A 144,179-nucleotide genomic window follows, 5' to 3' on the forward strand; every position below is an offset into this window, starting at 1 on the left:
ATGGAGCTCTTATGCTTTTTAATTTCTTTCAGTACTGCATAATTTGAGCCTGGGGTGAATTTGCTGAGATGTCCACTCTGAGGAAGACGGACAGCTGACTTGAATGTTTTCCACTTGTGAAGATAAAATGATGGACTTCAGATTGTTTGGAGATGGCCTTAATAATCCCTCCGAGACTGAGGAGCAGCAGCAGCAGCCTCACTAAGCTCACTGTTGAAGTTGTTTCTCTGTGGCATTGCGTTAACACACACCTGAATGCTCCAGACCACAACATCTGCATTTATAGAGACTGATAATCAGTTAATCAAGGGCATCTTGATTAGCAGGACCTGAACGCTACTTGTACTTACGTTCTTAATTCCCATTGAAGTAGTAAAAGTATACTTGGTTATTCACACAGGTGGTAGCCCCCAGCTTGCACTGGAGTAGTTTGGGTGGGTTGGGGCATCTTGTCTCAGACTCAGGTTCGTTTGTCTTGTCCCTTTTTTTTTTTGTCTGTTGTTGACTGAGTGTGTGACTGATGTTGGGGCTCAGTGTGCAGGTGGGCCCACAGACTTGGGGCCCATCTGCAGACTCTAGATTACCCTTTGCAGTGGGGACAGTGGGTGCTGATCTTGGGTCCCAGGTCTTACCTGCCCTGTGGTGGGGTGTGGGGAATTGGAGTGTCAGAGGGCAGTGCCCCTTAGGCCACAGTGGGTAGGGCCATTCACGTGGCTTTGCTCACTGTGCCATGTGGCCACCCACCCCTCTTTTTTAATTACACTATAGTCATTACTTCTAACAACACATCTATACATATAGAACCTTGGGGGGCTGACGTGTTACCCAGAGGTTTGTTGGTGGGGCTGCTTAAGTGGCCCCACTCACCTCTTCACTGCTGTCTACCCCTCAGTTTTATCTGCTCCTGAGGCAGTCAGGGTTTCAGTTGGATGCTCATCTGTCCCCTCAATTTTAACAGCAGTCTAGTCACACAGTCACACTCATTCTTTACACCTCGTTCACTCACATACCAACATACCAACACATGCACCTATCATATCACCTTTAACACTGATGAGTGGTACACCCCTATTTCCTGCACCCTGCATCCACTTCGGAGGGTGGGTTGATGTGGATGGATGTTTGTTTTTGTAAATGTGTTTTGTTACAGATGCAGCAGTTGGTGACCCATTTATTGTGTGTCAATTATTTTTATTTTTTTCCTACCCCCAGCCCCCTTTTGCTGTGTCCCATTTTACTATTTTGTACCCCGGAGTACCTCAAACACTCTGACTGGTGTAATGTGAGGCTGTCAGATCACTATTTAATGCCAGCTGTGGAGCATCCACGGCTGTTTACTCTGGAGGATGCTGTAAAACGCTATGGAGGGAGTCCGATTAGAATTGATGAGGGAGAGAAGACCACTTCTGTCTGATGACAGTGATGCTGAACAGAGTTGTTGAGGATTTCTAGGACTTCTCCATCATTAACCGTTTGCTTCTGTTAGCTGCTGTTAGCTGAAGTTACTGAAACTTTCTTCGAGATGGATCTAATTTTGTTAACGACTCGGACACTGAGTGAATAAACTCTCATACGCTGTGAGAATGTAGTCAAACTGTTTATCAGAGGGAAAATGTGATTTTTAGGACACTTGAACCTCACATCGACAGGTATACTGGTAGATTATGACCTGCTGTTGTTGGTGTTTAGCTGGAACCTGTCAGCTGTCTGGAGGTTTGCATGTCTGATCTGCAGAAAATCAGTAATTGTGACAATATCGGAAATAAATAAGCATCTTTATGCATGTTTTATGCCATAGCTCTCAAGAGTTGGCATAAAACATGGGAGTATTGAGTATAAATACATTGAACTGACAGAGCAACTCTCTGAATGGCATCTAAATAATATTTCACATTCATTTCTGAAATCAGCAAACATCCATTAATTATTTTACTCCATCATCAGATTGAACTAGTTTTTATATAGCTTTTCTACTCTTTTTGAGCACTCGAAGCACTTTTTACAACACATTTCTACATCTAAGCACTTTCTAGCTAACATTTGCACACATTCACACTCTGAATGCATCGGAGACTGAAGTAGATCACTAGATGACCTGCTCTACCTCCTGAGCCACAGCTCCTGTGGGTGTAAATCCTCAGAATCATTCTGTACATCACACAACATCCCTCCAGTCTCACCTTTTCATTTCATTTCATTTTCTTCTTTCCTGCAGACGCTGCTGCTCCATTCCTGTAGTGTACCTATGATAAAAATTACAGACCTCTCCATTCTTTGTAGGTGGGAAGACTTGCAAAATTGTCATTGTGCCAAATATGTATTTTCCCCACTGTATCTACTATAAAAACACAACTATGAACCAGACCTCTACAATTTACATCCACTGGAATTCTAGCATTAACTCTAGCAGTTATAATTTTTGGCAGCAATGATTCAACAGCAGAGAAAAATGGACGAGCACACCCTTCTGAGCATGTCTTGTCTCAACTCTGTAACTTTAATTTGATTTTATTAGGCATGTCACAAAATATCAGATGTGTAGAATGTAAGTATAATTTAACTTTTGCATTCAGATGCAGTATATAGTTATATGGCACATTTATCTGCACTGCCTTTTGAAAACATTTAAAATTTTTATGGGTAACAATTTATAATAACCATTAATAATGAAGGGCAAATTCTCAATCAATCATTTTTTATTTACACCGATTATTATAGAGTGTTACCCATTTGTGTGATTTGTTTAAGGTTAGGCATAAAAAAACATTAAAATCATAGGGCACTGTGTTCATGGTAACCAACAATTAGGCTATCAAAGCTGAAAAAAGCAAAAATAAACATTATTTCAGTCCTTTGTTTAAAATAACTATTTTATGTCCTGACCTCTTTTCCCCAACAGGCTGTCATGGATTCAGAGGCAAAGCTTCTTTTAATTATTTCAATAAACTGCTTTGTTAAGAGTATCCTTAATGCCTTTGTCTGTTTTTATTACGATATTTCAAGGGCATGCATGTTTAATATATTCTGAAAATAGATAATAAAGAACTCAACACTTGTTTATATGGAAATATAGCCAATATATAAAATGTAAGGTAATATGTTGGACCTAATTTACACAGAATGAGATTAAACCAGAAATGAATTTGTTCTGTTAAAAAGCAACTTACAAGATTTTGGTCCAAATCGATACATTTAATAGAAAATGAAGTTATACCAGAGGCAAAGTCAAGAGTGAGTAAGAGTGATCATGTTCACATTTCTGTCAGCGATGATGCTTTCAAAGCCAGTCTGTTCTTACTTGTTCACTTGAATGTAACACCATGAGAATATAATGAAAATTAACACGCGGTTAAGGTGAAAATATACGAGTTCATAAGAAGAAATGGAAGCAGATGCCATTATATTTTCATTGACCCTGTGTTTATCACATCTTGGGCATTTTTCATATTGTATAAGAAGCTTTTCAGCTAACCACCTAGCTCCTAACCAGCAGCACAAACATAAGCTCTCTGGTGAAAAAATAGCATACTTGAGTTCTTAAAAGCATACACTATACATAACAAGAATCACATTAATACTGCAATTAATATTGTTAATATTATTCTTATTAGTATCATTATTAAACACTAAAATGCAGCCAGTCACAAAGCTTTAGACTGAAAATCTCATCAAAGAAAAAACTTAAAGTGACATGCAAACCTTCTTCGCTCCGTCCTCCTCGTCTTTGTTGCCATCTTTAGTGCAGTATATTTATTAAAAGGAAAGTTTTTCTTCACAGTTTTTTCTTGTCCAGCTCACAGCAGTGAGCGCTCCTACTGGCTCAGGTTTCAGTATCAGCAGCTGCCATTGACTGAGCATAAAGAGCTCTGATTGGTTCTCAGTCTGTTTGGCACATCATCCAGTTGGCTTCAGAACTCATATTGACTTTGCACGTGCAAATGTGATAATGTATGTCAGTGTGTAAGCAAGGTGTATTTGTGTTTATGCTGCTGTATTAGAGTGCCGACCTAGAAACAGGGATGGGAACATATCTGCTCATAAGTTATAAATATTTACAGGAACATATAATTAAAGGGACACTCCACAAATTTAGTCCACCTCTGTGTGAAAACAACATCCAGGGCTTTAAAGGAACCTTTAGGAAACTTATTTTATAGGCATGTGCATTTTATTGTAAAATGACACAAACCTTTTGTTCAGATCTCTGAATGGAAAAAAATTCAGATACTATTTTGAAACAGTTATTTATGTGTCTGATAGTCTTTTTTCTTTAATCAGAATAGAGTGTGACTTCATAAACTCCAATTAAAGCAAAGCTAGATTTATTAATTCTAAGTAATGCATATACTACACTACAGCAACTATGGGAAGTGGGGATCATCAGTTATGTGGCAATGGTTTAAATAAAGTCAGCCTTTTCTGCTGCCAGCGGACTGCACTCCACTGCACCTTTCAACATCTACTTCTCAGCAAGTTCTAGTGTTGAATATACGGTCGCAAAGGCCATGCAAAACAAAGGTATCAACAAAGATCTGTGGTGTCGACTAAAATAAAAGAATAAAGATTGGGTTCTTAACTGGTCTCTGATCAGTGTGTTTTAAGATTATATTACAATGCAAACCAGGCAGATTGATAGGTGTAGGGAGCTCCCAGTTAATGGGCTTCATCAAACAGCCCTATTGAATTGGGTCATAGATGTGTGCCTGTGGTTTTAGAGCTTAGTAAGGAATTTAAAATTCCCCGAATTTGTGGAAGTGCAGCACTAAATGATCAGAGGATCCCTTTGACCTCTTCACAACAAATGACTGCCAGTAGTTGCCAATCAGCTACATACTTCAGGTGACTTATATGCATTGCAGTTTTTTCTTCCAGCTACACTATTTCATTGCATTGTCCATGTTCAATAAGGAGATTTACAGAGTGTCTGTGTAGATTCTCAGTCATCCAGGTCATAGTAGTCTCTGGAGCTTGAAAAAGGCGACTGGACTTCTTTTTGTTTCTTGAAGACGTTTCACCTCTCATCCGAAAGGCTTCTTCAGTTCTCAACCAAATGGTGGAGAGACCCAGGTATTTAAACCCCTGTGGGCGTAGTCCCCTGGAGGTGGTTATGACCCTCTATTGATCATGTGCTTGAACACATGTGCCCAGGTGTGAAGGGGGCGTGGGTCATATTTAATCAGTGGTTTCAGTTGAAACCAATTTAGGACTCCGCTCTATTGTTTCCTGTGGCCTATTGAGGTCACTGGAACAAAGGTGTGAATGGGGGTTGAGACGTCTGGGAAGGGAGCTCAGGACAGCACTGTAAGCGGGGGAAAGTTGGTGACGTAATCCACCTCCTCTGTTCAATGATGGTTGTTCACAGTGGACATAGATGGCTTCTTTCACTCCTCTTTCAAACCATCTGTTTTCCCTGTCCAAAATGTGAACATTGGCATCCTCAAAAGAGTGCCCTTTTTCCTTCAGATGCAGATGTACTGCTGAATCTTGTCCTGTCGAGGTGGCTCTTCTATGTTGTGCCATTCGTTTGTGAAGAGGCTGTTTGGTTTCACCAATGTAGAGGTCCGAGCACTCTTCACTGCACTGAACAGCATACACTACATCGCTGATCTTGTGTTTGGCGGGTTTGTCCTTGGGATGAACCAGTTTTTGTCTTAGGGTGTGACTTGGTTTGAAGTATACTGAGATGTCATGCTTGGAGAAAATTCTTCTGAGTTTCTCTGACAAGCCTGACACATATGGGATGACAATGTTGTTCCTCTTGTCCTTCCCATTCTCTGTAGTTTGTGTTTGGCCTTCATTCCTGTGCATCTTAGCTGATTTGATGAAGGCCCAGTTGGGGTAACCGCATGTTTTGAGGGCTTTCTTAATGTGTGTGTGTTCCTTATGCTTCCCTTCTGCCTTAGAGGGAACACTTTCCGCACGGTGTTGTAGGGTCCTGATCACCCCAAGTTTGTGTTCCAGAGGGTGGTGGGAGTCAAAGAGGAGATACTGGTCTGTGTGTGTGGGCTTCCGGTAAACTTCAATGTTGAGGCTTCCATCTTCCTCGATAAGCACCGCACAGTCCAGGAATGGTAACTTGTTATCTCTGGTGTCCTCCCTGGTGGAGATTTACAGAGCATAACAAGTAACTGCACTTCCTCAAAGTAGCTATTTTGTATGTATTTATTTAAGGATAAAACTTTAATGACTGGCACAGATGATTGGCACAGTCATCATGGGAAAAGTTTCTGAATACTTAAACAAGCATGACAGCTGAGCGGGCGCCGACGCTTCACAGAACTTTGTTCTGAAACGGAGCCAAATCTGCATATTCAAATAGGACCTGCTGCTTTCGTTTTTTTGTAACTCACCTTCAGTGAGCTGATCTAAATTTCAGTCTGCGTTTGTGTTTCCATATTCTACCCAATTTTGACTTAAAAAAAAAAAAAGAGCACCTCTTTCAATCTTTACTTGTGTGGATGCCTTGTAATGTAGTGTGCTTCTGCTAACACACACATCTCTTTCTTTTGATCAACAAGTAAAACTTGCCTTACTAACCACACTGTGTCATCTGTGCATTACTAGGTTGAATCCACACCTAGTTTTTCACTGCCTAACACTATTTTGTGGCCAAATCTAGCTCTGTAATGGTGCTGTAGTCAACACTAATATAGGAAATACCTTAAGAAATGAGGAATGTTGCCTACACAAGGCATTAAACTATATTTGAACTGATTCCACATGATTTATGATGACTATTATACAGTTTCACTATGCCGACTATTACATGTTTAGAGCTGTGTGCTTCACACAGTCAAACATAAATCACTGTTAAGCTACTGCCCAATGAACAAGAGCAAAATGTAAACACATGTACAGTAATACTGCAAAGACTACAAAATATCAATAAGTTACTGTGTAACTTGTAAGCACAGTTCTATCACCAGGAGTCCAGTTAAATGTATAAAATGAAGCAGAATGTCATGTCGCAGTACTTTGTGCCATTGAATATTTTGGGGATCTTGTTGAATAATTTAACATATCTTGAATGTGAGGTGGAGTACATTTGATGAAAGCCTAGTTATTAGCATTATTATAATTACTTAACTTTTGTTAAATTGTAAAATACTGATGAGATTTGGTGAAAACCACTGACCCAGGCATTCCCATTGTCTCCAGTTTCATTTGTTGATGGTTTTGCTGTCACAGTCAGAAATGTTCAAATCCTGTATAAGGATTTGAACATTTTGACCCATGTTAGCCCATCCCTGCTTATTATGTTTTGTAGTGTTGTGTTGTACAAGTGGCTTGTGTTGTGTGCACCTGTGGTTGCCAGTCCATGCATCCCTTAATCTGGTAAAAGTTTCCATTAATTAGGGATTTTCAGGCAGAAATGAGAAAAAATAGGAACAATAGCAACATCATTATCTGCTATCACAATTACTAATATTTTATGGATGTGATTTTTCATTATATCAGTTTTTGCACTCATCTTAAAATTCTGCTTTTAGATCCACGATTCCTGATCACATCCCTGATTAATGTTATTGCGTTAGCATCAGTGTAGCTGTTGTCCTTGTTTTCTGTACAAGAGGAAAAAACCTATTAAACAGTGATGTGTATTTGATTAGAAAACTGTCCACTGTGCTTGATTGCTTTTCATGAATTTGTATATGAACAGCCATTCTTCTCACTGATGGTCAAGTGACTCTCTTTATAGGTGGGCAGGTCTTTGCTGAAGCCTGACAGCCAAGTGATGGGAGGACATCTGTCCAGTCTTTCTAGCTGTAAGGCACTGGCTTGGATGTAGTCAGGAGAGATCAGTCATGCTGAGGCTCATGGGTAATCCAGGACGGAGGTAAGCCACCGGAACACGACCATTCTCGCTGGTCGATCCTGTGATGGACAGACGAGCTTTGGAGCGCATTGCATCCGTGAATTTCATCTGTGCAAGAACAGAAATGTGTTAGCCGTGTTTCCATCAGCGACAGCTGCTCCTCGAGGAAATACACTAGTTAGTTTTTAAATTTTGATATCCTTTGAGCTCTTTCTAAGCATGATACGAGAAGACATTTTAGCAGAACTGTTTTAGAAAAACTTACATAGTACATGCTATTACAGGCAAACGCTGTATCCATCTATCAAGCCCAATGATGCCCAGAGGGAAAGCGTGTTACAGATGTGTCAAATAAATGTGATAAAAATGTACAGTTATACATGAAGTACAAAATGAACTCAACATTTGATATGCTGTCTTTGAAAATAGAGGGTGAACATATCTCAGAGTCACTCCATCTCTGACACGTTATTTTGCATACAGAGATAATACGGTATATTTCCTACAGGCTGAACAAAACATTAAATCATAACCATAATCTGCATCAAATGTTAATATCACATTACCGTTTAACTTTCCTTGTAATTGGAAAGAACTTGAGATGCTATGTTATAAGCTGTAGATTGTTTATTTGAGCTTTTCTCAAGTTGTACATGCACAGATATACTATAATGTTAATTATTGAATTATTGTTATTGTTATTTGGAGGCTTTGTTGATATGACCTGCATGGTAAAGATTTACATAAAGGTTAATTTTTCTGCATTTTTCGGTCTACATTTCTCACTCAACATATGAAAGTACATTTTATTTAACTAGGCAAAAGAACTGGCTGCTGCCAGCGGATTGGGCAGCGGTCAGAGCCAGAAGCCAAGGCGGTCTGAGCTCCGGGGCCTGGTGGGAAGGAGCTTGAGCTGGTATGTGAGGTTAAGCGGTATTGGCTAGATAAAGTTACTAGTAGCTGAAGTAAAAATGTGGGTGTGGGAAGAGTTTGTTACAGGAATGGAGTAAGACTTTCAGTCGGCCTCAAAGAGACAGACTGACAGGTGGCTGTTAAACAACTCCTTGATGGTAGGACCTCTGGGGTGGATGAGATTCGCACCGAGTTTCTCAAGGCTCTGGACATTATGGGGCTGACATGCCTCTAAAATGTTGCATGTAGTCAGGGAGAGTGGCCTTGGATTGACAGACTGGAGCAGTGGTTCATTATCTCACTTGAAAAATAAATAAATAAATAAGGAACATTTAAGAAGATATTCAAGTTAAAACTGTATAATTTGTTGAGAGCAAAATAACATAACAGCGGTCAGTGAAAAAAATTCATCAACCCTTTGAGGGTTGGATTCAAAATCACACCAGAAAAGTTCAAAATCAAAATCACAGGCTCATCCAAATTGTAACATAATGTGGCTCAGTAGTCTGTTGAGCCCCGGCGTGCCTGGATGCACTCCTGACAGCATCTGGCTTATCCCTGATGAGCCTGTGGATGGTGTCCTGGAGGATCTCCTTCCAGACCTGGATTAAGGAATCTATGACCTCCTGGAATGTCTGTGGTGCTTTTTAATTATTTTTTCAGCTTTGGATGTACTGATATACATAACATCCCAAATTTCTAAATTGGATTCTGGTATAGCAGGGTGGGAGATCTTGGGCCCACAGCATCAGCATAAGATCTTCCACAGCATGATAAAGGACGTGTGGCAATTAAATCTCCTTCAGTTTGTTGCCAGGTCCAAGTGAAATACAAATGAACAAACAAAGGCCTGGCTGTGTTAAGAAATTTAAAATGAATACTACTACTTACATAGACTTATATACTACTTATAAATACTTGTATTGAGAAATAGGGGTGTGTCAGGAAGCAGATTGTACAAACTTGCTGATTCAGAATGATTTACTAATGTATCTACAGTGGAAAGAATAAACTAGGCTGGTGCGCACATTTCATGAATCCAACAGTAATGTTGATATGCACTTGTTTTTTGTGCAGGGTAAGACTGTTTCTACATATTGTACATATTAGTAAATGAGGGTCGTTACAAACTGAGGTCTGTGGAGTCTGAGATGGAGCTCTTGGGGTTTTTGAACATTGCACAGTATGACCTCAGGGTGAATTTGCTATGATGTCCACACCTTGGAAGACTGTTTTTGTGAATAATCTCTCACTCTAGAATGACAGTCTTCACATTGGGCCTCATTTCCTACCAGTGGATATGCACAATTTTCCAGAACACCATAAGCCACAAAAATGATCAGAATTACAATAAAAAAAATGTAATTGTATGTAAATAAAACAAAATACTAATGGGAAAGGTGCAAGCTTTAACCTTTTAACTTAAACATATCCCAGTATTCCTCTCACTTTTCTTATCTGTCATTAACAGTGAGTTCTGTCATTGATGGATTCATCACTTACAGTCTAATTTCTTGGTACTGTCCCACAGAGCTAGTTGTCATCTGGGGCTGACAGATCACACTTTGTCCTCCAGCTGTTTTCCTATTTTTCGTGTAGTCTGTGTAGCCACAGTGAGTGTCTCAGGAGAAACAATATTCAGCAGCCCCATTATTTCAGCCGGAGCCTTGCTTTTTAAATTCTTTATTTTTTAATGTTTGTCACTCCTGTAGAAACATGTTGGAAAGCCGCCCTTTTCTGGCTTCCTACTCAAACCTCAGATACTATTATTTAAGTTTCTCCAGTTTGACTTTCTTCTTATTTTTTGCTATAGAGGTGCAGGCTTCTCTCTTACATCATCACTTCTCTGTCCACTTCATCACCAGGTAAAATTTAATCCATATACAGTGAAACTGAGGTGTGGCTATATGCAGATTGCAGGCAGGCCCATTGATTTAGAATGAGTCTGATTTACTAACATATGGTAAGAAAAAAATTGGCTAATGTGCATGTGCCATAAATCTGACAGTGATTTTGCATGCAAACTCATTTTTTGCTCAGGGTAATAATATTTTAATGCATATCTCAATAGATGATTGCTTGGAAATGGCCTTGCAAATTTCCAAATTGATGGGAAGCATCAATTAATCAAGTGCATTTGATGGGAAGTATCAATTTGGAAAGGTCATTGCTGATGTCTTTCCTCTTTGGCTGTTACACACACCTTACTAATGATCCCTTAATCAAGTGCATTTGATTAGCAGTACCTGGCTGACTTCCCCACTTTTCTCAGTTTGTATGGACGCAATGCAATGTATACAAACGCAAAGCACTGTCTTACTGAAATATGTAAAAAATGAAAAAGATGTCATCTGGATGGGAGCATATGTTGCGCTAAAACCTGCATATACCATTCAGCATTAATGGTGCCAGATGTGCAAGCTGCCAATTCCATAGGCACCCCCATACCAACAAAGAGGCAGGCTTTTTTAGGTGAGTGCTTATAAAAAGCCCAATTGTCCCTCTTCTCTTTAGTCTGGAGGATGCAGTCCGTGTTTTCCCAAAAAGAATTTTACATTTTGAATAGTCTTCCACCTTGCCTCCACCTTTGGCCCAGAGAAGATGGTACCATTTCTGGACCACATTCACGTGTTGCTTCTTTTTTGCATGATAGAGCTTTAACCTGCATTTGTGGATGATATAGCGAACTGTGATTTGTGGAACTGTTCCTGAGCTCGTGCAGGGATTTCCATGACTGACTCACGTCTGTTTTTAATGCAGTGCTGCCCGGGGGTCCAAAGATCACAGGTATCTCTTGTGCACAGAGATTCTCTGAAACTTTTTGATGATATAATGTACGGTAGATGATGAGATATTTAAAGTCTCCACAACTTGTAGACGCAGTTTTCTTTTGCAGATTGGTTAACCTCTGCCAATCTTGTTACTGACCTGCTGCTAATTAACCTAATTAGTTGTCCGGGCCTTTCTGTGAGGAGTTTGCATGTTTCCTCCCACAGTCCAAAGACATGCACTTAGTAGGGTTAGGTTAACTGGTGATTCTAAATTGCCCACAGGTGTAAATGTGAGTGTGAATGGTTGTCTGTCTCTCTGTGTTGGCCCTGTGACAGGCTGGCGACCTGTTCAGGGTGTACCCTGCCTCTTGACCTATGGCAGCTGGGATAGGCTCCAGCCCCCCTGCAACCCTGAACAGGATGAGTGGAAGAGAATGGATGGAGTTAGAAAATGTTCCTTACAACTTACTTTTCCGACCTAATATTGCCCTGTTCCAACTTTACTGAGATGTGTTGCCGCCATTAAATTCAAAATGAGCTGATATTTTTCCTTAAAAAGGTACTTTTCTCACTTTAAATATTTGATATGTTCTCTATGGTCTATTGTGAATAAAATTGGGGTTTATGAAATTTGCTAATCATTGAATTCTGTTTTTATTTAAATTTTATATAATGACCCAACATTTTTTGGAATTGGGGTGGTAAAGCACAGTATGAGCCTTGGGTTTTCACAGGACTGCAAATGAAAAATTTGTTTTTCTCATGACTGCATATAATGTACTCCATTAACAGAGACTCCAACTAACCCAGTCACAGGAGGGTGGGGGTGTGTATGTGTGTGTGGGGGGGTGGGGCACAACTCAGTGTACTCCTAGTGACGGTCCCAAACCAAGATAAATGGGCAGGGCTGCTTCAGGAACGGCATCCGTAAAATCATTGTCAAATCAAATATGTGGATCACCAGTAAGATTTCCATACCAGATCAGTCGGGGCCCGGGTTAACAATGACTGCTTGTGCTGTTGGCCAAAGACGAATAAAGAGGAGAGAGGGAAGCTGTGTTAGGAGGCAGCAAAGAAGATGGGAAGACAGGAGAGTGGAGGTGAGAGGTCAGGTGTAAATGTGAGACTGTGACTGATAAAAGGAGAGAGCTGCTGATATGATGGAGAGAAGGCAAAGTGGTGGCAGTGGAGAATGTAGCTAGTCAGCATCAGATGGCAGTCTGTAGGATGATGTTGGACATTGAGAAGAGGAAGTGAATGAAGGCAGAGGCAAGGACAAAATGATGGAAGTTAAAGAAGGAAAAATGTGCAGAGTTAATGGAGGAGTTGAGACAGGCTCTGAGTGGTAGGGAAGAGTTACCAGATGACTGGGAAAGTACAGCTGCAGTGGTGAGGTGATGAACAGAGGAAAGAGGACAAGGAGAAGGACAGGGAAATATTGAAAGGAAGAGGTCGGCAAAGGAAAAATGGGATAGTCAGGGAGATGAAGAAAGTAGACAGTAATACTGGGAGGCTAAGTGTAGAGCAAAGAGAGAGGTAGCAAAGGCTTATGTATTTGAGGCTTTGTATTTGAGACTTTGTATTTGAGACTGGACACTAAAGAAGGAGAAGGGGACTTGCATCGATTGGCTAGTTGGAAAGGATGTGCAGCAGGTTAGGATGATTAAGATAGAGATGGAAATGTACTAACAAGTGAAGAGAGTGTGTTGAAAAGATGGAAGGAATACTTTGAGAGAGATGAGGACAGTTAGTGAATCACCAAGTGCAGAGGATTAGTTAATATGATCCCATCCTACACACCTACAAAAGTTTATCAGAATCAATTCAAAACTTTCTGAGCTATCATGTTGACAGTATGACACACACACACACACACACACACACACACACACACTACCAAAAACATAACCTCTTTGGCAGAAGTAAAAACTGCATTTTGTATTTACCTGGGTTTTCTTTGTCTAATATTAAAATTTGTCTGATGATGTGAAACATATAAGTGTGTCAAAGATGCAAAAAACTAAGAAAAATCAGGAAAAAGTGAATTACTTTTTCACAGCTCTGGAGAAAAAACAGGAGGCTGAGCTGGAGGTGGCAGAAACCAAACCAAAAGAGTGACAGTCTTATCCAATAAAGTCCGTCTGGCCATCAGGAATATGAATGGAAAACCACGAGCAGTGGGGTTAACATAAGCAAAGTACATTTTTATAGATCTTTGTTTGGTTTGGGGGATCAAACATAGCAAGGCTAACTTACATAGCAAAATGTTGTTTTAAGTTGATATGGCTGGCTAAATTGTGAAATTTTGAACACAGTCAACCTTGAATTTAAAATCTGGGGAAAAAAAGAAGGAAAAACCAGAGACAGAGGAAACTGTATTTTTATAATCCTTGTTGAACTTGCTCTTACATGGTGTTGTGAAAGGACAGTGTTACACTAGAACCTAAGAGAAAGAGGATGTGACATCCTGGTGAATGAAAGGAACAGTGCTGTGATCTAAAAGTAAAGCATCTTGCTCTTCATTTGACAGGCGATGCATCACCATTCATGGTGTGAACTCCTGGTCTTATCAGCCTCACCAGTTACATCAAAATCAAAAAAATCCTGTGGTGGTGGGGGTGCAGTTCCTGGCTCAACTGAAGAAGGAGTGGTGGGACAGAACGCTTCACAGAGCAGCATTGGGTGGGTGGGCTGGTTAACACACCTGCAGTAAGACTACTAAATGACATCTCTCTTTTTATGCACTAGCATCCTGGGACTGAGAAGAACTTAGAGAGCAGCCAGGCTAAGGTCCAGGGTGAGAAGATTTCTTTCACTTTATTTTGGAGTACAGTATTCTTCATCTGCCAGGCAAACTCCAGAGAGCGCAGAGCATTTGAGTTCATTCACATCTTCAGCTTGTGGTGTAACATTGTGCGGTCTTAATGATATTTTTGAGGGAGGTGGACTGAAAGTCCTTTCTTTATGAGGATATCCAAATGAAGCTGATGTTGTCACCAGCTGTAATAACCTGTTCCAGGTCATGCATACAAAACACTGAGTTCACTGCAGTTAACTAACTCTACAAGATCAGGCTTACTAAGAAAAAGGAAGCAAGAATTGAGCAATTGCCAATCATATCAGATGGCCATCCACTGTGATGCTGATTCTGTCTGAGGTTTCTCTTTGTTTAAAGGGAGTTTTTGTCACCAAGTGCTTGCCCCAAAGGGCTTGTCCTTAATATGTAATGTGAACTCTGATGGCACACACCATCACAGTTAAGTTGCCTTTGAGGCATTAATAGGGTTGTTTGCAATTCTTTGTGTTATTACAAGTCCAAACCATCTCATCTCTAAAATGAACTCATGGGCATTTAATAAATAAGACACATATGAGTAGCCAGTGAGTCACGTATTAAAGAGGATGATTGGCTATAAAGGCAAGAATAGGAGAAAAGGAGGATGAACAGAGAACAGGGGAAGGAAAAAGTAAACAAAAAACATAAGGAGGTGAGGGTGAAGGAAAAGGAGAGGTCAGAAAGGAAAGAACAAAAGAGGAGAGGACTGAAGAGAAAGGAGGAGGAAAAAATGAGAAGGTCAGAAGGAGAGGAGGAAAAGGAATGAAGGAGGTGAACAAGCTGTTGGGTAATAAGTAAACGAAGGAAAAGAGAACCACAGCCATACAGAGTTTTGACCTGTTGCTTTGTTAGACGTCTTAAGGAAGATTTTATTGTTGTCTCAATGTTATCATCAATAATCAGGAAAAAAAATCGCTGCATTCACATCATACTCTGAATGTACAGTGACTCGTATCACGAAGCAAAGCTAGCCTTAGTGGCAACCTTTGTATCACTTTTGGCAAACATATTTCATGTACTTGAATTATGACTCAATAATACTTTATGAAGTATTATTAGGATTTCATTTCTGAACATGCATCATTATTATTTTAAACAAAAGGTTTGCCTTATTGGTCATTGCAGTGGTACACTTGTTTTAAAGGATAGGCCATTCTTTTAAAAGTGTACCTAAGAATTATTTTCATCATTCTCAAAAAAGGTTGAAAGAAATATCTGTATTATAAACACAATCAGCTACACTAATTTATAATTGTTTTAGATTGGCATTATGACTCTGGTGTTTTCTCTAGAAACATAAATACTATAATTATGCCTTTATTAATTCATTAACTACCTCCTCTTTGAATTTGCCATTTGTGAAAACTGTCAATTTACCACCAAAATATGTGTTTCAAATCAACAGCTGGCCTGAAACAGGAAGTCTTCCATTCCTGATTTTTCTAGCCAGTGGCTGTGTGTGTGTGTTTGTGTGTGTGTGTGTGTGCATTTTTCAGAAGAATATGTTTCAATCAGTGAGCCCGTGGAATGAAAAAGTGTATTAAGAGCAAAATGCATACTTATATCTGAATATTTTTGATCAACCTATATTTCCATCTCTCTGTGCACAATTTTTTGGCTGCATATTTTCCACCATGTTCAAAAATGAAAATGGTTTAAAATGATCTGTTCGGCAGCATCTGCAGAATAACACTCACAAAGGGACAAATTAAAACTGACAAATGCACCAAGAATTGCAGATGAATGGATATGGTTGCAGAAATGTACAAATGCAATTCTTTTGTGCATTATTGTCTAAACACTTTAAAACGTATTACATATTTTCCCTTCATAAAGGTTTTATTTACATTTGTAAATACAAACAAAATCCTTGCACTAGTTTAACTCCAACAAAAGTGATGTTTGCCGCTAAGGCTGCTTTGCACCAGTTGAACATGAATCCAGCTGTTCTTTAAATGGATGTTTGAAGAGATGATTTAATACCAATTAGATGAATGTCTATGACATGAACATTGTCTATGGCTGTGAGGTAAGGACAGTTTTAGCCATCAATCATCACTCTCCTACCCGTGTTAGATCTTGACGCTCTCAATGCCGTAAACGTTGTAGCCTTCTTTATAGGTGGCGTAGTTTGGCTGGTGGCTGGGGGACAGCAGGTTGTAGTTGGGGGGATGCTGAGGAGAAGGCAGAGTGTGTGTGTAGTTTCCTGTGTGCTGGGGTGATGTCAAGGTGTTGGCTGCCACCTTTGTAACAAAAATAAAGTCATGGTTATTGCTGCACTGATTTTTCTATGAAACAATGACTGTAGCTGTTATTATTATTTGTCACAAAGTGACAATAGTAGCCTGATCTATAATAAGAGCAATAATAAGTTACAAATCCAAACCATATCTATGGGAACTATAACAGAAGGCAAAGGAGCGAAAGAAAATAGCTTTATTTCCATCCATGCAAGAAAATGTGGTCATTATTATTTTCCACTGTAATATTACAGTGGAGAATAATAATGACCACACACACACACACACACACACACACACACACACACACACATATATATATATATATATATATAGACTCTACAATAATTTCAGAGAAAACCCAACAGTGAAAACGACCCCCTATGAGCAGCACTTGGTGACAGTGGGAAGGAAAAACTCCCTTTAACAGGAAGAAACCTCCAGCAGAACCAGGCTCAGGGAGGGGCGGTCATCTGCTGCGACCAGTTGGTATTAGCCTTGTCCCAGATCTGAGCTGGGGGAGTTGTGGCTGTGGCTCAGGCTGTGGCTCAGGAGGTAGAGCAGATCATCTACTAATCAGGATTTATGGTTCGAGTCCTTCAGCCATCCTGGGACATGATACTGAATCCAAGTTGCTCCCGATGTTAGATGTTAGATTCAACTCATTGTCATTGTGCGCACAAGGCACATCCAGATCCAGATCACTCATCCAGAGACGAGTATCTGCGGTCATGCAGCCAGAGACCGGCGCTACCGTTATTCAATGTGGTTTAAATGGTAAATGGACTAGTTCTTATATAGCGCTTTTCTACTCAATCAGAGCACTCAAAGCGCTTATAATTAAGTGTCTTGCCTGAGGACACAACGCAGCGCAGAGACAGGGGCTTGAACCTTCCGGCTGCAGGGCGAGCGCACTGCCCACTGTGCCAGTGCCAGGTAGGCATAGAGATTCTTTCCCGCCTCTCTTCTGGGTGTCGTGATTTCCCCACCTCACCTTATCTGGCTTGGTTAAGTGTAGGGTGTGGATGTGTGTGGCCCTTTTCTTCTCCCTTTCCACTTCTGCTTTATGGAGTGGCTGTAGCTCAGGAGGTAGAACAGGTCACCTACTAATTGTAAGTTTGGTGGTTTAATCCCTGGCTACTCCAAAGTATCCATGGGCAAGATACTGAACTCAAAGTTGCTCTCGTCGGAGTGTACATGCATGTGTATGATAGATAGAAAGCACTTAGATGTAAAACGTGTGTGAGCACTTTGAGTGTTCACGTAGCTTAGGAAAACACTGTATAAAAACCAGTCTATTTCCTTTACTTTCCCTTTACTTTGGTCTGCCGCCTGCTCTGGGCTGGGCACCTTCCACTCTGTCAGGTAGGTGGTGGGTTCTGTGGGGCTGGGTCGACTTGTGCCGCTGGGGTTGTGCCCCGATAATCTGGTTTTGCTGGCTGGTGCCCTTCCTGGGCTTTGTGTATGTTCCCTGTCACTTGGCTCCTGCAGTGCTGTGGGCTCCTCCTCCTGGCTGTCCATGCTGCCTGGGTGTGACTGGGCCTCTGTTGGGCCTCAATGGGAACCTTGGGCACTGATAGAAGCCTCCCTGTACGTTTCTTTCTCAGCACACTGGTGTCCACTGTGGCTTGGTCTTCACTGTAGGTTGTGACCACTTGGGTTTAATGGGCTTGTGTGGGCTCCCGTTACCACTCTGTGTGTTGGTGTTTGTTCTTTGGTCGTGGGGTGTCCTCATGGTGTGGACCACCACACCGCCTGTCGTTGTTTCTTCTTATTTCTTTGTCCTTGCTTGAGTGTTTGGTTTCTGGTTTTCATTGTGGTGCATTTTGCTGTCTATGAAAGTAGATGGTTGTTGGGGTGGGATGCTGGTGAGCACCACTGGCACATGTTCACATGTTCAGTGAAAAAATAGGGAGAGGTGGAAATACGAGGGCTAATAATGTATCAGAAGAATACAAGGTGACGGCCATCTCAACCTGTAGCTGGTGGCACATACGATACTTCAGTTTGCAACCTGTTTCACCTACAGGATTGGGACACCTGTCAGTACTTTCCTGAAGCCCCCCTTCAAAAAAAGAAACAAAAACAAAACAAAAACAAAAAGTTTGTGTTCCATAATAGGAAGCACACACACTCATTTTATGTGCAAGTAGTGTGGCAGTCCACAGACATTATAACCAACCTTCATGATGCCTTGTTTCCAGAATAGTAGACTTTTTCAAAAACTGAGGGATTGAAAGTACAGAAATGGTCGGCTTTTAACTAAGTCCAGAGATCTTCCATGCGTTCCAAATGATCAAGATTTAATTGTGATGATCATCTTACTCTGTTGAAGGTGACCGTGCTTACGCCTTACTCCCATGGATTATGATACTGATTGAAAACCTGACCATACCACCTGAGCAGCACTATGATCATGCCGACCTCATGACCTTGAAATGTAATTGAACATATGTTCATAATCCTGAAAAGCCGTTTCCGTGTCCTGGACCGAACTGGAGGAGCTCCTTTCTATAGACCAGAGAAGGTCTGCCATATTGTTATGGCACACTGGATCATACATAAAATCGAAGTGCACAATGGGTTTCAAAGCAAAATGGCTGAAGAATGGAACAAATGGTGGGATGACAATGTTGACTATGGACCCTATCCTGAAAATAAGCAGGCCCCAGAGGGATGACAGGCACAGGAAGCTTTAATATGAGTCCATTTTATTTTTGTTCTGATCAATGAATTTACATTAGGAAACTTTAAAAACACATATTCCCTTAATAAAGTTTTATTACACTCAAATTACAGCACTGTTATTTTTGTGATCTCATGAGCTGTGCTCTAGCATGTGACTGTTTTTAGTGGGGGACCTACACAAATTCAGCTGCATGTGCTTTAACAGTATGTGAGATAAAGATCACACACACATATACACGTGCGCACACACACACACACACACACACACACACACACACACACACACACACACACACACACACACACACACACACACACACACACACACACACAAACTGTGGTGGCACTGTTAACACCACCAATCGCAGAATGCAGAAATGAACATTTGTCAGTCAGGCATTTCCAGTTCCTTTATCCGCTGAACTATGTAAGTTGTCCTAATACAAAAATGCTGCAGAATGTGAGGTGATAAGTGAGGCTCCAACTAAAATCACAGAGGCTGAAATGAACATGTTTAAAAATGGTTAAAGCCGTCACGTTTTTACATTGAGCATTTTATGCGCTTTACATATAAGTTAATATTTTATTGTTATCTGTTTAATTTTCTAATTTTGAGGGTTTTTTTGTTTATGTCTTTATGAATAATATAAATAATGATGAAAAAGTAAAAAATATATAACAACAATAATGATGATGATGATGATGATGATGATGATGATGGGATTAGCAGCAGTAGAAGTACTATTCAATTTAAATATGTGAGTATAAGATGTGTATGATGTGTGTTCAGGTAAGAAAAATATTGGTAAGAAAATCTTGATGAATCACAAATTTTTGTGTAAAATAATCATATGCACAGTTTATACACAGACTTGCATGTAATGTTTATTTGTGAAAGAAGCCAGTTGTTTATTTATAACTACAACAATTTTCAAGCTTGGTCACTCATTATGTGAGTGTTATACTTTTAGCATCCCAAGGGTCTACTAGGTCATAAATTTTGTAAACACAGGTTATACATGAAGTCTTATGTTTACATCCCTGTCCGCTCCTAATTGTTTTGACCATGCTAACTTGTCTGCATAGCTATTATACAAGCATAGCAAGTGCGCATGTCTCTAAGTGGACTAGAAAGTAGTATAACAAGAACAACTGTGCGTCCATGGTGTCTGCAGCTATCTGTGTGCCTGTTCGAATAATCTTGGCCTTCACTTTCTGCTGATATCTTAGGTTGAACCAGAGGCAACCATGCTTTTGGGCTTTGAACAGTCCATGACGTTGACTGAATCAGCGGTTTATTTTAAATGTCTGCTAAAAACTCACTCACCTCATCTCATCATGTTTCTAGTGAGAATCCTCATTGTTGATTGAATTCCAATAATGTAAGCCTATCCTTATAGTACTATTTATATTCAAGAATGAATGCATGCAAATTAAAGTTGTATTTTAAAAGATCGTGTACCTTCATTTTTTTGGCTTCCGCGCGACTCTTGTAGCAAAACTCTACCAGTGCTACCATCATGGCTAGACCCAGACCTCCAACCAGGATGTAGAAGACTCCCGCCACGTTACTAAGAGATAGAGCGCTGGTCTTCTCCTAGTACACACAGACACACACACGCACGCACACACACACATCAAAGGAAAACGAAAACTGATCAGAGAAAGTTGTTAGTGGGGTGTTCTTATGTTAATAGCTAGCTTTATTTACTGGTAAGTGCTAACTACTCAGAAGGATCAAACTGAAATTAACATGTCATCTGCACATGATTAACTGTAACTAAAGAGAAGAGCTTTAGATTAGAGAGCACAAATTAATCAAATCAAGCCAATTATACTAAGTATAACCTGCATTTCAACATTACATTTAAACATATGTAAAATATCCTCACCCTTAATCAGTCTGTCTGTGTAAGTCTCAGAGTATCTTTGTGTGACCAAAGGTACACAAATAGGGAGAAATATTTTATTCCCTTGTTTATTCAAAAAGATAAACTTTCATATAGTCTACATTTATTAAATATAAAGTGAAATGTTTAAAGGCCTTTTTGTTTTAATTGTAATGATTATGGCTTATAGGTCATGAACGTCACAAAGCCAGGATATCGGATTAGAATATTTCATTTTCTAAGCAACAATGATAACTGCAGCCTTGAGATGATTGCTAAGAAAAGCTGGGACAAGAACTGGGGAGAGCTTGACAAGAAGTAGACTGATGCTGGTGTCAGTGCATCAAGAGCTGCCATGCACAGACATCTTCAGGAAAGGAGCTACAACAATTGAATTCCTAATATCAAGCCACGTCGAGGCAGAGAATCCAAGGTGTTTCAGGTCCAGTGTATGTTTTGAACATTCTCTGATATTTTGAGGTGTCATGTTATCTGCTGGTGTTGGTTGGGTCTTACTGGCTCTAATAGATTCATGGTAGATGTATTGCCTCCAAGTTTTCCCCTCACCCCCAACTGTTAAAGGGGAATTTTTCCTTTCCACTGTTGCCAAGGGCTTGCTCATAGGAGGTTGTTTTGTATGTCGGGGTTTTCCCTGTAATTATTGTAGGGTCTATACTTTACAATATAAAGCACCTTGAGGTGACTGTTTCTTGTGATTTGGCGCTATATAAATAAATTAAATTGTTCTGAACTTTCAAATACAGTCAACATTCAGTCACACTCTCAAACCACTTTTGGGCGGGGGGACTAAGAACTATTCAGATCACCCCTATGATGATTAAAAAAGCTAGGGATCCAACCAGGAAACCAAGTTACCCTGGTTACCAGAGCCCCACTTTGGCACCTGGGGCTCAAGGGTGAGTGCCTGACTGGCACCTGGCCACAAAGAGCTGCCACAACAGTTTGGTATATTAGGTTCTAGACCCAGTCTCCTGAAGAGAGGAAGGATTCAATTCAGTTCAGTTCAATTTTACATAGCGGCAAATCACAACAAACTTCTTCTTCTTCTTCTTCTTCTTCAACAAACAGTGGCCTCAAGGTGCTTTATATTGTAAGGTAAAGACCCTACAATGATTACAGGGAAAACCCAACACTCAAAACGACCTCCTGTGACCAAGCACTTGGTAACAGTGGGAAGGAAAAAGACCTTTTTAAAAGGAAGGATTCTATTCCCTTCTGGGGATGTCCTTGGTGACAGGCGGCTCGTAGGGGTGGGTATATTCATGTCCCCTAAACTTGGTGCCTATGAAGTTTTCCTGGCCTTCTTGAGTTCCTGGGTGGAGTCATTGCACTCACATGGACAATGACTGTGAGACCTGGGGGAGCGTGATTGAAAGGAATGACCTCTGAACCCAAGTGGTGTCTTATTATCAGACATCTGTGCCATTACAGTGTTCAAAAGTGCACTTATGACACCCAGTGTTGCAGGCTGATGATCAATTTTGTGATTTTATCATTGGATCTGTCACCATACATATTGAACACTTGGGGGAACCGAGTAGCTGACCCTTTCACCCCGTGGTAGTGAGTTGGATCAGGTAGTGGGGGAGGATGCTGGACAGCCCTGTTCTGCCATAACAAATTGTGTGAGTGTGCTTGCAGAGGCCTCAGTCTGGGAGATCTCCAACTCCGATCTCTGGCAGAGATTCGACAGCATTCTGATGAAGGCTGTGGACAAAGAGCTTGAGTCGACTGTGTTCTGCACCTCCATTGCTGAGGCAGCTGTATTGAACTATGGCTGTAGGGTAGCTGGTGCCTGTCATGGTGGCAACTCCCAAAACAGGTAATGGACAGCAGAGATGAAAGGACCTATCATGCTGAAGAAGGAGTCCTGTTGAAATTGCTCGGCTTGGAAGACTCCAGAGGCAGCTGACTAGTTACTGACAGGCCAAGCAGAGTGTGGCTTTGTGGGATGATGGGGATAACTTGCCCATCACTGGAGTTGAGGTCACTCTGGTTGCAGGGACCCTGGGGTGGATCAGGAGGAGGGTTGGGCGTGGGGCTAGCCACCCCACCCTGGAACTGCTACGGAAACGGCAAGATGAAACCAACGAGATCGACTAACAGGTGACGAAGGCGGCCATCCCATGATGACGGCATTGGAACAAAACCACCAGGTCGTCCAACGCCTGATGCATGGCCAACCATTCAACGCAAAGGAACTAACAAGAATTGGAACGTGGAACGTGAGGACATTGTACCAGTGTGGCAAATTGGCGCAGCTGCTCAAAGAATTTGACGAGTATCAGATGGACACCCTGGGAATCTGCGAAATGCGATGGACAGGAAATGGACGGATGGTCAGTGAGGGCAAGATGATCATCTACTTGGGCCATGACACCGAACATGCTCGCGACGTTGGCATCATTATGTCCAAAGCGGCGCCGGCGCTTATCGGCTGGAAACCTATCAGTGACCACATCATCTCAGCCCGACTCCAAACAAGCCAAACGAAGATCACCATCGTCCAAACTTACGCCCCGATTGAAGATGCCAATGACGACGCAAAAGACGCCTTTTACGATCAACTTCAAACGGCACTGGATGAAATCCCTCGACACGACCATATTCTGCTGATGGGAGACTTCAACGCCAAGATCAGCAACCACCGAATCGGATTCAAACACGTTACTGGGCCTCACGGATCTGCCGATGAAACGAACGACAATGGCGAGCGGCTGCTCTCCTGCTCAGCCAGCAGCCTGTTGGTCGGCAACACATACTTCGACCACAAGCTTATCCACAAGAAAATGTGGCGATCGCCTGACGGAGAAACCTTCAACGAAATCGACTTCATCTGCATTTCCAATAGGTGGAAATCATCGCTACTGGATGTGCGGACCCGCAGAGGAGCAGACGTTGGTTTCGACCACTTCCTCCTTAGTGGAAAATTTCGACTTCGGTTGAAGAAACAACAAGTGCAAACAACGCGACCCCCCCCGTTTGCAGTGGACAAGCTCAAAGACCGAATCACGGCGGAGAGATTACAAATCAAGTTGCAAAATCGGTTTGAAGCCCTTGCGGACGCGCCAACCCTAGAAGAACGGTGGCTAGGGATCAAGAGCGCCACCATTGAATGCGCTGAAGAAGTCATCGGCAGGAGAAGAGGATAGTACAAGGAGCGATGGATCCAGGACCGCACATGGAGGCTGATCGACAAAAGGCGAAACATCAAATACAAGTGAGATCAGGCGAAGACGGATCGGGACCGGAGGGAAGCAGAGGAGGCCTATCGAACAATGGATCGAAATGTGAAGAGAAGCTGCCGGAGAGACAAGCGAGATAGGTTGGAAGAGAAGGGCCAAGAGGTGCAGGAAGTTGCTAGTAAGAATGACACAAAGACGCTCTATTGCATTGTCTGCGACCTCACCGGAGTGAAGAGCAGTCATGATGCACCCATCAAAGACAAAAATGGCAGGCCACTGCTGACCAAAGAAGAGCAAGATGCAAGATGGGTCGAACACTTCAAGGAGACCCTCAACCAGCCGCCCCCTCGAGTGGACCTTCACGTTCGAGGACCCGCCCCAGAGAATGACATTGCGGTCAGGACCAATGCAAATCACATCAGCGGAGACTTTTGTGTCGATCAAGCTCCTGAAGAACAACAAAGCGCCAGGGCTGGACACGGTGTCAGCAGAAATGCAGAAGCACGGTGGACAGCGCCTCGTCGAGGAAGTGACAGATCTTCTAAACCTCTGCTGGCGCATGGCGGAGGTCCCCGAGGACTGGCAGAAAGGAGTGATCGTGAAATTCCCCAAGAAAGGCAACCTGGCAGACTGCAACAACTGGAGAGGAATTACCCTCCTCTCAGCCCCAGGCAAGGTGTTCAGCATCGTCCTTCTACGTCGGCTTCAGGGCGTGGTGGACGAAATGCTCAGAGAGGAGCAGGCAGGCTTCCGACGTGGCAGATCATGTGCGGAGCAGATCTTCGTCCTGTGAACCATCATCGAGCAAAGCCTGGAGTACCAACAGCGTACGGCATCCCCGACCAATTCGTCAAAGTATTCCGAAGCCTCTACAGCAACTCCAGCTGCTGCGTCTGAACAGAACAAGGAACAACGGAATTTTTCACCATCGAGACCAGTGTGCGACAGGGGTGCATCCTCTCCCCCTTCCTGTTCCTCTTAACAATCGACTTCGTACTTTGGAAGACAATGGGCGGTGTCGGATTTGGGATCCCACGGCGCGAGCCAAACCGACTCACAGATTTGGACTTCGCTGACGACAATGGTCTCCTCGGGGCTAGTACCAAGAGCATACAAGAGATGACGACAAGCCTCAATGGAGGAGCTTCTAAGGTTGGCCTTCGGATCAGCACTGACAAGACCAAGGTCATGCGGGTCGGATATGCAGCAGCAGGTCCTCCCATCACCATCGGGCAGTCACGAATCGAGGAGGTGCAAAAGTTCACCTATCTTGGCAGCACCATCACCAGCAACGGTGACGCGGACCACGACGTTGCATGCCGAATCGGGAAAGCAGGGGCCGTATTTCTGCAACTGAAGCTGATCTGGACAACCCAGACTATCTCCACCGCGATTAAGATCCGCCTCCTGAACACCATCGTCGTCCCGACGGCCATATACGCATGTGAAACGTGGAAGACAAACACCAAGATTGAGAGACGAATAAACGTGGTGCAACAGCGGTGGCTGCAACGAATCCTGCGAGTATCATACCGGGACCGCATTACCAATGAAGAAATTCATTGCCATGCAGCCACTTGCCCCCTCAACGATGTTGTGACCGAGCACCGCCTCAGATTTGCTGGACACGTCCTGAGGCAACAGCATCCACGCCTCCCTAAGATCGCCATCACATGGACGCCTGAGCGGGGCAAGAGGAAACAGGGCCGACCCCGAATTATGTGGTGCCGCACCTTCCCTCAAGATCTATGGGCCCTGGATATCGGCTGGGATGGGGCGGAAGCCGCGGCCAGCAATCGATCCCGATGGAGACAACTTGCCACCCAATGCGCCGAACGGCGCAGGAGGACCTAAGTCTAAGTAAGTCTTGGTTGATATGCCTCTGTAGTACTGTGGTGGTGGTTCCTCTTTTTAAGAAAGCAGACTGGAGTTTGTGGTCCAGCTTCAAGAAGCATCACACTTCTCAGCCTCCCTGGGAAGGTCTATCCCAGGGTACTGGAGAGGAGAGTCTTCCTGTAGTCAATCCTCAGATTCAGGAGAAACAATGCAGTTTTTGTCCTGGTTGTGGAACACTGGACCTGCTCTCCTCTTCAGGACATTGGAGCAGTTGTGGGAGTTTACCCAACCATTCCACATGTGTTTTGTGGAAAGGGCTTGGAAAGGGCTCTGACTGCATCCCTCGGGGTGTCCTGTGAAGGGTGCCTGGAAGTATGTGGTATTGGGCTTGTTGTTGTTATAGACTATTTGGTTGCTGTACAACTGCAGTGAAAGCTTGATTTGTGTGGTTGGCAGTTAATCGCAGTTGTTGCATTGTAGGGTGTCCCGGTGTTTCAGGATCTCATGTCTGGTTTTGTAGATGATTGGTTCTGTTGGCTGCATCGATCCATGTCCATCAGCTTGCGCTTGGGTGGTTTGTGGCTTAGTGTGAAGCAGCTGGGATAAGAATTAGTACCTCTAAGTCTGAGACCATGGCTTTCAGCTAAAAATAGACTGACTGCCCACTCTAGGTTAGGAATGAGTTTCTCCTCCAAGTGGAGCATTTTGAGGTCAAATGAAGGGATGGTGGAGTGGGAGATTAACAGACAGGTTGGTGAAGCCTCAGAGAGCGGTCCTGGCATCTCTGGTTAGATTGCTGCCAGCACTACCCACACCTGAATAGGTTTCAGAAAATGGATGGATGGATAGAATTTCAATCATGTACTTTGTCTTGATACCTACAAATTCTGTTTCAGACAGACTTACTTCCTCAATGGACAGAAAAAAGTCTATTAATACACTTTTTTGTCAGCATTATAGCTGACAAAAATAACTGATACTACCCATAGCATGTAGGCTTACCGTGCATATTGAATGTGTGAACAGACAGTGTGTTTGATTGACCCACAGACATAAAACTAACCTTATTGGTGGAGTCCTTGAAGCCACACTCTCCTTTATCGTACCACCACTTGTTTTTCATCTTGTCTAGGGTCCCTTGCTCATTCAGTTTCAATACGGCAAGGTTTACTGGCACTCTTCAATGGGAATAACATAAATAACATCATTATCAATGTTATCTTATGTTATTAATGAGGTAGCGGTTCTCAAACTCTGGTCTAGCCACCAAGACAGGTCCCTCATCTGCTACTACTGATTCATCATTAATGCCTTTCATTGCAGTGTTTGGCCACATTACTTTTAATTTAAAGATAATCTCATAATGGTTTAGTTTATTTTAGAAATCACCTTGAGGTGACTGTTGTTGTGATTTGGTACTATATAAATAAAATAGAATTGAATTAAATTTTGTATGCGACACCTATTAGCAAGGTTCATTGTCTGTTGAATGCCAAATATTAAATACTAAAATCTTTGTAGAGATTTCAACCTGCATAAACTCTGTGTAGACTGTAGACTAATCTTTTTTTAATTGGGCAAAGCTGTTTAAATAAAGCCCTGTGTTTGTCAGGGCCCCTCTGCTTGGCCCTGGAGACAGAGAATGAGATGTGCTCAGCGAAAAGGCTTTCTGCTTTTTCAGTAGCAGTACCCCTCCAGGCCAGAGCCATTAATAAATAGAGTTTGGACAGATAGCACAAACTCTTTATCGACAGCTCTACTCCTGCACTGTTGCTACCATCTGGTGTGAGGTCACCTGACCCTCATTCGTAAGTCTGCCCTGAACCTGACCTCAACCAAACGGGGCAACATATCAGCAGAAGAAGCAGTACAGACTACAATGCTACATGTTGTGGTCCCTTATTACATCTACTAAATCTAGAAGTTCTAGCGTATATTAAATGCACATGTTTTGCTTTGGTCTTGTATTTCTATAAAAGGCTATAGCTGGAACATTATTAACACTACTAGCTTTTGATGTCACATGCGGCATTGTAGCTGTGCTTCTTCTTTACACTTTTTACATTTAATAACCCAGTGTTACCTTTGTGTTTGTGTACTATAGTGTGCATGTATGTACTGTATATATATATGCATGTGCGCATGTGTGTGTGTGTGCATGTGTGTGTGTGTGTGTGTGTATTAACCTTGCTCTCCCCTCCTCCGCTGCCGCACTCTCCCTTGTCATACCACCACTTGTTTTTCAGTTTGTCCAGCAGCCCCTGCTCGTTCAACTTTAACACCGCCAGGTTCACCGCATTTCTACATGAACACAGTGGCTGTTAGCAGTTCAACTGTTGCCAGTGTCAGTCCTCCTGCTGATATGCATGTTAACAGCATGTAAATCATAATAATTGCCATAAACACAATAGAAATAAAAGGAAAGCTCTTTCCTCAGAACACTTACCTAGGAGTAACATTATCATATTTTAGTAGCTACACTCATGGAAATCAGAATGTTGTGTTATATGTCAAATTCCTATATGCCTTCATAAAATCACAGAAACAGAGTTTTGGTTGTCATACAGTTGTGGTCAGAAGTTTACACGCACTCATCATGGGCATGAATGTCATGATAATTGAATGATTTCTTTGAACTGTTCCAGAATGGAATGATTGTACAGCATGCATCTTTAATGACTTCAAAAAATAAGAACTAGGTGCTCAAGTTTGAATTAATTTTGAATTTTCTCTGATCTGCACAGGATCAAATGGTGTTGAAAGTTCTTTTAACTCGATAAGGACAAGGTCTATTAATTTCCCATTAATGATCACGATTGACTAAAATCTGTAGTTTCTCTTTACAGCATAAAAATTATTTGATTGACAGCACTCATTGGATTGACCAATACTCAGAGCAATGGAAAAATGAACATGAACAACCCAGGAACTACCAAGGCTCAGGTCTGCCATGAAGGGAAAACTGCTAGAACACCAACATCACTGTCCACAATGGAGTTTTACATCGCCATGATCCCAGAGGGCGTCAACCAACAAAAATGCTCTTGCTCCGAACTCGGCATATTCAAGTTTGACTGAAATTTGCAGCTGCCTTCTGGAGAAAAGTTTGATGGTCAGACGAGTCAAAGATTGAGTTATTTGGCCACAATGACAAGAAGTATGTGTGGAGAAGTGAATGTGAGACTTTCAAGCATGATGGTGGTACACTCATGCTCTGGGGCTGTGTTGGTGCCAATTCTTTTTTTTAAATTTTTTTAAGTTATTAAAGATGTATACTGTAGAAAAATTCCACCCTGGGAAAAGAACAGTTCAAAGAAATTATTAAAAGCATAAAAATACCATGGCATTCATGCCCATGATGAGTGTATGTAAACTGTAGCTGATACTAGGGGAGACAGCAAACCTTCTGGCAATGGCACATATTGATGTGCCATCCTGAGGGGTTTTGGGTTGTCTCATTGTTGCCCCTCTAGTGCACCTGTTGTTAGTTTATTTAAGACTAGAGCAGCTGAAGCTGATTATCAACCCCCTGTGCTACTTAACTGACCAGATCAATATCCTAGAAGTTTAACTGACTTGTTGCTATACTCTGATTAAAAGGTGTTTCTTTAATTTTTTGAGTAGTGTATAGTCCCCATAATTATATATATTCTTAATTTTTAATAAGAAAAACACTGTACAAAACATCAGTTGATCAGCTTATCATTGCCAGATGGTACTAGCTATGCTTTTATTTTTGCTCCTTTTACAAAAATTGAGTTATCCTAGCATACCTTACTGTGTAATTGTAGTAACTCGAAAGAGGAAAGGGCAAATTAAAATGTTTTAGGTTTAGGTAATGCACTTGTATCCTTGACTAATCTTGGAATAATCTGGTGATATTTGTCAAAAAAAGCAGGAGCAACAAAAGTGGTCAGATGATCACACAGACCATAAATTAGTCAAATCAAACAATACTTCAAGATTAAGCTGGCAAAGACAAAACTCTTCTAGGTGTGTCTTCTCACTTAGCAGTGAGCAACACTCCTGGGCAGTCATTTTGGGATAAGAAGCCCAGTTGCCCTTTTAAATGAATGGCAGTCATAAATGTAATGTCACTGGATAGAGTCACCAGTTAAATCTGAAAAATACATAAATTCAAATTAAAGAATCAGTGAATGAATAACTAAATAAATGCATTACTGTGCAAAAGTCTTGAGCCTCCCCTCATCTTTACATTTTTCTAGGAAAATGGGAAATAGGTGTAGCGAATTATTAAATGTGTACATACATACATGGAAATACAACATAGAAGGCAAAAACAGAGTTTGTACCATTATAACAAGCTTGAAAGCTTGTAACCACCTTTATTTTTTTAACACATCCTGAAATCTCTTCTGGATGTGTTCTTCTCTTTTTGTAATTTATTTAAGCAGTCTACAGGAATAGTTCTCCAGGCTTTTTGAAGGACATTCCTAAGTTCTTCTTTGAATGTTCCTGCCTTTTGTTCCATTCTCTGTCAGGATGACCCCACACTGCTCCAGTAATGTTGAGGCCCAAGCCCTGGGGAGTTCAATTCATCATTGGTAATGTTCCACTGTGTGTTTTTCTATCCAGGTATGCTTTTACTGCACTGGCAGTATGTTTGGCTATGCTGAAAAATGAAACTGTTGCTAATCAGATGTTTTCCAGATGATACTGCATGGTGGCCAAATGAGGCCAAAATGTGATGGTACATTTCTGTGTTCATAATTCCATCAATTTTGACAAGATCTCCAACACCACTGGCTGAAATGCAGCCTCAAACAATGGCAGGATCTCTATCATACATTACGGATGGTTGTAGATAATCACTGTTGGGTGATTTTTTTTGGGTCACCCAACAGTGGGTCAAATCATCAGGAGATACCCATCTCCTGATGATTTGAACCCAAAATTTCAAATCCGGATTCATCACTTCATCATATCTGTTGCCACTGACTTTTCAGTCCAGTCCTTGTGTAATTTGACATACTTCAGTCTTTACTCCCTGTTCCCCCCTTTTTAAGAATGGCTTTCTTGACAACCACCCTACCACTGGGACCATTTCTGATGAGGCTGATGAGGCTGATGAGGCTGATGTGGCGATCAGTAGACTGATCAACTCAAGGTCCAGATGCATCTCTCAGTTTCTTTGCTGGATGTTTTCCCCCCATTTCTTAAGGACATGTTCAGACACCCAACAGATGCTGTTAATCTGCAATAGATAGTTTCTTAGGCCAGCAACTTGTTCTTTTGTCATCCACTTATCCACTTTCCTCAACTTTTTAAATGACACACTGTTTCACAAGTTTTAGGCCATTAGTTTTTTGAGAATCACCTTGTTGGTGCAAAAATACAATTTTATTCCTATTAAACTGTGTAATTGCTGGTAATTTTTGTAGATTCAATTAAAGAAATGTGAACATATTGTGTGTTTATGCTCCAGGCTGCTAGTAACAAAGTGCCTAAAGATGCAATTTAAAATTGGTTCTTTGCGAAGTTGTGTGTTATGTATAGACACAACATTGGTTCATCCCATGCATTAGGTGCCTCAAATGACTAATAGGTCAGAGTTAAGTGGCTCAACAAAACAAAAAACCAAACCAAAACTAAAGATTCTACTGAAAGAGAGTGAAAAAGTAGCCAATGTCCAATGAAAAACTTTAGAAAGTCCATCAGAAAGCCAAGAGAACTATTGCTCAAAACAACCTTTAAAAAACATACAAGAAAGTCTGGTTCACTGAAAGCAAAATATAAAGCAATGAGTTATGAATCAAGACCTTTGCACAGTAGTGTACATACATACACAAATGCATAAAACATTTTAAAAGCCCAAACAAAGCCCAAATAGCATTTTATTAGCATTTCATGAAAAATATTAGCTCATTTTGAATTTGATGGCAACAACATATCTAAAAAAAGTGGCATGGGGTCAACAAAGGGCTTGAAAAGTGGTACTAAATGAAACAGCTAATATTTTGCAACTAATTAGAATAATTAGCAGCCAGTCAGAAACACGAGAGGGAAGGCCTCATGTCATTTGACTGAGTTGTTGAACCTTCAAATTTTATTTATTGAGTTAGTCTATTGTGATTCCTGGTTTGTCTAATAGTCATATTTGTTTCATGTATTTTAGAGTATTTGGCTAAGCTCTCCTAGTTGCTTCAGTTTAATTCCTACCTCAGTGTTCCAGTGTCTGATCTCCTGAATTAAGCTTTTGTGTCTGTTTAATTTTGCACTTCCTGCTTTATTTTGTGAGTTTGTTGTTACTTATGCTTTGTTTTTAATTTTACTTCCTGTGTCTCATCTTCTGTGATTTGGTTCAGCCATGTCTTGTTCTCCCCAGCTGTCGCCATGTCCCCTAATTGTCTTTCTGTGTGTTTATGTGGTCACTGTCTTCTCTTGCTCTTTGTCAGTGCATCTGTTTGTGTTTTCGTACCTTTCTGACTTCCCCAATGTTTCCTAATGTGTTTTCTAAGACTTAGGTTTCCCTTTTGAGCTTTATGTTTCTACTTTGTACTTTAATCACTAGTCTAATAAAGAGCTCGCTTTTTGTTAAACCCTGGATGCCTCAATGCGTCTGCATTTGGGCCCTGCTCACTCCATTGAGTCTGCATATTCTGTAGACCTTAACACCTTGCACATTTCAACAACACAATGCTAAACCATATATTGGATCTTTTTAAACAGCATGGTTCTGTAGTAGAAGAGTCTGAGTGATAAACTGGCCTTCTTGCAGTCCCGAACTTTTATCAACATTTGGTGCATTATGACAATACAACAAAGAAGACATAGGACTGCTAGACTCCTCTATCAGATAAGAATGGGACAACATTCCCAAAGATCCAGCAGCTGCTCTCCTCAGTTCCCAGATGTCCACGGACTGCTGTTAAAAGGAGACGGGATGCTACACAGTGGTGAACACGGCCCTGTCACAACTTTTTTTGAGATGTGTTGCTGCCATCACACTTATAATGCGCTCACATTTTTCTAAAAATTTTAAATTCTTTCAGCTTAATTATTTGTTTTCTATGTCAAATTGTGAATAAAATATGGATATAAGTTTTGGAAATCATCACATTCTGTTTTTATTTACATTTTACACAACATCCCAACTTATTTGGAAATGGTGTTGTACTATGCATGTGCAAGATTTAAATGAGATAAACTTACATCAAGGAGTTGTAACTGCTTCTTTCATCAGTGCAACAACACAATTGGCTTGATATTTCAGCTGATATGAAGAGAATATTTGCTTTGGGAGAGTAGGGGATTTTCATGTAATTGCCCTCTTGGTGTTACAGAATTTTTCCATAGAGTTCCACTCTTGAAGTGGTTTATGTCTCCCTGATCAGGGGTTGGCCTGTAAATTGAGATGTTTAGAACAGATTGTTTGGGTAATAATCTTATCACTCAACTATGTTTTCTCTAACAAAAGCATTTGGTAAGTCTAGATGTTTGTTTAATATCTGTGTGATCATCTGACTGCTCTTGTATGTCCCTGTAGCAAATATGAGTATTAGAAGTCAACCAGTGGACTGAAAGTCTGCATTGAAGTGCAGAGCAGAATTTAACAATTTGGGATTAGTTTGTGTTAGGTTGAAATAAGGGGAAAGAAATTAATCAGGACTCACGCCAAAGATCATATGTAAAGAAGCATCCATTAACATTATTGCATGCTCAGGTTATACTTCAGTTCTTGAGATCTCTACCATGGACTTCTATCTCACAGAAATTTGTAATAATTTTAATGATTTTCCTAAAACTTTCAAATTTTTAGATTAGGCAGCTTGTAAAGTAAACTGAACACTAAAGTAATTAGAGTATCCCTGATACTTCAGTGTTTGCTTAAGCACTTTCTAAAAACAGCTTTAATTCCATAAACTGCTATCCAATCCCAGCCATTCATCGAAATTGGAATAACTCATTCATACTGTATTATCACAGTCATCACACTTTTTTGAGATCTACATCTACATTTTTGTAAACACTGTGACTCTGAACTTGGTAACATACACCCCTGAAATCGCTTCCAGGATGATTCTAGCAGCTGGCAATGATTAGGTCATGGTTTTCACATTTTTTGCAACACTCAGAATTATGAAAAATTATGTAAAAAAAATGTATGATTAAATCAGGAGTAACTGGAGCTCTTCGTTAAGAAAAGCAAAGGGAGAGGATGTGTAATTTGTAGAGGCAGATGTCAAGGACTAGGAGTAAATACATCATCTTAGAATAAGCCCCCTTTGGGTTTTAATTCTAAATTAGCTATCTATCAAACAGTGATATTGTAAATTATGGATAAGGATAGCCATAATACCAATAATACTTTACGGGTATTATGGCACACCTTCGAATGATATGAAATATATTTAGAATGGCAGACAAGTTATTTAAAATAGGTAAATCTGATTCTAAGCAGGTTGAGTATTCCAGCTGTGGGTAGTGGAGCTTCCACACATCATAAATTGCATTAGGTTTGTTTGACTAAAATTATAATATACTTTTATTATACTTTTATTATACATAACCAGACCAGGAGCTGACTGCACAACACATTATCACATGTGATACTGATGCATACTGATGCTTGGTGGTTTTGACACCCACGCACCCCCCCCACCCCCTTTTTTTTTTAAATCATATTTTAATTCAAGGGTACCTCCCAGTGCCATTTTTCATTAATTTCCAGCAACTGGAATTGCACAGGCTTGTTCAGTTTTGCTGGTCCCAAGCCCAAATTTATGCTGTATACCCATCCTGATGCAAAATCATCGCCAATTCAAAAAATCCACATCAGTCGAAGCTCGGGTTGCAAACAACCACCACCCACACTGTTAATAAAGAGGGTACTGGTGGAAACTATGAAGCAACAGACAAGTGGTGGAAAGAATGTCCATAGGCAGCTGATAAAGAAGGGATATGAAGGCGAGAGTCTGAACTGTGAATATTGCCCCCATGAGTAGTAAATTGAGAAGACAGTCTGATATTATACAGTGAAGGAATCTACACATTTCTGCACATTTGGTTCAAACGCTGAAAGAGTAATCAGGTAATTGCAAGGTGGGTTGTTTGAACCCTGGCTTTTTCAGTCAGCATATCAAAGTGTCTGATGTCAAGATACTGAACCAGTAAACACTAATTCAAATTTATCTCAAATAATCAATCAAACTGCCAGCGCTAATGTAAGGCTACAACTATAGTTTATCTTTTGTCCTAATGGAAGTGAAAGCATTATTGCAAATAGTCATTGTTTTAGGGATTGATTTAGGATCTTGTTGCATGTTACAGGAAACCACCTTAAAGGAACCTACTTTAAGAATTATTTTTTATGGGAAATGAACAAATTATTGCACAGTCTCACAGACCACAACACTATTTCTGTGATCACTTTTGTTGTGAATGATATAGTTACTAGTTTGTATAAAAAATCTGACACAGTTGATCATTCATCAGAATTTGAGTGAAAGAAATATTGTTTCAGCTCAAGGCCTTGTATATGGTTCAGAGATTAGCTGTGTGAACAGCAGCAGTCACTGAACTTAGGGACTACTCGCTTAGTTTTGACCAGTAGTTGACAGTGTTTATTAAATTGTATTGTCCATTTATATGTGGATGATAAACTATTATCCCCTCTGTGAATCATCATCTTATTGTGGTGGAGTGGTTTTTGTGTCCCAGTGATGCCAGGGGCTATGCTGCCAGAAGCTTTGCCCCTGGTAGGGTCTCCCCTGGAAAACTAATCCTGGGTGAGGGGCTATAAAAAGAACGATGCCAATGACCTCTGTGAAAAAATGAAAAAAAAAAAAAAAAATCACAGGACCAGTTTACCTTGCCTAGGACAGGAGGGGAAAGCAGGGAGAGCACCTGGTGCCTGGGTCTTAGCCCATGGGGCCTGGCTGGGTGCTGCCCAAAAAGGTGACATAGGCCCAACCTTCTGTGGGCTCACCACCTGCAGGTGGTATGTGAGGTTGAGAGATACTGGCTAGATTTAGTCAGGGTCACCTCAATGCATGCCTTGTGTACTGGAACCAGTTTTCTGGAGAGGGGCTGGAGTCTGTGCCAATCTAGAGTTCCCCTTGGTGAGAGGCAGGAGGCATTGGTTGGCACTCTTGTATTCTCCCAACTTGCTGCCTTTACATTGGGATTTCTCCCGGTGGATGAGAGGGCTGTTTCCCTGGGGTTTCCCTGGGTTTTGGTTGGGGAACAGGTCTTGACTGTAGTTTGCACTCATGCACTGAGCAACAATTTAGAGTAATCAGCCTTCTTGGAGTAGCTGGGTGGGATGCTGGAGGGTTCCTCACCTAGTGACTGCATTGTCCAACTGGAAGACTTCAGTGCTCACATAGGCTTTGACAGCAAGACCTGGAGGGGCATGACTGGGAGAAACGGCTTGTCCAGTCTGAACCTGTGTGGTGTTCTGTTATTGGACTTCTGTGCTAACCACAGGCTATCCTATTATGTTTGAACATAAAGGCGTACATAAGTGCATGTGACAGCAGGACATGCTAAGTCTCAGCTCGATGACCAATTTTCAGATCATCATCTACGGCTGTATGTTTTGGACATTCAGGTGAAGAGAGGAACTGATCTTTCAACTGATCATCACATGGTGGTGACTTGGATCAGGTGGCAGGGGAGGATGCTGGACAGGCCTGGCACACTCAAACGTATGGTGAAGGTGTGTTGGGTGCCCCACTTCATGAGATCTTAAATTCCCAGTTTCTGGAGAACTTCTATAGCATTCTGAAAGAGGCTGAGGTCACTGAGTCTGAACGGACCATGTTTTGCACCTCCATTTTTGAGGGGGCTGCACAAGAGCTGCAGCTCCAAGGTGGTTGGTGCCTGTTGTGGTGGTAAGCCCTGAACCAGGTGGTGGACCCCAGAGGTGAAGGGAACCATCAAGCTGAAGGAGTCCTATAAGGCTTGTTAAGCTGATGGGTATGGGAAGGCCAAGTGGAGTGCAACTCTGGCAGTAGCTGAAGCAAAAACTTGGGAAGCCTCCCTGGGAAGGTCTGTGCTAGGGTACCTTGGATTCAGGAGGAAGATTACAGCTTTTGCCCTGGTCGTGAAACACTGGACCAGCTCTTTATCCTCTCAAGGATATCTGTGTATGTGTGCACAACCATTCTAACTTGGAGAAGGCATTCGCGTAGCTTGGGGTATCATGTGGAAGGTGCTTTGGGAGTATGGCTGGCTGCTATGAGCCATTTGGTCTCTGTACAACTGCAGCAGGAGCCTGGTCTGCATTGCAGGCAATAAGTTGGACTCTTTCCCAGTAGGTATTGGCCTCGATTGGTGCCCTTTGTCATTGATTCTCTTCATGATTTTAATGGACAGAATTTCTAGGTGGAGCCATTGGCTAAAGGTTTCCACTTTGGACAGCTTTACCAAAGCCAAGACCAAACAGTCACAACAGTCTTTTGTTGTCATTTGGCAATACACATAAAATTGAATTGATGGCCTCAGAATCTTGTCTCTGTTTTTTGCAGATACAGTAATCCCTCGCTACTTCGTGGTTTCGCTTTTCATGGACTCGCTGTTTCGCGGGTTTTCAAACAATATTAGTGTAAAATACTTAATGCGGTAAAGTATTAAAATAAATATAGCGTCCCTACTTCGTGGATTTTCACTTATCCGGGTGGTCCTGGAACGTAACACCCGCGATAAGTGAGGGATTACTGTAATATGGTCCTGTTAGCTTCATGAGGTGCTGGCTCTAGCTTGCACTGAAGCGGTTTGCAGCTGAGTGTGAAGTGGTGGGAATGAAAATTAACACCTCCAAATTCAAAATGTTTGGTCGTTAACTGAAGTTAAGTCATTCAGGATGGCCTTAAAATAGAGCTGTTCCTCCATATCGAAAGGAACCAGTTGAGGTGGTTCAGGAATCTGACTAGGTCACCTCCTGGGTGTCGCTTGGGTGAGGTGTTGTGGGCATGTCCTATCAGGAGGAGGTTTGTATTGCACCTAACTAGGCAGTTGAAACCTATAACATTTATTTAGTGTACTTAATTATTTTAAACTTGTAATGCTTAAAAAAAAAAATTCAGCCTTCACTTTTGTAATGTGTAGATTAGAGTATCTTGCAACCAACCCACTTGGTGGTTCAATGGACCTTGATTGGTTTCTTCTCACCTTACCAGATTTTGGGACTTAAGAACTGATGTCTTAAAAATAAAAAAGAGATAATACAGCAGCAAGAACAGTTTCTGTAAAAAGTGATTCTGTTGGCAGTTTAAAAAGATGAACGAATGTGTGTGATATGTTGCTCCCTAGTAAAATAACTTAAAAAAATATCATGAAGCATGTAGTGATTAATGGAAACAATTGTTTTCAACATTTTTAAAATATTTTGTTTATTATGCGATCGAAAATGTTACTTATAACCAGGCCTGGGCTCAGTTCATCTTAGATTTTACTGATTAAAGGCAAAAAATAATATCAGCTTATTTGTTAGTATTTTCATTGATTTCTTTTTTGAATATGATGCTTTTCATATCTCAATGCACTTGATTTTCTTTCTGAACTGAGCCCATCACTGACTTACCACTGGTAATCTGCAATAATGGCAAAAGTGAAAGAAAAATGAATAAGCCCATGCTAGGAGCAGAGACATACATGGAATACAAGTAATTCAGTATTTAGCTCCAGTACTTAGAAATGAAAAACATGTCTCTGGTTCTACCATGATGTATACCATAACAACTGTCATAATATAACTTTAAAGCTCCATTAAGCAATTCTTGGGATTAATTTAAAAAAAAAAAAGAAAAAAGAAAGGTGCTGACCCTAACATTCAACACCAAGGTCTTTGCCTTTCTAAATTCATTGTTTAGATTAACAGGTCCAACAGGTTGAATCCTAGCTCTCAGACATAGTTTAAAAGTGTATCTTTATATAGGGATTACTTTGTTCTAATTAGCCAACATCTACACAAACAATAGTGCAGTTTTCCTTAAATCTGCTGTTTCTGAGCATAGGTGACTGTCCTGGGCACTGGACTACAAAGCAAAAAAGCTCAACATATCTGGAATTTCTTATTCTTATCTGGCTTCACTTACACTGGCAATCCTCCTAAGCTGTTGTGTGAAGATCAATAGTCAACTTACGTTTTTCCAATCTAGCTAATGTATGAGCATGCTCACATGAAATGGACTGGACTGGTACTTATATAGTGCTTTTCTACTCAATTTTGTGGTGTTTGTAAGTACACTTGGCACCAGGACACCCTTGATCCCAGGTTGATTTGTAATTGTATAATTAGACCCATTGTTGTGTCTTGGGGATTTGGGTAAAAAGAGGAGCAGAGGTGTCAACTAATCACCCCTTGGTGGTGAATGGATTAGGTGGCGGGCGAGGATGCTGGACAAACCTGGTGTGCCCACGGATATTGTGACGGCGAGATATTCAGTCTTAACAATATTTCAAGGGAGGCTGTGGGAACTGAGTCTGAATGGACCATGTTCTGCATATCCATTGCTGAGGCAGCGATATGGGGCTGTGGCCATAAGGTAGTTGGTGCTTGTGATGGCAATCTTGAACCAAATGGTGGACACCAGAATGAGGTAGCTGTCAAGCTGAAGAAAGACTGCTATTGAGCTTGGCTGGATTGTCAGACTCTGGAGGTGGACACCAAGCAGAGTGCAGCTCTGGCAGTAGCTGAAGCTGAAGCAAAAACGTCTTGTCTTGAGGGAATTCTGATAAACTGTCAGGTGACTTGGGAAGAGAAATCAGTTTTCTCCATATGGTGGGAATGGATCTGATGAACTGAGAATATAGTGAGGCAGTGGAAGGAATACTTCAAACCTACTGAACCTTTCATACAAGAAGCAAGGACTCAGGATGAAGTGGATGACTCGCCCATCACTGGGGTAGAGGTCACTGAGATTGTTAAAAAACTTCCTGGTGGTCCCTTGGTGTAGAAGCTGCAGTAATGTGGATATTGTAATGATCACTTTTTTGTTAAGTGAGAGTGAAGCATGAAAGTGAAGCTGTTTATTTACTAGTCAATTTGCATTCCTACCCTCACCTATGGCCATGTGCTCTGCATAGTAATCAGAAGAATGAGACTGTGGATACAAGTAGAGAAATTGAGCTTCTTCAAAAGGGTGTATGGGCTCTCCATAGGATGAGGATGAGGAGCTTGGTAAATCAGGAGGGGCTCAGAATAGACCTTCTACTCATCCACACTGAAAGAAAGCTGAGGTGGGCCAGGAAACTCACTAGACTGCTTCCTGTGTAACTCCTAGGTGAGGTGTTTAGGATATGTCTAACTGGGAGGAAGCCCCAGACCATATTCAGGAAATGCTGTAAAAATTATGCCAGCAGGATTGGGAACAACTTAGTGTCCCCCCAGAAGGGTTGGAGAAGGTGGCTGGGGGGGCGGAGGTCTGGATTCAGGCAAGTGGCAGAAAATGGATTGCTGGATACATGGAGATCAAACTATGCTTTGAAAACACATCAGATCTCAATAGGAAAAAAAAAAGATCAATATAAATATCCAGCATATGGACTGTTTAATGTGTTAGAAATGAAAGGACATCGTTTGATGGACATTCAAATTATCAACCTACAGAGGGCTGAATTCAATTCAAAATAAAAGTGAAAAAAGAGTGGGGCAGGCTAATCCATTTTAATGAAATTTAGTTGCAGCAATCCAAAATGGCACTCAGTAGTTTATATGGCCCCCACATGCTTGTATGCATGCCTAATAACGTTGTGGCTGCTAATGAGATGACGTGTGGTGCATTGGGGAAATCTCCTCCCAGATCTGGATCAGGGCATCACTGAGGTCCTGGACAGTCTGAGGTGGAACCTGTTAGTGTTGGATGGACCAAAACATAACGTCCCAGAGGTGTTCTAATGGATTTAGGTCAGGCAAGCGTGGGGGCCAGTCAATGGTATCAGTTCCGTCATCCTCCAGGAACTGCCCGCATACTCTCACCACATGAGACTGGTCATGCACGAGGAAGAACCCAGGACCCACTGCATCAGGGTGCTGTTGTCTAGCTTGTAGAGGACTGTGCATCCCTCCATGGATATGCCTCCCCTGACCATCACTGACTGGTCATGCTGAACAATGTTACAGGCAGCTTGATGTTCTCCTAGGTTTCTCCATACCCTTTCACATCTGTCACATGTGCTCAGGGTAAATCTGCTCATCTGTGAAAAGCACAGGGTACCAGCGGTGGACCTGCCAATTCTGGTATTCTATGGCAAATGCCAATTGGGCTCCACTGTACCAGCCACTGAGCACAGGGCCCACTAGAGGATGCCTTGTTTGGTCAGAGACACTCACAACAGTGGCCTGCTGAAGGTCATTTTGTAGCTCTGGCAGTGCTCATCCTGTTCCTCCTTGCACACAAGTTATCTCAGTGTAAAATAAGAAAGAAAGCTTTCCAAAGAAAGCTATGTAAACATGCTGAAAACTGTTATTGAATAGCCATGATCTGCATATTAAAAATGCATTAAAAAAATCATTTTGTAGTAGAAATAACCGTATAGGCTTAGGAACATCACTGAAATTCATATTTAGTCCAACACAGTCTTCATCATTGCATTCATAAATGCAGGGAAAGGGAAAACATTTTGCTTTCGATCACTTGAGTGTTGCTAGATGAAAATTGTGATTTAACAGAGGTAAAGGCAATTATTGCAACACTGAAGTGTTTGTGAATCGAGGAGACCAGTTACTGTAGTATTAAAAGCAAAATGTTTTCCCATTCCTTCTTGGTATAAGATTTCAGCTACTGAATAGCTGAAATCTTATACCAAAGAAATTAGAAAGAAATAAAAGTAACTAAACCTTATTCTCTCTGCTTAGTTAGTTAGATAGTAAATGGTCTGATACTGTGTCCAAACTTTTGACTGGTACTGTACAGTGCTTTTCTACTCTATTTGAACACTCAAAGCACTAGAGTTAGTAAGTCCTCGTTGTCCCTTGAGGGGCATAAGGCATTGACAAAATGCCTCCATCTGTCCCTGTCCTGGCCTATGTGTAGGGGCTGTCCCCATGTCAGATCCACTGTAGTTCACTGCCGTGTTGTTTTGCGTTTTCCAGTTGGTGTCCCTCTTAGAGCGGTCTTTGGTCTGAGGACATGCCCACCTTCCCCACGTAAAGAGAGTGATTCCAAGTGCAGTTGAACTGTTAGGCATCACACTTAATCATTCATAAGCTTTAATGGTCAATATGCCGATAAAGCTAGAGTATATAGTACTCATCATGAATTAGCACTCCTTTTTGGTGTTTAAACATCGATTAATGGAGCTTTAACAGCTAATTTAGCAAATTACTGTGACTTCCACAATTTTTAAAAACATTTTGCACATGGAAGTCAACTTTCAGAGCTGACTGAAAGTCAGCACAAAGGAACAGACGAAAGAGAGAAGGCAGGGCACAGAAAACTATCCTATACGTACTATAAACTATAAAGCCATCTGCAGTGTGTTAAACAGAAACAGAAATAAGAAAAATGCTCAGTGACAAGCATGCAGCTTAGCACATACAAACACAACTGAAAAAACCGTCAAACATCACAGAAAATCCTAAACACCCTCTGCACCAGACAGGCAGCGGAGCACTTTCTGACAGACTGGTTCAGCACCGCTGCCACAAAGACAGATACAGGAACACTTTCATACCTCACACAATAACTGTCAACAACACAGCCTTTTGTGTAGCAGATATTATCTGTTCTCTCAAGTTTCTCAAGTTAACAGTTTATTTCAACCCTGTTTTCTTACAATACTTAACACATACTGACACCTTGGCTCTCTTCCACAGCATGTCTTTTGTCCTGTCTCTCTCCCCTCAGCTCCAACCGGTTGTGGTTGATGACCCCCCCTCCCTGAGCCTGGTTCTGATGGAGGTTTCTTCCTGTTAAAAGGGAGTTTTTCCTTCCCACTGTCACCAAGTGCTGCTCATAGGAGGTCGTTTTGACTGTTGGGTTTTCTCTGTATTATTGTAGGGTCTTTACCTTACAATATAAAGCCCCAATGAGTCAACTGTTATTGTGATTTGACACTATATAAATAAAACATTTTCAATTCAGCCTTTTCTTTGTTGGTTTTGAACTATTTTTCTTGTTACATATTATGCTCATTAAAATTTTTATTAAAAATATACTTATATGACTTGCATTTATTGTTATTTGAGATTAGTTTGTACTTTATGAAAACTTTTTTGTCATATATATTTTGCGGTATACAGCATTCTACTTATTTAAGCTACTTGTTATATATTTGCTGTGTTAATTTTTTAAACTAGTAACACACAAGAGTTTCTCAGGTCTGGGATAAATGAAATATTTTTATTGCATTTATGTTATTATCTGGGCCATTGGTAAGAATGATAAAAGGATAAAAAAATATGGTGCAGGTTCAAAGTAGATGGACAGCGTCACCTTTTTCACTGGGTCAATGATGATACATGACAAAGTGATGATCTTGAGAGAGTGCTGTATATTGTGTGAATACTGTATGTGACTTTTTTGATATACAACTCTCAAAACCTTTACAATTCAACGATATCGTAAATATGTAAAACCAAAATGGAGTTTCCCTTAGTTGGTTACTCATACAGCATCTCCAGGGGCGTATACAACGCATATGCTGTTTATTAAGAATGCTACCCAAGCATGGACATACAGTAATCTATTTAGCTATTTGTGTTATTGTTAGGTGCCATTGTTGGCTTAAACACTGATAGCCTTCAGCTTTTCAAAACAAGGGATTTTACTTAAATGTGTTGAAATGTGATGTACAGTACAAGCAATCAGCTATCATATCTGAGACAACTGCAGGTTAAAAGTTTGAGTTTTACAATCATGACAATGGTTTTATGTGCTGTGAGAATATCTATAACTAGTTACCTCAAGGTAAAAATCTGAGCTACTAGTGTAGCAGTTCTTAATAAAGGGCCAATATGTTGATCCCAGAGGTCTAACTAAACTGCTGAATGTGAATTTGTTAATAATTTATTCAAGAAATCTATAAATGGAATAATTTAAGATTTAAAATTTATGTTGTATTTGCTGTAGCAGTCATTTAAACTGCAACTGAAGGCATTCTTTTATTTGTTTTATTTGTTTGATTCTTTTAAATGTGCGTAATACAAAAAAGAGAGAAAAACTTCCTGCACTTGCTTTCACATTTAAACTGAATTAAATAATTAATACTATATATCTGAATTTCTGCAGCAATACAAATAAATTCTAGACAAACCAAGTACACACGCACACACACACACACACAAACACACACGCACACACACACACACACACACACACACACACACACAGACACACACACAAACACACACACACACACAAGGACACACATAGGCGTACACACACACAGACACACGCACAGATGCATACACCCACATGGACACACACCACTGCCACGTGCTGCGTTCCATTTATCTCATAAGTCAGATGCTGGAACTGGGAATGGCATCACTCCCGAGTTGAGCGTGTTTCAGTAGTAAAGTAGAAAAGGAAGGAAAAACAGGAACAAGGTGCTGTAGAGCCATTTGTAGCAATGCTGCGCAGTGTGGCACTTAGAAACATCACTGCAGCAGGTTCACAGAGCCTGGTCAATGTTCTGTGTATGGCTTATTTATGGAGTCACAAATGCACAACAGAGGCAGCTCAGGTTACAAGTTTTACAAATGTTGACATTCACTGCCACCATCTTGGATTGTTAAGTTAAAGTTGGTGGGTTGCTCCAACTTTCCAAGTTGGAAGTCCCACTTGAGGGGGGCATTTTGTTCTGGGAACCTGGAAATTCCAACTTCTGACTTTAAATGGAATGCACCATTAGGTAATTAACAATCCCTTGATCCAGGTCTTAAAGAGTTAGGTCATAAATGCAGAAAAGCCTGCAGCCAAATAGAATATGTAATAAAAAACAAACAAACAAACAAACAGAAACAGAACATGACGACACTTGTATTAGAAATGCATAAAGCATAGGTTTGCTTAGAATGTTTTACACTAATCATTGTGTCATCACATTCTTCTCATGGACAAAAGCAGACTACACAATACTAACTATACCCCAAACACAAGAATTCCTAAGGTGCTCTTTAAGACCCGGACCCAAACTCAAACAGACCCTCTCCCCCATTTGTCATAGAAACCACCACTAGCCATTGGTCAGAGGTGGTAACCATGGTAAAAAATACAAACCACTGAGATGGTGTCATCAGGGTAGGTGGATTATTATAACAACGAGTAAACCGCCATGTCCCATTCATCACACTCGCATACTGCGACACCCAGCTGGCACTAAGCCTTGGGACAAGACTACATGCTCTTCATGGTGGGTTATTTTACTACTCAGAGCTGTGCATGGACACAGCAACAGCTCAAACACTGGCCAATCACCACCTGACTACAAGCAGGTGGTCAGCCAGTGTAGTCTTATTATTATTGTGGCTTCAGGGTCCTGAATTTTGTAAAAACATGATTTGCTCTTTCAGTTTCAGATGCAGACATATAAGAACAGTGTGAACTGGGAGAGGGACGGTATGCTAGGCAGCAGGTTAGTAGTGTGAATGGTACATGGCAGTGCAGGTTGGCCAGCATTGTTATACTGATCCACCCACCTTAATGGGGATCCTTTGGGTGTGGCGATGCCATAGCCTTTGGAGTCCAGGTTTCCTCCAACTTTCATGGTGTCACAGGGTTTCCGCTGCTCAATGTACTCATTCATGGTGGACTCCAGCAGGTAAGCGTACTTTCCCTTGGATTTCCTGACACGCTGAACACCCTCTGATGTCTTCTTGACAAAAACGGAAGGTTCTGCTGATTTCATGTACTGCCACATCTTGTCAAACAAGGCGATTTTAGAACGCTAAAAAAAGAGAGACAGACACAGATAATATTCTACAACATAGTTTGCCCGACTTACCTTCGGGTAACCAAAAACCTGTAAAAATGGCTTGCTAGTTCATGCGTACTTTGGGTTAGGTGTTTTTCCAGTCGTGTTACTTCCCATTTTATTTTGGTATTTCTTTGCCTCTTGTGCTCTATATTTAGTTTTACTTCTTCCTCATCTTGTCTAGATTTTGTTCAGTTGAGCCTCATTTTCCCCAACTATGTTCACTCTCCCTGATCACCCAGTATATATTTATAGTCTTGTTTCTCTGGATTTTTGGACTGCCTTTTACCATCATTAAAGGGGAGCCTTTCATTAATCCTACCTGTGAGTCTGCAGTTGGTTCCTCATTTACCCTTACATGATAATAACAGAGTCAAAGACAGCAGTGCAAACTGTGTTAAAAGCAAGAGGAAATAGAGCTTGACATTTCATTAGAGTCAATCATACTGATTGGCAGTAGTCAATGTTGTTAGGTGAGAACTTGGAGCACTCATGTGACCATTAAATCATAACTGTAGACTTAAAGAAATGACAGCCATGAGGTCAGAAAAAGTAGCATCCTCAACATTGTAGATATGCAAAGATACACCAAGCAAAAGAACCTGATCTGGTGTGTAGCACAACTTATAAGCCTAAAGGCATCACTCTAGGTGTGTGGAAGTACTGAAGCAATCAAAATTTAGAGTATCTTCTGATTGTGCACCTGAACCTGAAAGTCCTTACCCTGAAAAACTCCTTGGTGGATCCAGAGTCCAGTGTTCCATATGCTATCTCTGTCTGTTTAGCCAGGTCTTCAGCACTCTCAATTGGCGACACCATCCTCTCCACCGTCAGGAAGGCAGCCAGGTTAGCAGTGTATGATGAGATAATGATCAAAGTGAAAAACCACCACACACCCCCAACTATGCGACCTGAAAGAGACCTGCCCACATAAACACATACAAACACAAAGATCAAGTTCCACCATTTTAGCATGAGATGACAAATTAATGGGTTGAATCTGCTCAGTGGAGTGTATGTGTCTGTATTATTCTATGGTGTTTCTTATATTGTATCAGAATGTACATATCATACACATGACACCAGGCAATGTCACAGTCAAAAGCCACTTATCAAGAATTTGCTGATAACATAATGCTATATTTCAAACTGTAACATTTTGACCATGAATATATTTGCAGTGTATTCCATGTAAATGTTTATTTATTTTTTTCTTTATTATAAAGTTTGTAGGTAATGCTTTCACATTATAAACCCTTAATACCACTTCATTATAGTTTTTGTGTACCACTGTCTATTGGAATACCACAACTGACAACATGCTTTATGGCTATAGTTGACATGGCTAACATGATGCTACATCATGTCCCAAACACTTTTGGGATGGAGTAGAAAAGGATGGTTGTACACGGTTTAAAATGGATAAATAAATTTAAAGAATCTGTAATTTAACAGAATTTTTCCAATAAATTTGACAGAACACATAAAAATACACTAAATTACCATGTTTAATGTCATGAATTAATGAATGTCATGAAATATCATGAAAAACAAGTAACTGTAAATAAACTTGAATTTTTTATATTTGTATTTTTATATTCTTCATGGAATTATATTCTTCGTCTGTCACTCCGTGTTGGCCCTGCAACAGGCTGGCGACCTGTTCAGGGTGTACCCTGCCTCTCGCCCTATGACAGCTGGGATAGGCTCCAGCCCCCCCGCGACCCTTAACAGGATGTGCGGAAGCGAATGGATGGATGGATGGATTCATGGAAAATATTTTTTTTCACGATTGTAAACATACAGTTGCAAATCCAACAATTTCACAAATATGCAATGTTTGTTTAAAACTGTTCAACTCTAATTTAATGCTATAAAAGCATATATAAAGTTTGATTTTTACATAGATTATTAATTAACCCATATGTTATGCAAATTTGTAAGTTTTTCTTCTGAGTATTTAACATCTGCAAGTATTGGTAAATTGTCAAATGATACAATTATTGTTTTGTAGATGGTGTATTTTCTATTAGTAGTGAATCTTTTAAAATTGACTAAAAGTAGTAAAATTACACAAATAATAATATTCTTCAGAAATACACAAATTTAATACCTTTGTAAAATAAATGTTAAATGCTTGTGAAATTAAAGTTGTGCATAATCAAAATGCAATATGTATCATATAATAGCAATATCCATGGAGGGACACACAGGCCTCTACAGGCTAGGCAACGGCACCCTGACTGCTATTTGGCAGCAGGAAGAAATCCTTGGGCCCGTTGTCAGACCGTACGCTGGTGCAGTGGGTCCTGGGTTCCTCCTGGTGCGTGACACTGCCCAGCCTCAGTATGCAGGCAGTTCCTACCATCCATTGTCTCACTGGTTGCATGTTGTCAGACATGCATACATGAATCTACAAGGTATGTTTACCAAACTGAGTATCAGTTGCATTAGCTTGCTATTATACCACACTGTCTTTACGCCAACAAACTCCAACCACTAACATGCTCTTTGAAAATTACCACTATTTTTATGCCTCTATAGGTGATATATGAAAGTAGACAGTCTTTATAACCTGGCTGACAAAGAGTCAGAGCTCTGTTGAGCCAAGTATTCCGTTTTTGACTTTTTAAATGGGTGATGTATCATTTTTTAAAAAACTGATTTTATTTGTATTTTTTTTTTTTTTTACAGTGTACCATGAACAGAGTTTCTAATGCACTTCTATTCCATCTTGTGGAGACTATGGCAAGAACTGAGACTGTTTCACAGTCTTTAATCAGCATTGTTATGCTGCATAGTGACAAACAGCATAGTGAATAACTATTAATATAATATATTTTTACACTACAAGATCAAGTATGACCCACTAACAATGTCAAGTGGTATCTGAACCAAAAAATTGTAGTTCATGTGCCATACAAACCTTGGTGAGATGTCACAACCCTGCCGCATGAAAGCACCTAAAGAGAACCAAAGGGAGTTAAAGATCCCAAACTCATTGGTGGATTCAGTTGTCAATGGCAAGGCTCCGTCCTCTGGCTCCTCAAGTGTCCATTCATAAGGGCTGAATCTGGATACCTACAGTAGCAAAGCATTAGGATGTCACCATAAATATAGAGTCTTTAATAACATGGTTTTCTGAAAAAGGTTTCAAATCAGATTGGTATGCAAAGAAGGGATTTCAGTTCATTGGTGTTTGTCTCACATCTTTTGAATGCACTTCTATTTTTATTTCCATCAACGCAACTCTACAGGTGTATAACCCTCCATGTAAATGTATCCAAAATACAGAAATGAATGTCTGATGTCTGGATAATTGGTTTTAAAGGCCAGACAAAATGAAAATGCTTCAAAAGCACATCAGTCAGATTAAACAGACCCAAACATATCGACATTTTAATCAGTGTTGACTTAAATCTCAGTTGGCTGCACAGGGTAGTATAAACATTTTTTTCCTAAATGCTGTGAACAAGGGGTTCTGTCTTTATGTAAAAGGATACATATGTCCTTTAAAAACATGGCACATATTGAGCTAAACTGCTCATCTGCAGTGTATCTCCTCTCTCCTCATTTAATCAGATTTGATGTAATCAGTTAATCATAAATATAAAATCTGATTAATTTCAACAAGAATGGAAGAAATATATGCATGTAACTACAACCACTGTGTCTGGGCTTAGGCCCTGGAATAATGAAAAACTGAGTGCATTCATTCATTCTGAAGGAACACCATGGAACTGTACATTGCTATTTAAATTTGCCAATTATTACATGGAAGCAGCCTAGTATGTCTTAGTATCTAAGTATATCAAGTATATTTAGATAATTTTAAAGTCAAATATCCCCTAATTTTTAGCCAGTTATTGGTCTTGATGAACATTCTGATTGCAGCTTTTATGTTAAATCAAATCTAAAGAAAGTTTGAGATTATGAATGTTGAGATTTACTGTAACTAGGAAGCGTTGAAGGTAATGCAAGCCCAGACACAGTCAGACATAACAATTAAACAGAACACAATTGCTGAAGTATAACACCAAATGTGAGTCTTGTGCTTTTCCTGGATCTTAATGTTAATTTCAAACTTGAACAAAATAAATTGAGACGCAATCCTAATGTATTATGTCTCAATAAGTATTATGTCACTTATTTCGAGAATAATATTTATGCTTTTAAACATATCCATATTAGGCCCCTGAAAGCCATGAAAACAGTATAGTATCTGAGAGTTTCAACAAAACATGCTAATACATAATAACAGGCTCACTTACCAGAAAAAGAACAACACTAACTCCTATGTAGGCAAAGACAATGCACATCCAGATTTCATAGGCCAGTGGGTCCAGAAAGGAGAAAACACCTGGTTTGGATTTCTGTGGCTTCTTGATCATGATGGAGATTCCCAAAGACATGAAAGGTTTGGAGAAATCTATCACCTCTTCACGGACAAGAGTGATTGTCAGGGGAGCAATTGCTATATCTGCTTTCTGTAGGAGAACCGAGAAACAGTGACACTGTTTGACAATATGATTGCTTCATGGACTCAAAGAGCTGCTCCTGCAATGCTTTGCTAGTCTTACTGGTCACAAAAGTGATTCTATACTACAATTAGAATCAACGATTAACCTTACATGCATATCTTTAGACTGTGGGAGGAAGTACCTGGAGGAAATCCATACATGCACAGCGAGAACATGCATACTCCCCATAGAAAGGCAACAGAGATTTGAACCACTTCTTTCACTGCCAATGTTTAGATATCTACACCAGGCATCTCATGTCTGAATGGGATCCATAACAGGACAAATGTACAGTTCATCCCATTGCAATACCCTATTTTGATGGTAAACTACTGGCTTGATGTTATCCAATCCAACTAGGTGAATAGGGATTGGTCAAAGATGTGAGTGCTGTACCAAAGCTTTGGCTCTTCAGTGTATCACCACCCCAATGTATTTCTGGTACTCTAACATAACAGAGTACAAACTTAATTCCAAAAAATTTGAGACAACAAAAGTTGTATAACGTAAACAAATACAGAATGTATTGTTTTGCAAATTGCATAAACCCATATTTTAATAATAATATAATATAGTAAACAGTTCAAATGTCTGAACTGTACCATTTTAAGAAAAAATATTAGCTCATTCTGAATTTGAATCATGTTTCGAAAAGGTGGCTTCCAACAAAAGGATGGAAAAGTAAGTGGTGCTTTAATTTTTTATTAATTTTTTTTTTTTACAACTAATTATGTTCAATGAGAACAGGTCAGTAACATAGCTGTGTATAAAAAGAGCATCTTAGAGAGGCAGAGTTTCTCAGAATTAAAGATAGACAGAGGTTCATCAGTCTGCAAAAAACTATTTCCAAATTGTGGAGCAATTTTAGAAGATGTTCATCAACATAAAACTGGGAAGATTTTGACAAGCTCATCATCTACAGTCCATAATATCAAAAGATTCTGGTAATCCTGAGAAATCTTTATATAAGGAACAAGGCTGAAAAGCAATATTAAATGTCCATGATGTCTGATCTTCAGGCCATCAGGAGGCACTGCATTAAAACAAAAAATCATGGAAATCGCTGCATGGGCTCAGGAGCACTGCTGACCAGTCCAGTCTGTCATCAAGGTGGACACGTAGATATTTATAAGTCTGCAACACTTTAAATACCCTTCCCTTGAATGTTGAAAGAGACTGAAATAGGAGGTCAGACCTACGTAAATCCACAATCATCTCCTTTGTGTTCTTATTACCCCAGTAAGCCTTATATATGCCACATTAGTTGTGTCATCAGAATAAGTAGAAGAAAATTCTTTAGAATAGATCTATTATCTTCTTCATTGCCATGTGCCACCACAGTACAGAGCAGCTACTTAAACTCTACTCCCACAAAGGTCAGTTATCTTGTCAGTAGTTTTTCACTGTCACTGCATACGACTTTGGATATTGTGGCTTCTCTGAAAAAGAAAGCTTCAAATCGGAAGTGCTTGACTTCCTGGTATAACTCTAAAGCGTGCACTTTAAAGTCGATAACCCGTAAGCTGTAGAGGAAATGACGTCTCAGTGAATTTAGAAGATCTTCATTTAGCCTGTATAAAGAGTTTGTTGCTCTATGAAAAAGCCCTCCGTAAAGCCCTCCGATTTTCAGCACTGTAGCCAGGCTGACAAAGAGTCAGAGCCCTGTTGAGCTGAGAAGTTCTTTAACCTTAAATAGTAATTACTTCATGAATTTCTTCACAAATAAAATTTTAACATCCAACCTTCCTTTTCTCTCAAAGATTCTTGAAAGAGTAGTTGTAAAACAACTGATCATCTGCAGAGGAACGGTTTATTTGAAGAGTTTCAGTCAGATTTCAGAATTCACAGTACAGAAACAACATTAGTGAACGTTACAAATTATCTTCTTACAGCCTCTGACAGTGGACTCATCTCTGTGCTTGTCCTATTAGACCTCAGTGCAGCTTTTCATACTGTTGACCATAACATTTTATTACAGAGATTAGAGTATGCCATAGGTATTAAAGGTACTGCACTGCAGTGGTTTGAATCATATTTATCTAATAGACTTCAATTTGTTCATGTAAATGGGGAGTCTCCTTCTCACACTAAGGTTAATTATGGAGCTCCACAGGGTTCTGTGCTTGGACCAATTTTATTTACATTATACATGCTTCCCTTAGGAGAATTATTAGAAAGCACTGCAAACATTTTCATTGCTATGCAGATGATACCCAGCTTTATCTGTCCATAAAGCCGGATGACACACATCGATTAGTTAAACTGCAGGAATGTAATAAAGGCCTGGATGACCTCTAATTTCCTGTTTCTAAATTCAGATAAAACTGAAGTTATTGTACTCGGTCCTAAAGTTCTTAGAAGCGTGGTGTCTAACTAGATACTTATACTAGATGGCATTACTTTTGCCTCTAGTAAGAATTCAGAATCTAATTTAAAACCCTTCTCGTCATATACAAGAGTAATCAGGCCCCATCTTATCTCAAAGACCTCATAGTACCATATCACCCCAATAGAGCACTTGGCTCTCAGACTGCTGGGTTACTTGTGGTTCCTAGGATACCTAAGAGTAGAATGGGAGGCAGAGCCTTCAGCTTTCAGGCTCCTCTTCTGTCCCAGTTTTGATTTGGGAGACAGACACCCTCCCTATTTTTTAGATTATGCTTGAACCTTTCCTTTTTGATCAAGTTAGGGTTTTTTGATAGTTAGGCTTGGATCATCATCTGATCATCATTAGTTATTATTAATCTCTGGCTCTCATCCACAGCATGTAAATTGTCCTGTCTCCCTCCCCTCACCCCCAACTGGTTGCAGCAGATGACTGTCCCTCCCTGAGCCTGATTCTGCCGGAGGTTTATTCCTGTTAAAAGGGAGTTTTTCTTCCCTTGTGTCGTCAAGTGCTTGCTCATAGGTGGTTGTCAAATTGCTGTTTTTTTTCCCCTGTATTATTATAGGGTCTTTACCTTACAATATTAAGCACACTAAGGCTACTGGTTGTTGTAAATTGGTGCTATAAAAATAAAACTGATTTGAATTTGTTAAAAGGTTAAGTTAAATAAAATACAGATTTTTTTTTTGTGTGAGCATGTCTGTGTGTGCCTGTGTAAAGTCTTACCCCATACACCAGCTCTCCAACCATACCATTCCAGATCTTGGTTTCAGCATCTCTTGCTCCATATTTGCCATCTCCCACAATCCTTAGCTGGTAGCGTATACCACAGTGCTTTGCAATCTCAGCAGCCAGGTCAACACAGTAACCTTCAATCAGTACAAAACAAGCAAACAAAAAGCCACATAAATGGGATAAAGAGACAGTAGAATGGTGTGTAATTAAGTATTGCATATATCAGTACAAAATGTATTGTAAATTAAAAACATTGTGTTGTATAACCCACGGAAGAAAAAATGATGAAATCACTCTGATTATCCACTGCTCAAAAAAATTAAAGGAACATTTTTTTAAATAAGATATTGCATCAAGTTAATTAAAGATCTGGGATATTGATCTCTTCAGCTAAGTAGCAGAGGGGGCTGTTAATCAGTTTCAGCTGCTTTGGTGTCAATTAAATTACCAGCAGGTGCACTAGACGCAGTAAACCAACCCCCAAAACAGGTTTTGACATCCACTAGTGGGCCCTGTTCTCACTGCATGGCACCGTGGAGCCTGATTGGCATTTGCCATAGAATACCAGAATTGGCAGGTCCACCACTGGCGCCCTGTGCTTCTCACAGATGAACAGGTTCACCCTGAGCACATGTGATAGATATGAAATAGTCTAGAGAAGCCATGGAGAACATCACGATGCCTTTAACATTGTTCAGCATGACCGGTTTGTTGGTGGGTCAGTGATGGTCTGGGGAGGCATATCAATGAAGGGACTGTGGACACACAGACCTCTACAGGCTAGGCACGGGGACCCTGACTGCCATTAGGTACAGTATTGAGATGAAATCCTTGCATCCATTGTCAAACCCTACGCTGGTGCAGTGGATCCCAGGTTCCTCCTGGTGCCTGATGAACTACAGGGTGAACAGGTTTCTATGCTAGTGAACCTAAATCCTCAGCCTCATGTGGTGAGAGTATGCAGGCAGTTCCTGGAGGATGAAGGAATTGATACCACTGAGTGTCCCCCATGCTTGCCTGACCTAAAGACAATAGAACACCTCTGGGACATTATTGTTTCAGTCCATCCGACACCTCTAAGTTGCACCTCAGGTGCCGTTTACACGAAGCCGTTTTCACTGGAAACGGTGTCGTTTTGATGCGTTTCAGCCTTTCGTTTACACGATGGCGTTTCAGAAACGATCCGCGTTTACACGAGGACATGTGAAACGATGAAAACGATGTAGTTCTCATGCCAGGCCACAAGTTGGCGTTGGTTTTCTCTTTGCAAAGTTTGTTTACGCAAGACGCGCATGCGTGGAGTGACAGTAGGTAGTGCGGCAAATTGTTCATTACTTACAAAACGGCCAATGTGAGAGGTTTTGTGTGGACCGATGATGAGGTTGGATCGCTGCTGCACACAACGCTGAATTACAAAACGGTAAAAACACAGGAAAAGCATAAGAAGCACTCGTGAATCCGCGAGTACTGTTTATCAGTTTGCGCGTGCGCTAAAAACTGGCCGTCGCAACCATAGTGCGCATGTGCGAGTCGAGCGTTTTCAAATCACCCCGGTTTCAAGTGTTTACACGAAAACGCAAGCCGGTGCGTTTCTGAAACGCTCCACTCTGGACCCCGTTTCTGAAACACATCGTTTTCACTCTGTTGTCGTGTAAACAGAAGGGCGAAACGCATCAAAACGACACCGTTGTCGTGTAAACGCAAGGCCGAAACGCATCAAAACGACACCGTTTCAAAATTAAAACGGTCTCGTGTAAACGGCACCTCAGATTGCCCAGGAGCTCAATGATGTCCTGGTCCAGATCTGGAAGGAGGTCCCCCAGGACACCATCTGCCATTTCATCAGACAAGCATGTGGGGGTCGTACAAACTACTGAATACCATTTTGAGTTGATGCAATGAAATTTGGGTAAAATGTTCTAGCCTTTGATTTTCAGGGTGTCTTTAAATTCAGCCCTCTGTAGGTTGATAATTCTCATTTCCATCAAGCAATGTGACAGCCTTTCATTCATAACAGATTACCCATTCTATATGACTATAGATATCCAGCACAATTTACTTTTATTATTTTTTTTACCAGTGAGACCTGATGTACTTTCAAAGTGTTTCTTGAATTTTTTTAGCAGTGTTTAGGCAATAATAGGCAATACCGCAGGGTGAACCTACAGTGTTAGCAGTAATTACTTACTTACCTGTGAAGCTATAGGTGGTAACATATAACACACTGGTTTTCACTGCTGTGTCATGGTAGCAATAGCAATTGTGTGTTATCCATGAATTTCTATACTGTATGTCCTATCATTTTAATCTCAATACAAAAATACTGATATGAAGATTTTTGTGTGAATTCTTTGGTTTAAATAACAAAATAAATAAAACAAAAATAATGTTTTCACATTTTTACTGTAATGTAAATGAAATTTAAAAAATGCACCACATCATATAACAGACACATACAATACCTGATGTAACATACCTTCATAACGGTCATTGTCTTGAAACAATTCTGCATTTTTCTTTAGCATCACATATGGTGCTTCCTATATACACAAACATAAACAATGAAATGTAAACCTCTCAGGGGGGTATGCTCTGCTCTGCTCTGGTACATGCAAAGAAGAAATTCACAGGGAAATATTATAAATATATGTTTTGAAATAATTTGCTTTTACCATGAGAATATAGGAGATACAGGGTAACAGGCTTCTGTGCTACAGACTAAATTACATTTTTGTCAGAATTCCTAAGTCCTGTAATACTCTATCACCTATTTTCCTTATGGAGCTACACTAATCTCATACTGGCCTCCTGGGCCCTTGAAGCCAATTTGTTGAAATCCTCAGTTGAACAAAAACTGTAACTTCTGTTTACTGGGAATAACGTGCTTTTCCAGTGTTAAATCATTTTTATTTTGGTTATGGGTACAGAAATCTAAAGACCACATAGTACAATATCACCCTAATAGAGGACTTCACTCTCAGTTGTGCTTTAGCCTTATCCTAAAGAACAATATTTTCAGAAACTAAAGGATTTTTACCTTTCAAACTACTGTCAACCATGCACCTTTAACACACACACACACACACACACACACACACACACACACACACACACACACACACACACACACACACACACACACACACACACACACACACACACACACACACAATGACCAATGTTGAGATATTGTAAATGTATTTGTTTTTGTATTTGACACTGGTTGACATGGTCACGTTATGTCATCACATTACCAGTATAGTTGTAACGATGACCGTCTTATTTTCCATTCCCATTGTGTCGTTTGGGTACAGGTCTGACTTTGTCAAAACCATCTTATCCACCTCATTCCAGTACCCGATCTGTGAATAGACACAAATAAGGTAAAACACATATCTTGCACATACAAACTACCACATGTGTTATCATGATATTTATTATGGCAAACTGCTGCTTCAGTTACCTTAACAGGTCCGTTGTTCTTTAGCTCCATGATTGTCACTGAGTAGTTGATCCTCTTCCCGTACTGGTCAAACTGAATAGTCCCTGTTAAACCATCTACACGCACCTAAACACACATTATTTGAAAAGCACAGCTTAAGAATGAATACCATTGTTAATTAAATATCACAGGAAGAAAAATAAAAAAGGAGTCTCTGGATCTCGTGCTCATTCTGATTTGATGGCTATATAATGCCCTTCAGCAGAAAGTTAAGAAAGGTTAACCCTGCTTTTGTTATACCATGGTCCTCTGCACCGGCACATTCACTAACACAGTTCTTCCAATCAAGCAAATGACTGAGTGAGTTGGCAGGTATATTATGTGTTCAAACACAGTCTTACATTTTAATAGCTTTTGATGAGCAACCAAAAAGACAGGAAGATTTTTCATCACAATCTTTGATTTCAGTTTTTAACACTTGCATTTATGGTTTGTCTGTGTTCTTACCTGTTTGAGGGCACGCTCAATTTCCACCCCCTGTGCCCAAGGCACCGCTGGATTAGCTAGACAGTCCCCACTGTTGCCACGACGACTTATATCTATTCTTTGCTTGTGAAGGAAGCGGAACGCCTCAGTCATCACATGGACTGCATCATACGTGAGGGCTGAAGTATACTGACAGACACAAACAATGGCAACAAACATAGCTCAGGGGATATTTGACTTTGATAGTTGCACCAGAGGTAGAAAAGAAATGGGATAAGACAGAAAAGGGACTGAACATCCAGGGACCTGTCTGTTAAAGGAATTTTAGCCCATGTGGAATGTGTCTGATGCTGACTGAGTGAGTCTTGTAAAATTAATGACAACTTTCAGTTGATCTGATCTGTTTGGATTATATGCTGTGGATATTGTAACTTGTCAAACTGCATCTGAATCTCTGGCAGCTCAAAATAACAGAACTATCATAAATAGCCAGTTAAACATATCCCAGATTCTAATGGAGATCACTAATGTGGGGGTGCTTTAAAAAGCAATGTCATGATCAATTAAGTTCATATGAAAGTCTGGAATAGCTAAGCGGCTGGCATTTGCGTTAATGCACAGTGAATTTCAATATCATGACAAAATGTTTGCAGAGCAACTCAAGCTGCATCATAGGTAAGGGTTTTATATGAGACAATGTATTTTTTATTATATTAAGCATAATTTAACATTAAAATAATTTTTTTCTGGTCTGATTCTTAAGCTATCCACGGGTCATTCTTATAGCATATGGCTTTCCTGAAAGAACTGAAAATGATCAAACTTAACCAGAAGGTTATTGTTGGATGTTGAAATCTTACTCTGATCCGCATGTCAGCTCCGGGATACTCCTTCTCTTCCAAAGCCTCCCATCGCTGATCAAACTTTGCCACCACAGGATCATCAAAATCTACAATCTGAAAGCCAGACACATTTGCACCTCCATACTGGATTTTAGAGAGGTCGCCATCCACAAAGCCCTGGAAGAAGATCAGCAACAAATAAAATTGTTTAAACTAATGAATGGTTAATTTAATATTAATGTGCAAACACTAGTTTCTTCTCTGCTGGGCTTTCATGGAGCCTCACGCCATGCTGGGAAAATGATCTCTCTCCAGAAACTCACCAGCTACCATTTTTTAAAAATTAATAGAATAGAATAGAATAGAATAGAATGCCTTTATTGTCATTATACAGAATGTACAATGAGATTGGAGGACCACTCCTGTTCAGTGCCATGCTGTAGAAAATCACACTTTCTAAAATATAACTGGCTACTTTCACCAACCAGCTACCACCTGACAAACAGCCTGTGAAGAGGCAGCTGGATGACACTAAGGACAGCCACAAAAGTAACCTGGCCAGCATGCAGTGGTGAAAAACTATGATGGAAAGAGTCATGCCTAGATAGTCAATGACAACTGAACATTGCACTTAGACTTGACAGTGGCTCACTCAGCAACTATTGCTGTGTTGTTTATATTCAAAAGGCTTACCCACCCTCCTGTCACAGCAAGTCTGAATGGGACTGTCTACGATCTCAGTTAATAGGTGTAAAGCTGTTATTAGACCATCATCTAAATGGACTTGTAAATATAATTTCTCAGTCATACATATTTGGTCAGCCTCATATAGGGACTGGAAAATAACTCACCAAGTTTGCGATGATATAGTGATATCCCTTTACATGCCTGCCTATAGTGATCACCTGATGAATAAGGAGAACAGGTCATGTCAACATTAAACATTTTAAAGTGAATTATTATATAAACAGGTAAATTGTCTTAACTCAGAAAGAAACACTAGACGCTGCAGTTACAAAATGGTTCACTTTGGAGATGCATGTAATGTACTTGAATGCAATGCTTTTCTGCTCTAACTAACCACTCAAAGTGAAGTCACATTTTCACCATGCAATATTGGAGGACTTTATTCCATAACCTCAAAGCACCTTCATATTCCTCACATTACGGGGCAAATTTATAACCCCCAATTAATCTAACATTGGGACTGTGAGAGGAAGTTGGAGCATGGAAACCCATGCAGGCACAGGGAGAACATGGAATACTCCGCAGTAGGGTTGTCACAATAACATAATTTCAAACTGATTCAGATTTATTGCTAGAATTTAAGGACTGACAGAGCTGAACGGGAGCCAGCAGAACAAACTAAGAAACTCACTTAAACAGGAAAACATACAGATGGGAGCACACACAGCAGGTGAGAAGCCATAAATGACAACGCAACAGTGAACTAAAGAAAACACAGACAATATTACACACACAGGCAATCAAGGAAATAGGACACACCGGGGAGCACTTTTTAACAGAATCTTACTAACAGGACGAAAGAAGCAAAACTGAACATAGCGCACATGATAAGAGACACTATCAAATTAAGGCAGGAAACGACTGTCACTGAGACACGACTCACATCCAAACTTGACACAAAGACAGGAAACACGAAGACAGTTCAGATACAGAGACATGGCCACGACAGACTGACACCAAACAAGGAACCAAGATGAACTCAGAACTAGAAATTACTATAGTCAAAGGCAAGAAAAAGAACTAGAACATACTGTAAATCCTCTCAAATCCAGAAATCACAAGATTCAAAACTCAAAACCCAAGACCATGACAATGGTAAGGTACATATCCATCCATCCATCCTCTTCAGGGTTGCAGAGAGGCTGGAACCTATGCCAGCTGACATAAGACAAGAGGCAGGGTACACCCTGTACAGGTCGCCAGCATGTTGCAGGGCTAACACAGAGAGACAGACAACCATTCACACCTATGGACAATTTAGAATCACCAATTAACCTAACCCCAGTAACTGTATGTCTTTGGACTCTGGGAGGAAACCCACACAGACATGAGCAGAACATGCAAACTGCACACAGAAGGGCCTGGGCCAAGGTGGATTCGAACCCAGATCTTCTAGCTGTGAGATAGATAGCAGTGCTAACCACCATGCCATCATAAGGTATATATGACACATTTTACGATTCTCTTAGGTAGTGCAGCAAAAAAAAAAAAAGTTTATCTGAGGTAGTGACCATATTTTCATTGCTGATCAAGGAAGAGTTGGTAAGGTATGCTACCAATACTTCTGTCTAGTTGCTGGTAGACTTTTCTCCATACCAATAATTATATTATCCTGTTAAATTAACATTACAGATGAGCAGGACTGATAACACTTACTGTGTAGCATACATTAATATTATCATTTTATTATTAGCCATAGCTGCTAGATACTACCTTAATGATAACAGACGGTTAATGTGGCTGTCAGATAATTGTTAATAGTTAAAAATCTAACGTTAATGTGTGCACCGGGAAGGTTAATGTTTATGATAATGTTTAATACTTAATTGTTGTTGAAAGAGGAGTTTTGTTGACCTCTTGAAATTCCTCATGAAGTGTTATAAACCTGCCCGTCTGCTGTGTAAAGTTGTATGCCAACTGGAGCCGGTGACAATAGCACTACTATACTGGTACTATATAACTATATTTTCATCAGCTGATTCCGCTGAGAGGCATTCACTGTTTTTTAAGGGATGACCCAGTAAAGAATTGATTTGTGGAGGCAGCTTTATTATTTTATGGATAGATAATATTGCTCATAGAGGTAGCAGTAGCAGCAAGACAAGAATCAACCTGCTCCATGATGTCTTTCACTTTATCTTGCTCACAGTCCAGTATGATGCGTCGTTCCTTACGGATCTCCAGGTCCTAGAAAAAATAAGACAACAAGCATGTAACAGAATTTTGCAGTCTTTAATGATATGTGTGCTCACAGTATGAAAACTAAATGTATTTTTCTGAAGCAGAGTGGGGCTGCATGCTGCTTGACACCACAGAATAGTCAAAGTCACTTTAAGAGTTTTTGTACTATATTTGCAACTTTAAATGGTTTATGCAAAATAAACCTCCCTAAAAGTACAGAATAGAAAAATGCTTAAGATCCGGTGCCCCGCTTCTCACTGCATAGTATTTTGGTAAAGGCTTTTTCTATATACAGTATTACATCATATTAACTCTGTGAACAGACCTGATGCATATAATAGCTATCTGTAAAATCTTAAAATGTTTTCTGGAAAAGACAAAATCAAAAAATCAAAGAACACCAAAGCTACAATGACATAAACACTGTATGGTCGACAAAACCTCTCATCATTTCCAAGACATCAAAGACGGAAGTTTGGTCAGGACCTCAAATTCTAAGGCAGAACGTACTGTGTCAGTATGTGAGAGGAGTGAGAACGTCCTGTCATACAACACTAGAACATGTACAAAAATGCATGACAGAGGTATAATTTAATAAAAACTCCATCCATCCATCCATCCATCCATCCATCCATCACTTATCCGCTGGGTTGCTGGGGCAGCAGCCGAAGAAGAGAAGCCCAGACCTCCCTCTCCCCATCCACCTCCTCCAGCTTGTCCAGGAGGACCCCGAGGTGTTACTAGGGCAGCCCAGAGATATAGTCTCTTCAGCATGTACTGGTTCTATCCTGGGGCCTCTTCCCGGTAGGACATGCCCGAAGCACCTCACCCAAAAGGTGAGGCATCCTAGTCAGATGCCTGAACCAACTCAACTGGCTCCTTGGAGGAGCAGCGGCTCTACTCAGAGCCCCTCCCTGAATGGCTGCACTCCTCACCCAGTCACACTTTAGAGGAAGATCATTTTTGCCACTTTTAATCGCGATCTCGTTCTTTTGGTCACTACCCAAAGCTCATGACCATAGGTGAGGGTAGGGATGTAGATTTCAAGCTCAGCTTCCTCTTCACCATGACAGACCAGTGCAGCATCTGCATCACTGCAAATGCAGCCCCAATCCGTCTGTCAATCTCCTGCTTCCTTCTCCCATCACTCGTGAACAAGACCACAAGATTCTTAAACTCCTCCAACTCCAAATCACTCCATGAATCTCATCTTATTGTGGTGGAGGGTTTTGTGTGTGCAATGTTGTCCATGGGCTTTGCCCCCTGGCAGGGTCTCCCATGGCAAATTGGTCCTGGTCAAGAATAGAAACTCATGACTTTTATATAGTACAATAAAAATGTAATGCTAAAATGTTACATTACTAAGAATACCACAGGGCCAGTAAAAGTATTATATATTAAAGCTGAAACTATATATAATGGACTATTCTGCTGCATCATTTCTCTCTATGATTATCAGCGTGTCTTTGAATTCAGCCATCTGTAGGTTGATCATTTTCATTTCCATCAATGTGGCTTCCTTTCCTTCCTAACACATTACCCATTTTACATGTTGTAATAGCGCTTTGAGTGCTCATACTGAGTAGAGAAGCGCTATATAAGAGCTAGTCCATTTACCATTTACCATTTAACATATCAGTATAGATATCCAGCATGATTTTTTTTGTGAGATCTGATGTGTTTTCAGAGTGATATGTTTTGAGCAGTAAATATATGTGTGTGTAGTAAATATGTTAATAATAATTAAACTGTGAGTGGGACATAATTGGTGACTATTCATCACAGTGGAATGAGGGGGTGGATAAATGATAAAGGCTGGGAGACCTTAGTTTTACTGTAGTGGAAATCTATATTGAATTTGAATTTTATTTGTATATGTTTAATCATTAACAAAAGCAATTACTTAGACTCAGGCATATTTCTTCACCCCTGGAGCAAGACCATCAGACCAGAAAGGCTGGAGTGACTGCTTGATTTTCCCTGAGACCAGGAAGCCAAAGTCCGACTCACACAGATAAATAATTTTTTGACACAAAGTGTCTAATATTCCTCTGTCACCCATTATACTCTCAACTATATTGAAAAGAAGAATATCGTTGTACTTTTTGTTCTTTTTAAATGTATTTTATGAAGTTTGTAGTAAGTATGACAGATGTTTACTTTGATTACACAAACATGATGTAGGAGCTGGTAAAGGACAATAGGTACTGATTTGTAAATAACTGGACATGAATAAGTTTAGCTTATTATATAACATTATACTACAATATATTTCAAACTAAATAGGCAGCTCATTCTCCTTCTCTTGACAATATTTTTTTAACGATATAACTCTTGAAAGAAAGGCAGATGTGAAATGTTAAACTGAGGTCAGAGGTCAAATGTGACATGATATTAGGAGGCAAACCATAATGTGATATTTAGAATCCCCATATATCATTCCCTATATGCCTATATGTTGTCAATACAAACAATGGTAGTAAGAAACAGAGTTTTGATAAATAGCTCTATACAGCATTATTATCACTTTGTCCTTCAGATCAATCTATTGACCTTGAAGGAGAGGTCAGAGGTCAAATGTGAAATATTTAAAATCTTTATATGGTACACCACACTTGCTAGAATCATAGTTTCAAAGTTATAAGTCATTTTCTCAATTTTGACTTTGAAGACCTTGGAGGATTTAAGGCGAAATTTAATGGATTGTTAACATGGCCCCACTCTACACCCCTACAAACTGTTATCAGAATTCATTCAAAACTTTTCAAGCTATTCTGTTTACAGAAACTAAATTATACACACACGCATGCACGCAAGCACTACCAAAAACACAATCTCCTTGGTGATTATAACTACCGTATTTTCCGGAGTATAAGTCGCACTTTTTTTCATAGTTTGGCTGGGGGTGCGACCTATACTCCGGAGCGACGTATATGTGACATTTATAACACATGAACCAAAATACTCCAGCCACTTGACATCTCCGTGAGCTGCAGCTTTAAGGCAGTCTTGCGTAACCTGTGGGCGCAGTGGATGATGGATGGAGAGCACAGCTTAACGGCAACTGGGAGAATGCGCCACCCAACTTTCCTGGAAGTCATTGGATGGATCAAGAAAACATGGGCTTCAGTGACAAACCATCCTGTTGGGATTCAGAAAGGCTGGAATAATTGGAACTGCAGCTGACGACGAGTCTGACTAACGCGACACAGAAGAGGAAGCGGCGCTTCGTCTACGGAGTGTACGGAATTGTTTAGAAGTGACACCGAGGATGAAGAATTCAATGGATTGATGGTTTGGTTAACTTGTTAGTATGTTCTTTATGCTATGGTTATCTGAATAACTTAATGTTACGTTAACATACTGTAGCGATTCTCTTAGTTAGAGAGCGTGTTGATGTTGTGGGATTTCGGACTGTTCGGGAGGTTCGTGAAGGCAGCATGGAGAGAGAGAAAAAGACCGAGAGCTTGCCTGTGTGTGTGTTGCTGTTCCGCTGTTGTAGTTGTGGTTGGCGTGGCTGTGGCCTACAGCAGCCGTTTTTCTGTTAATAAAGACGACCTTTGTTGTGAATATCGCCGACTTTGGAAGTGTGTTTACAACGTAACAATACCGAACACGTGTTCGTTGTGCGTCATGTAGCTGAATGTGCTACGTTAGCATAACGTAGGTGTAACCGTGTTCGTCCTGTTCTTTAATCCATTATTATTTTAAATTGCCGTTCAAGATGGAATTTGTGCTCTGAGTCTCGGATTCTATCAACCCCCCCCCAAAAAAAGTGCGACTTATAGTCCAGTGCGACCTATATATGTTTTTTTCTTCTTTATTATGCATTTTTTGGCTGGTGCGACCTATACTCCGGAGCGACGTATAGTCCGAAAAATACGGTAGATTAGGATCATGGATGTGTGAGTGACATCATCTAATTAATTTGATTAGTCTACAAATTCTCTGTCTAGTATTTGATTTCGTGTATTCCTGCATTAAAGCACAAGTGAAGAATAGCAGTACCTGAAACAGGGACCGGTAGGCTTCATCTTTTCTCTCATCTTTCAGGTTTCCTACATTTATTGCGGTGACGACCCATTTTTTCTCTGCTGCAGTGTCCAGTACAACCTGAAGAGTTGAAAGACCTACACACACACACACACACACACACACGCGCGCGCGCATGCACACACAGTTTCTTTTATTGATGATAACTTGTATGTTTGTAGCACAATTCTATATCTTTATCATATTTCTCTATATTTCTATCAACTTTTTGAATTTCTTAAGATTGTTTGTATTTACAATCTTGTCATATTTTCCGTCACTGGAGGATTTCTATGTGTGGTTGTGTCTTATTTGCAGTAAATAACTAATCTGAACTCAAGTGGTGAATCCTTTTGGAATGAGATTATTTTATGTTGAAAGTAAAGCAGCATCAATACCTATTTGATAAATGATGTGAATTTCCTTACCTCGATCACTGTCATACAGATAGGCAAACTTTTCCCATTTGTAGTACTCCACTAATGAAACTAGTGGCCCCTTGATGTCCGGCCTCATTTGGAGAACAAACTGATTCATTCCTTCAGCTGGGAAAGAAGGTGTGATGAAGGAGACATGAAGTGTCTCACAAAAGGAGGTGATGGTGTTGACCGACTTCTTGTCATAGAAGCCAAAAATGGCATAGACACCCCGAGAGAACTGGGAACAAACTAGGAGAAAGAAAAAAAGAGGAAAGAGAAAGATTTAAAAAATTCAACAGTGAGAAAATAAATCAGCTACATAATGCAGGCAGGACCTGGGAAAAATCTTTAGACAAAGACATATCTTCCCATGATAAACACACACCCAACACACATTTAACTGTCTGCAGTAACACTGGAGGCCAGATTTATTAATCGGGGCATATTAATGATCACAAAACATACCCAATGGGAGTGGAAGTTCTGTGGTTGACAAATTAACAAAGTTGTCCCTCCTGGTTATCAGACGACTGCTTGCTAGTGCTAATACCCATTGGCGCTTCCTAATTGTGGTAATAGCAAACAGTTCTGATAGCAAACTGGTGAAATTCTCAGCCCGGTGCAACAGTGCCTCAGCCTGGCGTAGCACCAGGTGATCGACCACTGGCTAGCTATTTCATAACATTCCTCATTTCTTGGTAAGCTCCAGGTTTCACTTAATTGATTCTTCAATGCGTGTGTGTGGGTGCAATGTGTGTCAGGCGGTGGCCAAGGACCAAGGCTTGGACTCACTTCAACGCACAGCATGGGCTCTGGATCCAGTCTCTTGGAGAGGGGCTGGACTTTGTTCCAGTCTGGAGTTGCCCTCGGTGAGAGGGTATTCTTGTATCCCCTCAGCTTGCTGCCTGTACACCAGAGTTTTCACCGGTGGACGAGAGGGTCACTTCCCTGCGCCTTCGGGCCAGGGAATGGGTCCTGACTGTTGTTTGCACTTATGTGTCCTAGTGGGAGACTTCAGTGCTCATGTGGGCCATCACGACCTGGAGGGGCGTGATTGGGAGCAATGGCCTGCCTGATCTGAACCTGAGTGGTGTTCTGTTTTTGGACTTCTGTGAAAACCGCAATTTCTCTGCAATGAACACCATGTTTGAACATGTCCATAAGTACACGTAGCACCAGGACACCCTGGGTCGCAGGTTGATTGTTGATTTTGAAACTGTATCATAAGATCTGCGGCTGTGTGATCTGGACACTCAGGTTAGGAGAGGAGCTGAGCTATCAACTGATCACCACCTGGGGGTGAGTTGGATTAGGAGGTGGGGGAGGATGCTGAACAGACCTGGCACACCTAAACATATAGTGAGAGTGTGCTGGGAACACCTGGCAGAGGCCCAGGTCTGTGAGATCTTCAAGTCCCACCTACAGCAGAACTTTGACAGCATTCTGAGGGAGGCTGAGGACACTGAGTCTGAATTGACCATGTTCCGCACCTCCACTGTTGAGGCTGCTGCATGATGGTTGGTGCCTGTTGAGGTGGTAACCAGATGGTGGACACCTGAAGTGAAGGGGACCATCAAGCTGAAGAATGATTCCAATTTGGCTTGAAAAGCTTGTGGGACTTCAGAGGCAGCTGATGGATACTGGCAGACCGTGCTGAACGTGGCTTGGGAAGTGGCCTAAGCAAAAACTCGGATGTTGGAGGAATTCATTGAGGCCATGGAGAACGACTTTTGGACTGCCTTGAAGTGATTCTGGCAAACTGTCAGGCGACTCAGGAGAGGGAAAGTGGTGCTCTACTCACACTGTGTGTGGGGCACTGCTGACTTCAACTGAGGATATAATTGGATGGTGAAAGGAATAGTTTGACCAACCAACTCCTTGGTGGCAGGGCCCCTGGAGTGGATGAGGTTTGCCCTGAGTTCCTGAAGGCCCTGGATGCAGTAGGGCTAGTTTGGTTGACACGCCTCTGCAATGTCAAGTAGGGATCTGGGGCAGTGCCACTGGACTGGCAGATCAGGGTGGTGGTTACCATCTTCAAGAAGTGGGACTGAAGGGTGTGCTCCAACTATCGGGGGGATCTCACTCCTTAGCCTCCCTGGTAACATCAATGCCAGGGTGCTGGAAAGGAGAGTTTGTCTGTTAGTTAACCCTCAGATTCCAGAGGAACAATGCAGTTTACATCCTGGTCGTGGAACGCTGGACATGCTCTCGAGGATATTCAAGTGTGTGTGGGAGTTTGCCCATCCAGTCTACATGTGTTTTGTGGACTTGGAGAAGACATTTGACTGCATTCCTCGGGGTGCAGGTCATTCAGTCCCTGTACATCTGCAGCATGGGCCGCATTGCCGGCAATATGTTGGATCTGTGTGTTACCAATTCCATTCATAATTTTTATGGACAGAATTTATAGGTACAGTATAGCCAATTTGCGGAGGGTTTCTGCCTTAGTGGCCTCAGAATTTCATCTCTGCTTTTTGCGGATGATGTGGTCCTCTTGGCTTCATCAGGTGTTGGCCTCCAGCTTGCACTCGCTTTACAGGGGTGGGGGGGTGTTTCTTCTGCCCATGTGTGAGACTCATAAAAATACATAAATGGCTGTTGTGTAAACAAGTTCTTTATCACTACCTGTGCCCACTAGGTGGCTTACAAGGAAGCATACTAATTACATGTCATAGTGTTCTATAGGGATGGCACGATACCACTTTTTTATGGCCGATACCGATACCGATATTTTACATTTGGCTATCTGCCTATACCAATAAAAATACAATCTTTTTATATTATTTTTAAAAAATTTTTTAAATGCCTGGATCAATTTTACATAAGTCAACAGTCCCTCACACAACAAAATCAAAATCTTTTAGTTGTCCCATGTACAAGACTAAGAACTGGGGGGGGGCAGAGCTTTTCAGGCAGTGGCGCCAAAGTTCTGGAACTGTTTACCACTCCATCTCCATTTAGCTGACTCTGTAGCGTCTTTTAAAAAACAGTTGAAAACTTTTCTGTTTAAGCAGACTTTCTGTTTATTTTTATTCTTTTTTCTTTTAATATGGTAATGTTAATATGTTTTTAACATGGTGTTTTATCTGTTTTTTTTATATTGTGTTTTAATTATTGTACAGCACTTTGTGACTTTTTGTCTGTGTAAAGCGCTATATAAATAAACTTTACTTACTTACAACAATCGCTCTATCACCTGAATCCTGTTGCTCCTATATGAGAAGGTGGAGAATTGGCTTATGGCATGTTGCAAATTTCATTAGGGCTGCAACTATTGATTATTTTAGCAGTCGAGTATTCTATTGATTATTCCATCGCTTACCCGAGTAACTGGATAAGATAAATACTTTTTTTCATATTAACAGTTCATCTGCATATTTTAACTTCCGTACTGCAGTTCTTCCCTGTGTGAAACAAACAGGGTGGATGGAGCAGCTACAAAGTTCTCTTTTCTTCACTTACTGATCAGTTGATTGATGAAGGACCTCCAGCTGTTTCCCAGTAAAGGTTTAATGCAGGTTAGAGGGGGGAAAAGCTTCATCTTTAGTCCACTTCATCTGAGCTCACCGGCTCCGCCTCTTTGCGCTTGTGCAGACAGACTGCACGTAAAACAGCTGATTGCTGTTGTTGTGTTGTCAGTGTTTATGTTGAAAAACTAGGGGCTACGTGAGCGTAATCTTTTAATGCTTTATATTCACAAACATTCTCCTAAATATGTTTCTACTGCAGGTCTATAGTTAGTCACTAATCAGGGATTAAAGTGTAAAAAATATTTTGATGGGGAAGGCGTCCTTCCGGTACCGGACGATCGATAGTGCTCGCTAGCAGTATGTCCGGGAGCTGAAGTAGAGAAAAAAGCTGCTGAAATTCTCAGCACAGCGAGCACAACACACAAACACAGCAGAGAGCGATGGAGGAGTGGAAAAACACGTCAGCGATGATCGCTCAGTGTCACTCCATTCCAGGAGGTGGTGGTAATGCAGCTCTAAGCTGGTTCGGTCAAACACAGACCCCACAAGAAGAAGACAATGACAGAAAACTGTAATGCAGCTAATGTGGGTCGGATCGGATCGGATTGCATTTTTTATTTCTTTCCGATATCCGATCCAGTAATTTAGGCCAAGATCGGACCGATACCGATACTGAATCCCTAGTGTTCAATATCAAGTGTGGAACCACCAATGAAAATTTCATGTATGATGTTTATTACCCACTGCTGATTTCCTCTTGCCACTTAATGGCACTATGAGTGTGGAGTAATATTGGCACATACTCATCGAACAGTTGGGGAAAGACTGCACAGTGTAGATTTGAGATTTCGACTGATCGAAATTCAGAGAGTTGACAGAGGTGAGAGTTCTCGCGGACAGGCATTTCCAGCACATGCTCACTATACATTTAAGTACAGCTTACATAACTGCTGTGTGGAATTTGTGTGATTTGCATTAATAAGAAAAAAAAGGCATCACACAGAGGTGAGTCACTATTGCTTCTATGATAGACAGAATAAATACAAATGAATAATTAGTAAACAAATTAAACACATTTAAGGTGAGCAACCACAGCACACTGCACAACTATTGCTGCATGTTGCCATTACCAGCACCATCAACTATTGCAAGCAATAAGAGATTGAATACCAATAACTACTGAGCCAAAATTCTGTCTGTGTAATCTTCATACAGCACAAGTACATCTTATGGAAACTGTTGGCTTTGTTATATAAATATTTGGAAAAGTGAAATGTGACCCTATGTGATATGATGCCTAGAAATAAATCTGACGCTCTTGAACTAGCTTGTTTTTTTTAAAGTAACTTATTTAAACCTCTTCAAGTGGGCATGGCACGTAGCTGTGATAGTAGTCAAACTGTATGCTGAAGTCAGGCATGCTCAGACGCAGTGGGCTGGCCTAGTTTGAGTACAGCCTTAGCTTCTTTAAATCACACACTTAAGAAGCAAAGAGGACACTAGACCGTTGACGTCAGGGACAGGATTCACAAATAATCACTGGCAAATGTGTGATTAACTTTGAAGATGTACATATTTTCTTCTATGTGATATTTTAATTTAAATAATGAAAATAAAATGCTGCATGATGATTGGTGTATTTGAGTACTTTGAATACTTGTGCACACAGTCTCAAGGAGGAACAAATATTTACTAGTTCTAAATATGTCCAGCGTAAATGGGCCATTGCATGTACTGTAATTGTGTCAGTAATTTAACTGACAAGATGTCACATGGAAAGGATGCCTGCTATCTACAGATGAGGGCACTCAAGGAAAGGAAATAATATTAGTACAGCACCACTGGCTGTTCTTCACAGCTGATGGTTATTAAAAAAAAAATCACTCAATCTATCTTCTGTCTTACTATCATTAATGGATGATGTTGAAAAACATGCAATGAAAGTGAAAAGATTTACTATTTATTATAATGTTTTATAATATATATTTACTATGAATAGAGATGTGATTTCAAGTAGGTTTAGTTGGGTGTGCCTTGACTAAATATGACCAAAATATTATATGCATTGACCTGAGCAATCAAGCAAATAGATCTGCCCAAGATGCATTATTGCTTTCATAAAGACTGTACAACACCACTAGATTAGCTTTAACACCTTTATTTTTTTTAAGCTGCACCTCTCCTCTCTCTCCTTACAGTGCTACCCAGTTGCCACAATTTGAAACCTTTGTAGTCGGTTACATAATCAGAGGCTGTTATGAGATACAGGGAATGTTGTCCTTTTTCATTTTAAAATGAATGAAAAGAATTTGGGTCTTTCAAGTAGGTAAGAGGGTCCTGTGTACATCTTGTGCATTTGTTGAAGGAGGGTTTATATGGCAAAAAATAGGATTCTGTGCTTTCACTACTGTCACAGTGTTATGCACTTCAATAACAGAGCTTTGTGCCTCAGGCCAATATTAAGTCATATTTTGATGATCATAGAGCATACTCCAAGAGAAAAGAGCCTCAACTTTACTCTGCTTAAAAATCTATTATTTGTTCTTTCTTCAGGCTTCAGTGATATCAGCTTCATCAAGCTTGGTTTGAATCAGCTCACCTTTTTAAATTGTATGTAAATGATGTTTAACTAATGTGTCTAAGTTCCACAGAGTATTGACTGAAACTGAGGCAAATTCATAACATAAATACCTTTTGAAGACCTGACATAATTACATTTAAGACATTTTTGTATTATTTAAAATTTTAAATATTGTTCTAGACTTTTAAAATAATAAACCAAGAAATAGAACTTCAATTATTTCTGCTTGAAAAAATAAAAGAACAATACTTACAGCAGTTAGTAACGGCAAAGCTGTTGGCCACCTCCAGGTTATCTATATGTGGAGTCAGTCTGAAATCTGCCATCCCAAACTGAACCATGCCAACTCGGAATGCACTATACTCCTGATCTGCACCCCTGGGAAATAAACCACCTGGGACAAACAGAGAGAGAGAGAGAGGAGATCACGGTCACACAGAAATGTAAAAATAAGCAGAGAGACAGGTTTTCCAGCAACAAAAAAGCTGAGATAGTGGCACTTTTAACACTCATTCTTTTAAAAAAACAAACCATTTGGAAACCCTTGTGACCAATTGCTATAGTAAATGGTAAATGGACTAGTTCTTATATAGTGCTTTTCTACTCAGATATGAGCACTCAAAGCGCTTACACAACACGTTTTACATTTACCCATGCACACCCATTCATACAAGCACTTCCATGATTAATTAATTAAGCTAAGTGCTTTAATTATCTAACATTCACTCACATTCATACTCCGACGGAACGGTCGGAGAGCAACTTGGGGTTAAGTATCTTGCCCAAGGATACATTGGCATGCAGCCTGCAGTAGCCAGGAATTGAACCACTGACCTTCCGATCAGTAGGTGACCTGCTCTACCTACTGAGCTACAGTTTTCTTTACTTTTCATTTCAATTCAAATTTATTTATATAGCTCCAAATCACAACAGTCACCCCAAGGCACATTATACCATCCCATCCCATACATCCCATACATCCCATACCATACATACCATACCATACCATACCATACCATACCATACCATACCATACCATACCATACCATACCCCTTCATTTATAAAGCACTTTTAAAAACAACAAGGTTGAACAAAGTGCTGTACAACAACACCAAACATAAAAGACAAACACAGGCCAGAGGATAAAAAGATACAGAAACACAAAAGAGCTGTAGAAGTAAAGAAAAATAAGAAATACAAAAAAGTAACTTAAAATCACAATCAAAATCTCACACTGGGTCAAAGGTGTGTGTGTGCAAGTGAAGGAGCCTGTCTAACATGCAACAGCAAATCATTCCATCATTTTTGAGCTGCAACTGCCAAAGCTCTATCACCTCTGAGTTTGGATTGCGTCTGTGGAACAAGTAAAAGCATCTGGTCTACTGACTTAAGGGAACGAGATGGGACATATGGGTGCAGCAATTCAGACTGATAAAATGGGGCATGACTATTACGAAACTTAAAAAACAAATAAAAGGATTTTAAAATGAACTGGAAGCCAGTGAAGAGAAGCTAAAATTGGAGTGATGTGCTCTCGTTTGCTTGCACCAGATAAAAACTGAGCAGCAGCATTTTGTACCAGCTGTAGGCGAGCAATGGAGGCCTGGCTAATTCTGATAAACAGTGCATTGCAGTAATCAAGACAAGATGTTATAAAAGCATGCATTGCCATTTCGAGATTACATTTGGAGAGAAGAGGTCTGATTTTTGAAAACTGCCTCAACTGGAAAAAGCTGGATTTCACCACTGTGTTTACCTGAGTATCAAGCCTGAAAGTCGGATCCATTTTCACACCTAAATTTATGATAATGGATTTTTCATATGGGGCCAGAGAGGAAAGGTCAACACAGGAGGTACTGCTGGTGCCACTGGGTCTAAATAACACAATTTCTGTCTCATTAAAATTCTGAAAATTTAGTAATATGCATCACCTGGTGTCAGTAAGGCAGTTGAGGAGAGGCAGGATAGAGCATGCACCTGTGTGTTTCAGTGGAAAATAAACTTGACAATCGTCCACATAACGCTGAAAAGAAATATTATGTTTCTGGAAAATAGTGCCAAGTGGCAGCAGGTACAAAGAGAAAAAGAGAAGTCCAAGACTGGAGCCTTGTGGTACCCCGCAAGGGAGGGCAGCAGAGCCAGTGTTAAAGTCATCAATGCTCAAGGTGATAAGAACACACATATCTGAGTCGTAAAAAAGGGTGCAGGAACAAAAACATCAAGAGGGGAAAAAAAATGTCCGCACACCAAAAGCTCCTGGAGCAAAAGTTTAATCCAAAAAGAGCATCAAAGCAGGGCAGCCTTGCCTGAAATGTTACTGCTTTGATGCTCTTTTTGGATTAAACTTTTGCTGTGCGGACATTTTTTTCCCCTGAAGTCATCAGTGCTGACACAGAAGTTTCTATTTGAGAGGTTAGGCCTAAACCACTGGAGTGCTGTGGTTGTGATGCCCACCTTCTGCTCCAGCCTGGTGAGGAGACTCTTGTGATCCACACTGTCAAAAGCAGCTGTTAAGTCTAATAGCACAAGTAGCACACAGTCACCAGAGTCAGTTGCGAACATAATATCATTAAAAACCCTTAACAGAGCAGACTCAGTACTGTGATGAGTTCTAAACCCGGACTAAAACACTTCCAGAATTTCATGTTCATCCAGGAAAGTCTTCAGTTGGGTGAAGACAATCTTTTGCAGGATTTTAGACAAAAATGGTAGCTTGAAGGCAGGCCTAAAGTTTGATAAAACAGAAGAGTCTAGGTCTGATTTATTTAGCAAAGACTGCACAACAGCATGTTTAAAATTCTTTGGCACCACACTAGAGGTCATATTACTATTAATAATGGTAAAAATGAACAGACCAAGGGTAGGAAAAACTTATTTAACAAGTTGAGAGGGGACAACGTCAAAGGGGGAGCCTGATGGCTTCAAACTAGAAACAAGCTGCTCCTTAAAGCAGCTGGTTTCTATCTGAAAGTGGTCAAACTCAGGTGAACAGGGTACAAGGGTAGCTGGATCATGAGAAGTGCTTACCACCTTCTCCAAAGAAAAGAAGCAAAGAAATTGATCACAAATTTTACTGCCAGATGGACAGGTTCATGGGCATTAAGAACAGAGTTCAGTGAGGCAAAAAAGCACAAGGGGGTTGTGAGAGGTGGAGACTATGATATCAGAAAATAATTTTGACCAAGCAGCTTTCACTGTTTTCTGATAACACCACCAACTTTCTCTCAGCATTTCAAAAGAAATCTACAACCTGTCCTTTTTCCACCTCCATTCAGCTTTCTGGAACTCCCGTCTAATGGCACGGGTAGTGTCATTTAACTATGGCTCTGAGCTGGGCTTTAAGTGCCTGATTTTTACTGTAGATACAGAGTCCAGGATGGCTTAGCAAATAGAATTAAATTGAAGGGTCAGCTCCTCAGTACTGGAGGACACAGAAAGGTTTGAGGTCACTTCATGGTCAAAAGCAGTGGAGAAGTGAACAGCGGTGGACGATTTAAAAGCACGGAAGCGCCAAACAGGAGCGCACTGTTTAGCAGGTTGACAGAGAGGAACAAAATCAACTAAAACAGGCACCTGATCTGAAAACACTGCATCACTGATTTCCAAATCAAGAACAGATAAAACAAAAGATAAAAGAAGATCCAATGTGTGCCCACATTCCTGAGTAGAACCATTATATTGTAAGGTAAAGACCTTACAATATTTACAGAGAAAACCCAACAATCAAAACAACCCACTATAAGCAAGCACTTGGTGACAGTGTGAAGGAAAAACTCCCTTTTAACAGGAAGAAACCTTTGACAGAATCAGGCAAAGGGAGGGGCAGTCATTTGCCTGACCAGTTGGGGGCGAGGGGAGAAAGACAGGACAAAAGACACACTGTGGTAGAGAGCCAGAGACTGATAATAACTAATGATTAAATGCAGAGTGGGGTATAAACAGAGTGAAAAGAGGTGAATGAAAAGAAATACTCTGTGCATCATGGGAACATACCCCCAGCAGCCTAGCCCTGTAACAGCGTAACAAAGGGATGGTTCAGGGTCACCTGATTGTGTACTGTGGTGAATAGTTAGTGATTCTGCTGCTACTTAGACTACTGTGGAAATGTCTTGAGCCACCACTCATTTCTTTCTATTTTGCTTCCATGGAGCCAGACTTGTTTTCAGAAGGCTGGCAAGATGGCACCTGTGTTTGGCTTTGCAGCTGTCACTAGATATTAAGCTGTTGTTTTGTTGTTGGCTTTCCTGCTGGTCTGTGATGGTCTTTTTGGCAGCTGGGTGTATGGTTAACAGGCTCTACTACACATCTGAGCTTCTATGAGGAATCACAGTGTTACCTTTGTGTGCCTTGGTAAACAATCTCTTGTTGTAACTCAGGAGCTGAATATTGACTGACTTTTACTGATGATATTCTTATTTCTGACCATATTTATATTCTTTTAATTATCTTCTGGTTTTATATTGTCTTAATGATTGCCATGCAATTGCGTTTTGCATTTTTAATTTCTTTCTGCAGATGAATTCTCTGCAGTCTTTGCTGTTGCTGATGCTTTTTTCTTGAACAGTGATCTAAGGTCCATTCTTTTAATGATCACTTTTTTATCTGTTTGAGACAAAGCGGCTCCTTTTAAAAACAGAAATGCTCCCTCTGATCAATCCTTACTCTGCATAAATGACAGCATTCACTGTTCCAAGTACCTGTCAGAAAGTGGACCTCCAGGTTCATCTTAGTCACCTAAGACAGCACTTACATTCTTTTAATAATATGGTGAGAGATGCGAGGGCTATGTATTTTTCAAACTTGATTCATTACAGCAGAGGGAATCTGAAAGTTTTATTTGACTCCTTTGGAAACATTGTTACATCTGTATCTGCTTCGGTGTGTGTGAAAGCATTCTGTCCTTCTTTGTTAATATGATCCATCATATCAGAGCAAATATTGCCCCTCCTCCTTTCTCTCCGGCCCCATGCCTTACTCAAGTGTCAGTCTTAGAGTGCGTTACACCATCATTTTTGAATGCTCTCATCAGTTTGATTGATAAAATGAAACCACAATGCTGACCTTCCCTGCCTTAAAATTTTGCACATAACATTTTAAATAAATTTCAGTCTGGTTACTGTCAGATGCACTCTACTGAAACACTGCTTCTCAGAGTTTCAAATGATATTTTAATGCATAGAGATGCAGATGAATATTCTGATATTGTATTATTGGATCTCTCCATTGCCTGTGACACAGTTGATCACCCCAGAATGCAGCCAAATTATCCATCCTTCAGGACTGCATTAATGTTAATAAAAAAAACTTTAAATACACAAAAACAAAAAAGTTCTCATCCAGGACCCTGACAACTTTATTCCCAGGAAAACTGAAAATAAGCACTCAATTTTGATAAGCACGTTGGCTGTCTTGTACAAAATAGTTTTTATCATCTGCAGAACATTGCTCGTCTTAAATATATTGTGTCTCAATGTGAAACAGAAATTATTATACATGCTTTTATTTCATCATTCCTCGATTATTGTAATTCATTGTTACTTTGCTTGAGCAAATCATCTCTGGATGATTGTGACACAGATTCTGTCCTCTTTAGATTTTGGGCTGTTTAGGATTCAGTTTAAAGTTTTGGTGATGGTCTTCATGGTCAGATGCCTCCCTGTATTACATTTATGCATTACTGTGATGTTCTTTGAGATCAGCTGATCAATGCTTGCTGGCAGTACTCAGTCCAGGTTATGGACTAAAGGAAACTGTGCTTTTAAGGTTGTGGCTCTCAAGTTGTAGAATGTGTTTCCATTGGACTTAAGATGTGTGGACATTGCTGATATCTTTAAAAAGAAGCTTGTTTGTTAAGCCACTTAATACTGACCTACAAATCATTCAAGATTACACAGCAGAGGGGAATAAGTTTTATTACAGTAGAAGTCTTTCTGAAAGTGCTGTAACTAAGTTTAAGGATATAATTCCTTCATTATTATGCTCTTCAGCGCCAACACAGTACAGAGCAGCTACCTAAACTCTGCTCCCAGTGAGGTAGATTATCTCATTAATAGTTTTTCATCCTCACTGCGTACGACTTTGGATACTGTGGCTCCTCTGAAAAGGAAAGCTTCACTCTGTGGTATAATTCACAAATGCGCAGCTTAAAGCAGAAAACCTGTAAGCTGGAGAGGGAATGGCGTCTCACTAAATTAGAAGATGCTCATTTAGCCTGGAAAAATAGTTTGTTGCTCTACAAAAAAAAAAAAGACCTCCGTAAAGTTAGGACATGTTACTATTCATCATTAATTGAAGGAAATAAGAACAGCACTGTAGCCAGGCTGACAAAGAATCAGAGCTCTGTAGAGCCGAGTATTCCTTTCACTTCCTTTTACTTCCTTTCCTGCTTCTAAATTCAGATAAAACTGAAATTCTTGTTCTCGGCCCCACAAATCTTAGAAACATGGTGTCAAACCAGATACTTACTCTGGATGGCATTACTTTGGCCTCCAGTAACACTGTGAGAAATCTTGGAGTCATTTTTGAGCAGGATATGTCCTTCAATGCACATATTAAACAAACAAATGTAGCCTTCAGCTGATCCAAAATGCTGCAGCTAGAGTACTGACAGGGACTAGAAAGAGAGAGCAGATTTCTCCCATATTGGCTTCTCTTCATTGGCTCCCTGTTAAATCCAGAATAGAATTTAAAATTTTTCTCCTCACATACAAGATCTTGAATAATCAGGTCCCATCTTTTCTTAAGACCTCATAGTCCCATATCACCCCAATAGAGCACTTGGCTCTCAGCCTGCTTGCTTACTTGTGGTTCCTAGGATACTTAAGAGTAGAATGGGAGGCAGAGCCTTCAGCTTTCAGGTGCCTCTTCTGTGGAACCAGCTCCCAGATTGGATTCAGGAGACCCTCTCTATTTTTAAGATTAGGCTTAAAACTTTCATTTATGATAAAGCTTATAGTTAGGGCTGGATCAGGTGACCCTGAACCCTCCCTTAGTTATGCTGCAATAGGCCTAGGCTGCTGGGGGGGTTCTCATGATGCACTACATGTTTCTTTTCATTCACCTCTTTTTATTCTGTTTATACCCCACTCTCAATTTAATCATTAGTTACTATTAATCTCTGGCTCTCTTCCACAGTGTGTCTTTTGTCCTGTCTCTCTCCCCTCAGCCCCAACTGGTCAGAGGACTGCCCCTCCCTTTGCCTGGTTCTGCTGGAGGTTTCTTCCTGTTAAAAGGGAGTTTTTCCTTCCCAGTGTCACCAAATGCTGCTCATAGGGGGTCATTTTGATTGTTGGGTTTTCTGTGTGATTATTGTAAAGTCTTTACCTTACAATATAAAGCGTCTTGATGTGACTGTTTGTTGTGATTTGGCACTATATAAATAAAATTGAATTGAATTGAACACCTAACTCAAGGGGTGAACCTATGTTGTGTCTACAGATAAATAAATATTTATATGCTTTGTACTTTTAGGTTACTAGCAGCCTGTCACAAAAACTGAAACAATGAAAATAGTTAAAGATAACACAATTTGACAGACCAGTGAGGTATTAGCCAAAAACTTGGTATATATTAGCATGGTGTCCAGTGTGTCCTTAAGAAAATCAAGGAAACTTGACAAGCGCAGGACAAGAGCCAGGCCTAAACTACCTACAGCACAGGAGAGAGCTACAACAGTGAGTGTCTGTAAAAAAAGGGGAGGCTCCGTTTGAGTTTGGAACTGCATTACAGTTGTGTTGATGAGCTTTCCAAAATAGAATTAATTTAATAGAATAGAATAGATCTGATTGTTAACAGTTTCATTTCCACCATGAAAATGCTTTACTGCCAATGCAGTAAAAGCATACCTGGGTAGAAAAACACACAGTGGAACATTTTCGGTCATGGTTTGGACGCCACAGAGCCCGGACCTTAACATTATTGTAACAGTGTGGCACCATCCTGACAGAGAATGGGAAAAAAAACAAAAAACAAAAAAACAACCAGCATCCAAAGGAGAGCTTTGACTGTCCTTCAAGAAGCCAGGAGAGCTATTCCTGGAGACTACTTCCAAAGAAATTCCAAGAAAGCTGCATAAGAGAGTTCAGGCTTTTGAAGAATACAGGTGCTCATATCAAATACTGACTTTCAAGCTGGTTAGAACTGTACAAACTCTATCATTGCCTTATACTGTATACCAGAGGTGGCAAAAGTACTGACATTCTGTACTTAAGTAGAAGTACAAGTACTTATGTTAAAAAATACTTTAGTAAAAGTCGAAGTACTGGTTCAACTTCTCTACTTAAGTAAAAGTAAAAAAGTACAGGCTCTGAAATGTACTCAAAGTAAGAAAGTAAAAGTAGTTCTTTGGAGGATGTTTCTACCTGCTATTTTTGTGTAAAACAAACCGAACCTCATTATATATTATTGTAATAACATAAAATAATATTACATGAGAATACAAATGTTATTCCAATCTAAATTTTAATCCTAATGAATGCACTCAGCTTGAAACTGTTATGGAGGACACAAACTGTGAAAGGGAATTTAAACACAGCTCTGTTCTCTGTGTCCTCCATAGTAGAGGGTGACTGTGCCTCCACCTAAACACCAACATGACAATACTCAGGGGTTACAGTGGGATTCAGAAGGTGGAGGAACCCTAAGATCAGCTGTAGTGGCTCTGCATGGGGAGAAGAATCACAGCTTTCTATTGTGAGCTGCAGTAAATGATGTTGGTGTGCAGGCTGTGATCAGCTGTCCTGCTGCTGCTGCTCTGAGGTTTACTGCTCTGTGGGGATGAACTGAAGTCACAAAGATGTAACCCAGTATTTCACAGCTATCTGCTGATCTCCATCCCCTACACTGACAGCATACAGGCTGTAGAAATGTTGGATTCAGTGAATGAATCTCAGCATCAGCAGCTTTGATTCAAACTCATCTCTGCTGCACTGATGTAACCTGTAACTCTGACCATGAACATAAACACTGTGCTCCAGTCCAACACAGAGCTTTACTGTAAATACAGTACAACAAACTAACCTATTTATTACACACTAAACTGCAGCATTTTCATAGAATCTTTGAATTACACAAAGTCAGCATACTTCAGTTTGTTTTCCGGTCCTTACCTTTAAATCTAACCTCTCTTCTTCCTCTCCTGTCCTCTTTCTCCATCTCTGAGTGAACTTCTCTCTCTTTGCTCTCCCTGAAATACAGCAGCTCTTCTTTTAGCTAGCAGACACACTGTGTGACAAACTGCACACACTTTGTGTGTTTGCTGATATTTGTTGAGCATTTAGAAACGTTGCATTTACCTGCCACACGTTACTCCCTTCATGCTCGCTCCTCTTCAGTAGCGCTAGCTAAGCTGTTTATGTGCCGCAGCGCAACTTACGGACTCGATTATAGCGCTATAAATGAGACATTAATTATATGGGTTTGCGTATTTAATCCCTTTGTACGAGATCAGCCCCGATGATGGAGGATACGCCAGTACGATTGTCTCTTATATGTTATTATTCCTCCATTTAGGCTCAGATCGTTTGATGTTTGAAGGCGCACTGACCGGAAATGCAAACTTCTCTCTGACGTGTTAAAAAGTAACGAGTCTGTTTGAAAATGTAAGAAGTAGAAAGTACAGATACTTGTGTAAAAATGTAGGGAGTAAAAGTAAAAAGTAGTCAGAAAAACAGATACTTAAGTAAAGTACAGATACCTGAAAAATCTACTTAAGTACAGTAACGAAGTATTTGTACTTCGTTACTTCCCACCTCTGCTGTATACTGTATACTGTATTTCCATATATGTTTGCACATTTAAATAAATTACTACACCTTTTTTACATTTTCCTAGCAATGTGTGTTCAGAGTACTTTGCCTCGATTACACAAGCCCTAGCAGTACAGCAGGGTGCTGTTCATTGTGAATAGATTAAACTAGAAATGATCCTTGACCTCCCATGATGGTAAATCTGAGCTACATTAAAATTAATTGAGATTTCTGCTAATATGCAAGGCTAAAATCCTTCCATTTAATCCATGAGCATTTTCCACAAATGTGCAAAAAAGTTGATGGTGATAGTAAACCATTTGTATGGTATTTTAATTAAAACAATCAGAGGTGGCAAAAGTACTGACATTCTGTACTTAAGTAGAAGTACAAGTATTTATGTTAAAAAATACTTTAGTAAAAGTCGAAGTACTGGTTCAACTTCTCTACTTAAGTAAAAGTAAAAAAGTACAGGCTCTGAAATGTACTCAAAGTAAGAAAGTAAAAGTAGTTCTTTGGAGGATGTTTCTACCTGCTATTTTTGTGTAAAACAAACCGAACCTCATTATATATTATTGTAATAATATAAAATAGTACATGAGAATACAAATGTTATTCCAATCTAAATTTTAATTCTAATGAATGCACTCGGCTTGAATCTGTTATGTAGGCCACAAACTGTGAAAGGGAATTTAAACACAGCTCTGTTCTCTGTGTCCTCCATAGTAGAGGGTGACTGTGCCTCCACCTAAACACCCAGTATTTCACAGCTACCTGAGCTGATCTCCATCCCCTACACTGACAGCATACAGGCTGTAGAAATGTTGGATTCAGTGAATGAATCTCAGCATCAGCAGCTTTGATTCAAACTCATCTCTGCTGCACTGATGTAACCTGTAACTCTGACCATGAACACAAACACTGTGCTCCAGTCCAACACAGAGCTTTACTGTAAATACAGTACAACAAACTAACCTATTTATTAAACACTAAACTGCAGCATTTTCATAGAATCTTTGAATTACACAAAGTCAGCATACTTCAGTTTATTTTCCAGTCCTTTCCTTTAATTCTAACCTCTTCTTCCTCTCCTGTCCTCTTTCTCCATCTCTGAGTGAACTTCTCTCTCTTTGCTCTCCCTGAAATACAGCAGCTCTTCTTTTAGCTAGCAGACACACTGTGTGACAAACTGCACACACTTTGTGTGTTTGCTGATATTTGTTGAGCATTTAGAAACGTTGCATTTACCTGCCACACGTTACTCCCTTCATGCTCGCTGCTCTTCAGTAGCGCTAGCTAAGCTGTTTATGTGCCGCAGCGCAACTTACGGACTCGGTCCGGCCCGATTATAGCGCTATAAATGATACATTAATTATATGGGTTTGCGTATTTAATCCCTTTGTACGAGATAAGCCCCGGTGATGGAGGATACGCAGTACGATTGTCTCTTATATGTTATTATTCCTCCATTTAGGCTCAGATCGTTTTATATTTGAAGGCGCACTGACCGGAAATGCAAACTTCTCTCTGACGTTAAAAAGTAACGAGTCTGTTTGAAAATGTAAGAAGTAGAAAGTACAGATACTTGCGTAAAAATGTAGGGAGTAAAAGTAAAAAGTAGTCAGAAAAATAAATACTTAAGTAAAGTACAGATACCTGAAAAATCTACTTAAGTACAGTAACGAAGTATTTGTACTTCGTTACTTCCCACCTCTGAAAACAATACTTAATAACATGTTGTTTGGGAAATAAACTATAACCTTTGTTATTCTAGTGGCCATGTATAAATTACTTGCTTAACTCTAAATAAGCCAGTAAGCTTCATACTTGTGAAAGAAAAAAAGATTTTTTTTCCTTCCTCCTTCTTTCAGTTTATATTTATTTTGTCATTACTGATATTTAAATCATTGACATGTGAAAACTAAATCCTTTGAAGAATGCATATATAAGAGCATACTATCATTTTCCAAAGTTCTCTTGGCATAAGCTGCCTAAAGATGCTTCTTTTCTGCCTGATTGCACTCACAGACCCATATCAGCAGCAGCATCTGGAGACTTTGTGGAGCTGCCTCAATGTGGCAGAAATAAACCACCCATTATGGCTAGGTCAACAAACTCTGTCTAAGAGATTTTCAATTTTGTCTCATTTGTTTTTTGACATTTCATTTTTTCAAATTCCCTTTAAGAGCCACTTGCAGGTTTAGACTAAATATTGTTAAATGCTGATAACAGCGTGTTTTCACTGGCGCACTCAAATTCAGCTGCCATCAAATGTGCATCTGAGATTTAAACAAAATAAATAATTATTCTAAAATCTACCTCAGCTCAGCAGCAGCACTTGTGGTGGTGCTGGCAGAATGAGGTCATATTCTTTGCCTACACTGAAGAAGAATTATTAGCTGCTGTCAGGGACAAGTCTTCACATGCTGGCAGGCCGCTGCTAATGATCACCACCATCATGGTCAGGATGCCAGATGAACTTTTAGTTATAGCAGTGGTCTGTGTGTGTGGGTGTGTGTGTGTGTGTGTGTGTGTGTGTTTTAATTCTTTTTTGTTTCATTCATTTTTTAAAGGTGGAGAGTTGAGGCAAAGCGATTCGTGAGCTGTGTCGACAGGTTTGTTGACCATGGCACAGAGTCATTTGTGAAACACCATGAAATTGGTGCTATATTAATAAAATTTTAATGAAATTAAAATTTTTTCTTTAACTAATAATTTTGCATTTACAAAATGAAACTGCTACTACACTGCGTGTTTTTGCTGCAAAGGTTGGAAGAAAATATCCAAATAAAGAGTTTAAAAGCAGGGTTTTTCAAAGCCTTTTCAAAGTCTTCAAAGCCTAAGATTTGATGGTTTATTGTTTTGGGTCTGTGGTATTATTATTATTATTATTATGCTTTGTCTTGTTTTATGATTTTAAAATGTTTTTTATGTACTCCTGACATATAACCCTATATGAAGACACACCTATGAGACATAATTTTAATAATAAAAAAACTCTGATATACCATAAAACCAGCAGACACTGTTTTTGTTATTATATACATACATTTGAATGCTTACCTATGTACCTCTCAAAGCTGTTTTTTCTACATTTACCTCAGTCGAAGACCTTCTACCTTCTCATTGGTTGGTTTAGTCACGTGAGGAGTCTGGAGTGGTATGTTGAAGCGTGGCAAGAATAGAAGGTGCTGCTGAGAAGGTGTGTTCATTTTGCTGTTCTTTTAGTTAAGAGGGAACCCCCACCATATAATGTGTGTGTGTTGGAGTATGAATGTTAGATAGAAAGCAAATAAGAAAGAAATAGAAAACAGTGCTTGTATGAATGTATGAGTGAATGAGTGAATGCAGATGTGTTGTATAAAGCACTATGAGTGCTCACCTAGAGTAGAAAAGCACTATATAACAACTAGTCAATTTACCATAACAAAGACTCACATAACAGCTGGTGGCAGCGGTGGGATCATTACCTTGGTGGTTCTGTTATTTGGTGAGTTTTATTCTCCTGAGCTGTGGATATTGTCACTTTTTGATGCCTGATAAACTGAAAACATTAGTTTTAGAAGATATTAAAGATTTCTGCAGCCGTTTCCCCTATTTTAATGCTTTTTAAAATATTTAACCTGGGTATTTTTGAGCTATATCAGCTGGTGAAAGTGAATCTTTGCATGAGCTGCACTCATGGATGTGATAAGGACTCATCTAGCCTCACACACGGTCTCCAGTGCCTTGGCAGTTGATGAGATGGGACTGACTCTTCAAGTTTTTGGTCCAGGATATTCTTAGTGCTTCTTCCAAACACATGTGAATGCTTGCTCTCATATACTAGATGACAGTTTGGATGTGTACAGTGCAGACACCACTCATTTTGTGCTTGAAGCTTTCCCTATCAGCGACCACAGTGCACTTGAATGAGAAGGATTCTGTCGTTTTGTTGCTGGTTTGGATCCCACCTTATCATCTAAAATTCATGAGATGGGTGCAAGGGATCTTGAAGAAGCTGTGCGCATTGCTAGCCGTTTTGAGACAGCACATGCAGCACTGCAACTGACTGCTGCAGGATCCCTCACATTCAACCTTCAGAGCAGGTAGCCACGATTAGAGCAGCTTACACTTACTGTAGCCAGCCTGAAACATGAAGTACAGCAGCTATGAGAGAAAAAATATTATTGTCTCTTTTGATGCTCAACACTGCACATCCCCTTCACTCACCTGAGCAGTGTTATGGCCGTGATCCTGAGTCTCATTATCCTTCCCCTGTTCACCAAAGATACACTGACTGGGACAAATATGACAAACACAATCAATACTGAGCTCTCCCAGTATGCCAGGTAAGGTCGCCATGACACTGACACTAACAGATGCATTCCCAGTGCTGCTCCACAGAGAAGTACAGATGCAAGTGCACACACTAGAAGCAGTGTTTGCTTCCAGTCTCCTGACATTCCTGCACACTTCAGCTCCGCCCGCAGGGGAACTTTCATTAGCTGCTGTTGAAGGACAAATATTGCCTACACTATCGCAGTCCCACAATGATACCCCCCAAAGATGACAAAGACCCATAACCCATAACCTGATGGTTCAGTTTCCTTCTCAATCTCAGAAACAAAGTACTGCAGCTGTGGGACATGAAAATAGACATGAGAAGTATCACCTCATGTCTATTACCCAATAGACATGAGGTGCCTGCTGTAATGTGCCTGATAGCGCCAACCAAAATTACAGTTGTGAGTGAAGCCCTTACTACAGCCTCTGCGTCAGCAGCCACACCTGCTTCTCCTATGCCAGCACATTACTATGGTGCCCAATCCTGCCTATGACATTATTATAGCTCATAATACTATCCCTATCACTAACTAATTATGGTTAGAGTGTTAAATCCCTCCTGCACTCACAGTGAGCAAAATTATGATCAATATCATGGTGAATTTCATTCAGGCCCTTCTGTTGACATCATACCAATTAAAGAGACATATTGTGTAACTTCACCCATATATGATTTGACTGCACCAGTAGAAATAAAATGGACAAACCCGTCACCCTTTCAGGTTCAGTATCTCAACTCACTGCTTCAGAATTATTCAGCGATCTTCAGTAAAAACTCTGAAGACAGTGGTCCCACACGCAGAATCAAGCATCATATTCGCAGAGAGAGCCTACAGAGTAACAACAGAACAGAGAGCTGGACTACATACCCAAAATGATAAGCTTTTAAAGGCAGATGCACAAGAAAAATGGCACACAGCATTTCTGTCTACACTATAGAAAACTCAGTGCAATGATAATCAAAGACTGCACTGTATGCTCCATCAGGCTCTGACTCGTTCACCACAATGGACTTTCAGCATGGCTAGTGGCAAGTTGAGCTGGAAGAGAAAGGCTGTGAGAAATTAGCTTTCACAATAGGCAGTGGATTTTTATCACTTCAGTGTTACGCTGTTGGGACTCACAAATGTTCCAGCCACATGCCAGTGTTTAATGGAGAGTTTACTTTGTTGACTCCTGTGGAAATCTTGCTTTGTGTATTTGGATGATGTCCTCATTTACAGCCATCTTAAAGACCTGGAAGAAATCTTCCCTAGATTCCAGGTAAATGACCTCAAGCTAAATCAATGAAAATGCAGTTTTGCCAAGGATCAGGTACAATTTCTAGCATTCAGCCAGACCCCAGAAATGGGAAAAGTGTAAAAGCATTCCTGAGACTCTGTTCATATTACTGCAAGTTCATCTGGAATTTTGCACATCTCCCTGTCTCCCTGCATGCACTCAGTTAAAATAATGCACCCGTCCAATGGACTTGACTCAATGTCAAGATGCATTCACATACCTGAAAAATACACTCATGCCATTTTTTCCTCTAAACTGATACTTCATGCTGTTCAACTGGTGCTGTGCTAGCTCAGAAACAGAGAAATCAGAATAACGCGAACCCCTGTGCTAGCCATGTGCTCACAAAAGGAGAAATGAAATGCTCAACTTATGATGGAGAACTCTGGGCTATCCTCTGAGAAGTTAGACATTTTCATCCCTACCTCTACAAGCAGCCATCTTCACAGACCACAAGCCTCTCTTGTATCTCAGAAAAATACCCACTGACAGTGACAGTGTCACTGTGGACTGTGATTCACATTGCCACCACAATGCCAATGCCATTTGGCTTGTTCCTCAGGCTTGAAAAGACACTGTCCTACAGTTAGTGGATGCAAACTCATTAACAGATCATCTGTCAGCAGATAAAGTCCTGAAACATGCTCAGCAACTTTTACTGGCCATTTATGTCATGTGACATTGAAATGTGGTGGACACAGAGCACTCACGTGATGCCAGAGCTCCATTTCAAAAGGTTGTAGCTGACATACTTGAGCTCCCCATCACAAGTTGTGGCAACAGATATGGGCTTATTGTTCAAGATTATTTCTCCAAATATGTCAACCACTTTGCCATTCGAGGCCAATGCTCTTCAACTTCCTGAAATCCTGCATACTGATCAGGGCCATTGATTTGAATCTGATCTGGTTAAACACCTGTCAGCTGCTACGCATCAAAAAACCCAGACTTGCCCGTGTCATCCCCAGTGTGATGGTATGGTTGAGAGATGAAACAGAGTGTTTATTGATCAGTTAGCTAAACTACAGTATAGTGATTGGGATAACTGCCTTGGTCAAGTTGCATTGACTAACAACACCAGCGCTCACTCTACTACACGAAGCAAGGATGCCTGCCAACATGCCACCATCTTTTACTTCAGGTTCTCCTGTTGACTCAATAGCTTAAGTCTGCCTTTAGTATTGCTGCATATAGTAGAGACTGTGCCCACAACCAGCAGAAACAAGAGTATGATAGAAGTATCAGCGTAGCCAGGGATCGAATCATTGACCTTCCAATTGGTAGATGACACGCTCTCCCTCCTACATCACAGCTCCCCCACAAGCTTACAGCACCTGGCCTTCACAGGCAGTCTCCCATCCAAGTACTAACCAGGGCCAGCTCTGCTTAGCAGCAGAGATCAGATGAGTTTGGGTGTGTTCAGGGTGGTATGGCAGTAAGCCAAATGACCCCACTACACCAAAACAGAAACTTGCTCCACACTGAAAGTGCCCCTGCCATAATATTGGAGTGCCTTGGATTGGATGAGGAGTATCATGAGGAGACATACATGATTTGTTACCTCCTGGATCAGACTGACAAGTCTCAGATTGTTCCCTCAGTTGACTGCATTGTCAGGTGCTTTGTCCCTTAAATGTTCAATATCCACAGCTTGGGAGAGCTACAACATTAAAGGCCTTAGCCTTACACCCTCATCAGCCCCTCAGGTTTGTCAGCCACAACCCCAATTAAGTCACAGCCCATTCCCACTCCCCACTGTCCCCACTGTCCCCTCAAGGTTGTATTTCTTTATTGTGATGTCAGCCAGACAACTGCATATCATCTTTAGACTTCATATAGTTAGCTAGCTTAGTAACATCTGATTTACTTTAAATAGTATATCCCCGGCTTTCATAGATACCTGTTTGTGACACTCTATAAACAGTTAAATTAACGACTGGGCCATTTCTTTATCCTGGACCTTGTTTTTAACATTTTATGGTGCCTTTTGCTTTAGGCGGCAAAGAGTAGAAAAAAAAGAACCAGGCAAATGTTATGACCAAATGCTATTCAACATCTTCAGATGATATCTGCTTACAGTGGCTAATTACAGTAGAACAAATCATTTATTGTGATGTTTTAAAGAGGCTCTGCTCTAGCCAAAACCTTAACTCTGCATACTCTTCATGCTGGAATTTGGCTTCAGTGTGAGAAATGAAACTTGAAGAAGACTCCTCACAGTGCTCACACTGGTGTATTTTTGTGTTTGCAGCAAACCCACTGGTGGGTTGATAGCGCTACATTAACCAAGGCCCACCCATCTGCCTCTCATTACCTCAGCAACAGAGTTACAGTTTTTATGTGCAGTGACATCAGACCAAAGTGGAGATTGTCTTGTTACATATGTGTGCAAACGGTGCTCGACCAGGTCTAAAAACAGACATGAATTAAAATAATACCAAAGTGAAACCAGCATCTCTCCTTACCTTTCAGAATGGCACCCTTTCTATAAAGGATCTTGTGATTTGGACTACCTGACGCTGAATGGGCACGCTAACACATTTAACATATTGATAAATCCTAAGTGTTTTGTCATGTTGTTAGTAGTGCATCTCAAATAAATTGTTATACAAAACATCCTGTTTTTGTGATTACAAAAGGTAACCTTGTGACTGGTGCCACCCCATGCCCCCCTCTAAACACACCCCTGCTACAGGTGTCACATTCCTAATGTCATGCCACTGTTGAACCAGTGACATCATCAGAAGTGTCTTACATGGGCTAAGAAGAAAAAGAGTTGGTTAGTGAGCCAAAGTCCTCTTTTAGGATGAAAGTTAAATGTTTGCATCCTGGTGCAAAGAATCTAGTGTATTTGACTGTATTTGAAGACCAGTGTGATGTTATCTGCGGGTGCTGTGGTGGTCAGTCATCTGTGTTTTATCAAGTCCCAAACCAACACAGCCATCTATAAGGAGCTTTAAGAACACTGTATACTTTCATCTGCTGATATGCTTTAAAGACATGCCAGTTTCCTTTTGCAGCAGGACTTCCCATATAATCAAAACTATTACTAAACCAGCTATAACTGACCATGGTATTACTGTCATTGACTGGCCCACCAACCTGCCTGACCTGAACCCTGTTCTGTGTGGTATTGTCAAGAGGAAGATGAGAGAAAGCCGACCCAAATTACAGTCGAGCTGAAGACTGCTGTAAAAGGAACGTGGGCTTCAGTCACACCTCAGCAGTGCCACCAGCACGTCTGACAGAAAAACATAACCGACTGCTTTAAGGCAGTGCCTTTACAACCCTGTGCCAAACATTCTTGTCAAGAGAAGCTAAAAATAGAATATTTGTTTTGGTTCTTTTATTTCTGTTCAATTTTTTTTTTTTTGACAATGTCAATGATTTTTTAATCCTACTTTTTTATTCTATATGATCCTGATAGAAGCATGAGCCTTTAAAGTGAAGGCCCATAAAAATAATACTGCAAACTGCCAGAATCTTAAAAATGACATCGCTGATGTTTCCTCATTTTTCATAAATATTTCCAAAACATCTTCAATACCCCTGTAGATACTGACAGTTAATGTTTTAGTTTTATTAATATATTTTAATGTACATTCTGTTAATTAAGGTGTGGGACTGTTTTTCTGAGCTCATAAAGCTCACGAGAGAGTGACGGTACCAACACGTTTTATAGAATCTGATGCAATGCTGTAGATTCCCAGCAGTATAAAAGTTTAAAATGTCATTTAAAATGAGCCTGCAGCAGTAACCTAAACATACACATTAATGCAGTGAGAATATTCATCCTCAAACACCATATTTGACAGGGCAAGGCATTTTTCTGCATAATTAATTATTTTACTTCTACTACTTCATCCAAAAAGGAGAAATGTGAAGATGTCCATGCAGAGGCTTTCAGTGATTCAGTCTGCTCCCACCTCATGTCTGTCCTCACATTTAAGTAGGGGCCAGATGATCCAGTAGAAGAAACTTTTATGTTCAGGTGGACAAACATGCATATTTTAAGGAGAAAAAGCTGTTGAGACTTCTCCTCATGTTCTCATATTGCATCATGTATGTTAAGTATGGGATACAAATGTAAAAGCAGTGTTATGTGATCGAGGGGAAAATCAGCAGAATAACATCAAATACTGTAGTTTTGAAAGCTAATTAAAAGTAATAATTGAAAGCTTTACAAAAATAATCAGGAATGGTCGTTCTGACTTATTCTAAAATTTTAATGAAATGCTGAAAAACCAAGAACGTCCTCTGAGGGGTTGTTGCTTGTGTATACCCCTGCGAGGGAAAACATGAAATGGAGCTCAGGAGACAAGTCTGAATGTTTCAGTGATCCTGGATCTTCTTCATCTGCCCGTGTGGCAACACTATGAAGACTCATGTGCACACAGAGCCAGTTGCACACTCCCCGAATCCTGCACCGCTAGTAAGATGCTCGCGCATATAATTAATTTTATTTATAAATCTATTTATTTATTTACTTTTCTAAAAGATGAAAATCTTAACAAAATTAGAGCACTGCAGCAGCAGCCGTGCAATCAGCAGGCCTCTCGTTACTGACAGCAGTATAAAGAGGATGGAGATGAAAGAGGCCCCCGGATAATGAAGAAGACACCGAAAGACAATGGAAGGAAAAGGGCGAAACGCATCCAAAAGAAGAGGTCTGATATATGACGGAACGGGAAAGGTGAGGATGAAAACGATCGACAGATAAAAATCCTACCAATCTGGACGCTCGGAGATCCGCACAATGCTCCGCGCCATAAGAGTGCCACCAAAAATAGCAGCTTCATTGTGATGTTCAGGATCCTCGCGCAACGCCGCAGCATCCTACGATAGAGGTTCCTACCAAAACATCACCTCCATCAGAGACGAAGTAATCTCATGGCGTTATTCCAGTTTTATTTAGAAACGTCTCGGGCTCTGCAGATGCCCTATCCTGTCTCCTGAGATGCGCGTGCTGCTGCTGAAGCTGGACCTGGGGGCGCGCGCATCGAATTGCCCAGGAATGCCGATGAAGCACGAGCGAGAACCGAGAGCAACCGACTGCTGCACACGAGGACGCTTCAGGAGGCTGACACAAATTCCAACATAAAAGGTGCGCCCTGGGAATGTTTACAGTGTCGGAGTTCTCCTGACACAATAACATGTCTTATTTAGCTTTTCTATATCCTTTTTTATTATCACAAATATGGTATGTGCCTTTAAATGTTTATTATTCTATTTTACTCTATGTTCTGCATTACTGAATAACTGTCAGTTTATTCTCCAGCATTGCACTGAACAGGAGTGGCCTCATTGTACATTCTGTATAATAACAATAAACGCATTCTATGCTATCTATCTATGGTAAATGGACTAGTTCTTATATAGCGCTTTTCTACTCAGTATGAGCACTCAAAGCGCTTATACAACATGTTTACATTCACCCATGCACTCCCATTCATACAAGCACTTCCATGTTTACTAAGCTAAGTGCTTTTAATTGGCTAATATTCACACGCATTCATACTCCGACGGGACGGTCGGAGAGCAACTTGGGGTTAAGTATTTTAAGTACTTCCGATCAGTAGGTGACCTGCTCTACCTACTGAGCTATAGCCACCCCTCCCTCTATCTATCTATCTGTCTATCTATCTATCTGTCTGTCTGTCATTGTTTTATATCCTCTCTATCTAGATCATGTGATTTATATGCAATTTTCTTGCAAACATGTCATAATAATCATTTTATATATATATATATATATATATATATATATATATATATTTACTACCAGGTCTAGGAAAAGTCTATCTCAGGTTTTTCCCAGTTCCTGTTGCCCACAGTTATTTAGTCTCTGATCGCTGATAGCTGCAGACCCATGCTGTGACTCTCCCGTTCTACCACATCCTAAAGGTGCTCTTTTGCATTTAGATCTGCGGACTGTGGAGGCCATTTGAGTACTGTGAACTCACTGTCATATTCAAAAAAACAGTTTAAGATGATTTGAGGTTTGTGGTGGATTTCCTGTTTCCTGCTGGAAATCATAAAATGTGTTGTCTAAATGATGCTCAGTCAGTAATAAGGGGCCCAAAGTGTGCCAAGAAAATATCTCCCACACCATCCACAGCAGCATGAATTGCTGATATAAGGCAGGATGGATCCATGCATTCATGTTGTTTACACCAGATTCTGAACCTACCGTCTGAATGTCACAGCAGCAAACGTTTTCTCAGTCTCCTGTCCAGTTTTGGTGGGTCCAAGTAAATTGTTGCCTCAGTTTCCTGTTCTTAGCTGATAGTCCTCTGCTGCTGTAGCCCATCTGCTTCAAGGTTTAACAAGTTGCTCGTCCAGAGATGCTCATATATCTGTATTATAACCACTGGTTATTTGAAATGCTGTTTACTATCAGCTTTTCACCCAAACATTGAAGGGTAAGTGTGTCCAAGCTTGATCAAAAAGGAAAATTTTAAGCCTAATCTTAAAATAGAGAGGGTGTGTGTCTCCTGAATTCAGAAGATAAGATAAGATAAAGCCTGAATATTCAAGACCTTGTATGTGAGGAGAAGGGAAGAGAATATGAGAGAAATATTTTCTCTCTTTCTAGTCCCTGTTAGTACTCTGGATCAGCTGAAGGCTTTCCAGGGAGCTTTGAGAACAGACTGATAATAATAAATTATAGTAGTCCAGCCTAGAAGTAATAAATGTATGAACTAGTTTCTCAGCAGGCAACAGAGTGGAGCAGTGGTTAGCACTGTTGCCTTACAGTAAGAAAGTTTGGGTTCAAATTCACCTTGGCCTGGGCCTTTCTATGTGGAGTTTGCATGTTCTCTCTGTGGGTTTTCTCTCAGTACCTGGAGAAAAGGGGTGTGATTAGGAGAAGAAACAAAAACTCAGGTGTGGGAGGAACAAGACTTTCAGTCAGCCTCAAAGCAATTCAGGCAAATCATCACAGAACTCAATAATGGGAAATGGTTCTTATACAACACTTTTCTACTTGAGCACTCAGAGTGCTTTATACAACATGCCTCATTCACACAAATATTCATACAAGCCCTTTTTCAACATCTAAATGTGTTCTATCTAACTTGGGGTTCGGTCTCTTGCCAAGGATACTTTGGCATGCATACTGGAGCAGCCAAGAATCAAACCACCAACCTTCTGATTAGCAGATGACCTGCTCTACCTCCTAAGCCACAGCCTCTCCTTAATAAAGTCACACAGGTTTAATATGTTTGGTTAGGCCAAGTCTTTTCTGGCCCCTAAACTCTCTAAAACTGTTCGACATCAGTGCACTTTAGTATTTAACATCCTTTGTTAAACACTGGAGGAACTAATGTGACTTTTAGAAGATTAGTCATTTTGTATTTTTTTTATCAATCCACTGTTAAAGCGAATTAGTGAGTTTTGAAAAGCTATTCTTAGACTGTTGTAGAATCTAATAGGGGAATATAAATCTATCATAATGTTGGAAAAATCTGGAATAATAAAAGTACTCCAGAATTTTTACTGCAGATATTTGCTTTAACAACAGTAAACAATGCAAGGGGGTGGCCTCCCCGTCCTCCTAAAGGATATGCCGTGAAATAAAAGTTGCTAAACTTGCCAGTCAAATTGTTTCTTGAATGTCCAAATCAGGACAGTCTTTGATTGTAACTGTGGGAATATTGTTCATCTCACCCATATATTTCATATTTCACAGCCTGTTCCAATGAACATTCAACTTTTGTGCACGCTTACAGATTAATTTAAGCATTTAAGTATCATTGCTCATGAGTGAGGGAAGCGTGGAGCAGGACACGGACAGAAGGATTAGATTTTATGCCGGAGGCCCTTCCTGATGCAACCCTCACTATTTATCTGGGTTTGGGACCAGAACTAGGAGTTGCATTGCATAGAACCATTGCATTCTCTTATTTCAATTTTACACAGCGTCTCAAGGTTTTGGAATTGGGTTTGTAATAAAAACAAAACAACTATTTCTCAACCTCATTTTGCTAATGCCAAAAACTGAGAGGACGAGAGAGATGATGTCAAATCTTATTCTAGAAATACTGAAGTTGTCCTTCAGTATTTCTAGGATAAGATTTGACATCATCTCAAACGATGATGGAAAGGTTCGAGGACCTGTTTGGTGTGTGTATCTGTTGTTGTAAAGTTCTTGTTTTGCGGTGTTTGAAATTGTTGCCATTGTTCCCCTTGTGGGTTTTTTCTTTGAGAATGTGAGTTTCTGTGAGTTGTGTGTGTATTTCATCACTATTGTTTACATAAATATAAAAACAAACAAACAAAAGGAGAAACACACCACATCTCTTTCTGGAGAAAAGAAACTTTTATTTAACTTTCCTGAAAAGAATTCAAGTTCTTTGCAGTGCTGGGAAGCCAGTGGTTCTGAAATATATATCACAATATATTTCAAGAAAGGGCATAGCAAACAGTTTAGCAACTAGCAGTCAAGCTTAGCTGGTGCTTAAAACTGTGCAATCTAAGATCAGAATTGCTCTAGCAGTTAGCTCGAACATTCCAGCTAAAAGATATATCAGTGTTTAGCCACCAATCCGCTATCAGTCCACTATACACGCACGTGTCAGTGCAAGAGCCATCGCCAGCATTACAGGTTTCTTCCTTATGTCTGATTATATCTGTACACTGGAATGTTACTGACTGAGCTGGTTACACTTCATGTTAGGACGTATTGATGCACGAGGCTGTGCATGAGAAGCTCATGGTACAAGTTTTCAAGGTTTTCTGATAGACAGGCTTCAGAAGAAGTGATCATTTTATTTGTTTTAACCATGATTTTTTTTTTAAACTAACCAAGTAGTTTTGTTTGTTTCATTAAAAAAAATGCAACTGAAAATGGAAAATTATGCAAAACGGAAAGAATGTCCCAAATAATGTCCCCCCCCCCCCCCCCCGTTTTCATAGGTTTGTTGTATTTGGGCTCCAAGGTTTCAGTCCATATGTCTCATCTCTGTAGCGTCTCCTACAGACCAAATGTCAAACACCATAAAAAAACTTTTGGCTTTACTAGCGCTGAATACCAGTCTACTTTACAAGTACTAGTCTAGCACCTTTTTGTGATCTGTATCCAGATATCTTACCATGACCAGAAAAACCCTTTTGCAGTTGCATTTTGAATTGCATCAGCTTTAAATACCCACTGCTTGAAAGCACAATGCTTCTCTATTCAAATCAGAATTACTTAAAGAGAACAATAAAACAGGAAGACATTCAGCAGCAGCAGCAATCGCTCCTTGTTTTGTGATAGGAAGATAATTATAAACATGAGGCCTCTGAGTCCGAGGTCAGCATACCTGGACAGCTAGTTTAGATTCAGTCTTAGCAAGAAAGCTAAATTCTTCCAGTGCCTGATCCTCCTCCCAGCCTGGTCATGTTCAGCTGATGAACGAAGAACTGGCTGTGAAACTATTATAACTTTTATTTTTGCCTTTCATTTTCACTTAAGATCAAAACCCGCCATTAAAAAAACAAAACAAAAAAACATTAAAATGTTGTTTTCATTACGGCACAAAATGAAAAGGATTGTAATAAACATAATTCCAGTCAAATTCTGCTGTGAAACTAAGAATCTTGAAACAAAACAGAGGAATTATCGAAGAAAATATTCTGTTTGTCATGGAATTGATTTTGCTGTGTTGACCATCTTAACATGAAGTGTGACCAGTAATATTACCCTTAGTAAAAAGCATTTATTTCTAATGCACAGCAAACAGTTATACTTTTAACCGCAGAATCTACCGTATTTTTCGGACTATAAGCCGCTACTTTTTTCCCACGTTTTGAACCATGCGGCTTATAGCCCGGTGCGGCGTTTCTGTGGATTTTTCTTTAACCACCAGGGGGCTCTTTAGCAGGATATGAATCATGGGACGTCAAAGTTGGAAATCAAAGAAGAAAGCGCCAACAAGTGCTAGCAGCAGGCACAAAAGAGATTTTTTTCAAACTCCCTCATCATGGAAACCACAAAAAGAACTTCCTATGATGCCGCTTTTAAGTTGAGGGCTATCGACCTGGCACTACAGGAGGGAAATAGAGCCGCTGCACGTAAGCTTGGCGTGAACGAATCAATGGTGAATTGACTTGTTATAACTCAAATTTGGGGTTGTCTGTCCCCCTCTGCTGAGTGCCGAGTAATTGTGGAAAACCGAGAGCGGCGGAGATACCAGCGGCTTATAGCCCGGTGCGGCTTATATATGTACGTTTCCAGTTTTTTCCAAAAAATTTGTAGGTGCGGCTTATAGTATGGTGCGCTCTATAGTCCGGAAAATACGGTAGTTTATAACTAGCACAATGTCCTGTATTTGGCAAAGACACACATGCAGTGCCTACGGAACGTACGGGCTTTAAGGGGACTCAAGCAAAAGGACGTCAAGTTTTGTAGTTGTGAGAATTTGCAGTTATTCCCAGAAACCACAGTAATGTTTGAAGCATTGCAAACATAGAAACAGGATTTTACCAGCACAGAGTTCAGTTCCATGAAAATGTCAGTTAGTGTGGCCCACCTGGACCCCTTAAGAATCAACTGATATTTTTTTGTACAAGAGCTTGAACATATTTAAAGAAGCCATACAAAGTACTTGGAATATTTTCCAAGTTATGGGCACTAGAAGTACATCTTATTTTTTCTTTCAGTATTTTTGAGCCCTTAAAATTTCATAAGTAGAAGGGGAAAGAGAAGCCACTGAAAACCACATTTGAGCTCTTTTAAACTCTGTAAAATCAGGTTAACACATTACTCCAAGTGTCACAAACTCAAATAATCCACTCTCAAAAATTCTACTGTGATATTTTTAAGATTTGTTCTGTCACCTTGTGCTGTTGGCCTGTCTTCATCGTGATGGGAACAATGGTGATGATGTGTAACCTTGATGCCAAGAAAATGATTGTGTAGGACCTTTTGGCAATAATATATCCACTCTGCACAGTGACAGTTACGGCTTCCTTGCAGTATCTTGCTGGATTCAAATGTTGCACCAACTTTGGCCTGTTGGTAACATTGCTGGCTGAAACATGACTGATTGCTGAGATGTATGGGTTAGACTGTTCAAAGCGATGCCATGGGGTTAGGATGTGCTTACTGTTGGGTTGTTGCAAACAGGCTCTGGCTGCAGGCATTTCTAGTTCCATCACATATGCCTTTTCCATGGCAGATTTCTACACTAGGTTGTCGTGTGGTGCATATCCTTCGTAAAAGCACCAGAAATGAACAGGAATCCAGATCCACGTTTTTGTCACATTGTTTGTGGCTGTTGACTCTTCAGCTTTTATTCCCATCTAGAGTGAATTTATGCAACATCTAAGCATCACACATGCTCATGATAAACAGGTGGAAAAATCCTGCTTTCATGACTTTATGATTATCAAGACTGGAAAGGTTGCTCATGATATCAGCAAAAGGTCAAAGGTCATTTTGCACCTTTGTCCAATGTTGCGGCTGTATCATGGCTTTATTGGTTGAGGAAACAATCTCAGATTGAACGTCTGGCAGCTGATAAGGATGCCTGTATTAGACATGACTGACTAAGAATAAATCACATTTAGAACATCAAAGTAGTAAATGTAGGTGAAAAGGAGATCTTTCGTGCTATAACTTAGTTTAACCAGAGTGGATGTCATATGGTGAGATGGTCCAAAACTGAACAAAGTTTGAAGCAGCCTTATGTACTTCGATTGCCTATAACTTGGAAAATATTCATAGGATGAAAGTGATATTTTTTATAGCTTCACTGAGAATGCTAAAAATATTGTACAAAAAAAGTTGATTCTGAGAGGGTAAGGCGGGAACTTTTCTTTAACTTGACAGATTTTTATATGGAATGACCTGTATTTGACTTTCATATATCATTTACCAATGAAAAGTGTAGTTTCAGTGTCAGGGTTGTCCAGTCTGTACCTAGGATACAAATTCTTTGATTCTTCTCCCTCTCACAGATAGATTGACCAGTAGACGACATTGAAGAAGAGGAAGGAGAAGGGAAATAGGGCTCTTGCATATAGATCAATGCGCTTGGCAGCTGCTGGTATGACAGGTTTGGGTGGTGGTGGTTTCTTGTTGGCTTTGTTTTGGGACTTGAGGGCCCCTGTAACTTCTACTGGTTTACCATAACAGTCAAAGTTGGAAAGTTCAAAGTCTCGAGGTAAAGATCCCACGATGCTGAAGTCACTGGAGCGAAGGTCAGACTTTGAAGTGCAAACTTTCTTACAGCGCGTTTCAACCACCTGGTAAAAGACAGAGGCTGACTGAATACCATTAACTTTTTTTTTAAAGGATATTGCTGTGGGGACTACATGAACTAGTCCTCCTTTAAGCCATTTTCACACATGTACACACATGTTTGAATGTTTCTAGATGTTTGTGTGTGAGAATGCATCCAGTCAGTTGGCTCGGACAGTTATTGATCAGTTCCAATGTACAGAGTGAGTGTAATATCTAAATGAGCCAATGGGAAAGTAGAGCACCTCTTATTAAATACAGCTGAACACAGTAGAACATGTCCAGGAGTGAGAATGCTGAGAATGTCCTGTCATGTATTTGCAACAAGTGACAAAACTCAACTTCAGACAGCGTTCATCGGCAGATTCTCCTGCCACTGTAAACAGGTCATGTATGAAAACCTGTAAGTTCAGGGGTCTCCTGTATGAACACGGCACACAGAAAACCAGGCCTGAAACAGGCACATGCCACTTCCCAGGAAAAAGTTGGGATTTTTTCAAACAAACTTTAGGGGAGAATTTGTGCACCTTTACAGAAGATCTGATTCGTGCATGGGAACACAATGCACATGGGTGAAGTGTTAAACTGAAGCCGCAATGTTGTAAGTAGATTTGCAGTCTGGAAATCAAGCCACTAACTCAGTTTACACAGACCGTATTCTCATTAGCGTGTGATATAAGGTTGGACATTTTCAGTTATCCTGTGATTTCTGATGGGTATTCTGGGCGTGCTTATAAATGGTTTTATAAATCTAAAGATTTGCTGGATCTTTTTTGGCTTTTGTGCACATACAGACTTTTATTACATATTTCACACACTGTTTTATGCATGAGTCTCCAGGTGAGCTTGCAGGGCCTGCTATTCCATTTATATACTGCAAACAATTTAAGTGAGAACTTATACTCAGACTCACAATTAGTGGTCTGATTGTTGTTGAGCTTCTGTTTAAGGATGGATGTTGTGTTAATGTAAAAGAGAAAAATACAGTATGTCTACAGATATTTCGAGTCCATTACCCAAGTTGTGATCACCTGCAGAGTGTTGACGTGCATTGGTGTTCCACCGGTGCCATTGATGGTGTTGTTGGTTTTATTTGAAGGCTTCTTTCCGTCTTTCTCTTTCAAAGCTTTTTCTTTTGTGGCCATTTTAGCCTTCTCCTCCTCAATCAGTTTAGGACTGTTCAATATCACCTGTGCAACAAGAGGGAAAGTGAGGCACAGAGAAGAGAAACAGAGACAAAGAAAGAGACGAGAGGGGAAGGAATTAATCCTTGTAGCTGAAAGATTCTTTATATATTTCTTATGATCCTTCGGCAACTTAACTCTAATATAATACTCACATTCAGACTGATACATCATGTTTATTGATCATGTTTATGGCTGTCTCTCTCTAGAACATAAAAAACATATCAAATGCATAAACTGGGAAAATGCACCATTTTAAGAAAAATATTTGCTCAGTTTGAATTTAATGGCAGGAACACATCTCGAAAAAAGCTGGGAGAGGGCCTCGTTCAGCATCACATAGCATCCTCGCTTCTTTTCTTGTCCATAAACATCTGGGAACTGAGGAGACCATTTGCTGGAATTTGGGTGGAGTAATGTTGTCCCTTTCTTATCCAATAGAGGATTTTAGCTGCTCAGCAGTCCGGGTCGTCTTTGTCCAGTTTTTATTTCATGATGCACCAAAACTTTTCATTTGGTGAAAGCGCTGGACTGCAGGCAGGTTGGTTCAGCACACAGACTCTTGGTGGTTAGCATTGTCTTGCTGAAATATGCAAGGTGTTCCCTGAAAAAGGGCTATCTGGAAGGGAGCAAATGTTGGTTGAAAACCTGTATATACCTTTCAGCAACGAGGGAGTCATTCCAGTATCTTGCTCATGAGTGAGGGAGAAGTGGAGCAGGACACTCACAGAAAGATTAGACTTTATGCTGGAGGCCCTTCCTGATGCAACCCTCAATATTTATCCGGATTTTGGAACAGCACTAAGAGTACACTGACTTTTACTGTACAAGCTCCCAATTTCGTAGGCACTAATGCAACCCCACCCCACCCCACCCCACCAGAGAGACATGTTTTTGAACTGAGTCCTGATAACCATGATAGCCTCTCCTCTTTAGTCCAGAGGATGTGTCATCAACGATTTCCAAAAAGAAAAAGCAGTTTTCCACTTTACCTCAGTCCACTTTAAATAAGCTTTGGCACCAAAAGATGCTGATGTTTCTGGATCATGTTCACACGTGGCTGGAAGTGTGGCAGTGATTTCCATGACAGAGTCACACCTGTTTTTAATGCAGTGCTGCCTGAGGGCAGGCATCCTGATCAGTCTTGTCCCTTGCACACAGATTTCTCCAAGTTCTCCTAATCTTTTGATATTATATACTGCAGATGGTGATCTTCACAGTTTTATGTTGACAAACATTATTCTGAAATTGTTCCACAATTTGTAGGTGCAGATTTTTAGCAGATTTGTGACCCTCTGTCCATTTTATATTCTGAGAAACTCTCTAAGAAGTTCCAGTCATGTTACTGACCTGGTGTAAGTTAACCTAACTATTTGCTAAATGTTCCTGCAGCTGTTTCTTTTCAGGACAACTTTTTTCAGCATTTTGTTGACTCCATCCAAAGTTTTTTGATACATCAAATTCAAACTGAGCTAATATTTAATATGAAAGTGACAAATGTTTCAGTTTAAACATTTGATATATTTTATTGTGAATAAAATGTGAGTTTATGAGTTTTGCAAACATTGCATTATGTTATTTACATTTCACACAGCACTCTAACTTTCTTTGGAATCAGAGTTGGACATATTGCAACATTCAGACATAAAATCTAACAAACTAACAAAAGTTTGTGTGAGTCTCATTAGCCGCTGCATTTTGAAATTTCATTAACTGCATTTCATTGTGGTTTATAACAAATCTGACACCAGAGAGAAGTTTTAAAAAACTAAACAAAAGCACTGTAAATCCATTCAAATCCATAAAATAACTTGGTTGCCTTTAAAAAATAGCAAACAAACAAAACCCCCACAATGCATCCATATATGTGTTTTATATTAAGAGTCTCCTCGTCCTTCTGATGCTAAACTTTGAGTTTTGTTCAGGTCAATTAAATTTTCTGCCCCATTTAATTAAAAATATCTGTATTATTGAGAAGCAGAAATATGTGGGGCTTTTCTCCAAGCATGCAGGGCGAGGACTCGGTGAAGACACAAAGCTTTGACACTGCACTACCAGTTTGTATGTGCTTGTTCTGATAACTCTCTCATTCCAAATAAATGAACACTTTTACTGGCAACTGTCACGACATCAGGCACAAAATAAGACACGCTTTCTTTCTGTGTTATATTCAGCACAGTTTATGAGAAACTGTGTGATGCAAACCTTAATAACCTTTGTAGGATGCATTTACTTTTCCCCTCCCACAATATTGCATTCTTTAAGGGAAATACCTACAAATGCATATACAATAAGGCCAGTGACAAAATTACCCATGTCCGAGCCTTTCAGTCACAAAACTGGCAGTGAGCCTCTTTAATATTAGTTGCTTTTTGATGCCAAAAGAGGGTTTGAGCCGGCACAGACTGTTAGGCTCTACAGATGGTCAGCCAGACAAAGATGGAGATGAAGCTATGCACAGATGATTTTATGGTCTAATGATGAAGCCAGTCTAATGTTTCATCAAGTAATCAGTAAGCACTAAATAATGTATGTAAACTGCTACCAATGCATGTCTGATTGTAAATCACTTTTACTCAGCGTGGCCATGAATCCTGACCCATTATTGATATTTATCTGAATAAGACATTTGAAAACTGAAAATGAAGATAAAAGTATGTCATTGTTTTTTTATTCTGACTGAAAGTCTTTGTAATTTTTCTTCCTCAAATCTTTAGACAAATTTAACTCGCTGTAGAAAGAGTTACATTTAACCTGGTGAGCTGGCTATAGAGGAATAAATGCGTAATCATAAAAATCAGGTACTGATTTAAAAATGGTTTTCATGAGAATGTGCCTGTTTTTACTTCCTGCTAAATGAGCCTGTAGGTGCTTTGGTTTCTTCTGAAGTCTTGTTTTGATTGTGAACAAATTAAACATGGTTACATTTCATACATATTTACAAAATCTAGCTTTGGTTAAGTAGATAAGTACCTACCCATTTTTGTATGTTTTAATTTGCGTTTTGATTCATCTTAATACATAATGTATTTAATTGGTTATATTGATATTTGTATGTTTACTTTATCAGTTACTCATTTTAAATGCTTTGCAATTATTATTTCTACAGTAATTTCTTAATTTCAATTTTTAGATATTTTGGACCTACAGTGATTTCACAACTAGAGTGAGAAATGTATTTTAATGTGTTTATTTATGATTTGGTGGTTACAATGAGATGGGATACAGATGTAGGAAATCATACCAACTTTATAGTGTTCAGGGGTGGGAAATCAGACATGATATATCGTTAACATCTGGTTATATCTTGGTGAATTCAGCTGGTTAAATACACAAAGAACAGCAGCACAGCTAAGCTGACCACAGCCTGTACACAAACTCTACCGCTGCAGAGGTAAAGTCACAAAAGCCTAACCCTCCTGTGTCCACTTCTCCTAATGAAGTGGTGTGTATTTAAGCCCTGCTCTTCCTTTGTCCTTTGTCGCTTCATCTGTTAACGTCTGTGTTTCCAGACAGTTTTGGATTCTGTTTAGGTTTCTGATGGACTTCATGAACTTTTCAGCAGCCAAAATAAAGGGTTGCTTTTGGTTTAGATTGTTACTCCATGTGTCTACATTGGGTCCTAACTCTGCAATTCATTTCAGAAACCATCTGTTAGACTTGTATATAAGATCTGTATATTTGTATATCCTTGCATACTGCAATATTATTTTGCTGAATTGCCGGCATGCAATCACTGTTGCCGCCTTGTCCCAAGGCTGTCTGCCCAAGTAGGATTTCCAACACAGTTATGTGTATATAGATCTTTTACAGTATGTATTGCAAGACGTGTACACAGCACAATGTGAAAGTGTACAAGAACTGACCTGGACCACAGCGTACTCCACCAGGGATGAAAACCCAAAGAGCAGACAGGCAATGAGCCAGATATCAATAGCCTTTACATAGGAAACCTTTGGTAGCTCTGAAGCCAAGGACATACTCTCACTGGATAGAGAAAGTACTGATAAAATACCTAGAAAACAACAGATATTAATATGTTAATTTTACAATGTAATAATTATTTCTGGATAAGTAAAATTTGTGATATTTTAAGTCTGCTTAGAGAAATTAAAAGAGGAGATAAATGAAAGTAGTGATGATCACAATACACCTGAATATATATATATATATATATATATATATATATATATATATATGGTAAATGGCAAATGGTAAATGGCCTAGTTCTTATATAGCGCTTTTCTACTTAGTCAGAGCACTCAAAGCGCTTATACAACATGTTTTTTACATTTACCCATGCACACCCATTCATACAAGCACTTCCATATTAACTAAGCTAAGTGCTTTTTAATTATATAACATCCACACACATTCACACTCCGACGGAACGGTCGGAGAGCAACTTGGGGTTAAGTATCTTGCCCAAGGATACATTGGCATGTAGCCTGGAGTAGCCAGGAATCAAACCCCTGACCTTCCAATCAGTAGGTGACCTGCTCTACCTACTGAGCTACAGCCACCCCATATATATATATATATATATATATATATATATATATATATATATATATATATATATATATATATATATATATATATATATATATATATATATATATATATATATATATATATATGTATGTATGTATGTATGTATGTATGTATGTATGTATGTATGTATGTATATATATGCATCTAATAATAATAGTAGTATCATCAGGACTTAAAACATATTGAACATCAGGAAGATGTTGCTCTAAGGATGGCCTGGTTAAAGCTTCTTCTAGACATGCACCTTGTTATTTAACAGGGATGACAATTTAACTTGTTGATCTCATGTTTCATTAATAAAAGTAACTTACAGTTTTATAAAGGCCAACACAGTCAAATTTGCCTCATGATTCTACTTGTTTGAATTGCATGCCATCCATACATATGATCATGACATGTGACTGGGTTTGGTAGCTCTCACTTTACAGTAGCTTTCTGAAGATAAAAAGTAAGACACAAACTATGTTAGTCTGCACTGAGAAATAACCAATCAGACAGGCAGGAGTTCATCTTTTCCAGTGACAGATGTAGCCACATCAAATAAAAATATAAATGACACAAAGATGCCACACCACTTCTCTCTGTTCTAAACTTTGGATGGCAAGCTTTACGAAACTCACTGCAAAGCATTAATGTGTTTTTAATGTGTTTTTAGTCATTACCCAATTCACTGTTGATCATATTAACATAGTCCAAACCATATAATGCTCATTTGCTACAATTCAGAACAAGTTAGAGTGCAAGATGAGCCAGATGTTAACATTAGAGCAAGAGCATGCCCTTGACCACTGTGAGAGGTGGCTGTGGCTGAAGAGGTAGAGCAGGTCATCTATTAATTGGAAGCTTGGTAGTTTGATCCCTGGCTGCTTCAGACTTCATGTCAAAGTATCCTTGAGTGAGATACTTAACCCTGAGTTGCGCCTTCATTGGAGTGTGATTGTGTGTGTGAATGTTAGATCAAAAGCACTTAGATGTAGAAAAAACATGCTTGTATGAGTATGGGTGAATGAAGACATGTTGTATAAAGTACAAAAGAAGGAGTGTTCAAGAAGAGTAGAAAATGCTATAAGAACCAGTCCATTTACTATTTAACTTGTCACCTGTTCAATAGAAATATGGGATTTCTTCTTGCCTTAAAATATCAATAAGCTTTGTAAGCATACAGACAACTCAGAAACAAGTGCTGTGCTTTGTAAGGGGGGGAAAGAGAACATTTTGTGAATTGTATCTCTACTTTGTATAAAATTTGTATTTTTTATTGTTGATTTGCTTTGGAAACCTGTTATAAGAGGGGTCTACTTAGCATTGATTGCAGCAGCTGTTATCAACAAACTTTTATCAAACCTGAGATTTTGAAAGGAAGAGTACAAATGGAATATAATTTATCAAAATTAACAATTGCTCTGTTACATTGATTGTGCATTGACAATGGACCAGTGCCAGTGCCTGTATTGAAATACAACCAAGAAAGGACAGGGATAGCAGTCTTGGACAAAACACTGACAAAATTCTGCTCTGTATAAGGTAGTCAGTGCCTGTAAATACTGATAGACATAAAACGCAATGCAAACATTTGGATAAAGTTTATGACTGTAAAATGTTTCAAACACAGCATGTAAGATGTGTATTTGTAGTACTCACCAAGTGGCACCCTTGCAGCTGAGGCATCAGGGTTGATCCAGAATGACAACCAGGACAAAACGACAATCAACAGTGTTGGAGCATAAACTCCCATCATGTAGAAACCAACCTGCCTCCGCAATGTAAAAATTACCTCAACACAGGTGTAGTATCCTGGAAACAGAGAATGATTAAATATAGAAGACTCAAACACATAGAAACAAGATCTTAAATCTCATAGCACAAAAGATAAACAGTTGTGCATATTCAGTGTTTTCTGCATTTATTTTCTGACAGATTACCTTCTCATCTCACTGTATTTCATAATGGCAAAATATTGCGTCTAAAGTTTGTCTTCAATTTTATTTAAATAGCACCAAATCAAAACAACTGTCACCTCAAGGTGCTCTATACTGTGAGGTAAAGACCTTAAAATATTAGAGGAAAAAAATCCAGCAATCAGAGCAAGCACTTAGCGACAATGAGAAGGAAAAACTCCCTTTTAACAGGAAGAAGCCTCCAACAAAACCAGGCTCAGGGAGGGGGGGCCATCTGCCATGACAAGTTGGGGATGAGGGGAGAGGGAATAGAGCAGAGGGAGGCAAGGACAAAGACACACACATGGTTTAATCATTGCCAATGATTCAATGCAGAGTAGTGTATAAACACAGAGTGAAAAGAGGTGAATGAAGAAGAAACCCTTAACCATGCCCCCCCTCAAAAAAAGAAAAAAAAAAGAAAAAGAAAAAAAGCAGCCTGGCCCAATTGCAGCATAACTAACGGAGGTTTCAGGGTCCCCTGATCCAGCCCTAACTATAAGCTTGCTCAAAAAGGAAAGTTTTAAGCCTAATCTTAAAAATAGAGAGGGTGTCTGTCTCCTGAATCCAAACTGGGAGCTGGTTCCACAGAAGAGGGGCCTGAAAGCTGAAGGCTCTGCCTCCCATTCTACTCTTAAGTATCCTAGGAATTCAAAGTAATCATGTGCTCTGAGTGCATCACAAAAGTGAGTACACCCCTCTATATCTGCATATATTTAAGTAAATCTTTTCATGGGACAACACTGACAAAATGACACTTGGACACAATGAAAAGTAGTCTGTGCGCAGCTTATAAAACAGTCTTCATGTAGAGCAACAGTTCGTCTTTTCAGATCCTCAGAGTTCTTTGCCATGAGGTGCCATGTTGGAACTTTCAGTGACCAGTATGAGAGAGTGTGAGAGCTGTACTACAAAATTGAACACACCTGCTCCCTATGCACACCTGAGACCTAGTAGCACTAACGAGTCACATGACATTTTGGAGGGGAAATGACAAGCAGTGCTCAATTTGGACATTTACAGGTGTAGTCTCTTAGGGGTGTACTCACTTTTGTTGCCGCTGGTTTAGACATTAATGGCTGTAAATTGAGTTATTTTGAGGGGAGAATAAATTTACACTTTTATATAAGTTGCACACAGACTACTTTTTATTGTGTCAAAGTGTCATTTTGTCAGTGTTGTCCCATGAAAAGATATATCTAAATATCTGCAGATATGTGAGGGGTGTACTCACTTTTGTGATACACTGTACATTATTGATCCAGAAAGAAATTAGGGGTGATACGTTACTACAGGTTTTTGAGATAAGATAGAGCCTGATTATTCAAGGCCTTGGATGTAAGAAGAAGAATTTTAAATTCAGTTCTGGATTTAACAGGGAGCCAATGAAGAGAAGCCAGTATGGGAGAAATCTGCTCTCTCTTTATAGACCCTGTCAGTACTCTAGCTGCAGCATTTTGGATCAGCTGAAGGCTTTTCAGGGAGCTTTTGGGACAACCTGATAGTAATGAATTACAATAGTCCAGCCTAGAAGTAATACATGAATGAATACATGAATTTTTCAGCATCACTTTGAGACCGGATGTTTCTAATTTTAGAGCTATTGTGCAAATGCAAGAAGGCAGTCTTACATATTTGTTAAATATGTGCATTGAAGGAGGTTTAGCAGGACATGCACAGAGATGAGTCCACTATCAGAGGCCATGAGAAGATCATTTGTAACCTTCACTAATAATGTTTCTGTACTGTGTGGAATTCTGAATCCTGACTGAAACTTTTCAAATAAACCGTTCCTCTGCAGATGTTCAGTTAACTAGTCTTTCAAGAATTTTTGAAACAAAAGGAAGGTTGGAGATTGGTTTTTAATTAGTTAATAGAGATCAGTCAAGTAAAGGCTTTTTAAGTAATGGTTTAATTATTGCCATCTTAAAAGCCTGTGGTATGAAGTGTAGAAGAAATGGGCTCTAATAAACATGTTGATGGTTTGGAGGAAGTATTTATCACGTTTATGCAGAAAGATCAATCAGAGTAAATATCAATGGTTTTGAAAGTTGCTGTACACAGCACATCTGTGAGATGTACTGTGAATTATTTTTTCTGTAATAATTAAAATTGTTAATTACCAGTTAATCTTAGAGGAATACTTGGCTCAACAGAGCTCTGAGTCTCCATCACCCTGGCTACAGTGCTGAAAAGAAATCTGGGGTCTTATTTTCTTCAATAAGTGATGAATGGTATGATGTCCTCGTTTAACAGAGGGTATTTCTATAGAGCAACAAACTCTTTTTCCAAGATGTCTTTTCCTCTCCAGCTTAGAGGTTATCTGCTTTAAGGCATGATGTGGTGACAGGGTATGGTTTTATGGCTCAGCTGCAGGAGAGTCGTGGTCCAGGGGGTTCAGGGGGGTGGCGTCAGGGGGGCCTGACTGGCACAACTGGCTGATATTATCTAATCGTGTCTCAATGTGTGTGTGCAGTAACATACTGGAATGATGTGTGTAGCGGAAGGAGGCGACAGCAGCAGTAACAGTGGCATTGGCTGAAGCTGGCAGGCAAACCTTGTGTATGACAGTGCAAAAGGTCTGTGCATATATAGAGAAACTGAACGAACGGTGAAGTGTAAACACTGTGCAGTGTATGTGCTGGGCTCTGTGGCAGCAAAATTTGCTACACATGCCTTTGAGAGTTATTCTGGTAGTCAAGCACCTCTGATACTTTCTTCTTCAGAGGAGCCACAGTATCCAGAGTCGTACGCAGTGAGGATGCAACACTGCTAACAAGATAATCGACCTCTGTGGGAGTAGTGTTTAGGTAGCTGCTCTGCACTGTGGTAGAATATGGCACTGAAGAAGAAGATAACAGTGGAGTGATCACTTCCTTAAATTTAGTTACAGCATTTTAAAAAACACAACTCCTGTAATGAAATTTATTCCCCACTCCTGTGTAATCCATTAGTGTAAATTTAAATGTCATGACAAAATTATCAGACAAAAGAAGATTTTAATAAACTACTGTTAAGTCTTCAGTTTCTATGCCATATGTCAGGACAAGAGAGTGTGATTAAAGTGGTGAGTGGATTCATTTATGTTTTGAGAAAAGCCAATTGAGTTTAACAATAAATTAAATGCAGTATCGAAGCTGTCATTTTCAGCATCTATATGAATTCTAATACCACCCACTATAATAAATTTATCTGAACTGAGGTCTAAATCAGATGATAGTCTGAGAAATCAGACAGAAATTCTGAGAAAAGGCCAGGTGGACAATAGAGAATAACAAATAAAACTGTTTTTTGAATTTTCCAATTAGGTTGGACAAGGTTCAGAGTCAGAATTTAAATAAATTAAAACTCTTTCTGGGACTATGAGCGATTAATGAAGTGGAAGATTGCTGCTGCTCCTCCTCCTCGGCCTGTGCTTCGAGGATTCTGACAGTTAGTGGCAGAGAACTGTTGAACTGGGAAGGACTGCTCAAATGGAGAAACTCCGCAGGAGAAAGGAGCCAGCCCAGCAAATCCACCTGAGCCTTCAAAATAAGGAAAAGGTTAATAACAAAAAGCAGATTTCCAGCCAACCAGCTGCCCCACAACAAGTATGACTCGCAGGTGTTGATTCATTTAAACTAACACATTCATCCTGCTGTAACCAAGTCTCTGTAAGGCAGAATAAATCAATATGCTGATCCATTATTATATTGTTTACTATCAGGGCCTTAGAACAGAGAGTCCACATTTAATTGATTTACTCTGAGGTGCAGCTGAGGGTATTATATTATTCTGTCATTGTGAGTTTTTGTACTACATCCATTTTTTGCTCATTTTTGGTTTGTTTTTTGGTGGTCTGGGAGCAGGCACTGTCTCTAATGGGGATGGAGTTTTATCAGGGATGACAGGAGAAGAGAAACTCCAGAGAGTTGTGTAAGGCTGCAATGCTGCTTCATGGTCCCAACTCTTGATAGTTATGTTTTTTTTTTTTTTTTTACTGGGGGGGGGGTATACATTTGGTCAGATTTCTAGAAATGTGAACTGCTCCATCTAAAGTGGGACATATGCCGTCTGTCTTAATAAGACCAGATTTCCCCCAGGAAAACCCATGGTGTTCCGAATTCCAATTATCTATGAAGTCCAGATTTTCTGGTCACCACTGAAAAAGTGAGTAGAATATGTGGCTAAAGATGTTTATATCTCAAAGTAGAATAATAAAGTCTGAACTGCAGGCAAGCCAGATCAGCACCAGTACTCTGGAGTAACGATAAAACCTCAACAGAAGTCCAAACTCAATATATTCACAAGAAATTCAAGCACAATCTGTAAAACACAATATAATAACAATTACAGATTACTAACCTGTTCCTTGGTAGTACTTTGTGCAGTTTCCATATTTTATATCCTCTTGCTTGATGTCAAACTGAGGGAGTGCAATCTCATCCATTTGAACCGGGTCAGACTGCCACATGAACACAAGATCACTGGTGGTGTAGCCAACTAAAATATAAAAATTTTAATTGTTAATCTTTACACTTTTGGAGCATCAGCAGCCTAGTCATAAAGTAAAGAGACATATAATGAGGTTAAAAGGTGCAACATGACAAATTAATTCAGTTCAGTCCTATTTTATCTATATAGTGCCAAATCACAACAATGGTTGCCTCAAAGTACTTTATATTGTAAGTAGGGGTGGGACTCGATTAAAAAAATTAATCGAATTAATTACAAGCTTTGTAATTAATTAATCAAAATTAATCGCATTTCAATATTTGACATGAGAAATATTAATTTAAGTTTAGTTGATGAATAAATCAATATACATGAGCTTAAACTTCAAAATTTTGTTTATTTTCCCACCAGTGTACTACACAGACCAAAGAAGGGTGGAAGTGCTCCTGTAATAAGCAAACTCCTGAAATTAAAGTTAAGCATCATAACTGGATAGTTTTATTCAACATTAATGTCTCACTTAATATATCCATCCATCCATCCATTCGCTTCCACACATCCTGTTAAGGGTCGCGGGGGGGCTGGAGCCTATCCCAGCTGTCATAGGGCGAGAGGCAGGGTACACCCTGAACAGGTCGCCAGCCTGTTGCAGGGCCAACACAGAGGGACAGTCGACCTTTCACACTCACATTCATGCTCTCATTCACACCTATGGGCAATTTAGAGTAGCCAATTAACCTAACCCCAATACTCACCAATACCTCACTTAATATAGTTGGAAATTAATCATTCTCTCAGCTGTATTCCTTGATGTTGAAATGTGTTATGCTTGTTTTAACAGCTTATTTTGAATTAAAGACTTAAAATTAAACCACAAAAAGGAGAAAAAGTTCGTTCTCCGTTTAACCAGCTGCTTTTACACAGCTGTGCTTCGCACTCACGGTTGCTAGGCGACATGAGCTACGCAGAGGTGACGGCAGCTGATATGAAGGCTAGCTGCTCACTTCCGGCCTTTGTGGTGTTCGTGGGCTGCGAAAGACGTGGGCCGGGTCCTTCGCAGGATTCGGCCCCTAATTTGGACATTGTGCGTCGATATAATCTGTATGCCGGGAACTCGTGCACTGAGAAACGTTCCACGGTGCAAAGTGCGATTAAAATGCGTTAAAATTTTTAACGCGTTAATTTCCCCGTAATTAATTAATCGAAATTAACGCGTTAAAGTCCCAGCCCTAATTGTAAGTTAAAAATTATTATTATTATAGAGTCGACAGAACTCATCCATGTTTTGGCAGATAACACGAAAGGTCAGTGACAATGAGAACAGTGCTGTTCTGAATCAATCATGTGGCTGGATGCACACAGTTTAGGAGGAGCAGTCGACAGCAGCCCATACGCTAAATGGTTGGCTAGTGCAACCAAACACACAAGTATCTTCATAGTGAGAGCGGGGCCTGGCTAACCACAGTTTGGTCTTAATTTGTGATCATTATCCACTGTGTAAGTGGACTCCGATGCGGACCCAGTTTGCTGCTCCATTATAGAGCCTATAACTTCAGCGGATCTGGTTTGGAGGTGCTGCTGTCTAGGCAGAACCACTGAGACTGACTTAGGTGGAAAATATGTTGATGTCCAAACTTTGAATATCAATCACTGTGCCTTTCAAAGTATCGATGTGGATAAACCTCTGGTTTTTGACAGATTAGAGTGCTAAACAAGCCACTGCTGGCTCTGCTTTCACTGCTCTGAGATCAGTTATGAGCTGCACTTAGTGTAGAAACGAGCTAGCAGAAGAAAGTAAACTAGAACTAATTTATCATCCTAACAGATTACTTTTCTGTTGGTAACCACCTAACCTAACATGAGCAATGTATAAAACTTAATACCTTCTTTGGCACATCAGTAATGAAAGCTTCATATTTGGAGAGGGAAATACCTGCAATTTCCAGTTTATGGAACAGGCAGGTTTAACAGATGCATACTTTACCAACACTTTCACATTAAAATCTCTGAGAAATCACTTGGCTGATTAAATTCACAAAGTGAAACCAGTTGTTTTGCTAATCACAATATTATTCTAATATTATTAATTATTATTGGAACCCACTGTACATATTGGCAATTAACCACATCGCACTCTTTTAATTCAGCTCTGACTCTTTTAAATCAAGATGTAGGCCTGTGTTTCTGAGTTGATTAATAGCTGTGGTGGTCCTCACATGACAACCTCTACAAACACATCATTTTATAGACTAGGATGCATTAGCTGTAGCTCAGGAGGTAGAGCAAATCATCTACTAATTGGAAGGTTGGAAATTTGATCCCTGGCTGCGCCAGTCTGTATGCAAAGGTATCCTTGGGCAAGATACTGAGTTGCTCTTGTTAACTGGAGTGTGAAAGTGTGTCAGTGTGAATGTGTGTCAGTGTTAGATAGAAAACACTTCGATATAGAAAAAATGTGGTTGTGTGTGAATGGGTGAATGATATATGTTGTATAAAGCGCTCTGAGTGCTCAAGTAATGTAAAGTAGAAAACATTCTATAAAAACCAGTCCATTTACCATTACTATAGACTCAACAGAATATAAAGTTTTTAAAATGAGCTCAACCTTAAACATCTGCAGCAGTAATACTGATCTACAGTAGTCCCTCACTTATCGCAGGTGTTACGTTCCAGGAAAATCCGCGAAGTAGGGACGCTATATTTATTTAAATACTTATACATTATCTTAGTATTTATACACTATTTTAAGTTTTTATAAAACCTCCCCACACACTTATACACCAAATATATACATTACTGTACAACACGTACTATGCATGTGAAGAACGAGTACCGCAAAAACCCGCAAAACAGCGAAAATACCGCAATAAACATTTTGCACTAATATTGATTGAAAACCCGCGAAACAGCGAGTCCGTGAAAAGCAAACCACGAAGTAGTGAGGGATTACTGTATATACCACTGATGAGGAACATTTTTCATTTTTGTGGAATTTGCCTATAATACAGTTTTATTTATAGTGAGGTGTTCTATATTGTTTTATTGCTAATTGTTTTTAAAAAATCCTCCACCATTCCTGGCTCCACCACTTCTGGTTTTCTTCCTGGCTCTCGACGGAGACGGTCGCATCTTTCTCTCTCTCCTGCCCTCCTCCTCTAACCCGCTCTGCTGCTTGCTGAAAGTGTCTCTCTTACACATCGATCGAATAAGAAACAACATGGATCTGGCAAACTGGGCCCTAAACACCATGGATCGTATTTTCTCCACTATGAGATCGGGGAAAGAGGAGCCCGCATGTCCTAGTGGAACAGACGCGGTTGGATACGTCTTAGATTCATGGGGCATGTGGAGACCTCTGTGTCTCTCAGCGCTGTTGGTTGAGGACGTGGAAGACGTATATATATTTGGCTTTTTGGTACCTGATTTACCGGGAAATTAAGAAATTAAGAAAATCTGTGCAGCAGTTCGGTGTCTGCCAAGTCAGCTGAACCAGATGGATGGGCTGTGCGGAGCTGTCCAGACTCACACTCAGAGCCTGTTGGACTGGAGCCGCAAGCTGGATGCATAGTCCAGCTGTGAACGTGCTCGCAGGCGAAAGGGATAAGATCTGGAGATAAAGTTCGGTCTGCATAGCGAAGACGGTAACTGCAATTTGGACCATTGGATTTTACTGTATGGGTTCCCCAGTGAAACTGAAGGCTGTTGAAAAATAACAAGCAGCCTGTTCCAAAACAACATCTGCATTATCAGGAATTTGGCTCCCTTGAGGCTGGCAATCATATCTCTCCGGGTCAATGTGTACCAGAGCATCCCCCAAGCCCTACTTGTGATTTGTGTGAGCTGGATCTGGCGTATCGGGCCTGCTGATGTCCATCAGTATCAGCAAACTGTTTTGGCTGGGAGCCAGGATCTGGCTCCATGATGCCCTGACCCTCTCGTCTCAGTTGGCATGCACCCCCCCACCCCCCCAACCATATTGCTATCCTGGCTTTAAATGTGCGATGTGTTTAGCTAAGGTGTCTTTTTGGACCAGATGAATTTTTTTTAACCTAACTTCCCTGCTGTGTGTTTGTTTTCTTTCTCTTCTTAAAGGTAGTGCTGCATAAAGGCTGCATGACCTCAGACACCTGTCGTCCCTGTTTGTGTTGGTGGTTGTATTTCTTGGATGGGTGTTCTGGAACGTAATTTCATTGTATGTCTTGATGTATAATGACAATAAATTCTTCTTGATTCTGATTCTTGACCACTCATCAGCCAGTTCTGCAATTCATCAGCCAGGAAGGAGTGCAGAGAGGTGAAGACATCCTGGAAGAGTTCCGCTAGAGGCTGTCACAGCAGCATGTTTTAATATGGTCCAATTTGTCTCTAAATTTAAATTCACAGAAGGGTATAGTCTCTGTGGTGTGATTAGCTATTGATTAAGATTCTAATCAATTACAAAAGGCTGAAGCAAAAGAGAGAGCTGCTCTCTCTGCCCCCCCCCCCCCACCCCCCTAATTTAATGATCCCTGGCTGCTCCAGTCTGCATACCAAAGTATCCTTGGGCAAGATACTGAACTGAAAATTGCCCCAATGTGTTCACTGGACTGTGAATGTTAGATTGAAAGCACTTAGATGTAAAAAAAAAGTCCCGGTCTGAATGGGTGCATGAATGAGACTGCTGTACAAAGCATTTCGAGTGCTCAAGTACAGTAGAAAAGAGCTATATACGAACCATCCCTATGCTAATCGCCATTTTATAGTGGTGGAGGGGTTTGTGTGCCCCATTCTCTGAGGGGTTTGCCCCCTGGTAGGGTCTCCCAAGGCAAATTGATCCTGGGTGCAGGGCCAGATGAAGACCTATTCAGATGACCCTTATGACAGAAAGATTAAGAGGAACAGTTTACCCTGCCCAGGATAGGGTTTCCTGAGCACCCACCCTGGAGTCAGGTCTGGGGAGGGTCCTTGAGGGAGAGCTCCCATGGGGCCCGGCTGGTGGCAGCCAGAATAGGAGACAGGCCCACCACCTGCAGGAAGTGTCGCAGGGGACAGGTGCAGTGTGTGTCAAGGTTGCCAGCCAAGGGCAGAGGCCCTGGCGGACCGATTCCCGGCTATCGAGGCTGGCGATTGGGAAACCTTTCTGTGGGGGAAGGAGTCTGAGCTAGTGCTTGAGGTTGAGAGATACAGACTAAATACTTGGATGGGAGACTGTCCAGGGATACCAGGTGACATAAGCTGTGGGTGGCTGTGGCTCAGGAGTTAGAGAGGGTCATCTATTAATCTGAAGGTTTGTTGCTCAATCCCTGGCTACTCTAGTCTGTGTATCAAAGTATCCTTGGGCAAGATACTGAACCCTGAATTGTTCCCCATGTGTCCATCAGATAGAAGGCACTTAAATGTAGAAAAAAGTGCTTGTGTGTATGGGTGAATAAGACATGCTGTATAAAGCACTTTGAGTGTAGGAAAGTGCTATATAAGCACCAGTCAATTTATCATTAAAGCCACATTTCCATACGGGACGACTCGGCACGGGTAACCTCGTGCATGCCACTGATTGGCCAGGGAGTGTTGTCACTATCGGAGTCATGAGAGCCTGCCATTTTTAAAACCCGACAGCAAGAAACTGGAGGCACGCAAAGCACCAGTTGAATCCCCAGACTGACAGTTTGCAGCAGTAGTTTTGCAACATGAGAGCCATCTGAAACGCTCACACAGCATACATATTATAACCCTATACTGCCGGACGATCGCTGCTGAAGCACCTGTTACCTGCCCCTACTAGCCGAACAGCTGGTTAGCACAGAACTGGCCGGAGGGCTGAGTTACCATAATAACACGACCGTTTGTCCTATCGGAAAAAAGTCTGCTGTAAGTCTGCAAACGGCAGCTCTATTGAAGTACACTGAGCCAATTATGTTCGGGATATAGGGTTATACTTAACAATGATAACCTTCATCCATTAACACATTGTACGGGGACTTATGCATGATGATGATATTAAACTGGCATTAGCTGTTAGCTTGCCTCTATCTCATCTATTGTTGTGTTGTGTTTTGAACCGCACACGAGTCACGTCATGAGACTACTGCCCGCGCTGCTACATTGATTCCACCCACACTGTGGTGACACTGTTGATGCTATATGATTTAATCATCTAATTTGCATAATTGATTATTTACATGTAGTTGCAATCGAGGCTGTAGGTGAGAGGAATAACATCTTTGGAGACTAAAAGGCCAGTGAAAGACATAGAAAGTAGTGGACAGAGTTTTCTACTTGCATTTTTCAGATGCTCAGTACAAATGTTATACATGCCACATGCCTTACTGTCTTTCAATGGCATGATTGCATTATATATTTCTTGAGGGGAGACAATCACATTCTCATTACTATGTATGCCACCAACCACATAAGCACTACTTTTGACACAATTAAACAGCTGAGTGTAGTGCTCCTGCCATAACTTAGTAATTTCTTTTACATCACTGACACCATCAATAGTAGCTGGAAGTGATGTTTTGCAATTATTTATTTTCTTAATTTCTTTCCAAAAGTCCTTGACATTATTATTTTTTAACTTTCTTGCAAGAGAGTCAGACCTCATAGTGTTTTTGTTTCTCTTTATAAATCTTAAAGCATATTTAAAATTTGCCTGTCTTTATACTCAAACAAAAGGTCATGTCTGTGTTTACCCGAATCAACCCATGCTTTAAGAGCCCTTCTGGCCGTTCCATGAAGCTCTCCTACATAGCAGTGTTAATTTCGTTGACTAAATATTTTCATCATAGTTTTCGTTGACGAACCTTTTTTTCATGACGATAATGAGAGGATAACTAAATAAAAACTACCTAAAATGATGAAACCGATAACGAAATTAATTGACACTTTCAGCAACGAATGAAAATGAGACGAAAATGCTTGGCGGGGACGAAATCCAATCAGAACTTATTTAATTTTGTGAAAGGGAGGGACAAGTTAGGAAAACATCCAATCAAACGCACAAATTTGCTCTAAACCTGGGAAGACCAAACTAGCCTGTGATTGGTCGTTCCTTCCGATAGACCTAAGTTATGTAAACAATGTCAGCAGGGAGAAAGAGAAGAGCCGATGTATGGACACATTTGTCCTTTGATGTGGAAACCATGTGGGGCGACTATCTCGGGTAAAAACAAATATTAAACATCTGCAAACCAGTCACCCAGATCTCCATGCAAAGGTAAGCATTTTAATGTCATGCAGGGTAAAGTGTTTTTCCCAGTTTAGTGTTTGTGTTTATAGAAAATCTCCACACCGCGGTGGATTAGCCTTTCCTAATCTTAGTCCTGAACACTCTCCTGTACCTTTCAGAGTGTGTCCTGCTCTAAATTGCTCGTATTATCTCAATAAGGTGGTGTTAATGATCAGGTGTGTGGGAAGCAGGTGAAACACTAATGTTAATATTATTAATAATATTGCATAACTTTTAAAAAAATGTTTAATTTTGTGTGTGTATAATGACTAATTCAAGGGAACTGAAGAGAAAGCATTTACATTTTACACCCTTTATATTTTAGTCGACTAAATCGACTGTAGATTTACTCGACTATATTCTTACGATAATTCATCGACTAAAACTAGACTAAAACTAAAACTATTCAGATGACTAAATTATGACTAAAACTAAATTACATTTTTGTCAAAAGACTATGACTAAATCAAAATTTGCTGTCAAAATTAACACTGCTACATAGTCATTCCAGCCTGGCTTGATACCATGTGAGGTTTTCTTGGGGTAAGAAGGGACGTCACAACATTCGCATACATAGTGCATAACTCAGCGCTATGTTGAGGGTTCTTACAGTTCACATCATGGCATGAGATGGCTGCTTTTGTTAAATCCACTGTCAAAAAGTAAAGAAAAAACACCCTAAATATGTTTAGAACTACTAGGGCTGGGGAATATGGACCAAAATAATTTCTCAATGAATGGCGATATACGAAATATATCTTGATATTTTTTTTTTCTTCTCAAAGGTATAAACAAAAAGGCACTTCTGAATCAAAGCTACATGTCCCAAATGTCACACAGACACTTTTATTAACATTCAGCTGTACTGTAGATGTACAGGAGAAATTGCTAAAAAATAAACCACTGGCATATTTAAATAATAATGCTCCTCAAATAAATAAATGCTTTTTTCCTTCATAAGACTCGCAGCTGTGCTATTAAAATGTAAACAGAAAAGATACAGAAACATATAAAATAGCAAAAGGCTGACTGATTCTTTAAAAAGCCAGTCTGCAGTGAAGTAGACTTCACCAAAGTGCTTCCTGCTGTGTAAGATAACAAAACATGTAAACAGACTGAATGAAGAAACTTCCATCCTTCAGTCAGCAGGATTTCAGCCAGCTCAGTAAATCCATAGACATATACGCTGACGTATCACAGCAACGGGCCCACCCGCTCAATGCAGCGTCGTATCCGCCGCCTGCATCACGAGGACACGAACAGACCCACTTCCGCTATTAAGGTCACGTGACTTACGGTACAAACCAACAGCCAGGTACTCTTGGGAGGTCCGGGCAATGCCAAAGCGTTGTATGTACACAAAACACGACGATAGTGGAGGATTTCAGGTTAACAAAAAAACTCCCCAAAAGTCGCCGACGTCACCGGGAAAACTCGCCAAATTTGTTGCTAGTCGCTTTTTGGAAAACAAACTCGCTCGGGGGGTCGGAAAATCCGCTAAATCTAGCGACAAAATTGCTAAGTTGGCAACAGTGTGTGGTGGTCCTCAATTGCAATGGAAACACAACACAACCGTGTTGAGTTGTGTTGACTGAGTCTTCCTGTGCCGAGTCGTCCCGCGCCGAGTCATTTTTAAGAGCCAGATTGTTGATTTTGCCACTCTTAAAGTTTTTGTTATGTCTCTGAAATGTTTATTTTTGTTATTCAGCCTAATGATTCTTCACCTTCTTCACTTGAATCAACATCTCTTTGGAGCAGATATCGAAAGCTCCAGCACAAAATTTAGAAACCACTGAAACTGATAAGAGAGCCATCACTACCAGTGACTAATATTAATCCATCCCAGGGCTCGTTCTCCTCCAGCACTTTAACAAAAATACATAAATCTGTTGTCCTGGGAAGGTGCCATAAAATAAATACACAACAAAACAATATGGGACACTTGATTCATCTATATTTTTAATATGCTCTCCTGTTCTAACAACTTTAATATATTTGCCACTGTCCTGCGCTCTACACTGTATCAATTTTATCTGTATGGGAATCCCTATTAAGCATATTCATATCACTGAGATCCTCAGTTGCTTCAAAACACAATAAATTCTTCTCTCATTGACATAATTAACCTCACAATATCTCCCTCCACTCTCATTCCAATTTAGCATACCTCAACTTTTAAAATAAAAAGAACCAACCAGCTTCCCAGCATGGAAGCAGAGTGTAACCAGCTGTTTCACCGTCTCTTTCTAATGACCTTTTGAGCTTCTGTGTGTCTGTGTGTGTGTGTGTGTGTGTGTGTGTGTGTGTGTGTGTGTGTGTGTGTGTGTGTGTGTGTGAGAGAGACTGAGTGAGTTAGAGTGTGACAGAGAGAAAGGGAATAAGAAACTATCTTGTCAGTGATTCTGTTATTATGCAAGACAGCAAGTTCAAAATAGCTTCACTGATATTCGATAAGATCTGGAGTACATTGGTAACATAATGGCCTTAAAATTATTTTAAAGTTTTTTTTGTGTATGAGCATGTATGAATATACTCACAGCTCTCCAGCTGCATCTTGCATAGTTGTGTGTCCATTGGGAACAATGTGAGATCCAAGGGGCAAGACAGCGTCACCGACAGCCTGTATGTGCAAACAGATACAACACACAACAGGTTCAAGTCTACAGCTGACACACACACTAATTACCAGTTTCAGGCAGCAGATGCTGGTTTGACTTGAGGCGTCCTCCAACCGTGTCATACCAGTACATAAGACAGCTGTCACGTTGATTTAAACTGTTAAGAGGCTCCACTGTGCAGTGCTGTCACTAATAAACCTAAGAGTTACACTGACATCTCATAGCACCTTATCACCATTTTTGGGTGGCTTTTCCTCAGGAGGTAGAGGACGTCACCTACTAATCGGTAGGCTGGTGGTTCGATTCCTGGCTGCTCCAGTGGGTGCCAGATTCAATTTAGCCAGAAAATGTCTGAAAGAGCCTGTCCAGCTCTGGAAAAATTATTTCTCTGATGGTGTTATATGGTAAAAAAGCTCCTGAAAGACCATAACACAGCCTTTAGGTCGAGGATAAAGAATGGTACAGCTCTGCCAGGGCCGACATGAAGACGGGCATCAAGAGGGCAAAGGAGGCTCATCAAAAGAGGTTGGAAGACCATGTTACTGAATCCAAGCAGGACGTGGCGTAACTATCTTCAAAGGCTGCACCATCAACACCACAAATACTGAAGCTTCAGTGGCTGAAGAGTTGAATCACTTCATCTGATTTAAGGTTAATAGGACAGCAACAGATATGCTGCCTCCTCCATCCTGCTCCTCCATACTCTCACTCTGCAGGAATAGGAAGTGAGGAATATCTTGAGGTCACTCAGCACAAGGAAGGCTGATGGACATGATGCACCAAAGTGCTTTAAACCTGTGTTCACCAGCTTTCTGGTGTCGTCACAAAGATTTTCAACATCTCCTTGTCACAATCCACCACACCACCCTGAGTCATACCTATAAACTCTCACATGCAGTAACAGTTGCTCAGTCACTGAGTCACTTTTATCAATCTAGAGCCTGCAGTGCATTTTACAGTATGCTGTTTTAAACGATTCTCATTTTATTATGTTTTATCATGTTGCTTACTTAAATATTTTCATCTGTGAATGATGTGTGATCTGGTGTTGGAGCAGTGCTCCTAATTTCATTGTAAGTTCTGCTTCGATGACAATAAAGGAATTCTGACTCTAATGATGGCGTGGGCATGTTTGGCTCCCAGAGGAACCAGGTTTGTTGGTGAATTGGCTGCTGGCCACACTGGCTAAACAAATCTCATCCCAAAAAAGTCTTAAAGCCCACTGTCTTAGAATTATTGTTATTTTAGGAAAATACAACCATTAATCACACAGATATTAATGTCACTATTGCAAATAAAAGGAACAGTGTGTGGCCTGTATTAAATTAATGTTCTAAAGGTCTTATAGATAGAGAGGCACCATATATCCAATTTATGCACTATTTAAGTAGCAGCATATCTAACTGTGACTTTCCTCAGGAAGAAAGTCTAAGTATGACACAGCGAAGACGACTGAGTGGTAGGAAGAGGAGAGAACGAACCATATAAATGAATGTAGAGAAAAAGAAGCACACGCCCTTTAAAGAAAATGGAAAGGCTTACTTTGAATATCCTAAAAATGCAGGCATAAACAAATATAAACAGCAAAAACTAATTTTAAAAAACCTGCTGTGTTTAAAGGTGATGTTGAGCTCAACTTGAGGATGTAGAGCTAACAATGATAAGTGAACAGTGAGAGGAATAGTTTTAAGTTTACAGTTTCCAGTTGCTGAAGGTGCTGAAATGAAGAAAAAGCCTGATGTTCATACTCTGTCTTGTGCCCGTTCCCTTTGACCCATTTAACCGGTTCTTCATAAAAGTGAAGCATGAAGCGACTTTTACACACTGTGCCCCTCAGCACTTGGTGACCCCACTCCATGACGTGTTTGTAGTCTGCCACTTTGTGTGGTTCCTAAACACTTCCATTTTGCAAGAATACCCTTCACAGTTGTTAGTGGAATATCTAGGAGGGAAGAAATTTCATGAACTGTGGCTTCCTGTTACAGCACCGCACTATTCACCTGGTGCTTGCACTATGAAGGAGGTTCAGCTAGTTTTCTTTATCGGACTTCATTCAACCTAAAACTGCAAACTAAATGTACTTAAGCTGGGTGCTTTATTGAATTAAATCCAGTGTGTCAGGGTAGGTTGTTTCAGAGGTGAGAAAAATTCCATTAGCAGACATACAACTTTTACTATCTGATTTGATTTTGTCTGAAGGCTGAACCCTCTCTCTATCTCTCTCACTCACCCACACTGAACCCTAAAATTACCAGAAACAATTTGGCCACAGCTTTATAGTCGGGGGAGCATTTCTAACAGGGAAGCTGCTTCTACACTGGAGAACGACAATGACTCTGCAGGGGATTATAGATGCACTCCAGCATCTCGACAACGTACAGTTTGTGTAGTGCTGTACTGGAATGGCGCCCCATCACTCTTTTTTTCTCCAAGTAAGGAAATATTCACATTAAGCATAATCCAGTTTAAATTCAGTCATCACTAAAGCATATGTGATGTAAGAGAGCATATGAAGACAATCTGATGGTGAAAGCCGTCACAAGTTGTTGTTGTGGTGTTGGCAGCTTCTGGTTTGCACATTAAGAAGTCAAAAGTAAAAGTTCACCAAAAATTAGAAACACCTTTGCTGAACATGACTAATTCTTATTTCTTCTATTTGATATAATAATCAAACACTGAGGTTATAATAATCCTCCTCCGTTAACTGCTCCATCCTGTTAAAGTTACTCCATACAAACTAAACATTTCCTGTATTCATTTTAAAATAATAAAAGTGCTCTCTCTGCATTTCACTGGACAAACACACTTCATTTCATCACTTTTACTCTAAACAAACAGAATGAGGCATCACTGAGCATCACTGGTCCCACAGATTGATTAAAAAGATTTAAAAATCTGTTTGCACACCTCATGCTGATCAAGACGTCCCCATTCCTGAAGATGAAGAGCAGAATATTGTCTTGTGTGACATCATGAAAGTTTGCATTTTTCTCATTTGCAAAGAAAAGGTCTGGTTTCCACAAACACTGGAACATCTTGGGATCAACAGTTAGAGCTTCACTCTTAAAGTCAGTTGGAAGTCGTAGACGGGGATCGTTCCATCGTTGTCGAAGGAATATATTTACTCTGTAGTCCTGCAGAGATAAATATTGTATTAATAACTTGCATTGCACCAACATCGTTCCTTTTATTTAATTCTAGCAATTTTTATTTTAATATATCATTTTCCCAAAGTCTGTTTATATTTCCCAAAGCCATTTTTTTCATGTCACCATCACAATGACAGTGAAAAACAGCTGAACTACACGAACAGCTGGTCAGGCCAAAACAGCAGCAGCTTGATTATACTGTATTTGATTATTTTCAATATGAATAATATTAATGTAGTGTTGCTGATGCATTCATTGAACAAAGTACAGTGAATAGCTCTGTCATTAATGAAGTATTTAACATTTGTAAGAAAAAAATGCAGATGTGCATCTTTATCCTTTCCGCATCTCTCAAACATGCAGTCGTTTGAACCAATTTCCATTAACCTAATGTCCATACTTTGTGTTTCTTTATGTGTGTGTGTGTGTGTGTGTGTGTGTGTGTGTGTTATGTAGCTGTATCACCATAGTTGTCTCCTGGATGGACCCAAAGCTGTTAATGAAGATGTTCACCCTGGATTCAACTGGGATCCCTGAAATATAAAAACACACACAGAACAATATCAAATCAGACTACAGTGGTCCCTCTCTATATCATGGTTCACTTATGGCAGCTTCACTGTATCACGGATTTTTAAAAAAAATATTACTAATATTGTTTGACAAAGTTTTCACTATATTGGGTGATTTTGTGGTATATATGTATTTCTGTAACACCCCATAACTATGTTCATCACTCTGATGAAGAGATAAGTTACACCTACACCTTTAGCAGAAATAGAAGTAACGGCCAAGGGCGAAGATACTGCATCACCTTCATCGCCATCAGTACTGGACAGCTACATAATTCATCATCTTCATCATTCAAGTTGTAGAAAGAGAGTGAGAAAGGTTTACAGGAGTGTGGGAAGGGTTTATAAAGCCTTAAAATATATATAAATAATAACATAAATATAACGTTGCTACTTCGTGGATTTTCACCTATCACAGGGATCTCTGGAACATACAGCAATGCCCACGATAGGTGAGGGATCACTGTAGTCTAAAAGAAGGGCATACATACTGGACAAATGAGTAAATTACCCTTCATGTGATCATTTATAAACAGGTAAAAGAAAACAGTATTTTCACACATGAACTTTGAAAAATTAGAGACTTCAAACAGTACAGCTACACTGGAATTTTATATTTTCTGTCGGAGAAATAAGAAGTTAAAAGGCATGGCACAGTAATAAATACCCAATACACAAATTCATAAACAGTATAACAAATAATAGACTCAAACAGCATGAAAAAAAGACTATAAAAATTCAAATTTTATTTATAAACACATATTTTAGCACCTTGATAGGGGAACTAAGCAGAACAGTGGAAATGATGACTGTTCAGTGAACACTGAATGGGCTCAAACCCTGATGTAGGCGTAGTGTTAACCCTCCACCTTGCACTGAATGACTGAATGGGTGACTGGTGGTGGGGCTCAGCATGCAAATGGGACCCCAGACGTGAGAGCCTCTGCTGGGTGTCGGATGGTTCTCAGGCACCTGCAGCCGCCGGGCCGTGTTCTTGGCTGGCCTCTGGCTGCTCGTTACCTCTGGTTCTCTAGGGCTCTTGCCCTTTAGCCATGAGTGCTCATCTAGGGTGTCCCTCCTTCATCTTCTGGAGGGCACACATGGTTGCTATTGGGATGTGTAGCCTCAGGTCTTCTGTCCTCCTGGGGGGCAGAAGACGGCCCAGTTCTCCTGGGTCTTTCCATGTCTGCCTCATTTTTTCTCTCTCTCTGTCTCGCTCTCTTTTTTTCTCTCTCTCTCTCTCTCTCTCTCTTTCTTTCTCTCTCTCTCTCTGTCTTTCTCTCTCTCTCTCTCTCTCTCTCTTTCTTTCTCTCTCTCTCTCTCTGTCTTTCTCTCTCTCTGTCTTTCTCTCTCTCTGTCTCTCTTTCTTTCTCTCTCTCTCTCTTCTTTCTCTCTCTCTCTGTCTTTCTCTCTCTCTCTGTCTCTCTTTCTTTCTCTCTCTCTCTCTTTCTTTCTCTCTCTCTCTCTGTCTTTCTCTCTCTCTCTGTCTCTCTCCCTTTATTCTTATCTTTTCTCCTATTTTCTCCCCTTCTTCTTTTTTGTTTCTTGCTCCTTTTTTCCTGCCTGTCAGCTCTTTCATTGCCATATAATTCACTCAAGTGCACATGTTTCTAGTTTTGGTTTTATAATAAAATGATCCACAGTAGCAAAGGCCTTGTGAAGGTCAATCAGTACAACACTAGTATATGAGCCATTATCCATATTAAATCTAATTTTATCACAAAGATAAGAGCAGTTTCAGTAGAGTACCCTGGTTTAAACCCTGACTGATATTCATACTTTAGCTTCTTGGCACTGATGTCGTTGTAGGGGTGATCATAATATTTATCTCATGTATTTTGGACACAGCTGGCAATATAGATACAGGTCTTGGAGTCTCCCTTTTTAAACTGAGGTATGTAAAAGGAGGAGAGATTACACATGATGCATCTTTGAGACATTTAGCTAGAATATTATCACCACCTGTAAAGTTAGATACTCAAATTATTCAGCAGTTTCTCTACACATACTTCTGAAACAATACTGAACCTAAAATCTCCTAAACTAACATTTCTCTGTTTATACAAATGAAAAATACTTTCTTTATTACATAGATTTCTATATTATATCCTGAGTTCTTTTGGAGGATAATGATGTTCATCTGTTCATATTTTGTTCTAATACTATAAAAAAATATATATATATATATACAGTACCACCCTCCAGGTCTGAGAGGGAGATTTATGCAGCATAAGAATGGCTGTTGTTACATTTTCTGAAGTTTATCCCAGCACAGGCTCTATCACTAATAGGTTTTAGCAAATCACTAAAAATCCACGGTTCTGTATCTTGTTTATGTCAAGGTACAGCTGTGTGGCAGACAGGATGCTGGACTCAAAATCCAGCTTTAATATAAATCATTCACAGGAATAACAAAAAGACCTAAACCATTGCAGGGCAGGAATGGGAATCTGAGTGTGGGAATCTAAGGAGAACACAGCTATGAACGGTGACACAACAATGAAAAGAGGGAGACAATATATACACATGCCAGATAATGAAGCGACAGGTAAGAGGTGGGAGGACAGCTGACACTAATCAGGAAAAATGATACAAAGTCAAACCAAAAACCAAAGATCAAAAAATAATAATGCGATAAGTCAAAAGTCTGCAAAACTCAAAAACACTGAGTAACCAACCTAGGACCATGACAGGGACCACAACATTTTACGTCCAATAGTTTTTTACTAGAGCATAACATCTGTGACTATTAACAGAATTTCATTAAAAATTTTCCACACTAGACTGACCTCCTTTTCATCATTCATTTTATACCAATTTTGAACTTTCAGTATGGCAGGAAAACCATTTGCATCACAATTTCTTATTGTGCTAAGCTATGAAACATTGTGCTGTCATGTGTGCAGTGGAGATAAGAACCCAACTGCAGACGCTCAGGCAGGCAAAGATAACAAAAGCCGTTTTATTTTCGTTGATGAAAAAGGTGAAACACAAGGTATGCTGAAAAGTATAAACTAACTGAAAACTTAGATCATAGGCTGGGGAACATTCGAACTGGGAGACACAGGAAAGTTGAACTGATGCTCTGACAAAGGAAGACATCGACAATATACACACAGAAGGGTAATTAGGTTGAAGAGGAGGCAGCTGGGGAAGACAAGACACAGGTAAACAGAATCACTGGAGATAAGACACAGGAAGCAAAACTACAAGCAAAGTAAAACAAGAGTATAGATAGTTCCTCAGTGTTTCCCAGTGTGTTGTGTCAAGTCTGTGTCTGTGTTTCCTTGTTGTCTTGTTTCCTGTTCTATTTTGCCCATGTGTATTAATTGTCTGCTTTTTGCCTTTGTCCATCCTTGTCGTCTCGTTCTTCCTGCTGTGTGCTCATGCTCATGTCAAGTTACGTTTAAGTGAGTTTGGTGTTTGTTGTGCTGGCTCCTGTCCAGCTTTGTTAATGTGTTGTGCTTACGCTAATAAAGCTGCTTTGGGGTCCTCTGCCTGCTTGCCACAGCGGTTACATGACAATCAACATGTATCAGATACATTAGTAGGTTAATTAGTCAACTGAGACAAATTAAATACAAGTAGAAAATGTTCCAGACTACCTTTTAAACTATTTGATTTACTAACATAGATTTACTAACTAACACATCAGTGTTAAAATCTCCTAACAGACATGTTTCTTGTTAAATAAATGATGAACAAATGATAAAAGTTTCTTTGCACTGTTGCCTCACAGCGAGAAGGTCTGGGTTCGAATCTACTTTGGCCCAAGCCTTTCTGTGTGGAGTTTGCATGTTCTCCCCATGTCTGCTGGGTTTTCTCCAGGTAGTCCAGTTTCCTCCCACAGTCCAAAGGCATGCAATTAGTGAGGTTAGGTTAATTGGTCACTCTAAATTGCCCATAGGCGTGAATGTGAGCGAGTGGCTGTCTGTCTCTCTGTGTTAGCCCTGCGACAGACTGGTGACCTGTACAGGGTGCACCCTGCCTCTCACCCTATGACAGCTGGGATAGGCTCCAGCTGCCCCGCGACCCTGAACAGAATAAGCAGAAGAGAATGGATGGATGGCTGGATGATAAAAGTTGCCCCTAAAACATTATTTTTAAAAAATCTGAGTCTCTATGGGGTGTGCAAGCTGCTCCTAAAAAAACAGGTTTTGTCTTGAGTAATAATAAACATTCTGTGTGTAATGTCACTTTTTCTAGGACCATCTTTCCTGTTGTATGCAATGTTATTCCTTATAAAAAGACAAATTGCCCTGTCCTGATGGCTTCTGTCCTGTCTTTTGATGCTGTAACTGTGAATGGACCCCTTCACTTTCATCCAGCCAAGGCTCTGACACTGCGATTACTGCTACATTTGCTGAGGCTTTGCTATGTGATGGACCTCATCAAGTTTGGACTGTATACTTCGAGTGTTGATGTTCAAACCTTTTTTGTTTAAAACAATCTTATTGTTTGAAATTTAACAGCTGGACTGTGGGTGATGGCAGAGTAATCGAATCTGAGATTTCACAGACGAAAGTGACGTGTGAAGAAGATCCAAATCTGAAAGCTTATCCAGAAGAAGTCACACACATGTGGAAGCATGCTGTTGTACTCTGAAAATTTTATTTTTAAATGAGTCCATTTTGAGTATCGATCACACTCAGTTGTACTGCTATTTTTCCCCACCCCGCCCAGAGCCAGGAGACAACACAGCAGATACAAAAACGGAGCCCCCACATAGCCGCCACGGCACCCTCCACCACAGCAAGCCATGCTGATATATAGAGAGATGCTCTGAAACTGCATCTGCTCTCTTCTGTCTCCAGCCCTCGTGGCTTGATTCCAGCCTAAGCTTCCCTCCTCCCTTGCTTCTGTTTCAGCGTCTTTTCCACCCCACACAGATCATAAAAACCTCTTCTACATCTTCAACTCAGCAAACAATGTGGTTTTGTTGAGCCATTTTAATTTTTCTCCCACTTACCAGCCCAACTCTATCAGAGGATTTTACTGCCAAAGAACTGGTAAAACACTCATGAGTGATCTCATTTCTTGATAACCAGTTCCTGATACTTGTCTCACCAACAATGCACAGTTCAATTTCGAACACCTTGCTAGATCGTAGACTCTGTTGTTAATAGTGCATACAAGTATTCTAGGGCACTATAAGTATGATTAATCTGATTGTCTTTATAAACTTCTAACATCTCCTCTCTTCCGTATCCAGCTTTCCCAGCGTATCTTGAGCCTCTGCCTCCCTCCTTCTTTGGCTCAGTTTTACGACTTGCTTGAACGAACAGAGCTGTTAATGTAAATCATACCTTGCACTCTTCAGTGACTCGTGTCTTTATTAATAGCGGCTTTCAAAGGGTTGACCTACTCGCAGCAGTGACAGGACATTCACTCCTCCTACCCCCACTCCTTTCAGTGAGTGCTTGAATTACAGGGCCTGATACAAAAACTGTCACTCATGTAAGGCTTTTCATTTTAGCCACCCTTTCATTTACTCCCACTCTGAAAATGGATTCTTCATTTATACGAAAATGACTAGTTGTGTTGTCGATCTCTTTACTCAGTTCAAGTTCAGCTTTGCTAAACAGCTACTGTAAATTATTGTAAAGCATTTTCTTTTATGTTTATCTTATTTCTGTTCTTTCACATTTCTTATGAGATTGTGTATATGTTGATGGGTGTGTCTAACCAGATACTTACTCTGGATGGCATTACTTCGGCCTCCAGTAACACTGTGAGAAATCTTGGAGTCATTTTTGACCAGGATATGTCCTTCAATGCACATATTAAACAAATATGTAGAACTGCCTTTTTGCATTTCTGCAGTAAATCTCTAAAACATCCTTTCTCAGAGTGATGCTGAAAAGCTAATTCATGCATTTATTACTTCTAGGCTGGACTATTGTAATTCGTTATCAGGCTGTTCTAAAAGCTCCCTGAAAAGTCTTCAGCTGATCCAAAATGCTGCAGCTAGAGTACTGACAGGGACTAGAAAGAGAGAGCAGATTTCTCCCATATTGGCTTCTCTTCATTGGCTCCCTGTTAAATCTAGAATAGAATATAAAATTCTTCTCACAGGTCTTGAATAATCAGGCCCCATTTTATCTTAAAGACCCATATCACCCTGATAGAGCACTTCACTCTCAGACTGCTGGCTTACTTGTGGTTCTTCGGATACTTAAGAGTAGAATGGGAGGCAGAGCCTTCAGCTTTCAGGCCCCTCTTCTGTGGAACCAGCTCCCAGCTTGGATTCGGGAGACAGACACCCTCTCTATTTTTAAGATTAGGCTTAAAATTTTCCTTTTTGATCAAGCTTATAGTTAGGGCTGGATCAGGTGACCCTGAACCATCCCTTAGTTATGCTCCTATCGGCCTAGGCTGCTGGGGGGGGGGTTCCCATGATGCACTGTTTCTTTTCATTCACCTTATTTACTTTGTTTATACTCCACTCTGTATTTAATCATTGGTTATTATTAATCTCTGGCTCTCTTCCACAGCATGTCTTTTGTCCTGTCTCTCTCCCCTCAGCCCCAACCAGTTGTAGCAGATGGCTGCCCCTCCCTGAACCTGGTTCTTTCTTCCAGTTAAAAGGAAGTTTTTTCTTCCCACTGTCACCAAGTGCTGCTCATAGGGGGTCGTTTTGACTGGTGGAGTTTTCTCTGTATTATTGTAGGGTCTTTACTTTACAATATAAAGTGCCCTGAGGTGACTGCCATGTCTCGTCTGTCTGTCACATGTGCACATGTCTTAGTCTTTGCCTCTGTGTTGCCACTGCCTGTTTTATTTTGATAGCGTCTTTGGTTCTTGTGCTTTGTGTTTAGTTTTGCTTCCTGTGTTTCCTGCCAAACTGTTTCCACTTGTCTCATTCCCTGGTGTGTATATATTGTCTGTGTTCATGTCAGTTCCTTGTTGCTTTGTAGTCTATGCCTCCTTGTTGCAGTCTGTCTGTCTAGTTATTTTATTTTATGGGTGTGTCTTCTGCGTCCAGCATCATGGGTCCATCTCCTGCCTGCCATACAGGCAACCCATGATTGGCTGAACTGATGGAGCTGGATGTTTTTATTCCCACTCTGTCTGCTGCCGCTGCGTCAGGAAACTGAGGACCCAGTTGCAGATGCCAGTGTCCATGTCCAGCAACCTCAGCTTCCCCACTAGTTGCTGTGGATTTATAGTATTAAATGCAAAACTGAAGTCAATGAAGAGGATGCTGGCATAGGTGTTTTTATCCTCCAGGTGGGAGAGGATGAGGTGGAATATGGTGGACATGGCTTCCTCAGTGGAACGGTTTACCTTGTAGGGGGTCCAGGTTGGCAGGGAGGCAGTATGTGCTGCATGACTAACCACTGAAGTGCTTCATCAGCACTGCTGTGAGTGCCACGGGGCAGGGTAACTCTTTTGAGGCATGTGGGTACCACTGCCTAGTCGAGAGAGGTGTTGAAGATGTTAGTGACCACATCTTTTAGCTACTCGGCACAGTACTTCAGAACCAGCCAGGGGATGTTGTCGGGCCCTGCAGCTTTCCATGGTTGACACTAGCGAGGATCTGATTGCCAGTTGAAGGGGGGAGCCTCCATGCCTCGGTGATGTTGCTTGCAAAGAAATGGTTGAGTTCATCAGGCAGGATGGGGTCATTGAGGCAAATCTGTGGGAGGCGGGGCTTGTAGTCAGAGAGTTGCTGTATCTCCTGTATCTGCTGCTGTTTCTGGCTCTCAGCAGCACACGTACTTCAGTACACATCCAGGGTTTGTCAGTGTTGTTTGTCATGTTGGGACACTTGTAGATTTTGATCGTCATCATGTCGTCAGTACATTTATCAATGTAGCTTTGTATGAGTCTCTAATATTTGTGTACACCAGGTCTAATGTGTTGCTGCCCCTTGTTGGAAAGTCTACATGTTGACAGAATTATGGTAGTACAGATTTGGCTGATTAAAATGCTGATGCTTATGCTGATGTTGTTGGCCAGCTCCTCCATAGCCTCCTTTGGGTTGACCCTTGGTGGTACGTACACAGCCACGATAATGACCGCCGTAAACTCTTGTGGCAGGTAGAAGGGACGACATCTCACCGGCGGCAGCTCTGTGTCTAGTATGCAGACCTTTGAAACCCCCTTGGCACCATGAGTTGTTGGTGTAACCTACCAGGCCTACACGTCCATGCTTGCCGGTTAGAGCAGCTACTCAGCTCTGTGCAGCGTTAGCCCCTCTAGTTCCACTGCAGTGTCTGCGATGTTCCAGCTGAGCCATGTCTCGGAAAAGATGACAACACAGCAATCCCTCATACTGCATTAGGAGGCTCTAGACAGCCTGATATAATCCATTTTGCTGTCTAGTGAGCGAATGTTGGCCAGGAGGCTGTTGGAACTGCTGGCTTGTGTGAGTTAGCCGTTAGCCTGGCACAAACTCCGGTTGCCACGTTTCCTCGTCCTTTCACAACACCTCCTATGCCTCCTGCTTGGTGTTGTTATGGGCAACACGTCTCAGGGCCTGGTCACTTTAGCAGGCCTAGCTTATTCAGCTGATGGAGGTCGGTTGGCTGAAGTGCTTCATAGCAATATTCTGTGCTGCGGATGTTTAATAAGCACTGCCAATTTTTCTCAGTTTTATTGTGGGTATGTGTCGTGTCAGGTCACCTAGTTTAACTGAAAATGAGGTTGTTTGTGGACTTTTATCCTTTTCTACATCTGAGCACATTATCACAGACTTTATAAAAACCAAGGGCACAATGTAAGTGTCCAAAGGGAAGCCATAACCGGCAAAATGATTCTCACCCATGAGCTCTGGTCTAGTGGCAGTGTCCACTGGCTTCAGAGCTTTGTAGACTCTATGAAAAGTCTTCACATGACAATCGAGGGAGAAGAGGCAGTATACACATGCATGAGGCTCAGTCACTGCCAAATCCTGCCGGCTTTCACCACAATCCTCTTGTCCAATGTACAAGCCCTTATGGAATACGCTGGATGAGCTGGAAGCTTGGACCACATTCAGATATGAAGCAAGAAACACCTGTGCACTGGCTTTATCTGAGATGTGGCTCAGTCATCTGGATCAAGACAAGGAACTCACACTGATAGGGTTTGGTGTTCCTTTTTGACCTGACCATTTACTGGTGCCCAATAACAAGTGACAGGATGTGGTGTGTGTGCTTCAGTGTTAACAGAAGTTACTGTTGGGGTTTAATTTTTTACCCAAAGAATAAAATAACAAATGTTTAAAAGTAAACTCCAGGAAATTCATTAATAAACAGTGGCTGAAGCAAACAACAGACAATTTAATAAATAAATACATTAGAAAGTGCCATACTAACTTCCCAGTCTCAGTTTTTCTTATCATGAAGTTTTGGCCACAGTACCTCCAATTAAAACATCACCATGTTCTATTATTAATCTGGATAAGATTGCTCTGTATTGATTAACTGAAACATCAGGGGAGAAGATGTGGTTTTTGTACAAGGCTTTATCGCTGATGGGAGGAATCTTAGTCATGAGAACCAGCACCGAACAGACCAGTGACGAAGGCCAAACCGCAACACACAGACTCTGTTTACATGTAGATAACAGCAGAAATTCTCAGCCCAGCCAAACCCTCTGCAAAGCGCAGCGCCGGGCAATCAAGTGCTAGCTAGAACACTGGACACTTGTTCACTGGCTTTACTATGACAGCACTTTGACCCCAAACTCCCTCCATAACAGCCGAGGGTTGGCACCTGCTCAGCGGTGCTCTTGTTATCTTGTGAGACTCTAAAACTGCACTGTCAAATCTACAACCTAAATGCAAAAGTGTCCCCCACAAGCCTCATTCACTCATTCATACAGTGCTTTAAACTATCCTTTTAAGCGCTACCTAATGATCACACATACACTCGCACACTGATGGATGCAGCAGGGCACATTTTGGATCAAACCACCAAACATCTGACTGATATTTGACCTACTGAGACACAGCCGCCCCAGAATGCCTTTTGATTTTGAATAGTATTTTGTCATATAGTCACTGTCTTTCACTTAATCCTGTAAAATGTGTCCTTTGAAAATTGTGTGTGTGTGTGTGTGTGTGTGTCTGTGTGTGTGTGTGTGTCTGTGTGTGTCTGTGTGTGTGCGTGTGTGTGTGTGTGTTTCAGAGATAGAGAAAGAGGTGAAGGACATCTGGTTGTAGCTTGAGGTTTCAGAGAGCAAATGAACCGTACACACTCCTCATGTTCTTTCTGCTCTCATTATGTTTTCTTCTCTGCATCTGTTTTTTCACCTCTGCCTCCCACAACATGTCTGATTATTCTTGCTTTTACTTCTCTCTTTTTTTGCACATTTAGGCATAAGTTGCAATGACCTTTTTAATCAATTTAAATCAAACGAAATATCTTGACCCTCTTAAATATATATATATATGTGTGTGTGTGTGTGTGTGTGTGTGTGTGTGTGTTTTTTTTTGCAGATTAAATAAATTTTTGTGGTAAACTATGAGATAAAAACCAATGATTAGCAGTTCCCATAATGCTATATTCTATTCATAATAGAAAATAGAAAACATATCAAATATTTCAACTGAGAAAATGCCCCATTTCAGGAATGTTAGCTCGGGTTAAATTTGGTGGCAGCAAAACATCCCAAAAAAGTTGTGACAGGCTCAGAAAAGGCTGGAAAAGTAAGTGGCATTAAAGTGGACATGAAACACTGCATATCTGAAGCCTAATTTACACCATGGAGCCCTGCTCTAAAAACCTGATTTGAAACTGTCTGTGAAGCTGAATATAAACAAATAGTGTTTGAAGTTACAGTTTTTAGAGCACGTGGTGCCATCTTGTCCAGGTACAGAATATGAGGTCACTAGGTTGGCTGGTTGCTGCTAATAGTCCTATATTACTTTTTCAGCTAACTAGTGACAGAACCAATAATGAAAAACAAGGACATTTAAAGTAGAAGCAGTTTAAGGGGTTCACTTTTGTGTTGCCCTGGTTGCAGCAATGAGTTTTATGTTAAAAATGAAGGAAAGACTGTCCACTTTCCCTCTTTGTCTCTTAAGCATTAACAGCTTCTTCATTGTTAGCTTGTCACACTGAAACAGGAGAATCCACCAGTTAGCAATACTGCTGGGTTTGTAGAGCAATTTATAAATGAGGAGTGTGTGGAGGAGAGGGTGTTTGACTCACGTGCCCTAGTGGTTCACCAGGCCGACAAGCTGAAGTCAACACTGCTCTCTCACTGTGTGTGATTTTTCATTATTGTGTTGGGTGTACAAACCAAGCACCACAATCAGCTGCCCAATAAATTTGTCCACAAGATGATACCAGTGCTATTTTACCCAATTTTAAGGTGTGATTTAACCCAAAGTTGTATCACACTTGAAGTCTTTTTTTCCCCATGCACACACAAACATCACCAATGCATCGACTGCTATGTGCCATTGCCAGAAGTTTTGCTGTGTCTCCCAGCACAGTCTCAAGAGCATGAAGGAGATTCCACGAGACAAGAGAGCTGGACAGGGCCGTAGAAGGTCCTTAGCCCACCAGCAGAACGGTATCTGCTCCTCTGTGCAAGGAGGAACAGGATGAGCACTGTCAGAGCTACAAAATGACCTCCAGCAGCCACTGGTGTGAATGTCTCTAACCATACAATCAGACTTCATGAGGGTGGCCTGAGGGCCCAACGTCCTCTAGTGGCTCACTCCCCTGCACCGTGGAGCCTGGTTAGCATTTGCCATAGAATACCAGAATTGGCAGGTCCACCACCGACACCCTGTGCTTTTCACAGATGAGAGCAGGTTCACCCTGAGCACATGTGACAGACATGAAAGGGTCTGGAGAAGCTGTGGAGAACATTATGCTGCCTGTAACGTCGTTCAGCATGACCGGTTTGGTGGTGGGTCAGTGATGGTCTGGGGAGGCATATCCATGGAGAAACACACAGACCTCTACAGGTTAGGCAACGGCACCCTGGCTGCCATCAGGCATCAGGATGAAGTCCTTGGATCCACTGTCAGATCCTACACTGATGCAGTGGGTCCTGGGATCCTCCTGGTGAACGGCAATGCCCGGCCTCATGTGGAGAGAGTATGCAGTTCCTGAAGGATGAACAAATTGATACCACTGACTTCAGTAAAATCCAGTAAAACACCTCTGGGACATCATGTTTCAGTCCATTTGACACCACCAGGTGGCACCTCAGACTGTCCAGGGGCTCAGTGATGCCCTGATCCAGATCTGGGAGGAGATCCCCCAGGACACCATCCATCATCTCATTAGGAGCCTCAACGTTGTCAGGCATTCAAACAAGCATGTGGGGGCCACATAAACTACTGAGTTCCATTGCAGTGAAATTTGCTGTTGCTGCAATGAAATTTCAGTAAAATGGATTAGCCTGGTGCATCATTTCTTGACTTTGATTTTCAGGGTGTCTTTGAATTGAGCCTCTGTAGGCTGATAATTTTCATTTTCATCAAATGATGTGGCATCCTTTCATTCCTGACACATTACCCAGTCCATATCAGTGTAGATATCCAGCAGGATTTTTTTCCCATTGAGATCTCAATCAAGAATCAAGAATCAAGAATGCCTTTATTAGTCCCACAAATGGGGAAATTGCAGTTAACAGAACATCCATCCAAAACAAAAACATAACACAGACAGGGGGGGGACAGATGTCTGAGGTCATGCAACCGTTTCACAACGGCGCTACCTTTAGCAGAGAGACAGAAAGAGATACATTGGGATAGTTAGGTTCAAAAAAATCATCTCATACTGTGTTCATAAAGAACACCTTACGAGGTTCCAAAAAACACCTCAGCAAAAAGCATATTGCACATATAAAGCCGGGATAGCAGTATGGTGGGTAGGGTCAGGGTCAGGAGGGGACGCAGACGGAGACGAGAGGGTGGGGGCATTGTGGAGCCCAGATGCCAGCTCTCAGGCAAACAGTTTGCTGATAGTGATGGAAGTTCATCAGCAGCCTTGGTACACCAGATCCAGCTTCACAAATCACAGAGAGGGCTGAGGGGGATAGCGGCCTTCACACATAGTTCTGGAGAGATATGATTGCCAGCCAAGGCCGGCTAGGGAGCCGAATTCTGATAATGCAGGTGTTGTTTTGGAACAGGCTGCTTGTTTTTTCAACAGCCTTCAGTCTCACTGGGAAACCATTCAATAAATCCAATAATCCAAATTCATTAGTTACCGTCCTCACTGAGCAGAACCGTACCTTATCTCCAGATCGAACCCCTCTCACCTGCTACTCCCCAAGTCTACGGCTCAGGTTCATCAGGCTTTGAGTCTGAGTCTGTACCATTCTGGTCAGCCCATCCACCTGGGTCGGCAGCCTCTGCAGATGTCGAACTGCCGTCCAGGTTTTCTTAATTTCACGGTAAATCAGGTATCCTCCAAGCCCAAACAGAAAAGATACCGCTACCAGATAGCCAAATATGTAAGCGTCTTCCACGTCTTCCACCTCTAGGGCCGAGAAGCACACAGGTCTCCACGAGCTCCAAGAGTCGATGACGTATCCAACCGGGTCTGTTCCACTCGGACACGCAGGCTCCCCTTTCCCAGATCTCATAGTGGAAAAAATTCGATCCATGGTCTTGAAGGCCCAGTTTGCCAAATCCATATTGCTCTCAATCTTATTCTTATTCGAACAGTGTGCAAGAGACGCTCTCACAGCAAGCAGCAAGCAGGAAAGATAGGGAGGGCAGGGAGAGAGATAGAATGCGACCGTCCCCGTCAGAGGCTGGAGCAAGAAAAATCTGCTGTGTTTTCAAAGTGTTCTTTCAATTTTTATGTGTAGTGCGTGTTTCTACATGCACATCACACCACAACCATAACTACGTTTCTTACTGAAACACAATCAGGAATCCTAACATCCATCAGCGTGTCTGCAGGAAAACAAATGCCACCTTACACTGTCCTTCACTTACTTTTGATTGATTAATATGTGCAATGGACCAAGAACTTAGTAGAAGTGAGGAAAAATGAAGTCCAAATGTAAGTGAAGGAGACTGTCTGACCACTAAGTGAGACAAAGTGTAATTAATTAATTAATTAATGTAAGGTTTTTTTGACCACACTAAAAAGAAAAACAGCTTTAGGAACATTTTGCAACTAATTAGACAAATTGGCCACAGGTCAGTAACATGGTCGGGTATAAAAAGAGCATCTTAGAGAGGCAGACTTTTTCAGAGGTAAAGATAAGAAGAGGTTCACCAAACTGCAGAAAATTGCACCCACAAATTGTGGATCAATTTCAGAATAATGTTCTTCAATGTATAGTTGCAATGAGTAGTCCATCATCTGTGCATTATTACTGCACTGACTGAGAATCACTTCCAGAAATCATTGTCTGTCAACACAGTTCAGAGTGCCATCCACAAATGCAGATTAAAGCTCTGTCATCCAAAGGAGAAGCCATATGTGCACATGATCCGCCATCTCTACTGGGCCAAAGCTGATTGAAAATGGACTGAGGCAAAATGCAAAACTGTTCTGTGGTCAGACAAATCCAAATTTGAAATTCTTTTTAGAAATCGTGGACACCACATCCTCTGGTCTGCCTGCATAATTCAAGTACATAGACATGTGATTGCAAAGGAATAATCTGTCAAGCTTCTGTTGATAACTTACTGTGGAGAGTTTCTGAAGTTTTAAAATTTATAAACATAAATGATTTCCCTCATCGCTCCATTTGCTGCACCTCAGACCTCACTTCAAATGTCCTCCTCACAAATGTAGCTTACATGCATGCACAGGGTAGTAAGCAGCAGTCAGGTTCTAACCTGCACCTGCTTTTATAGCAAAGCATATTCTGTACTTCACAATGCTGGATTTACACAAAATTGAGGCCTTTGCAATAGAACAAGACTAATGAACTTGTGAACTGGCTGAAGACTTTATGTGGACCAAATGGCATGAGAAAAAAATCTATATGGGAGTTAAAATAAGCATTTCTGTCTGTCTGGCCATTGGTGTGATTCTCAGGGTGGCTTTAAGTATGCACATTTGTAATAAAATTAACAAAGTTTAAAAGATCCATGCTATTTAAAGGAGTGTCAGTGTCATGACCATTTCAAGATACTTAATTAAAATGTTTTGCTACCTCAAAACCAAAGTCTGTCTTTAAACAGAAGTCAGGAGCACAGACGTGAAAAACCCATCAAAGTTCGGAAAATCCACTTTGACTCAATGCAAACACAGATATGAATTGTATGTGATACTTGTGGTACTAGAGCATTACCTTGAAAGTTAGGTCTTATTCTTGGGTCATAACTGACCATCAGACGATTCAAAATGTTGGAGGTAGAGTTCGCTGGAACCTGGGCCAAATCCTCTGGAGACAACTGCCTGTTAAAGACAATGATATTGATGATATTGGACAATAATTAATATGATGTAAGCAGATGATAGATGAAAATAATTTGTATCTAAATCTGAAACACTAAAAATATAGGATCTTTTTTTTTTGCTGGCAGGCCTGTGGCAGGCAGAGTTGGAGGACTCAGAAGGCAGGAAGTGAATTCACAAGGAAGGTTTAATGCCGAGACTTCAGTTCAGTTAGTTTGTCTCTGCAGAGCAGTCCTGTGATCTAAATCACCAAATTTTAATCATCCATTCAGATGACAATATTGTAATTTCATACTTTTGAATAACTTTTGATCATTTGGTGGTTTGGAGGACATAGTGACTGACATCAGAAACCTGCTCAGAATATTTCTACATTTTTTTGTTTGTTTGTATGTTTTCTTCTTTTGGCCAACTGACAAAAATAAAGACCAAAAATGTCAAGTATCACCAAAAAGCTGGCAGAGCAATCAGAAGAGATGAACTGGAACAAAGGATTGATGAGTTGGAACTACATTCCTGTTCTAATGACCTTGTCATCACTTTCCTGAGAACTCTGCAGCAGTGCCAGAGCTGCAGCGGGGATCAACAACGTGAGGATGCACAATCTGAGCAGCCACACACTCTAGAGGAACAATTCCCGAACTGAATTATTGTTTTGTTCAAATCGCACAGGGGAGTTTGGTCCTCATAAACCCGCGATGTCCATTTCTGTGAGCCTTGTTATCTAAGAATATGGCAAACCTAGATTTTTATTTATGTACGAAAGAAACTGTGATTAACTTCCTGTAAATGCTGAGAACCGCTGTAATATGAAAGCATATGAGGACTTCAACTTTCTACGTTTGTCTTAACATAAATCATTTAGGTTTGACATACTGACAGATTTTGATTCAAATAATGAATCTATAATAATTCTATAAAGATTACAAAAATAATTCTGAATATTATTATGAGAGTGGGTTAAATTATTTAAATATGGAGAGTTTTTCTATAATATCTTTGAGTAGCAGAAGCCTCTTGACAATTTTTGTTCAAGTTAACAATTATTTAAAAACATTAAATTGTACCTCGTGGGTGGCTCAGGAGACAGAGGAGGTCGTCTACTAATTAGAAGGTCCGTGGTTATCTGCTTTGAGCTGTGATGCAGCTTAAAGCAGATAACCTGTAAGCTGGAGAGGAAATGATGTCTCACTTATGAGGCGACTGCTTGGTATAATTTGGCACTGTATATATACAGTGGAGTGGAATTGAATTGATTTGATTTGATTTGATATGATATGATATGATATGATATGATATGATATGATATGATATGATATGATATGATATGATATGATATGATATGATATGATATGATATCTGGCCCCTCCAACCTGCATGCTGAAGTGCTCTTGGCCAGGATGTGTCCACTGAGCATGAGACCATTAGGTTAAAAGTGCTCAAGCACAGGAAAAAAAAAAAAAAACACTTGTGTAAATGGGTGAATGAGGCTTGTGATAAGAAAACGCTGTATAAATACCAGAGCATTTACTGTTTACCACACATATCAAGTGATAGCTGCAGGGAATTTATCTGGACCAGGCTGGCATGGTGAAAGCTGTTTTCTTGGAGCTAAAGTACTGGACATAGCTGGCAAAATCCCAGAGATTGTAAGGGACCATTGCAAGTTGAAATGGGTTGAGGTCCATGTGGGAACAAATTTATGGTCCTGGAGTCTCTGAACTGCCACACTTTCATATTTCCTACTGTCAGCCACTGGGTGGGACGTTTTAGCTGCGTGCTGAGCTTGCACACCTGGCTGTCATCAGTCTGTAGCAACTATAAGATAACTTTTATTGATAATGTTAACTTGTAATTCTAACTGGAGTTTCACTTAGAAATGGCTAGGGACTGCATGTGGTCTTGGAGGTGGGGCTGCTGTACTCTTTCTTTACAAACCATTCTGACGTATAAACCTGAAATCTATGTGTTAACAGCTAATGTGTAATGTATGGAAATACACAAAAATTATTTATATATAAAGTCCTTCACTCAAGCACTCAAAGTGCTTTATAGAACATGTCTTCATTCTCTCTCACACACATTCATACAAGCACCTTTTCAACATATTTCTATTTAACATTCACACTGAACACATCAGGAGCAACTTAGAGTTCAGTATCTCAGCCAAAGATACTTTATGTGTGTACACATCTGAGTAAAATAAGCAGATGCTCTTGTGCTCTCCAGTTTTCTTTATAGACTGATCTCTACAAGGTTGTTAAAAACACACCAACTTATTGTAAAACGTAAGCTCTGAGTTTGTTTACAGTGTTATGAAAAACTGTTAGCCCCTTCCTAATTTCTATATTTTTATATATCTGTCACACTACGGATCATCAAACAAATTTTATTAGACAAAGATATGTAATTGCCCCTCTTGTTAAATCATGAATTAAATATGATTAACCAATTTTTTTGGAAGGCTGAGTTCAGTTTCACTAGCCACACAGAGGCCTGATTACTGCTAGACCTGTTGAAACAAGAAATCACTTAAATCGAACCTGTCTAACAAGAAGAAGTTGACAACGGATCTCAAAAAGCAACACTTCATGTCACAGTCTAAAGAAATTCAAGAAGAGATGAAAAAAAAAAGAGCAGCATGGTGGCATGGTGGTTAGCACTGCTGCCTCACAGCTGGAATAACATCTAGAAGGTCTGGGTTTGGTTCCACCTTGGCCCAGGCCTCTCTCTGTGTGGAGTTTGCATGTTCTCCCCGTGTCTGCGTGGGTTTCCTCCGGGTATTCCGGTTTTCTCTCACAGTCCAAAGATGTGCAGTTACTGGGGTTATCTCTCAGTCTGGAGAGATTTCAGACTGAGATGTCAGTGACTTTTTTCATCTCTTCTTTAGATTCTTTAGATTGTGGCATGATGTGTTGCTTTTGGATGAGATTCACCCTGAGTTCCTGAAGGCTCTGGATGTTGTAGGGCTGTCTTGGTTGACAGGCCTCTGCAACGTCGCATGGAGATCTGGGACGGTACTTACTTCATTCTATAGCTACGTGCTTTCTATCTAACATTCATACGCTCACATCGGACAACATGTTGGGGTTCAGTATCTTGCCCATGGATACGCAGACTGGACCTGCCAGGGATTGAACCACCAACCTTCCGCTTAGTAGGTGATCTATTTCCTGAGCTAACCCCCAAGCTAACCACTAACTGGTGAATAATGCAACCATCCAACCAAACCACAGCAAATAATAAGCACAAATATTTGTGTAAAAAAAGAAAAAAAAAGAATATATATATATATATATATATATATATATATAAATTTGTATATAAAGATATATTTTACTCACGATGGACAGACGACTTGCTTTCCTTTCTTTCCCTTCTTTGTGGATTTTCCTTCTTTGGTTGTGGTAAGTTGCCAACAACAGAGCAGCAATAGCAGCAAAATCATTGGTCTCAATCCAACAGTCATGGTGCCTAAAACAGAGTTGAATACTGGTCTCAGTGCATGATGCATGCAATAAAAAGATTTCACTACTTTCATGAATGCACTAGAATTCATTTTCATAGCACATCATAATCGATGTGATTACACTTTGGAAATACATCACTGAGGTTTCTCTTGAAGACTCTGTGACTGTGCTGTCACAGTCACAGACAAAATGAAGCTTGAAGCTGTCTTCACTGAGGTCTGCCCCAGAAGCATTCAGT

At 40.4% G+C, this 144,179-nt stretch overlaps 2 protein-coding genes and 1 pseudogene across 3 annotated transcripts in view; all 3 read right to left on the bottom strand.

Annotated features, from left to right (window-relative positions):
- Positions 1–5,983: 5,983 nt before the first annotated feature.
- LOC115776742 (glutamate receptor 2-like) lies at positions 5,984–92,231 on the bottom strand. 2 transcript variants are annotated; one of them, XM_030724505.1, is made up of 20 exons: positions 92,003–92,231; positions 72,173–72,313; positions 65,878–66,117; positions 65,426–65,547; positions 61,349–61,423; positions 59,341–59,394; positions 58,508–58,666; positions 57,669–57,836; positions 57,183–57,287; positions 56,974–57,081; positions 56,196–56,259; positions 53,711–53,853; positions 50,350–50,565; positions 49,005–49,159; positions 46,802–47,000; positions 45,804–46,051; positions 28,381–28,495; positions 20,726–20,860; positions 16,403–16,578; positions 7,790–7,924 (listed from the first exon to the last, which is right to left on the bottom strand). In XM_030724505.1, exons 1-19 carry the CDS (start codon positions 92,106–92,108, stop codon positions 16,408–16,410), a joined length of 2,724 nt encoding a protein of 907 aa, XP_030580365.1. In that variant the 5' UTR covers positions 92,109–92,231; the 3' UTR covers positions 7,790–7,924; positions 16,403–16,407. The 2 variants fall into 2 exon arrangements, with proteins under 2 accessions (XP_030580366.1, XP_030580365.1); XM_030724506.1 differs by lacking the exon at positions 16,403–16,578 and having other exon boundaries at positions 5,984–7,924.
- On the bottom strand, positions 88,596–88,714 carry LOC115776820 (uncharacterized; annotated as a pseudogene).
- A 5,254-nt stretch (positions 92,232–97,485) lies between the features above and the next one.
- LOC115776762 (glycine receptor subunit beta-like) overlaps positions 97,486–144,179 on the bottom strand; it is a 50,509-nt gene continuing 3,815 nt past the window's right edge. Inside the window, exons 2-11 of the mRNA XM_030724528.1 lie at positions 143,816–143,945; positions 140,365–140,471; positions 125,048–125,115; positions 124,341–124,567; positions 121,353–121,435; positions 111,519–111,656; positions 106,879–107,031; positions 104,550–104,698; positions 100,531–100,689; positions 97,486–99,504 (exon numbers count right to left, since the gene is read on the bottom strand). Coding sequence (XP_030580388.1) covers positions 99,211–99,504; positions 100,531–100,689; positions 104,550–104,698; positions 106,879–107,031; positions 111,519–111,656; positions 121,353–121,435; positions 124,341–124,567; positions 125,048–125,115; positions 140,365–140,471; positions 143,816–143,940 — 1,503 coding nt within the window. The 5' untranslated portion in view covers positions 143,941–143,945 and the 3' untranslated portion in view covers positions 97,486–99,210. The remainder of the gene's footprint in view (positions 99,505–100,530; positions 100,690–104,549; positions 104,699–106,878; positions 107,032–111,518; positions 111,657–121,352; positions 121,436–124,340; positions 124,568–125,047; positions 125,116–140,364; positions 140,472–143,815; positions 143,946–144,179) is intronic.

This window comes from Archocentrus centrarchus, unplaced genomic scaffold (genome assembly GCF_007364275.1).
Source record: "Archocentrus centrarchus isolate MPI-CPG fArcCen1 unplaced genomic scaffold, fArcCen1 scaffold_37_ctg1, whole genome shotgun sequence".
NCBI classification, from domain to species: domain Eukaryota; kingdom Metazoa; phylum Chordata; class Actinopteri; order Cichliformes; family Cichlidae; genus Archocentrus; species Archocentrus centrarchus.

Coding starts and splice junctions, on each gene's coding strand:
- LOC115776742 (XM_030724505.1), bottom strand. CDS start 92,108: ATGCTGCGGCGTTGCGCGAGGATCCTGAACATCACAATGAAGCTGCTA. Junction 72,314..92,002: donor ATCTCCGAGCGTCCAGATTG/GTAGGATTTTTA, acceptor TGTTTGTCCCAG/GTGGTTTATTTCCCAGGGGT. Junction 50,566..53,710: donor TTGGAGAGCTGGTGTATGGG/GTAAGACTTTAC, acceptor GTTCTCCTACAG/AAAGCAGATATAGCAATTGC.